The following is a 144,179-nucleotide window of genomic DNA, read 5'->3' as shown; positions in this document are numbered from 1 at the left end:
CCGTTTGACAATTTAATTGGTATAATTGATAAAACCCATGTAGTTTTACCAGGGAGGAAATTAAATTACCCTATACAAATCAGATTGGAATTTAGATTAGAATTTTCTGGGTCAACTTGGTTTCATGCAAATTGTGTTACTGGTAAGACCCCTTGATTTACAATACATTTGGGAAACTCTCTCATCAGAAGTATATTTGCTTCACTTATCATCTCATAAGCTTCTATACTGATTACTGGCTCGGATTTCTTATGCACCAGCCCAGTACCAACACTTTTAATCACAAAAAATGCAAAAATGGTTCTATTTTTGTATATGAAGCACTATGACCAGACTTCAACCCTGAAGTAGCAAATTAATTTGCAGCAAATGGCTCAATCTTTAATTGCCTTTGTCCTCACAATAACCCTGTATCACTATTATTCCCAAGTTAGAGGTGGGAAACGAAAGTTGATAGTGACTAGAATCTGAAGTGGCAAATTTTACACATACATACACCTAAGAGTAAGTCTCACTGAATTTAGCAGAGCTTCTGAGAGAAAAAATCACAGGATTTTGTTCCATACTGCTGAGCAGGTGGAACCACAGTCAAGATTTTTCTATGCATGGTTCTGCACTGATCTTTGGATCTTCTACTGTATTTATCTGTATGATTGTAGGAAGTTGATGGGGAAAGGCTGCCTCTCAATGGTAGATACAAACAGGCCCAGGTGCAATTCCTGGCACCTCCAGGCAGGGCTGGGACAGACTCCTTCCTGAACTCCTGGAAGGTTGCTGCCAGCCAGTGTATACAGTACTGAACTAGATGGATAAACTCGGTCTAAAGCAGTTTCCTATGATTACTAAAACCACTATAATTCTAAGCTGCTAGGCTTTCCCCTAATGCCTCCATGTAGTCACACCATGTATTTGTATTAATCTATTGCATCTATATCCAAACTTTCATGCAAGTAGCTGAAGGCATATGTGGTTTCCTTTCCTTACAACAGCCCTGTATGGGTAGGTTAGGCTCAGAAATTGTGACTGGCCTAAGGCTGAGTGAGGATTTGAACAGAGATCTCTCTTGTCCTAGTCTGACACCATACCCTCCTTCCGATGAAAATAGGGACATCCTATTCCATAATATTATTAATAATATTTTTATTATTTATACCTTGCCCATCTGACTGGGATGCCCCAGCCACTCTGAGTATATATATATATATATAAATTAAACATTAAAAAAACTTCCCTATGCAGGGCTTCCTTCAGATGCTTTCTAAAGGTTGTATACAGTGGTACCTCAGGTTAAGAACTTAATTCATTCTGGAGATCCATTCTTAACCTGAAACTGTTCTTAACCTGAGGTACCACTTTAGCTAATAGGGCCTCCCGCTGCCGCCGCGCCGCCACCGTGTGATTTCTGTTCTCATCCTGAAGCAAAGTTCTTAACCCAAGGTACTATTTCTGGGTTAGTGGAGTCTGTAACCTGAAGCGTCTGTAACCCGAGGTACCACTGTAGTTACTTATCTCTTTGGCTCGGGGGGTCACATAACTCCATACCCCCCAACATTTCTCCAATGAAAATAGGGGCACCCTAAGGAAAAGCGGGAGATTCCAGGATCAATCAGAAACTGGGATGGCTTCTGTAAATCTGGGAATGTTCCTGGAAAATAGGGACACTTGGAAGGTCTGCAACACTCTGACCACCATACTAAACAAAGGGAAATGAAGCCATAATTTTCCATGAACAAAATTTCCAAAAGTGTTTGTGCTCCACCTCTTGAAAACGTTATCTATAGCAACCAGGACAACCAGGTATGCTGCAGAGAGTAAAAAGCAGAGAGGAAGAGGGCAGATATTTTCCACATGTTCCTGTTTGGTAGAACATTGATCTGCTTTAATATCAGATCGTTTGGTAATGTGAGAGGGGTGGAGATGGGGGAAGAATGGCAAGCTGCCTTTTATGAGGTCAGACTGCCCATCTCTCCCAGTGTTTTCAAGTCTGCCTGCCAGCCGCTATCCAGGGTCTCTGGCAAAAGCCTTTCACAACAGCTACTATCTTGATCCTTAAGGTGATGAGGACTGAAGCTGGGATGCAGAGCATGTGCAGTGAGCTGTGGTCCTTTCCTGACATTTTATTGGTCAGAGAATAAGAACTATTATTATTTATTACATTTAATAATTTAATAATTTAATAGATTCTTTTCCTTGCTGCAGGCAACTCGGAGTATCTTTACAGAAAGGAAACGAAACAAAAAACCTCATACATTCAATAAAAAACGAATTTAAAACATCCTTCTCACCTCAGTTCTCAAGGGACTTTAAGGAACCATTTTGACATACTGTAATATGTAAACGTGTTTGACTGTGGAATCACATGCATAGTTACTCAGTCAGAAGTAGGTCTCACTTTGCTCTTATTCCCAGGAAAACATATGATTTCACCCTGAATTTCCATGCCTCCATGTCTGAAGATCGAGAATAGGTTGTGTGTGTGTGTTTTGACAGAGTGTGTGTTTATAAAGTGATGTGAGAGAGATTTTGCACGCCAGAGTGTTCACATAGATATATTTTGTCCCACTTGCTGCCTGATCAAACGGGCTTTGAAAAATGTTGAACCGATAAAGCGTCTTGCGCACTTCCTGCTTAGCAGAAGCGAAAGTTAATTCTGTACATGCTACAAACAGCACTCTCTCTTTCAAACCTCTGAAGAGGAATTTTAAAGAAAAGCGATCTGTAGCCAAGATAGTCACGTCGTGTTAGCAACTTATCTCATTACAGCTACAAGATTCTCAGAGGATACGGTGAGATAACCTCGGATTGTATGGTACATGGCTACCTAAACTGTAGTGTGTGGAACATAGCCAATAGCTGCATGTGCTGTGCGTGTAGGAGCACTGATGTGCACACATTTCATTTATAATTGGGGCCATTTCCCACATACACATCATCAATACAGTATCTGTTAAGTTGTGGGCGAACATATCAGATGACACAGCGATTCTTCCAAAGCAGCTCTTTATTTGTAAGCTGGAACAGAACTGAACTGAGGAGCTCAGTCAGCCTGCTTATATAGAGCTCCAGAACAATCGCAACTGTTGCAACTTTCTAAAATTATCCAATCACTGAATGTCACTTTCGATCTTTCATTTGCATACAAACTATCCAATCACTGAACATCACTTTCGATCCTTCATTTGCATAACTATCTACAGTATCCCCCTGCTGGCCCAGGGTGAGAACTTCAGTACATAACAGTATCCATGGAGCTGGCAGGGTTGCCAAATGATCAGAATTTTACCAGATCGATTTGTTGTAAGAAAATGGAAAATCATAGGGCCTGGGCGGGAATCCAACAAAACCATTTCCCTTCCGGAATGAAAGTTACTCTGTGTAGAGGTAACTTGGGAAGCAGAGTTTTTGAGAGCAGAAGTTGGCAAACCTAGTAGACAAGTTTCCACCATCAATCTGGATGGCCTTGATCACAGGGAATGCAATGTATGCCTCAGAGTGCCTGCTGAATTTTGATTAAGTTAATGCATGGGTAGGCAAACTAAGACCCGGGGGCCGGATCTGGCTCAATCACCTTCTAAATTCAGCCCACGGACAGTCCAGGAATCAGCATGTTTTTACATGAGTAGAATGTATCCTTTTATTTAAAGTGCATCTCTGGGTTATTTGTGGGGCCTGCCTGGTGTTTTTACATGAGCAGAATGTGTGCTTTTATTTAAAATGCATCATTATTTGTGGGGCATAGGAATTCGTTCATATTTTTTTTCAAAATATAGTCCGGCCCCCCACAAGGTCTGAGGGACAGTGGACCGGCCCCCTGCTGAAAAAGTTTGCTGACCCCTGGGTTAATGGTAGGCCAAAAATTAAAAAAAGCATAGCATATAAAGTATTTATAAAACACCTCAGCGAATGGCTGAAATCTCAAACAAGAGACCTAGAAAACTGAATGTTCAAAAAATTTATATGCCAACCAGTCACTTTAAAAGGAGAGCATAAGAAATGTTTGTGTGAATAGGCTTTTAGATATCCTTGTGTATATACGTTGTGAGAGTCATTGCACCGGGGTTTTGAGAGTTCTGATCTAAAGCACATGGCCTCGCACTGAAGTGTAGTTATATGTAATGAAGCAAACATCAGAAATAAATTACCGTGGTTGCAAGAGAGATAGAGCAGACAAACGAAATGAATACAGATTTCATTTTATGAAGCAGGGGTGCCCCCCCACTTTGAACCTATTATTCTACCTTTGCTATGGAAGGGGAATCAAAATGATCAGAGAACTTTGCATTCAACACTTATATGACTCTGCATTCCAGCTGTGCAGTCATATTGTAATAAAAATGTTTGGCTAGTCATTGTTATGCTAGTGCTGTTTAGCAGCTTGCTTCCAATATTGCATTACAAAAATTACATATTTCATATAATCAGGCCTGTCTCTTACTTAATCATCCTACACTACATATAAATCTTTAAAATGGACAGGTCCATAAATCACATGCATTTTTCATTTGGCTTTTATTTTAAGCCAGGCAGATTCTTATTTAAATTGCCCCATGAATAAATCTAATAAACCTTATTCACTTACATCATCTCAAAGTTTAAATCTTGTTCTGACTGAGGTCATAAGTGAAATCAGTATTGAGGGCAAAACTAGCAGCTGTAACAACTGTAATAGCCCACCAAATTATATTAAAGGGCTCCAATAACATTAAAAATGAGGAAGAATTGAATTACCTTATTCAGGCATGTTATGCTGAATCAAACAAATATCAGACTCTACCAGAGATCCTGAATGTGCATGCACTAAATTTATCACATGCTTCAGTTTAATTACACAGACTCAAGCCACCTGCTACTACACAATGGAATATGTTACAGAGTGTGTCAGAAATGGGAACGTTAACGCTCACATGCAAATGCTAACAATCCCTGGTGAATCCTGTGAATGCCTGAATACAGATACATATTTTCCCTACTTTTCAGGCATATTCAAGTGAATACAGTGGTGCCCCGCAAGACGAATGCCTCGCAAGACGGAAAACCCGCTAGACGAAAGGGTTTTCCGTTTTTGAGTTGCTTCGCAGGACGAATTTCCCTATGGACTTGCTTCGCAAGACGAAAATGTCTTGCGAGTCTTGAGGTTTTTTTTTCGCTTTCCCCCCCCTTTATCTAATCTGCTAAGCCTTTAATAGCCTTTAATAGCCTTTTAGCAGCTAATCCGCTAAGCCTTTAAGCCTTTAATAGCCGCTAAACCGCTAATAGCGCTAATCCGTTAAGCCGCTAATAGGGTTGCTTCGCAAGACGAAAAAACCGCTAGACGAAGACTCTCGCGGAACGGATTAATTTCGTCTTGCGAGGCACCACTGTACTGATATGGGGTTGTATCCAGCATTAAACATGTTCAGAGTAGACATGAATGGGTGTGATGAACTTCCTGTAGGTGCATTAATTTCAGTGAGTCTGCTGCAAGTAGGATTTAGCTGGATGCAACGCAGAAGGGTTGCATTTTTATATATTCTCAAATAACCATTTTGTGCGTGTGAAAGGGAAGTTTAGCCCCATCCCACCCAAGCCCCCCAGTGTCAATCTTTTATGGTTATCGTAGCCCTTCTCAAATGTCGTTCTAGCCCAATTTGTTCCCTTAACTGCATCGACTTGCTCCTGAGATTGTGATCACAGCCAATCAAGAACTATATTGTGATGTGTGATGGCGCCATGATGCCAAAGGGAGGCTACGAAGCACGGCTGTGGGGAGGGCCAAATTATTGCCATCATTGGTCACATCAAAAGGGATGGCAGAAACCATCCCAAACAAGGATGCTTTTTGTAGGGAGGTTAAAAATGTTTGTGGAAAGGTGGTCCTCCCCCACCCTCTTCAGATTCTGCTTCACTTTTGCTGACATTCACATTTAGGTCATGATAAATGTTCCTTGGTATTTTTCTGAGTGTTAGAAACCCACAACATTTCTCTTGTTATTGATAGAGATGAAAGAATTTGTCAATTTTGGTTCTTTCTCCTTTGCTCATTTTTCCAATCTGAAATTAAATTCTTTGATTTTTTGCGTCAGTTCTTCCTCATTTTAGTGCAAATTTCTCCCAGTAAATACATTTCGCATGACATCTTGTACACATTTCAGCAAGCATTTTCACCCAATTTTTAAACCTTTAGCCATACACATACAGAGTTATTTTCCATTTCAATGCACAATTAAACAATTATACACTTAACAAGCCAGAGTTCTACCACCTCTGCTTTATATAATTCCACCTAGCAAGGCTCCTCAACCTTGAAAACTGTCATGTTAGACATTCAACAGATGTAACTTTTCAGAATATGGAATAATTGGAGGAAGCTTAGAGTGGAATTAAGGTTCGCATCAAGCCAATTGTTCCATCAGGACAAGTATTTCAGCTGGGCAGACAGAATCATCCTCCTCCTCCTGTTCAGAGGGTTCTCTTGACCTCCCCAAGCCAATTTGGGAGGGGGGTGATACTGTCAGGAGCTCGCCCTACACTCGAGTAGGACCCTGGCAGAGACACATGCCCGACTGGCAATGTTCTCTCCCTCCTGGTTGATCATTTGGGAGCTTCAAAAGCTTTCTTCAGCCCGAACATCACAGCGACCGATGCCAACAGACACCGGCACACTTAGGGATCCGCAGAGTCTTTGCAGCTTGCGTGACAGACCTCAGCAACTCAGCATTTTGGCTAATCTAATTTATTTACATATAAACACACACGGAGCACTGCAACATGGCTCCCTCTTTCTCTAGGATCAGACAGCAAAGAGAAAAAGAACAAAGGAAAATAGTCCCACTTCACAGAACACAGTAACACAAATATCCTGCCTCCCTCACTTCCCACTCTGTGGAGTCAAAACATATGCTGTCATATGATAGACAAAAATCCCATGACTGCAATCATGGAGCAGGAATTCTAACAGATACATGTCAGAGGAGGAGATGAGGGAAATCCCCATTGTGCAAGCAGAAGTTATTGAATGCCCCCTTTCCTTGTTGTAGTTCCTCATATCATGCAGTTGTTTAAGACACAGGACCCTGCAAAAAGGGTGGAGAGAAGGAGCAATATGTGTGTTTTTCTGAATTTGTCCTTCTCAATGCAAGGTTCAAACACTTGATTACGACTGGAGGGTAATTCAGGGAAATGCAGAATGCCAGTTTTTCACTCTGATCATAAAAGTTCAGCTCACATTTCAAACGGATGGGTGGAAGTAGATAAAACATTCCTTATGATCTGATGAAAAATCCTTGAAGAAGAACAAACCACAATTATAGCCTTGTGTTGTGTTGTTCTGCAGGCTTTTTCACTTAAGGCTGAAATGTTCCTGGTACCTCCATCATCATCGTTGTTGCCATGATTAGAAAATAAACAATTCACATTTTAAAAACAACTTAATGTGATTTTTAAAAAATGCAGCACTGTTGGGTGTTTTTGCAGAAAATTACTGTCTCTCCCTCTGCCTCCTTCTGCCTTGTTATGTGTGCTTGCCTCCATTTGAAACCTGGGAATGGCTATATGGTAGACATGGCAAATGTATTTGAATAGACCTACTGTTTTCCACTTGCTTCCTTTGAAGTACAGCTTGGCAGGCTGTGCCTGTTTTTGTTGCCAAGAGATACAGCGCTATGTGTCGTGGTTTGTGCTGTGCCAATGGGATATAAAATTAGTTTGGCCGCTCATGACTGGTGGACTCTGTGGGTCCAGTCTGTTATAAGAAGTGATTAACATTTTTGCATTTCGGTGATGAAAAATGTTTATTCAAAGATGGAGACGCTGGCAGATTCCAGGAATATGTGGTTTTCCTGCCTAATTCTTCAACTCTTAAGAAAGTCAGGTCAACTTTGGAAGGCTATTTTAAATACTTGGGTGTCCATATTAGCCTCACACCCACACCATACATTTCAAGCACATGGCTTCTTCAAAAGAATCCTGGGAATTGTAGTTAAGGGTGCTGGGAATTGTAGATCTGCCAAGGGTAAACTAGGAAAGAGACCAGGCAATAGAATGTTAGTCTGTACAGTGGTACCTCAGGTTAAGTATTTAATTCATTCCGGAGGTCTGTTCTTAACCTGAAACTGTTCTTAACCTGAAGCACCACTTAAGCTAATGGGACCTCCTGCTGCTGCCGCGCCGCTGAAGCCCGATTTCTGTTCTTATCCTGAAGCAAAGTTCTTAACCTGAAGCACTATTTCTCGGTTACCGGAGTGTGTAACCTGAAGCGTATGTAACCTGAAGCGTATGTAACCTGAGGTATCACTGTATATCAATAGGGAAAACCAGGTGGTGCCATGAAGGCATCTGGCTTCAGATTGGCCTGGGGTCTTTGCAATGAGAATCGGGGTCTAAAATTCCACACCTTGCCTCTGATAAGTAACACAATAATGCAGGTAATTTTAAAATCTGAATGTAAGAGTCTTATGCCCTCCACTCCATCCCTTTCAATTGCCATGCAAATTACTTCACCCAATTCAAAATGTGGCAAGCCAGCCATATAGTGTGTGGGGTTTTTTCGGGGGGGGGGGGTGACTTCCTGGTCTTCTGCTGGAAGGGCCCCCATGAACATCCAACCCCGAAGTCCTGATGTCACCACTGCACAAAACGAAGGCATGAGCAGTAGGGAGGGCTTAATTCATATTAACAAGACCACCATAATGCTCAAGAGCCAGTTATGTTCCTTTGGGGTTTTACTGATTAAACTGAAGGCAATCCACTGGTCTTCCGTTTTGACTACTTTTATTCCAGAACTCTCTGCTTTGAAACAGCACAGCTCTAAGCTCGTTCTGTGTGAATCAACGTGGAGGTTTTGTGCAGCAATAGCCAAGCATCTACTGAATTCATCTACTAATAGTCTGAACGATTTCTGAATCAGACGAGGGGGAGTTTGCTCATCCCCCTTTAAAACTGTAACACACTTTGCCATAATGACATAAGGATATGTCTAAAAGTGATCATTAAAAGAGAACAAAACTATTTTTATGATTATTTCGGACATTTATGGTGCACTTTTCTTCCACTTGACTTCAAAACAGTTAATGACAGAAAGCAGGGATCGCCAACATTACATTTGTGGGCCCAATGGCATCCTTGAGGGCTTCCCCTAGTGCCTACAAATCCTATGAGCCCTCCTCTTGCCCGCAACTCCATCTGACTACCTCCACAGGAGAGCTGAGAAGCAGAGCGCCCTTCTTCTGCGGTTCTGCTAAGGCAGGCCAGCTCCACCAAGCCTCCCCTCAACTACCATCTGAGAGCAGCCATTCCATCAGGAGTGAGAGAGACAAGAACTTCATCTGCTTCTCAGGAGGCCCGGCTACACCAAGCATCTCCTGCCCCTGAACTGCGCTGGTGGGTTGTTGAAATATACTCAGAGTCAAGTGTGGATTTCATGCCATTTATTCAGTTCATAGTAGTGAGTAATGGAAGTTCCCCCGAAATGTCTGCTTTATATACCTTATGTACACAATGGGCCCTACGTGATTGGCTAATTCTGGGATTCTCCTGTAGGCCAATCAGGTTGCGGATTCACTTCCACCTGGAGTTGGATTGGGTGGCTCCTGTGGACCAATCAGACTGCTGCATTCTGGATCCTATTGTTCTAGAACAAATCAGACTGCTGTATCTAGGACCAATCAGACTGCTGCATTCTGGATCCTATTGTTCTAGGACCTATCAGACTGCTGTATCTAGGACCAATCAGACTGCTGCATTTTGGATTCTATTCAGCTCAGTACCGTATTTTTCGCCCTATAGGACACACTTTTCCCCCTCCAAAAATGAAGGGGAAATGTGTGTGCGTCCTATGGGGCGAATACAGGCTTTCGCTGAAGCCTGGAGAGCGAGAGGGGTCGGTGCGCACCGACCCCTCTCACTCTCCAGGCTTCAGGAAGCTCTGCGCAACCCTCGGGAGCCCAGCGCGAAGCCGCGCCAGGCTCCGGAGGGTTGCGCAGAGCTGCCTGCGCTCCCGGGCTCCGCGCAGCTCTGCACAACCCTCTGGAGCCCGGCACAGCTTCGGCACCGCTCTGGGGCCCGTTCTGGCGGCTGGGGTCGGGGGAAGCTCGGGCTTACCCCGCCCCCAGCCCCGCGCCTGTGGGGGGGAAAAATAATTCCCCCCCCTTTATTCCCCCCCCCCAAATCTAGGTGCATCCTATGGGCCAGAGCGTCCAATAGGGCGAAAAATACGGTACATAACAGTTGTTATAGGGACAACTGGTTAGAAATTGGTGCTTGAGTTTTGATTCTGATTTTCCTCTTCCCTCCTTGTCCCTTTCCCCCTGTGTGTTGTATATTCTGGATTGTACAAACCTGCATGAAAGGACTGTCTTGTTTTCTTTGTATGTAATCCACTAGTTTCCATGGGAGAGGTGGGAGCATGTGCTTAATGGCCTCCCATTGAAATCAAGGGAACTTCACTTTTTCTGCATTGTGCCCAATATTTTATATCCTTTCTTTCTCTAGTTTTAATAACTAGGCTTTGCCAAATCCATTCTAGTTCAACAGGCAGAAGCAATTAGAGAGGGTAAGGTTTAAGGGGAAAATAATGAAGTTTCCCCCTCCATAAATTATTATTTTTTTTAAAAAAACCAAAACCTAAGAATTTGCAGTCTTGTAATGGTTTTGTAATCCACCGACCTGACGTACGTTGCTTTATCTTTATGAAGGTGATAAAGAAAACATTACATCGTGCACTTGATTATAAATTCTAATTTTACGAGGATCAAAAATTGCAGACTTGCAAAGCTTATGTTCATGTTTATATGCCTCCATGTTTAAGTGCCAGCAGATGTTCCCTGATCAATAAAACTCCCTTTATATACATTATGCTGAAGTGTCCTTGCTCATAAATGCAGGCTGAGAATATTTCACTACAGTTTGGCTATGAATGATGATAATCAACGATAAAGTTACAATACAGATTGCTACTCTGGCGACTTTTATTTTGGCTCAGGAAATAAAAAGTTATTGATTTTATCCATACCATTGAGACGAACCCTGTGATTTAGACTCTGCACTGCAGATTTATGGAAATAGCAAGTGGCTAAAATTAAATGTGGCGGGCACGCTTGACTGCAGGGAATCTTTCTATGCAACCCAGATGCTCCTGATGGATACTCGCTCCCCTCAGCGAAGTGTCATTGACTCATGCAGCTTGTGTTCTCTGATAACTATAATGACACAGAGACTCATCTGAAACTTGCTTGGGAAGAGACTTGTGGATTCACTTGAGTTGTGTCTCACGGTCAATGCTGCCAAAGGCATCCACACAGACACTAACATGACAAGCTGTTTGGCAGGAACAATATAATACCCTCCAACATTTCTCCAGCGAAAATAGGGACGTCCTAGTCAAGAAGATGAAGTTGAAGAAGAAGAAGTTGTTTATTATTTATACCCTGCCCATCTGGGTGGCTGCTAACATATATAAAGGTCAAGGTAAAGGGACCTCTGACCATTAGGTCCAGTCGTGACCGACTCTGGGGTTGCGGCGCTCATCTCGCTTTATTGGCCGAGGGAACCGGAGTACAGTTTCCGGGTCATGTGGCCAGCATGACTAAGCCACTTCTGGCGAAACAGAGCAGCACACGGAAACGCCGTTTACCTTCCTGCCGGAGTGGTACCTATTTATCTACTTGCACTTTGATGTGCTTTCGAACTGCTAGGTTGGCAGGAGCAGGGACCGAGCAACGGGAGCTCACCCCGTCGCAGGGATTCGAACCGCCGACCTTCTGATCGGCAAGTCCTAGGCTCTGTGGTTTAACCCACAGCGCCACCTGCATCCCACCCCAACATATAAAAACACGATAAAACATTAAGCATCAAAAAAACATCCCTATACAGGGCTGCCTTCAGATGTCTTCTAAAGGCTGTATAGTCACTTCTCTCCTTGGCTCAGAGGTCGCATACCCTCCAACATTTCTCTGATGAAATAGCGGCGTCCTAAGGAAAAGAGGGATATTCCGAGATCAAATCAGAAACCAGGATGGCTTCTGTAAAGCTGGGAGTGTCCCTGGAAAATAGGGACACTTGGAGGGTCTGCAGCATCACAGCAGATCCTCAAACGCACGAGAGATGAAAATAGGATGTCTAGAATTCTGCAACCTGAAAGCCTGTATTCCAAAAACAGACATGCTCCAGCCAGTTCTGTGCATATTGAAGCCCCCCCCCCCCGGTTTCAATGGAGGAGAGTACTTGTTAAGCTCTTGCACTAAAGTCAGTGGCTTGTTGGATGGTCCCTACTCACTTAAGGAGAACCCTGATGGATCAGACCAAAGATCCAGGGGTGGGGAACCTCAAGCCTAAGGGTGAAATGTGGTCTTCTGGCCCTCTCCGTGTGGGCCTCAGAACTATCCTTAGTCCATGCCCCTCACTGCTTTGCACCCCAAGTGCCTGGCTGGGGTGTGTTCTTGAACTCTGCACAATCTCTGTGTGTGTGTGTGATTTAAAGCCCTAAATGGCCTCAGCCCAGTATACCTGAAGGAGCATCTCCACCCCCATCGTTCAGCCCGGACACTGAGGTCCAGTGCCGAGGGCTTTCTGGCGGTTCCCTCACTGTGAGAAGTGAAGTTACAAGGAATCAAGCAGAGGACCTTCTCGTGGTGGCACCCGCCCTGTGGAACACCCTCCCATCAGATGTCAAGGAAATAAACAACTATCTGACTTTTAGAAGACATCTGAAGGCAGCCCTGTTTAGGGAAGTTTTTTATGTTTGATGTTCTCTTGTGTATTTAATATTTTATTGGGAGCTGCTCAGAGTGGCTGGGGTATATATAATGAAGAAGAAGAAGAAGAAGAAGAAGAAGAAGAAGAAGAAGAAGAAGAAGAAGAAGAAGAAGAAGAAGAAGAATGTAAAAGCCCTGTTTTGAATAGCCAGATGAAACCAAACAATGACAAAATGCAAAGGCCATAATCTAGTGGTGTTTTCTTTTTCTTGCAGCTATTTATATTTTTAAAAAAAGTTTTCTACAGTTGCTTGACAACTTTTGCAAAAAAAGAAAAGCCTACAGGAAAAAAACACCACCATTTACATTCTGTGCTCAGCTTTCCTGTTCCCCATCCCCTCATTCTCCTATATTCAATTTCTCATTTAAAAAAACCCCCAACCAGATAAAATGAAGGGTCTTGGTAACAAACAAACAAAAATTGTGCTTGTGTTTGTGTGCATGCAAGCACACAGACATATATCCTTACTGTATATGCAATAGTTTATAGATCACAGAAAATAAAAACAACATTCTGTTTAATCCATTTCTGCTTGCTGTACTTCTAAGCTGTTATCCTCACACTTCTGTGGATTTTGCCTCAGGGATTGGCTTGCTCCATGACATGCATTCGTGGGCTGCCTTTACTACTGGTCCACATCGGAGGCAGTGGGTGTGTGGGTGTGTTCATCAATTTCCAATGTAGAGCCTGCTGAAGTCTGCAGTTAACACTTCCTTCAGTACTGCCTGATTGTCATGTGCCTAGATAAGGCTAGCAATGCTGCCATCTAATGGAAATGGAAAGTGTTTATTTATGGGCTTTCCACATGATTATTATACAATAGTAATCCACTGATCGCTCATAAACATATTAGGCACAATATTGATAAATCAGGAAATGTGATGCTTTTGCAAAGCATCTTGGTGAAAAATGCCTTCATCCTAGGTTACATCCACACCACACATTTAAAGCACATGGCTTCGCCCAAAGAACCCTGGGAACTGTAGTTTGGTCTGCGTGCAGCTAAATGGGGTGAACTACAGTTCCCAGAATTCTTTGGGGGAAGCCACAAGTGTGGCATAAGAGTTCTTTAAATGTATGATGTGGATGTGAGCAAAGACGCTTGAGTTCTGAACAAAATGGTTTGATGTCATGTAGGGATAGCCAATGGAGTGGCCTCCAGATGTTGTTGAACTACAACTCCCATCAGCCCTAGTCAGCAAGGTCAGGAATGACCTCTGACCGATGGCAGTGCTAAAGGTAAAATCACGGATGGAGGGAAGAGGGTCTCTTTCCCAAGGGCTCTCCAATACCTCGAATGGGCACTCCTTTCGAAAGATCAATACATATCTAGAGATTAGATTGCAAAGCTACTTACCCAAAAGGTCTGGATAGCACAAGATTTCACAAATCAAAACCATGACCTTGGATTGTGCTAGAAAACAAATTAGAAAGCAGTGCAATTTCTGGAGAAGATGATTGACTGAGGGCTAACAGAAGATAATTTGTAGGTTATGGGAAGGAAAGAATAAACATTATCATGTGTGGAAAGCAAAATACCATGAGCTCTGACTATAAGCAGAGTGTATAAACTGAGGGGCAGCAGGGGGGAAAAACCCAAATCAGCAGCTGCAACTCTGAACCAGATTTACTACATGACATCTAGCAACGTTGAGGTTTTCCAAGACATTCCTGGGAATAACTAGGAACTGACTGCTACATGTGTGCCTTTCAAATGCAAAAGTATAGAAGTGCACAAAGGTCTGACTCATGCAGCCGTTCTTTACAGCAAGCTTTCTACGGAGCCAGTAGCAGAGAACTTGTTGCTGTGTTCCATTTTCTAATTGCACGTCGCAGTTAATTATATACTCATCCACAATGAAGGCAGCTCTATAAATGATAGCCTAAGGGATTTCTGTGGTTATGTTACACCGAACCCACCTATCAATTTGTTCTATGCGAACACATGGTGGCCATCTGTGGGCTAATGGGGTTGCCTCCTATCTGGGACGGCACCAAAGAAGAGGGAGACTTTTCCTTTCCTCTATGCACGTATCATTTGGGCCTGGCGTGAGGTGCTCTTCAGCTGTTTCCCCCAAGTTTTTCCTAGGAGTAGCTGGCTGTGCATTTCAAGGAAAGACTGTAGAAACAACAGCAAGGTTGATTGGTTGATACCGCAAACCTGTAACCTTTTCAATGAATTATGCTCTTCAGGTCTACTTTCTAACATCTGGGCTAGAACTCAGGACTCAGCTACATTAGTCAAAAACCAACAGTTTGAATTCATTATAAACATGCAACACCAGGTGACACCAGAGAGCCAAAAATGTTTCGATTCGATTTTTACATAGCGTCCCCCCCCCCCTTGTTATAACAATATAATTTCTGACTTATTTATAGTGTTTCCACCCTGTATGGAGATCCACCCTCACACTGACATCTCAAAGAAAGGAGTGCTTCAGTTGCACATGAACTGAAGGCCCCTGTGAACTATATTACCAATATTAACATGTCTCATCCACATCGGTCTCTACAGCCACGGCAGGTGTTGTAACCTTCCAACAGCTTCATCTCACCCCCAAAGGCGTACTCCTCCATCGTCTCCCAAGACAGACGGATGCCAACCATTATAAATAATAATAATAAATGTTTATTCATACCCTGCCCTTCCCAGTTCCAAAAACTGGGCTCAGGGCGGCTAACAACAAATTTAAAACACTTAATTGATGCAACAAAAAACAGCATAAAATACAGTATAAAACGTGAATAACAATAAATTCAGAATTCAAAAATCAATTTAGGGGGGAAATCCATCCAATAAACATTGGATGATCACCAGGGCTAGCTGGCTAAATTAGTCCTATTTGGGCCAGCGAAGAGACCAGGGGAGAATTAGCTGTGGGATCCCAGAGCAGTAATCTTCATAAAAAGGGGAGGGGAAGGGAAGGGAAGGGAAGGAAGGGGAATAAAAGATCAGGCTAAGTTCAAATTGAAAGCCAGGTGGAATAGCTCTGTCTTACAGGCCCTGCGGAAGGAAGTTAAATCCTGCAGGGCCCTGGTCTCATGGGACAGAGCATTCCACCAGGTCAGAGCCATCACTGAGAAGGCCCTGGCCCTGGTGGAGGATAATCTGACTTCCTTAGGGTCCGGGACCTCTAAAGTATGATTATTCATGGACCTTAATGTCCTCTGCAGGGCATACCAGGAGAGGCGGTCCCATAAATACGAGGGCCCTAAGCCACAAAGGGCTTTAAAGGTCAAAACCAGCACCTTAAACCTGACCCTATACTCCACCAGGAGCCATTCTGCACTGGCTGGAACTTCTGGGACAGTTTCAAGGGCATTTGCACTGTATGAGCACTGATAGAACACATCAGTGCTTTGCATGCAGAAGGTTTCATTCCTGACACTTCTAGTTAAAAGGATAAAGTGGCAGGTGTTAGATATAAATCACAGAATTGTTGAGTTGGAAGGGACCCTGAGGATCATGTAGTCCAACGCCCTACAATGTAGGAATATGCAGCTGCCCATGCAGGGCTTCAACTTGCAGCCTTGGCATCATCAAAACCATGGGTCAGCAAACTAAGGGCTGTGGGCCAGATCAGGCCCAATTGCCTTCTGGAGCCGGCCTGCGGACAGTCCGGGAATCGCTGTGTGGATCGCTAGCGCGCGTGTTCTTTCCCTCTCCCTCACACAGCAGCAGTGGTGCCTCCTCCCTCCCTCCTCCTGGCTTCTCCCCGCCCTGCCTAGAGGAGGAAGGGGGCTAGGATTTGTTGGTGCCAGCGGCAGCAGCGCTCAAGCAGCCACCATTTTAAGCAGCCCCTATCCAGAGCCGCTCATCATCTCCCTGCCACCACCAGCTCCTGCAGCTCGCAAGACACAGATAAGCAGCCATGGGGCTCGTCCGGTGCTGTGGAGAAGAGTCGGGGGGTGGCTTATAGTCTGCCCCCCCCCCCACGGTCTGAGGGACAGTGGACCAGCCCCTTGCTGAAAAAGTTTGCTGGCCCCTGATCAGAACCATGCTCTAAGCAACTATGCTATCCATATTGAAATACGTACCAAGGGCGTTTGGGAAAGTTCGAAGTTGTTTACAGTAACAATGCAGTATGCCAGGACTTTTTGTCAGCCAGAACTCGCTGGAGCTCAGTTCTGACTCCTCTCAGGTGGCCACCATTGCCATTCTAAGAGATCAAGGGAGGTGTGTTCTGGCACCTCTTTTTCGAGGGGAAAAAGCACTGGACTACACCTACATCTTGTTAGGTTTCTGTTATGCCACTGTGCAGTTCTTGGAGTCACAAGACTCTGTTGACATTCCAGACTGTTGGAAGTCTCACGGGAGACAGATGTTGAAGTTACTGGTTTCCTCTTTCTTTGTTCCTGTTGTTTTCTGTCTCTCACAGAGAGCAGACACATATTCTTTTCTGTCCTGCGTAGTCAGAAATAAAGCAGCAATGTAGCACATATTTCTGTCTCCTTCTGCTGTTGTCTGGGTACTCTGCGCAATGGAGAGCGTGCCTGAAGTCTCATTCAAAGGCTTAGGTCGTTAGTCACCGTCGGAGGAGAGCTGGAGGAGTAGCCTTCACAGCTCGGTCACACGGAGGCTTACGCACATAAAACTTGCACCAATTTCATCTATACATGGGCAAGGCGGGAATTCTCATAAGTACAGTGGTACCTCGGGTTAAGTACTTAATTCGTTCCGGAGGTCCATTCTTAACCTGAAACTGTTCTTAACCTGAAGCACCACTTTAGCTAAGGGGGCCTCCCGCTGCCGCTGGAGCACGATTTCTGTTCTCATTCTGAAGCAAAGTTCTTAACCTGAGGTACTATTTCTGGGTTAGTGGAGTCTGTAACCTGAAGCGTATGTAACCTGAGGTACCACTGTAGTTGGATGGCCCCACAAAATCTTCCAAGAGCATTCTTACCAGCCCCAGAGCTGACATGCCAAGCAAGCCTTGCCCCAAAAGCAAGGCTGAGACCTTAAAAGCTTGTTTTGTGCCTGCTCAGCGCTTCAGCTCTGGGACTGGCAGAGATGTTCCCTCTCTGCCACCTCCCACTGGCTGCCTTATAGAAGGCAGGCTGGCTAGCTAGCTAGCTGTGGAGTGTCTCCAAGGATAACACAATTTTAGCTAGACTTTGCTCTACGTGTTGTGGAATCCCCTCCTGAGAGAGGTTGGACTGGTTAATCTTCTCTCAGCAGACTAAGAGCTTCCTGTCCAGGCATGCCTTTGAAAACTATGGCGCAAATGGCTCTAAATGTGTTCTGATGTACCATATTTTAATTACTGCTTTTAGCTAGTTTTTATTACTTTTATAATGAGGTTTTTCAATGTTGTGAGCTGCCTTGCTAGGCCCATCTTCTGACTTGGTATGAAGCAGCTTCTTGGATACATCCTCTCTTGGATAGCTCAGTCAGCAGAGCATGGGACTCTTAATCTTACGGTCGTGGGTTCAAGCCCCACATTGGGCCAAAGATTCCTGCATTGCAGAGTCTTTTAATGTTGTATTTTAATCTTGTTTTTAAGTTGTATTCATTCAACTCATTTTTATTATTGGTTGTTAGCCACCCTGAGCCCGGCCTTGGCTGGGGAGGGCGGGGTATTTATTTATTTATTTGAGGTCCCTTCCAACTCTACAATTATATGATTCTATGTTCCACAGAATCATATTTTGCAACCAAAACTGACGAACATTTTTTTTTCCTGAGAAAGAAACTCAAACGTTAAAATTAGGAGCAAGAGTCTCTTAATTCTTGCGTTGCATGCAACATAGGCAGCAAGAAGAAAGGTGGGGAGTAAGAGTGGAGCTTTGTAAGCATTACTTTAAATGAATCTTCATGCCTATTTCACCGGAGACACTTTATTAAAAGAACATTTTATCATAATGAAAATATTGCTCTTGGAATGACGGGAAGGTCAACGTCAATTTCAGTTACCTGCCTTCCTAGTTCAATTCATTCCATAGATTGCAAGGGGAGTAGCTAATTTTGTTTTGCAAAAGGCTCTGTTTCCTTCCCAAGATAAATAGCTATTTTCTGTGTCGACTCTAATGAGTTTTCTCTTCCCTTTCCTTTTTAAAAAAAATTTGGGGTGCTTTGTCGGAGTCAGCCAGAGCAATGTTCAGGTGTACTGCACTGGCAAAAGGATGAGAATGTACAGTTAATGAAAATAATAACCGGATATGAGAATTCCATGTCGTCATATAGGACTTCTTATTTCCATGGGTTGCAAGAGCCTTGTGACCACCAGTCCAATTATTTCTGGCAATCTGATAGAAAAAAAACATTGGTTTTCTTAGAACTTCTGAGGAACCCTGGGGACGCCTTGGAAGCAAATCAGATGATTCACAGAGGGAAAATCAACAATGGCATCCGAGCTTCCTTAAGGAAACTCACTCTTCCTAATTAATCGTTAGTAGTGGACTTGCTGGATTTCCCCAGGGAGAGAATTCCAAAATTGAGGTGCCACAGCAGAGAAGGCCTCGTCTCGGATTCTCACCCAATGGGTTTGATATGAACCAAGAACAGGGATCAGGGCTTGAGAAGATGGTCCTGAGAACCTGTAAAACAGCCTTTCTCAACCTGTGGGTCCCCAGATGTTGTTGAACTACAATGCCCATCACCCCTAGCTAGCAAGGCCAGAGCTCAGGGATGATGGGAGTTGTAGTCCAACAACATCTGGGGACCAACAGGTTGAGAACCACTGCAGTGTAAAGCAAAGACAGTCCTATAGGCAGATCCCAGACAGCTTAGGACTTTCCTGGTCATTACTAGCAGCTTAAATTGGAACCAGTATAACTCATGTAGGATGGGAATGCGTATCGGATTCAGTCAAAGGTCAAATCTCGAGGCAAGGTTGGGTGCCTCAGACGGCTTTAGGGTTTGCCAGAGTTGAAGTGGGATTTGTCCGAGGCTACACAAGTTTTAGCAGGGGATCCAGTCATTCAAAAAACAAACATACAATAATCAACTAAATGCAAAACTGTGACCAAGCCTATCATATTAGGAAAAGGCTAGGAGAGGGGAGAAAGAGCAGCTTGCAAAGCTGCAATTTATGTCTCTAGCTTAAGGAAAATACATGGATCAGGTGTGTGTGTGGAAGGGAAGCTCCTTCATGACTGACAGATGTAGCTTTTAGTCAGAGGGAATGATTTTACCAGTGCACTCCAATCCCATGGCGTTTCAGGGAAGGGAGAAGCTTTGAAAGAGCAAAATGTATGTTATCTGCATTAAGGAAAATGCCAGGATCAGGAAGCGGAAGGGAGAGTCGTGACTGACAGGTGTAGTTTGTAATCAGACGGAATTATTTTCCACAGAAAACAAATCCCTTTTAGTCCTCCCCATCCCAAAATAAACTGCAAAGATGCCTAGAGCAAAAGTCCTGGGGCCTATCTGTCTGCAATTTTGCAGCTTTCTTGCCTAGAGGCAGCTCTTTCATGTCTGCAATTTTCAGACCAGAGGAGATAAAGTGACTTTTTTTTTTACACACCAAAAAAACCTGAAATGGCTACCCTTGTATGGAAACCACTGCATCTGTCCTGAAATTTGGCAGGATTCAGGCCCTGCCTACAGATTCGGGGAAGGCAATAGTTACGGATGGGAGAGAATTTCAATTCCGTTCACACTGAGAGGCAAGCTTACTTAATCTGCACTTTATACAATATCCAAACAGAAACACAGCAATCCTTTGGAATCTGCACTTCTCTGAGTTTTGCAATTTAGTTTTCCAGCCAATGTGTACAAAAGGCCACAAAGTGTATTCCAGGGGAATTGAAAGAGCAACCACTGGGAAGGGTTCAAACTGAGAGAACAAAAGGGGAGAGTGGAAGGCGATTGGGTAAAAATGAGGAAATGAAAGGGTAGACAGCATCTTAAAAAGTAGAGACATCACCTTGCCAACAAAGGTCCGTATAGTTAAAAGCTATGGTTTTCCCAGTAGTGATGTATGGAAGTGAGAGCTGGACCATAAAGAAGGCTGATCGCCGAAGAACTGATGCTTTTGAATTATGGTATGGAGGAGACTCTTGAGAGTCCCATGGACTGCAAGAAGATCAAACCTATGGATTCTGAAGGAAATCAGCCCTGAGTGCTCACTGGAAGGACAGATCCTGAAGCTGAGGCTCCAATACTTTGGCCACCTCATGAGAAGAGAAGACTCCCTGGAAAAGACCCTGATGTTGGGAAAGATGGAGGGCACAAGGAGAAGGGGACAACAGAGGACGAGATGGTAGGATAGTGTTCTCGAAGCTACCAGCAGGAGTTTGACCAAATTGCTGGAGGCAGTGGAAGACAAGAGTGCCTGGCGTGCTCTGGTCCATGGAGTCACGAAGAGTCGGACACGACGAAACGACTAAACAACAAAATCTAGGAAAATTCATTTTGAGCAAGTAGTCCATTAAGGAGGATTCATCTGGAGGTTAGCTTGGGGGAATGGCCTTCCGGAATGGATTTGCATTTTGAGAACAATAGCTATGGCTTGAGACTGTCTGACTCATTCTAGAAGTGCCCTCTGTTCTATGTTAGTTTGCATCTGCAATTCTATGAGAATCCCAGCTGGCTGAAGCAACTTTTGGATGTTAAAAACTTGCTGATTCCCAGACTGGATTGAGAAGGCAATTGGGCTGCATCCGGCCCCCGGGCCTTAGGTTGCCTAGCCCTGGTCTATGGGGCCAAACCATGAGAAATGAACTACAAGGGTTGGGACTCCTACGGTCATCCACCTTAGCCAAATTCGTTTTTGTTTTGCTTCTGAACACAAAATGGAGGCCACTGGCAAAACCCACATAGCAGTACCAAACAGGGAAGTACCAAGGACAGGTCCTTTCTGGTAGTGTCCCCACACCTTTTTGAATAACCTTCCCCAGGAACTGCGTATGCTGCCCTCCCTCTTTGCTGGTTGTTTGGAGGATTTTGAAGTATTTTTTTTTATTCCAGTCTACTCTTGGATAATATTAAGGAACTGAGGTTTTATCTACTGCTGCTATCTTATTTCAAAACTTAATGATTCGTGTACTGAACATTTTCTAATTGTTTTTATGGTTAGATTGTTTACTGGGTATTTTAAAGTATGCTGTAATCTGCCGTGTGAGGGTTTTTACCCAGGAAAAAATCAGACCAGGAACCTAGTAAAGAAGTAAATAAAAACATTTCCTAATTCCTGAGAACAACATTGCTTCATCATGGTAGGGAACAAGAGATATATTGAATCAGAACATAAGAGCTACAGGGGGGAAAATCCAGCCGTTTCTCACTAAAGCAATGTATTTCCATGTATGCACCACTTAGTCAAACGCTAGTAATTGTGGAGAATTAACAAACGAAATGTATTTCTATGAAGCAGGCAAGGCAACCTCTGTTCCTAGAACTGTACGGAAGTAAAGTGTTTCCAAAGTGCAGCTGTTAATACAACTGAATAAAACGGCTATCAATCATTCTCTCTATTGCTGCACGTTCTGCACAACTTTCTCCGTAACTGTCATGGGAATGGATATAAAACAGTAGCGTGCAGTTTTGAAAGAGACGTGGAAAAAAATCCCAGCGAGATGCTGTGCTAGAAGCAGCACCACTATTGAGCAATGCTAGCAATGTTTATAGGGGAGGAGCCATAGCGTCATTGGCCAGCACATACATTGCATTGGTACAGTGGTACCTCGGGTTAAGTACTTAATTCATTCTGGAGGTTCGTTCTTAACCTGAAACTGTTCTTAACCTGAAGCACCACTTTAGCTGATGGGGCCTCCCGCTGCCTCCAGAGCAAGATTTCTGTTCTCATCCTGAAGCAAAGTTCTTAATCTGAGGTACTATTTCTGGGTTAGCGGAGTCTGTAACCTGAAGCGTCTGTAACCTGAAGCCTATGTAAACCTGGGTACCATTGTACATCAAAGGATGCAAATTTGTCACTGCATCTCTCTGTTTGTTTGCTTAAAAAAAGGTAGATTTCCAGGGGGCTGGGCACTGAGTAATCCCCTCCCCCCGAAAATGCGGTGGAAGGCCAAATAAGTTTGGGAACCTCTGTTCCATCCCAACAGGGTTCCTGCCTTCAAGTTCATTTCCTCCTCGTTTTTCCTCAGCTTTTAAAAGACCAGTCCCCCTTCTGTGTTGTTTCAGAATAGTAGTCGGGCACTTTTAGTGCAGCATTCTGTTCTCACAGTGGCCAACCAGGGGCCTATTGCATAACCTCTGATGAAAATCAGGACACACATCTTTGGGGGTCATGCTCTTGCGGGAGCTAGTTGACTTGTGCAATAGCACGGCAGCACTGCAGGCACCAGCGCCGGCTGCAAACACTGGCTCATCCAGTGGCATTGCAAGGTCAGGTGGTACCCGGATCGAAAAATTTTTTGTCACCCCCCTGCCCCAGAGTTGTTGACCTTCTTTTAGGGAGGGTGCCCAGAGTTCTAGCTTTCTTGGGGGGGGGGGTGCATGCAGCCGCCGCCAGACGTTTTTGCGCAGTCAGCGAGTGGATTTGAGCGACCGGCGGCCGGATTTCAGCAGCGGCACGCTACAGATCCTCCTGTTGCGATCGTGGTAATCAGCACGCAGATCCCATGAAAAATCCTGCCAGGGGTGACAGCGCCAACCGCCAGGGGTCTGTGTGACACCTGCCGGGGTGCCTGCAGCGCCGTGCAAATTCACCCGCCAGGGGGAGGAGCTCCGCCGCAAAGATCTGCACGGGGGGATTTTGTCACCTCCCAGGGATGACACCCAGGGCGATGCATGCCCCCCTGCACCCAACTTCCTCCGCCAGTGTCCCCAAGCTCAGCAGAAGCTGCATTGGAAGGGGGAAATGGGAAATTCCAGGGGCAAATCAGAAGCCGGGACAGTGTCTGTAATTCCAGGATGTCCCAGGAAAATCGGGACACTTAAAGGGTATGCAGTTGGATGTTCACAAGCAAGATCAGTCAAACAATTGGAAAGCTGTTTCTTTGATTAAAAAAAACAACAATTTTTAAGATAACTTCTTTCTTGGTTGTATGTCTTGGACACAATAAGCTCCCTCTAGCTGGCTGAAAACAAATAGACAGGCTTCTGCCATGTGTGTACGTGTGTTTAGCTGCCCAGCACACAAAAGTCAAAAAGGAATTGGTTTCCCTTGTTCTTCAGAATAGTAGCAGTGTTGGTCTGTTGTACGGAAAAGATTGCTCCTATATTTTGTTGAGAGCAACCCTATCAAACCCAGTTGGGTTTACTTCTGAGTAGACCTGAGTCGGACTGGTAGTTTTAAATATGGCGTAATCATGGTGAAGTTGAAGCAGGGTGGTCTTGATTTCAGATTCATTGATCCAGATTAGTACTTCTTCACACAGGGCAAAGGGAGAGATAGTTAACATTCTGCAAGGATCTTGCCTTGTCTGAAATATTAAAGATGTTTCACAAGAACAACTGCAAAATCTCCACTGTATTTCTATACATTTCCCTTCCCGCGAAACCATTCATAAGTTAAGCAACGTGTTGCATTTCTAACATCAAAGGCCCTTTTCGGGTTTTATCCAGGTTTCAAACAATGAACTGGTTTTGTTTTTTTCCAAAAGCCCAGTCAAATGGGCATTGTGTTATACCTTTAATCATAAGGCTGCTGTTTAAAAAAAACACAAAGACAATTCTCACATTCAGATTAAACAAACACTTTGAATAAAGGACAAACTTGCTAGACGGGATTTTGGAATTACAATGGGCTCTTACAGAGTGTGAACTTTTTGTTCGGATCCATTGATTCCGAATAGACAAAAGAAAGGAGGAGTGGTGATGCGGAAAAACTTTATGATGTTCATGAGAGCCAGCAGAGTGGCTTGTGTGTTACAAATTTGGGAAAGGAGATTATGTCAGTTCCGATTTCTCTCTCATTTCTCCCTTTGGCCATCTTAAATCCAGTTCTCCACATTTCCATACCAGTTTGAATTTATTTATTTTTTAAAAAAGTAATTGTGTAAATTAATCAGCATTGTAGTACAAATTTCTCCTAATACAAACATTTCCGAAGGCAACTTTTCCCAAATATGCACATTTTTGCAAAGCAGTTTCGCCAAACGTGATGCATTTTTGTATGTTTTCTTTTCTTTTCATCCCATGCATTTTAAAACACAGATTACACTAGAACAGGAGTCAGCAACCTTTTTCAGCCGTGGGCCTGTACACCATCCCTCAGACCTTGTGGTGGGCCTGACTATATTTTGGAGGAAAAAATGAATGAATTCCTATGCCCCAGAAATAACCCAGAGATGCATTTTAAATAAAAGCACACATTCTACTCATGTAAAAACACCAGGCAGGCCCCACAAATAATCCAAAGATCCATTTTAAATAAAAGGACACATTCCACTCATGTAGAAACGCGCTGATTTCCGGACCATCCACGGGCCGGATTGAGAAGACGATTGGCCCACAGGCCTTAGGTTGCCTAACCCTGCTCTAGAATATGCATCGCTGTACATGTTACTTAGGGACGCGGGTGGCGCGTTAAACCACAGAGCCTAGGACTTGCCGATCAGAAGGTCGGCGGTTCGAATCACCGCAACGGGGTGAGCTCCCGTTGTTCGGTCCCTGCTCCTGCCAACCTAGCAGTTTGAAAGCATGTCAAAGTGCAAGTAGATAAATAGGGACCGCTCCAGCGGGAAAGTAAACGGCGTTTCCGTGTGCTGCTCTGGTTCGCCAGAAGCAGCTTAGTCATGCTGGTCACATGACCCGGAAGCTGTACGCCGGCTCCCTCAGCCAGTAAAGCGAGATGAGCGCTGCAACCCCAGAGTCGGTCACAACTGGACCTAATGGTCAGGGGTCCCTTTACCTTTTACATGTTACTTGGCTGGGGAGCTGCATGGTAAAATTAGGATAGTGTGAATTTCAAAGGATGGTTCCGTTTCATAGAATCATAGAGTTGGAAGGGACCACCAGGGCCATCTAGTCCAACCCCCTGCAATGCAGGAATCTTTTGCCCAATGTGGGGCTTGAACCCTCGACCCTGATATGAAAAGCCTCATAATCTACCAACTGAGCTGTCCCAGTTCATGCATTGTTTCAGAAGGTGTGAATTAGCTAAGCTCACCTTTAAATGTGAATTAAATTTCTCTTTCTTTCCTAGTTCCAGAAGGACCCAGGTTCAAATCCATGCTCAAATATGAAGCTTCGTTGGTTTGAATTTGGACCAGACACCAGCTTTCAGTCTAATTACCTAATTAACTTTTCCACAAGATGTCGTGGTCCTATTTGTGTGCCTCGCTCATTGCTCTCAGATCTTGCTTCAAAACCCACCACGGGCTTTGGGCCTGTAATGGCTTTACTTTACAAATGCTGTCAGTAGTCACTCCTCTGTCTTCCATAGGACAATGTGTGAACCGAAGATGTTCTCAGGATATAAATATCTTGGAGAGCACTAGAAGCAGATTGTACAGAACGATTTTAATTAGCCGCAGTTCTTTGAAATCAGTTTCACAGCTAAAATTCTCTCACACATTTAAAAATATTTGTTCCCCCCCCCCCAAAAAAAAACACAGAGCGCAACCTTATATAATCCACATACAAGTGAAATAAGGTTTATTTATTTCATCTTGTTACTTATTAACAATCTTATTCTTTAAACATCTACCTATTTACATCCGATTCCCCCCTCTCTTAAGATTCACATCAGATAACAACAGGTATAAAATAAACGTATATAAGAGAGAATTAAAATATTCAGTGTGGCAAATATATGGAAATATAAAGAGGAAGGATCTAAAAGATTTTTATGGGAACCTGTGCTATGCCAAGTCAGACCATTGGTCCAGCTAGCTTGGTGTTGTCAACACTGACTGTCAACTGCTCTTCAGAGCTTAGAATTACAGTTGTTGTTGTTTAGTCGTTTAGTCGTGTCCGACTCTTTGTGACCCCATGGACCAGAGCACACCAGGCACTTCTGACTTCCACTGCCTCCCGCAGTTTGGTCAAACTCATGCTGGTAGCTTCGAGAACACTGTCCAACCATCTTGTCCTCTGTCGTCCCCTTCTCCTTGTGCCCTCCATCTTTCCCAACATCAGGGTCTTTTCCAGGGAGTCTTCTCTTCTCATGAGGTGGCCAAAGTATTGGAGCCTCAGCTTCATGATCTGTCCTTCCAGTGAGCACTCGGGGCTGATTTCCTTCAGAATCCATAGGTTTGATCTTCTTGCATCCATGGGACTCTCAAGAGTCTCCTCCATACCATAATTCAAAAGCATCAGTTCTTCGGCAATCAGCCTTCTTTATGGTCCAGCTCTCACTTCCATACATCACTACTGGGAAAACCATAGCTTTTACTATACCGACCTTTGTTAGCAAGGTGTAGAATTATAGAGTTGGTAGGAAATCCAAAGGTCTTCTGGTCCACCCCCTGCAATGCAAAAATCTCGACTAAAGTATTCAAGACAGAATACAACAATAGAACCATTGTCTTTCCCAGAGAGCAATGGGTTGAATGTGGGCCTTTTGCGAGCAAAATACATGTTTTACAACTGAGCCATCTTCCTTCTAGAGGTGCAGAGTGGGTTAGAAGCAAGATCTCCATATCATATCAAGCAGGACAAGAGCTAATCTATTAGCCACACTTCTTGTCCCCCAGTACCACAAATGGTTACTCGTACCCTGTGTCTACGGCAGGAGTGGAGTAATTTTTTCCTATGAAAGGCCGTTGACCCATGGGAAGAGTCAGTGGGGGCTGTAGCTGATGTTGGGTGGAGTCAGAGCCAAACACGGGTAGAGTCTATATAATAATAATAATAATTTATTATTTGTACCCCGCCCATTTGGCTGGGTTTCCCCAGCCACTCTGGGCGGCTTCCACAGAAACCAAAAATACACTAAAATCACACATTAAAAACTTCCCTGAACAGGGCTGCCTTAAGATGTCTTCTGAATGTAAGGTAGTTATTTCTCGCTTTGACATCTGATGGGAGGGCGTTCCACAGGGCGGGCGCCACTATCGAGAAGGCCCTCTGCCTGGTTCCCTGTAGCTTTGCTTCTCGCAATGAGGGAACCGCCAGAAGGCCCTCGGCGCTGGATCTCAGCGTCCGGGCAGAACGATGGAGGTGGAGACGCTCCTTCAGGTATACTGGGCCGAGGCCGTTTAGGGCTTTAAAGGTCAACACCATCACTTTGAATTGTGCTCGGAAACGTACTAGGAGCCAATGTAGGTCTTTCAAGACCGGTGTTATGTGATCTCAGCAGCCGCCCCCAGTCACCAGTCTAGCTGCCGCATTCTGGATTAGTTGTAGTTTCCGGGTCACCTTCAAAGGTAGCCCCACATAGAGCGCATTGCAGTAGTCCAAGCGGGAGATAACTAGAGCATGCACCACTCTGGCGAGACAGTCTGCAGGCAGGTAGGGTCTCAGCCTGCGTACCAGGTGGAGTTGGTAGACAGCTGCCCTGGATACAGAATTGACCTGCGCCTCCATGGACAGCTGTGAGTCCAAAATGACTCCCAGGCTGTGCACCTGGTCCTTCAGGGGCACAGTTACCCCATTCAGGACCAGGGAGTCCTCCACACCAGCCCGCCCCCTGTCCCCCAAAAACAGTACTTCTGTCTTGTCAGGATTCAACCTCAATCCATTAGCCGCCATCCATCCTCCAACCGCCTCCAGGCACTCACACAGGACCTTCACCGCCTTCACTGGTTCTGATTTGAAAGAGAGGTAGAGCTGGGTATCATCTGCATATTGATGGACACCCAGTCCAAACCCCCTGATGATCTTTGCCAGCGGCTTCATGTAGATGTTAAAAAGCATGGGGGAGAGGACGGAACCCTGAGGCACCCCACAAGTGAGGGCCCAGGGGTCTGAACCCTCATCCCCCACCACCACTTTCTGAACACGGCCCAGGAGGAAGGAGCGAGCGAAACCACTGTATAACAGTGCCCCCAGCTTCCAGCCCCTCTAGACGGTCCAGAAGGATGTTATGGTCGATTGTATCAAAGGCCGCTGAGAGATCCAGCAGAACTAGGAAACAGCTCTCACCTTTGTCCCTAGCTCGCCGGAGACCATCAACCAGTGCGACCAAGGCAGTTTCAGTCCCATGATGAGGCCTGAATCCCGATTGGAAGGGATCCAAATGGTCCGCATCCTCCAGGCGTGCCTGGAGTTGTTCAGCAACCACTCGCTCAAACACCTTGCCCAAAAATGGAAGATTTGAGACTGGGCGATAGTTGGCCATACTGGCTGGGTCTAAAGATGGTTTTTGAAGAAGCGGTTTAATAACCGCCTCTTTCAGCGGATCTGGGAATGTTCCCTCACAGAGGGAAGCATTCACCACCCCGCAAAGCCCATCGCCCAGCCCTTCCCAGCTTGCTTTTATTAGCCAGGATGGGCAAGGATCAAGGAGACAGGTGGTTGGTTTCACGCGTCTAAGCAGCCTGTCCACATCCTCGGGGGTAACAGATTGAAATTGATTCCATGCAACTTGACCAGACAGGGCTCTAGCACTCTCCCGCCCCAGCCCTGCTCCCACGGTGGTGTCTAGCTCCTTCCGAATATGAGTGATTTTATCTGCAAAAAACTTTGCAAAATCGTTGCAGGAGATCTTGGTGTCTTTACAAGGCCCCGGTGGTAAAGGTGGTTCCGTTAAGTTGCAGACCACCTGAAAGAGTCTCCTGCTACTATTTTCTGCAGATGCAATAGAGGCAGTGAAGAAAGTCTTCTTCGCCGTCGCTATCGCCACTTGGTAGGCTCAACGTTGAGCTCTAACCCGTGTCCGGTCAGATTCGGAGTGAGTTTTCTGCCACCGACGCTCTAGCCGTCTCAGCGATTGTTTCATTGCCCTCAGCTCCGAAGAAAACCACGGGGCTGTCTGGGCTCCATGCAATCGGAGAGGGCGCTTCGGAGCCAGACAGTCGATAGCCCTGGTTAACTCCGCATTCCAGCGGGCCACCAGGGAATCAGCTGAAAGGCCATCAACATGGGCTAAAGCATCCCCTACCACTCTCTGGAAACCATTTGGATCCATTAAGTGGCGGGGGCTGACCATCCGAATTGGTCCCACCTCCCTGCAGAGGGGAAGGGTCATGGAGAAGTCCAGTTGCACCAGGAAGTGATCTGACCATGGCACTTCTTTTGTTTCACTTTTACTTAGTGTCAGATCACCCACATCACTAGAGGTGAACACCAGGTCTAAGGCATGTCCATGACTATGAGTTGGACCAAACTTATTCAGGGACAGCTCCATGGAGGCCATGCTTTCCACGAAGTCCCGAGCGGCCCCTTGTAAGGTCATGTCGGCATGGATGTTAAAATCCCCTAGGACAAGCAAACTAGGTGTCTCCAGGAGAACATCCGCCACGACCTGAAGCAGCTCGGACAGGGAATCCTTGGTGCAGCGGGGAGGTCGGTACACCAAAAAGAATCCTGTACTGCCCCTATTGCCCAGCTTCCAGAACATGCACTCAGAAAACTGGGTCTTCCCAGTAGGACGCCTGATGCAAGCTAATGACTTCCTAAAAATCACTGCAACCCCCCCTCCCCGTCCACATGACCTGGGTTGCTGTGTGTAAGAGAAACCTGGTGGGCAAGCAGCGGCAAGGGCCGGCCCATCTGCTTCCTCCAACCAGGTCTCTGTCACACATGCCAGGTCAAATCCTCCATCCACAATCAGGTCGTGGATGGCAGTGGTTTTATTCATCATTGACCTGGCATTACACAGCAACACCTTCAGGTCATGTGGGTTTCCCCTGTTGATTCCAGTATCCATCCGGTCAAGGCCAGACCCGGAGGCAGGGATAGTCTTCAAACAATGACTAAACCTGCCTCCTCGGTAATGACATGGTCTGATCTTAGCGTAACTCCTCCTCCTACCCGTGATCACTGAGATCGGATGTCCCAGTGCTTCCCCCCCTGTGGAACTTGTCCCAGCCATCATGTTGGCTGGGGCCCCACTCCCAAGCAGCCCTGATCCCACCCCTTAAAAACAAAACACAATCTATACAGAACCAATAAAACAATAAAAAACAAAAACAGAACAATTATACTAAAATTAATCCCCAACCAAATATCCATCCCGCCCACCCACCCCCAGCAAAGGAAAAAAGGAAAAAAAGAAATAAAAATTTTAAACGCCACCGACTGCTTGAGGACATTTTAAATACATTAACCACTTGGAACCGGGAAGCAATGGCAGAACAACTTCCGACACTTCCCCAAAAGTTTGTTCCAAGTAAGGGCCTGGACCACGCCCCTGGGGCAGTTGGAAAAGGCCTTGGAAGGGAGCAGGCCCTGCAGTCTACAGCAATGCAGGCTTGTATTGCATTCTCAGGACACCCCCCCCCCCGTTTCTTTCTCTCAGAACCAGCCCATTTCTGGGGCCTCATGAACTCAGACTAAGGACCACAAGCATCTCATAGGCCACATGTTCCCTATGCTGTGTCTATAGAATGTTGCCCTATCTTACAGCCCAAAGGAGAAAAGATCTTCCTTGAGATCTTACTCTGGGATTTCGCTCCAGCTGCCTTTGCAGCACTTTTGAAGGTTACCTGGGACAGTTGTCTTTTCTACAGATGCATCAAGGTTGGAGAACTCCTCTGAGGAAGTTTGCTTTGCCCAGTTTCTGTTTCCATTTAGGTGGCAAGTGCTGTTTCAGAGGAATTCAGAGGAATTCAGGACCCTCTGAGTTTGAGGGAATTTTCTGTCAGTTCCTGCTTCTGTTTTGCATTTTGCCTGTGCCGTTTATTTCTTGTTGAGCTTTTTTTTTTTTTTAGTTTTACCCAAAGTTGTTGAGCTTTTCTTGCTAATAATAATAAGAATTTAAGAGGTGTTTTTTTAAAAATAAGATATTTATTAGGATTTTCAAAATATTACAAAATAAAAAGAAAAAAAGAAAAATACAAAATAAAAATAATTAAAAACAACACAATCTTTCCATTACTTATTTTTCATTAGCTTATTTCCCGGACCTCCTCACGCCTCCCTTTTTTGTATTCCAGTTCAGTTTGTTGGTTCAGCAAATCCTCCCCCTCTTTGTTTATCCTAATCTTTAATCTTAAAATATTGTAACATTAAATTTTTACCTATTAATAATCCATTTTTCATATTCCCTTATAGTATTGCAGCTAAAAACCACTTAATTTCTATCCAACATCATTCTAACATTCATTAATTTTGCAATATTTCTGTAAATAGTCTTTAAATTTCTTCCAATCTTCTTCCACCGACTCTTCTCCCTGGTCTCGGATTCTGCCAGTCATTTCCGCCAGTTCCATATAGTTGATCACCTTCATCTGCCATTCTTCCAGAGTGGGTAGATCTTGTGTCTTCCAATACTTTGCAATGAGTATTCTTGCTGCTGTTGAGGCATACATGAAAAAAGTTCTATCCTTCTTTGGCACCAATTGGCCAACTATGCCCAGGAGAAAGGCCTCTGGTTTCTTCAATAAAGTATATTTAAATACTTTTTTCAATTCATTATAGATCATCTCCCAGAAAGCCTTAATCCTTGGGCACGTCCACCAAAGGTGAAAGAATGTACCTTCAGTTTCTTTACATTTCCAACATTTATTATCGGGCAAATGATAGATTTTTGCAAGCTTGACTGGGGTCATGTACCACCTGTATACCATTTTCATAATATTCTCTCTTAAGGCATTACATGCCGTAAACTTCATACCTGTGGTCCATAACTGTTCCCAGTCAGCCATCATTATATTATGTCCAGCGTCTTGTGCCCATTTAATCATAGCAGATTTCACCGTTTCATCCTGAGTATTCCATTTCAACAGCAAGTTATACATCTTTGACAAAATCTTAGTTTTGGGTTCTAACAGTTCTGTTTCTAATTTTGATTTTTCCACCTGGAAGCCAATTTTCTTATCCGAATTATATGCCTCCATTATCTGATAATAATGAAGCCAATCTCGCACTTTGTTTTTTAGTTTCTCAAAACTCTGCAATTTCAGTCTATCTCCCTCTTGTTCCAAAATTTCCCAATATTTCGGCCATTTGGCCTCCATATTGAGTTTTTTCAGTGCTTTTGCTTCCATCGGTGACAGCCACCTTGGAGTTTTATTTTCCAATAAATCCTTATATCTTATCCAGACATTAAACAATGCTTTCCTGACAATATGGTTTTTGAATGCTTTATGTGCTTTGACCTTATCATACCACAGATATGCATGCCATCCAAACACATTGTTAAAACCTTCTAAATCCAAAATGTCTGTGTTTTCAAGAAGCAGCCATTCTTTCAACCAGCAAAAAGCTGCTGATTCATAGTAAAGTTTAAAGTCTGGCAGGGCAAATCCACCTCTTTCCTTTGCATCTGTTAGTATTTTAAATTTTATTCTAGGCTTCTTGCCCTGCCAGACAAATCTAGAAATGTCTCTCTGCCACTTCTTGAAACAATCCATTTTGTCCACAATTTGCAATGTTTGAAACAAAAACAACATTCTAGGCAATACATTCATTTTTATCGCAGCAATACGGCCCAGCAGTGAAAGCTTCAAATTTGACCAAATTTCTAAATCTTTTTTCACTTCAGCCCAACATTTTTCGTAGTTGTCTTTAAATAAATTCCCATTTTTTGCTGTCATGTTGATCCCCAGGTATTTCACTTTCTTAACCACTGTTAAACCTGTCTCATTCTGAAACCTCTCTCTCTCAATTGGTGTTAAGTTTTTCTCTAAAACCTTGGTTTTTAACTTATTCAGTTTAAATCCTGCAACCTGACCAAATTCTTGAATCAGTTCTAAAACCCTTTTGGTACTAGATTCTGGCTCCTGTAGCGTCAATACTAAGTCATCTGCAAATGCTCTCAATTTGTACTGTTTGGCTCCGACTTTTATACCGCTAACCAACTGGTCCCTTCTAATCATATTCAGCAAAACCTCCAGGACCGATATAAAAAGCAATGGGGAGATTGGGCAACCTAGTCATGTCCCTTTTTCTATCTTAAATTCTTCTGTCACCACATTATTTACAATTAGTTTAGCCTTTTGTTCTGAATAAATTGCACCTATACCGTTTTCAAAGCCTTGGCCTACCCCCATCCCCTGTAAGTTCTTCTTCATAAAACTCCAAGAGATATTATCGAAAGCTTTCTCCGCGTCCACAAATATCAAAACTGCTTTAGTATTTATGTTCACTTCTAGTTTTTCCAAAATATTAATTATATTCCTCAAATTGTCAGACAAGTGTCTTCCGGGAGAAAGCCCGCTCGATCTTTATGAATCTCTTCCGTCAACACTTTTTTCAATCTCTTGGCCAAAATATCTGCAAAAATTTTGTAATCCACATTAAGTAATGATATGGGGCGGTAGTTCTTAAGCTGAGTCTTTTCAGTCTCTGTTTTCGGTATAAGTGTAATATACGCTTCTTTCCACGACTCTGGTGCCCTTTTCCCTTCCAATATTTCATTGCAGACTTCCTTTAAAGGTTGTACTAAGCACTCTTTCAAGGATCTATAGTATCTAGAAGTCAGCCCATCCGGTCCTGGAGATTTGCCTAATTGCATGTTTAGAATGGCACCTTCTACTTCCTGATCAGATATTTTATAGTTCAACATTAATTTACTTTCTTGAGAGATTTTTTGTAGTCCATTTATCTTCAAAAATCGATCTATATCCATTTCTTTCTGTGGCCCTTGTGTATATAATTGTTTAAAGTACCTCTGGAAACAGTTTCTAATCTCAGCTGGGTTGTGTATGTTCTTTCCTTCCACTTCTAAATTTGTAATAGTGTTTAATTTTTGTCTTTTTTTCGTTTGCCAAGCCAGCAGTTTCCCACATTTATTAGCTGATTCAAATGTTTTTTGTCTCATTTGTTTAATTTTCCATTCTATTTCCTGATTCATCATTTCCATATATTGTACTTGATATAACTTTATTTCTCTCAAAATCTCCTGCGACTTTGGTTTTGCTCTCAATTTCTTCTCACTTTCTTTTATTTTCTCCAAAATTTTATCTTTCTTCTCATTTTGGCTTCTCTTCTTTATTGCATTCTGTTGTATCAGGAACCCTCTCATAACCGCTTTGCTTGCATCCCAGATTACTCTTTTTTCAACATTAGTGTTCATATTTATCTCAAAATAGTCTCTCAAAGTTTTTTGGGCCTTCTTAATCACATCTCCATCTCTAAATAAGGTGTCATTCATCCTCCATCTGAAGGAGCCAGTTGGTGTTAGTTTCATCTCCATCTTCACAGCATTGTGGTCGGAGGTGTTTTTAATAAAATTTGCCAGAATCTACACTTCCAACATGGCCTGCCATACATCCATATTTTCCAGGACACTTCTGCCTGGGCACTGTTTCCAGTTACCAAATGTTGGCTATGTCTGGGAAATTCTGGAGGTATGGCAACCCTATTCACCCCTTCTTCCGTGATAAGGGGGTGGGAATTTTGGGATTCGTCTCAGGTGCCAAAATATCTTGGGCCAGCCCTGCTGAAGTCTTGAGGTGTTATCAGCTAGGGTAAGGTTCGGGTCTCTTTGACAGCTGTGTCAAAAACAGAATTTCAGCAAACAGAATTTCAGCATCTTTTACTTCTCCCCTAGCTGTCACCATGAGAGGAATCACATCTCTGCTTGTTCAGGATTTCCTGTACAGTGGCACCTCGGGTTAAGTACTTAATTCGTTCCGGAGGTTCATTCTTAACCTGAAACTGTTCTTAACCTGAAGCACCACTTTAGCTAATGGGGCCTCCCGCTGCTGCCGCGCCACCGCTGTACAATTTCTGTTCTCATCCTGAAGCAAAGTTCTTAACCCAAGGTACTATTTCTGGGTTAGTGGAGTCTGTAACCTGAAGCGTCTGTAACCTGAAGCGTCTGTAACCTGAAGCGTATGTAACCCGAGGTACCACTGTACTACTTAACTCTGACAATACATCTGCCCGTCCTCTATTGCACTAATTATTCTATTAATCTGTAATCAACAACTACAAATGACATAGCAATGCCAAATTAAACCTAAGAAATTCTCCCAATCAATATGCATAATTTTATCAAAACATATTGTCAACTTTTAGAAAACAAAAGGGTTAATTTTAATGTACCGGTACTCTCGTATTGATTCATGTGGATAATGGAGTATTCCTTGAATGACCTATATGCCATAAAGCCTACACTTTATTAGCAAAATTAATTTCTCAGCACAAATAGCCCAGCTGTTCCTTTTCACCAGAAGCAGGAATATCTAACTTCAACATAATTTGTCTTTTGCCATGCACTGCAATGCTCTCAGATTATCACATATATTAATTATCATCATTGCTGCAGCCACCTAATGATTCAAATTCAATATAGAGTTCTCTTTAGTTGGGTTGCTTATCCTGAAAGGTTTAGCTATTAATCTTAGTTGACCTGTGTGTGGTGATGACTATATGTGTATTCATAGTGTGAGATATGGTGCATATATGATGAACAGGGACACGGGTGGCACTGTGGTCTAAACCACTGAGCCTCTTGGGCTTGCCAATCAGAAGGTCAGCATTTCGAATCCCTGTGATGGAGTTGCCGTTGCTCTGTCCCAGCTCCTGCCAACCTAGCAGTTCGAAAGCACACCAGTGCAAGTAGATAAATAGGTACCACTGCAGCGGGAAGGGAAACTGCATTTCCATGCACTCTGGTTTCTGTCACGGTGTCCTGTTGTGCCAGAAGCTTTTCAGTCATGCTGGCCACGTGACCCGGAAAGCTGTCTGTGGACAAATGCCGGCTCCCTCAGCCTGAAAGCAAGATGAGCGCCGCATCCCAGTGTCGCCTTTGACTGGACTTAACCGTCCAGGTGTCCTTTACCTATATATGATGAGATACTATGATGCTGTACAATAATTTATCTTCTCCTTCTCCCAACAGTTTATTGCACTGATATAGTGAAGCTAACCAGGACAACCAGAGCTTCAGATAAAATACACCTTATGGTTGCAATCCTCTGTTCATTTATGCCCAGTTGTGTCCCATTGATTTCAGTCCGTTACAAGAACATGCACCACTGATCTCAGGATAGCAGCCTTGGCTTGGAGTGACGGAGGTAGACTAATCTCTGGAAAAACGAGTTCTACCATTTATTTACTTGATTGGACATTAATCCTGGAGACATTATGTGAGCCTTTACTGATACCTTCTGAGCGACCTCGTCTCACTGAAACACAAGACTCAGCAACCAGATTGAATTTCCTCAGCAGCCAAGGACCCTCCCAATTTCCAATTCAAAGAAATGGGCGACAGAAGGAAAATGTGCACAGAGGAAACTCTAAATTGCTACACTGCCCAACATGGTCTTCAGAAATTCCCTGAATCTGGGGTGGGGGCAAGGAAGATGGCACCCATCACAAGAATGGGCTGGGGAATATCTGGAGAAAACTCTTCAACCTGACCTTTTTCTAGGTGGCGGAGAAAAAGAAACATCTCAGTAATATCACTTCCTGAGAAATGTTAGCTCTGCATTGAACACAATAGGTTTTCTCCATAGGACTGCGCTGTTAGACTGAATCTGGCATTCCTATGGAGGAAAGAAAGCCTATTGTGTTCAATATGGAGCAGAAGCAAAATTTCTCAGGAAATGCATTTGCTTTTGAAATCTACAGTATATTATAGAAATATAGAGTGTGGGCAGTGCAATGTTCTGTTGAAGCAACCTGATATGTTCAATGCACTGGCCCTTATACTAACTCTGAAGTCGACAAAATAAGAAAACACATTTCCATTTAGTGACTGACCTCAATCTCTGAATGAGGACCCCTGCGTGTTGCATTAGCAGGCTGGGCTCCATTACACCAGCACACACACACTGGAGTCTACTGAAATATTGATTTTTGGGCTGCACACACACAGAGTGTAAAATCAATATCCAGTACACATAGCAGGCCAACTCTGTGGCATTTGCATATATGGGCCTTTGCCCCAATATTAGGGTGTGATCAGAAAAAAATTGGGGGAACGAAATGTATGCAAGAAGCAGCAACATCTCAGATGCAAAAGAAGTGCAAAGAAAGGCAGGAAAATACAGACGGCAAAAAGAATCACATGGGGAAAAAGCAAAAACAAAGTAAAGGGGAGTCTATATGAAGACAAAGGGATGGAAGGAGAGGAAATCAAGAAGGTGAGAAATGCTTTCTCCAAAATTTACCTTCATATAACTATTTCATGAGATGAATATTGATATGTAAGGCTGTAATTTAGATCCTGTATTCATAGGCTGATTCACTTATATTATTGTGATGTATGTCCATGTTAGGAGTAGCAACTAGTAAGGATGATAACTATGACACTGAAATACTTTGAAAAGTCAATACATGCAGATTTCTCTGGAAAGGTCTTTTGTCGTTTAGATAAATGCTTCCACCTGTGTTTAAGGTTATGCACATGAACTGTCACAAGCGCATGAAATGAAAACATTGCGGCAATGCTCCCTGATTATGCACTTGCTACTTCCTAATAGGTGTAAGGAAAGTGATTTAGCTCCAGGGTCAACTTCGGCATTTAGCCTTTGTTCATTCGTGTGATCCCAGTTTTTAAACATATTCAGTACTTGCTGAGATGATGATCACTTTATATTCTACATGTTTTTTTAATACTTTTTATACTAGGCTCATAAAGCGATAGTGGTGAGAACCATATATACTACTCTGAGCTGCTTGGATGCAAGGTGGGGGAAATGAATAGAGATACAGAATAAAAAATATATATTTAAGTACTATAATGTACAGTAACTAATGTATTAAGGATGAGAGAAACCATGTAGAAAGCCATGGTGATGACTTGCTCACTTTTTACAAAGCAACAGACAAATAAGTGGAAGATAGGTTTTGTCAATGACTATTAACTATAGCAGCTAAATAGGAAACCTCACCAAATGCTGGCTAGATGCATCTTGCTGTCCACTGTTGGGAGACAAATGGACTGGGCCAGATGGACGTTTCCTTTGATCCAGCACTACAATTCTCATGGCCTTATACTCAGCAATCGCTTACTTATTTTAATTTAGAAAGTTATTACCCAAGAGGGGGCCTGTGAAGACAGCTGGCTCAATACATCTTGCCACCTGAGGCAAATCACAAAACGGTCCCGCCCCAGAGAAGAAGGGGTGAGTGAAGATCTACATCAGGAACAAGGGTGGAGGGAATCAAACCAACTTTGCCCAATGGCTGAACTGGAAATCCAAGGCTGTCTTGGGGGGCACTCTGATTCACGCCAGACAAAACACTCTAGAGGGCAGTCCCTGCCATTTCCTTCCTAGGGTTGGGAGGAGACAAAGAGTGCCTCGTATTCAGCAGGAGGCCATTGTGGAGGCGGCATTACACAGTGGCTTCTCGGTAAATGTGGTCCCCCACCTGGGGGGGGGACACGGTAGTTGAGGGGCTGCTACTGTGGCAGCAGTGGTGGGTAATGCATTCCTTGGGGGCTGGATCTGCTGCCTTGTGAATCCTGCCACCCGAGGCAGTTGTTTCACCTTGCCTTGTGGGTGGGCCAGCCCTGCCTGTGAACATTTCCCAGGTGTACATCTTCCCCAGATTTTGTTGGTGTTCAGGGAGAGCTACCCCTTGACAAAGGCAAGGACCTTTGATGGTATGGAGAACAACATTGGGCTCCATGGTGTGTGCCCTGTGGCATTTGTGCTTTCACAACTGAAAGGACCTTTGGCAGCATGGGATAAGAAAACTGAACTCCGAGGGTGTGCATCCCCTGGCATACATTCTTGGGTCCCAAATCCCAAAAAGTGTCTTTGTGGGCTGGGGGTAAGGAACTGGGTTCCACTTCCCTCTCCAACTCAGGATCCTTTTGGTTATGAAGGGGCAAGCTGATGACATCAGTTCACCCTAGCTCAGATCTTTCTAGGACTTGGAGCATGCATGGAATTGCAGCACCTCCTGTAGGAAAAGAAGACTCTCTTCAATTAGACCAGCTTTCAGTAATGGTAGGGGCTGCTAAAATACACAGGCCCTCTTTGCTCCAGCTGGTGCTTGCGATGGAAACTGGGGACCGCAATGCACACTCTGGCCTGTCAATATTTCACAGGGGGGATTCAACCACATATTGCAAACTGAGGTTGTGCACAGTTAAAGTGGATGAAAGCATCTGTCGTCCTAATCCAGTTTTTTTGCAGTTAGGAACACGACAGGGGGAAGTATGTGATGAACCAATGAATGATGGGAAGATGCAAAACCACCGTGCAAACGTACAATGATGAATGCTTATTGTCAGATAAACTACCCACCAACAGATCACAATGAACACTCAATAAATAAAGGCTGGGCATATTCTCACCTCCATGTAAGCTTTGTGCAATAAAGCTCAATGAAGAGGTCATCTGCAGGAGACCAGCAACTGCTAAGAGGAAAGGCCAGGATCTCAATCAGCTTGCTGTCAATCAGCCTGATTGTACACACTAATACTGATGCTCCCGTCTTGACCAAAACATTGAAAAATTTCTTTCAGTTCCCAAAGCAGAACATTCTGTTTGCTCCTTAAGAAGTTAAAAGTTGATGCATCTCAAGGGGTTGAATAACACAACCCAATATTGGCAAAGGGGCAAGCACTGCTCGCAGATGAAAACAGGAGGCTTTCGCAAGAGCTACCCAAGTGTCTTATGCCCTGCTTGGAAGCTGAAAGAAGCCTCTTGGGTCCAAATCACATCTACTGGCAGACAGGGCAACGTTCCTGGTCAATTCTCCTCAATCCTTCAGTGGTGTTTTACTTGTCTTTTGGTTATTCTGCTCCTACTTGCAGGGTTGGTACCAGAGAATATTGTGGGGGGACTCATGCCCTTTCCCTTTCTGCTTGGGGTTCGAGTCTGTCCCCACATTCTGTTCAACCTCTGTATGAAGCCCCTGGGAGCTGGGCTGCAGCTCTCTCGCTTGCTCTTCATTTCACCCGAACCAGAAGATTCTGTGCAGCTGCTGGACAGATGCCTGGATGCCATGGTGGACTGGGTGAAGGTCAATAAACAGAGCTTTAATTCTGACAAGACAGAGATACGGTGAGTAGGTGGTTCTCAACTTTAGGAATTAGGGAGATGGGTTATTATGGATGTGGCTGCACTCCCTTTCAAAGAACGGATGTGGCTTGTGGGTTTCTCCTCGATTCAAAGCTGTTGCAGGTGACCTCAGTGGTAAGGAGTGCCTCTGCCCAACTCTGGCTGTTCTGCCAACTCTGGCCATTCCTGGACCAGGATAGCCTGTTTATCCATGCTCTAATAATTGGATCTCTCACAACTGGATGGATGCAACATCCTGTACATGGGCTACACCTGAAGATGGTCCTGAAGATACAGCTGATACATAATATGACTGCCCAGCTGTTAAATGAGGGGCAGTTAGAGGAGGTTCTTAAAACACCACTGGTTGCCTGTGAGCTACTGGGCTCAATTCAAGGGGTTGGTACTAGTACAGCAGTTCCCAAACTTGTGTCTGCAGCTGTTTTTGGACTACAAATCTCATCATCCCTAGTTCGCAGGACCAGTGGTCAAGGATGATGGGGACTGTAGTCCAAAAACAGCTGGAGACCCAAGTTGGGGAAATCCTGTACTAGTATAACTACCCATAACCTAAGTTCTTAAATGAGTATCTCCCACAATACCAAGCGGCCCATGCTTTGAGATTGACCAGAGAGGCCCTGCTCATAATCCACCCATAGCCCAAGGTGCAGTGACGATGGCTGGAAGTGGCTCTCCAGGATTTTGTGCAGGATTCTTGCTCAGCCCTAGCTGGAGATTCTGCTGATTTAACCGGGGACCTTTTGCATGCAAGAGCACTGAGCTATAGCCATTCCCATCATCAACTGATCCATGTAATCCAGAAAGCAAGAGATCTGCTGTAGAACACCCACAGAAGCAGGTTTTCAGACAGCTTCTATAGGAGAAGGGGAAAAGAAAAGCACTGAGTCAGTAGCAGCTAACTTGACCCGAGGGAAATTCCTTTCTGACCCAAAATGTAATGATCAAACAGACCTTGAATGTCAGCAAAACCTATTAACCAGGCATCTTCAAAGGAAATTATACTGGTGCTTAAGTCTGTAAGGGTAAACATTTCCATTTATCACATAGGGCAGATCAGGATAATTTTTTTCTCTCCACTGGTGACCACAGGGAGATATATCAGGGGCATAAGGCTAAAGTGATCTTGCACAAGGCATTGCTAATAATTTTCATGAACCTCGTTCCCCAAGTCTTTGTTCATTTATATCTTTAAATCCTAATTCGGGAATTGTCAGCTCTTCATTTTTCTTGATTCTTTTTATATCCAACTCTTCCTCCAAGCAGCAGAGATATGTATGTGGTTCGTCACAGCAGCAGGCTAAGATGAGAACTCTAAGTTACTGAGAGAAGGCTCCAATCTATAAAGTCAGAAGGCTCCTCAGAAGAGATGGAGATAATGTTAGACACTAAGAGGAAAAGTGGCATACTCCAGAGACCCAGGTATTCTTCATCCACTTTTCATAACTTTGAAGGGATTCTATTCACACCTCCAAGATGCCCCTATGAAGCCCTAAAGTTGTACCTGAGAGTATAACCACACCACACATTTAAAGGACGTTTATACTATACTACCAAAGAATCCTGGAAGCTGAAGTTTACACCTAGCAGAGCTACAATTCTCAACACCCTTAACAAACTACAGTTCCCAGGGTTCTTTGGGGGAAGCCATGTGCTTTAAGTGTACAGTGGTACCTCGGGTTACAAACACCACGGGTTACAAACACTTCGGGTTACAAACTCCGCTAACCCAGAAGTAGTACCTCAGGTTAAGAACTTTACCTCAGGATGAGAACAGAAATTGTGCGCGGCAGCGGCAGCGGCAGCGGGAGGCCCCATTAGCTAAAGTGGTACCTCAGGTTAGGAATGGTTTCAGGTTAAGTACGGATCTCTGGAACGAATTAAGTTTGTAACCAGGGGTACCACTGTATGGTGTGGATGTGACTTTTTTGATCTAGTGTTTGAATTAGGGATGAATAACTTCAAGTTCCTCCACTATTTTGTGAAAGGGATTCAAGCATCTACCGGAACTTTAGGTTTGTGCAATTAAAGTGGATTAAAGCACTCCTTTGCCCTAACACAACAAATCCACTTTAAAAAACCAAGCAACTTTTTGCTGTCATAGGAAATGCACCGAAAAGTATGGGATGAGTGAATGATTAACAGGAAGAAGTGTAAACACACCACAAACAAATCAGGATGAAAGCTCATCGTCTAACTGCTCTGTAAACAAATCAGAACAAATGCTCAATGAAGAATGGATATAGTCTAACCACCACAGTAAGCTTTGTGCAAACAAATCAGGATGAATGCTGGATAAACAGATTGGCTGGAGGAGCCCTTCTTCTTTCTGAAGAGATATTCAATCCTTGTCTACGTTTATATTAATTTTGGTACTTCCTAAGCTTAAGGCCTATATTGCTATGGAATCCATGGACCTGGACATAGCAGCTAGATGTATTACATAGAACCCTACCCATAAATATAACATTAAGGTATAGAAAAGTTCTGTCTTGTAACTTATCCATCCCTTACTAATGTAACTGAGAGCCAAGCAAAATTGTCCCTAAAGCCAGATTCAACCTACAGGCCACCAGTTGGCCATTGCAAATATGGGAGTAGTTGGCCTGGTCTTACGTATCCTTGGAAGTTCTTGCTATGTTCAGTGATGCTTAGATGTGCAACATCAGACAATGAAATAGCTACAACAATGTAGATGCATCCTCTGTTCTCATGATAAATGGGTCACAGTTCCAACCTTCCAGAAATCTTTGGTCTCTTAAGGTAACAACGTATTGGTCAGCTGCTGGTTTCAGATACTGCTGTTATTCTTTGGGCAGAATCACTATCAAGTGTATTTTATGGGTTGCTTGCAGGAAACCGGCATCTTCTAAAATACTAGAACACAGCTGTTCTGTCACCGTTAGGTTTAGAAGCCTTTCATGAAAAAGGATCTGATAAAACATTTCTTTTAGATGGTGACAGTGTCTTTATTGAGACTGCACAGTGCTTTGAGGGGGGGGGGGAGCCTAGGTGTGCAGACCAGAAAGAGGAAACTGCAGCAAATTTGTGCAGCAAGAAAGGGAAGGGCAGGAAAGCCTTAGAAAGCTGTAGCTGTGACAACTGTAAGCCTGGTTTTGTGCTAGCATGTCTGCTCCTTAAGTACAGTGGTACCTCGCAAGACGAATGCCTCGCAAGACGAAAAACTCGCTAGACGAAAGGGTTTTGCGTTTTTTGAGTCGTTCCGCAAGACGAATTTCCCTATGGGCTTGCTTTGCAAGACGAAACGTCTTGCGAGTTTGTTTCCTTTTTCTTAAAGCCGCTAAGCCGTTAATAGCCGCTAAGCCGTTAATAGCCGCTAAGCCGCTAATAGCCGTGCTTCGCAAGACGACAAAACTGCAAGACGAAGAGACTCACGGAATGGATTAATTTCGTCTTGCGAGGCACCACTGTAGTTTGAAAATGAGTGCACAAAGGCAACTTCAGGGTGTGGTAACAAATCAACTTAGCCTGACTGTTTCATTGGGGCCCTTTGAGCAATGCATATTTATGAGCTAAACAACCCTAAAAAACCATTGAGAAGAATTGCTGATTGGTCATTGGAAATCTTATCCAAGCTAAGCATTGTGCTTAAACCTATCATAGCGACAGCTGCATAGACACGGTTTAGAAGCTGGCAGACTTATGTGTGTTCATGCAAGTCGAGTTAACATTGTGCTTGCTGGAAAACGCCTTACCTTGTATTAATTGTTTTGCTACTGGCTAGCTCAAGATGAGGGTGAAGATTTACACCTATTTTGGCTCCTTTTGTGTGGAATGCCATCTCCCAGCTGCTTTAGGTTACTCATATAATTTTACTACTTGAGGGCTGCAGTTATCGGTCTTATGTATCCTATTTATCAATGAAGACCAGTTCCCAAGCAAAAATCTGCATCGCTATCGTACGGTCAACACTCCGCATAAGACCCTCTTTTTTGTCACAGTGCCTAAAAACACACTGACCAGACAATTGGGTTGTGGCAGCTGATTTGATATAAATCAGAACTGTTACGCACACCTTGCACTCACAGTATGTTCTGTAGGTACATGTTGTTTCTTACAGGACGGCAAGTTCTAACTTTGCAGCTTTTTAAATATGTGCAGCCCTGGTCCACCAACCTGGAGTTGTCTTGATCTAACTGAAGATAATTCCATTAACTTTAAACTATTGCAAACCTACGCATACTTATTTGGAACGGAATACAAAAGAATGTGAGAGCAGTTGGGTTGCATCAGACCAAAGGCCTATCTATTCTATCTGGTCCCACAATAGGACTACTAGGTGCAAATGGGAAACTCTCAAGGAGGACGCCAAATGCAACAGCACACTTCAGCCCTTGTTTCCCAGCATATTGCCTCTGGTACTAGTGGCAATATAAAGCCACCATTCCTAGTAGCCATTGATACGACTTACCTTCCATAAATTTGTCTAATCACCTTTGACAGCTGTCCAATTTGACAGCTACCATTACATCCTGCAGCAAATAATTTAACTTATCTGTATGCTACATGAAAAAGTAATATTTTTTTTTTTGCAGTCCTCAATCTCCCCAACATTTAGTTTCATTGGATGATCCCATGTTCCAGAAATAGGAGAGGGAGATTTCCCCCCCTCCCCATCCGTTTTCTCCACACTTTTACAGATCTCAGCCACACACCCCTTCGTTTACTTCACTTTTTTCTTAGTTAAAAAAGTACCAAGCGTTGTAACTTTTCCTCATAGGGTAGTTATGTTCAGGCAGGACTGGACTGGGCTGAGGATCAGAGTGGAAATTTGCAATTGCTCCTTTCTTGGTTTACTCCTTGGTAAACAACAACTACGACAAGCCTCAAAGGTAAACACATGCATAATTCCTTCCAAGCTCAGGGCCTCCAACTTTAAACTTGACGATACACACAAGGTGTATTAAATATCTATTTACTATGTATAGTTTCTATGTGTCTGCTTACATCAGGGTAACAGTCGCCCAGAGGTGGGAAGTGAAACCGTGCTGCCCCAGAGGGGTCAAGGCTGGTTATGGCCTCCTGCATTGGCCTGGGTTCTGCGGCATGCTCAGATACCCTCTTGTTTTGATTAATACCTCATACAATCCAGGGACCGAGACCTGCTATTTGAAACAAACTCTTGCTCAAACGTCACCTTACTTGCTTGCTTTCCCAGCCACCTCAACTCACCCCTAAGATGCTATTCCACCACCTTAGCACATTCCCACTGAGGGTGTGTGTTACAAACTGCTTCCCATTCATGGGAGGAAGGAAGACTAAATATCTAATAAACATATCCTCTCCTAGCTTCTTTAGGCACCCTACAATTCAGATAACCCCCTTCTGACTTTTCTGAGGGCATTTCGCTTTGCTCGCTATCCCTTACCCCACCCATCCCGCTGAGTGACCCTAATAAGGCCACTTCCTTGAACCCACCTAAGCTGCCTATTGCAGGTCTGCAGGTCTGTCCTACCTGGTTGGCTCCCCTCTTTCTACCGGGGTCCTCAGGTTTCCTCGAACTCCAGGCACACCCATTCCCCTCCCCTCCTTTTCTCCCCACCCCGCCCGCCTTCACGACCCCCTCCCCGCCGAGGGCAGCGCACCGCTTGGGACGGGGCACGCGCCCTCCCCCCTCCCGCCCCATTCCTTTCTCTCTCCCTCCCGCTTCCTCCCCCAAACTCGCACCCCCAGGTGCTCCCTCCGCCTCTCCCCGGGGTGGGCGTGGCCGTGCTGCTGGCTGCGCCCCACCCCTTTTCTCTCTTTCTCTCTCTGCCTGAGAGAGAGAGAGAGAGAGAGAGAGAGAGAGAGAGAGAGAGACTCCTTGGCGCGGAGCAGCGACAGCAGCCGTGACCTCCGACCCCGCCCTCCGCCAGCCAATAAGAGCGCAGCTCGTCTCCGAACCCAAAATTTCCACGTCGGCAAAAGTCAAGATGGAGCGGGGCTCGCGGGAGCCGGGCGCGAGCGAGCGAGCAGCGGCAGCAGGAGCAGGATGAGGAGGAAAGGGAGAGCGGCAGGCGGCGGCGAGGCGGAGGAGGACGGAGGGAGGCAGGCAGGCAGGCAGCGGGGTGGGGTGCGGTGCGGTGCGGTGCAGGCAAGCAAGCAAGCAAGCAAGCAAGCAGGAGGAAGAGGCGGCGGCGGCTGCTGCTGCCGCCGTTGCAACCCCGGAGTGGGAAGTGGGGGCGCTGCCTCCGCCAGCAGCTGCGGCCAAGATGCGCCGCCGCTCGGCGCTACACCAGCCCCTTCCCCTCACTCCCGCGCTGGGGTTTGTGTATGGGGGGGAGGGACGACGCCCGGCCCTTCCCTCCCTCCCTTTTTGCACCGGGGGCCGCTGCAGCTGGCAAGGACCTGTTGCATTGGGAGCTGCTCCAGGTGCAAAAGGGGGCGAGGTGTGTGTTGGGGGGGGCACACGACGGAATTGCTTGCCATGTCGACGCCGCCTCCTCTGCACCTTCGCATGGCTGGGGGGGGGGGGGGCGGCGGCTCGCTTCCCTCTTGCACGGGCAGGGCTCTCTTGCCTGCGACGCCGCCTCCGCTTCGCCGTGCATGCTCGCAGCCGGGCTGGGTGGGTGGGTGGCGGAGGCTGCTGCCTTCGGGGGCGTCGCGCCCGGGCTCGTGCATATCCGGATCCGTTCGCGGAACAAGACAGGTGGGCTTCCCCCCTCCCAGGACCAGGCTGCAGAACCTTGCATATAAGGGGGTTGGTTTCTCTCGGGCGTCGCTTGGTGCAAAGAGGGTGTTTTAATGCTCCGGGTGGGTGTGTTGTGGGGCAGCATTGGTAAGCTTGCATGTGCAGCGTGTGCATTGTACATGGACGATATATGTAGACGTGGCCTTCTGTGATCTTCCCTAGTAGCGCTTTGCTGCCTCCACCCTTTTTTTTAAGGCAGTCCCTGTAATAGGTGCCTGGTGTCCTGTCTTCAGCATATGGGGAATGGGCTTTGCCCCTGCCTTGTCATCTTTTGTTTTCCAGCTGCCCCTTATTCCTCAGCTGGTTGGGGGGGGGAGTAAGCTGCCAACCTGGGCTGTGCTTTAAAGGAAGCTTTCCCCCTCCCCCAATGGTGCCAAGTTGAAGAGTACCTAAGGATAGGCCCCTGCTTGCAGCTGGGAATCCAGCTGGTGACAAATTCCTTTCTCTCTGTGGTTTTCAGATCTGTTTCTTGGGACCCCCCAAACTGGAATATGCTATCTAGGAACAGGAGCCTGCTAAATACCAAGTTCTGGCTTCTTGGGTTACCTAATTGTATATGTGGCTTGCTTGTTGTCTTAACCGCATCTCTTAATTCCTTCATCCTCCTCTTATTTGGCAAGAAAAGGATGCCTTGCAGTTGACGAAACTCCCTTTAGTGGAGAAAAAGAAGATTTGGCCTTTGGAAGCAAAGTTCTGTGACACTCAGACTCTGATTATGATAGAAGTCAGTGCACTACAGAACTTTGTCTCCAGGGGCTGCAGCAGCCAAGGAGTTAATGCAGCACTCCTGAAACCCAGGTGGACACGTCACTACAAGCTGCTTCCAACAGGGTGGGATGGGAGGGCTTGAAAGCAAATGGGCTGGAAGAGGTGGCACTACTCAGAGTGGTTATGCAAAAGCACCAGACTGTATGCCTGTGTTTAAATAAAGCCTTTGCTCTTTTGAAGATTGTGGCCTCCTAGTTTCTGAAAGCTGAAATAGCACAACATCTGGATATTTAAATGTGCTGTTTTACTGAATGGGGAAAGGTGAATGATACGCTGAGACTAGCTGAGAGCTCTCTTAATGTCACAATAAAGTTGGTTTTTAAGGTGCCACAATGTAAATGCTAATAACTGTGCTGGCAGTTGTGTTCTGTAAAATAACCTGTTTTTTCTAAATGCCACTGTAAAAATTGCTTTGCTAAATATACTAATATTCTAAAGGAACTAACAGTAGCCTTTCTTACCTAGTCTTTGAACTTGTCATGTAGTTCAGATACTAGGTAATAAAGGCTACAGGCAGTGCACCACTTTGATGGGGCTTGAATAGTTTCTGTAGCACTACCTAAGCTACACTCCTAGACTCACTTGGAAGTAAGTTGCATAGAACTTGGTGAAACTTAGATTCATAGGTTGGATCATGCCACAAGTTCATTATGCTTGCTATTTTTCTGGAATACTTAACATGTACCAGATTTTTGCTTTCTTAACATCACCCCTTAATTGTAAGAAGGTTTTTTAAAGAGTAAAATTTAATATGAAAGCTTTTGTTCAGGGTATAGTGGTATGTTGCCACATATTAGACTTGTTGGAGTAGGTATTGCTGTCTTATAGTAAAAGGGCTTTGGAAAATTGATCAGGGTCTAAATCAGGTAACATTTTTTTCTTTTATAGACAGAATATATTTGAAGAGTGTAATATCTGTAAAATTCAAAATCCTTTTTTAATAAAGGTAAACGTTTTAGTAAGAACACAACTGATAGTGTGCCTGAATGGAAGCTGTAGTAATACGTTATTGAAAATACAATTAAGCATGTTAACCACTAGACACTTTGGCTGAAAGATTTTTTCCTCAAACTTTAGTATAACGTTAACCTAAAATGTTAGTTCTGAAACGAAACATGTCCTTAAGACTTAAGTTTTTCCATAATTAAGCAACCTTTCACTTCCAACGTGGAGACTTACTGAGATTTGGCAATAGCAAAAGTAGTTACTCTGTCAGCCAAGCTGGGGGGAGGGTAAAGTAATTTTTAGCCATAATAGAAAACTTTACTGACCCTGACCCTTTTCCATCTGCAAGACCGTCTTTTATAGCCCGTTTCATGCAAACTTTGGTAGAGGGGATGTTGGAGACTTACTTTTGCTGAATATCTCTACACCAATTGTTTTCTGCTTTGAAACTTTTTTCAGAGGAGCAGCAATGTTTGTTTTTACTGCACCAAACAGTATTGTGTTGCCTTAAAGATTTACAAACTCATTTTGGCACAAGCTTCCCTGGGGCTACAGTCCACTTCTTCAGATGATGCTGTGAGGATCTGTGCACATGGTTCAGGGATGGCGGGCTTATATACCATCCCTGCAACCCAGGATGTTGCAGGTGGGTTCATGTGGACTGTAATCCAAAAAACCCTATGCCAACAGTTTATTGCTTAGTACTTTAGGTGGTGCAAGACTTTTTGTTTATGCTTTGAGTGTGGCTTATATCAAATTTTGCAACATCTTGAAACATAAGACTATGTAGAAACACTTCTTACAATTAAAGTTCCACTATTTGCCTAACATCTGCTTCAAGCTCTTCGAATTCCAAAATGGGCACCCACTTCGACTCTTGCAATGGAAGCCTTGCTCAGAACCAGCAGCCCTCTATAAAATAGTGTAAGAACAAATGCAACATTTGAAGCAAGATCTCCAGCATTGAATCAGCTCCATAGATTTGATGCACTTTCAATGTTGCATTTAAGAGAACCTCCCATTTACTTTTTTGGGATAAGTGCAGGATGTGACTTTTGAACAGCGCTTAAAATCCTGACCTGGTAATTTGCTAGAAAACTCAGTTGTTTGCTTATGCCATTGCAGATGTTTTTAACAATAGCTCACACTATTGGGTGCTGCTTCCAGTTTTGGTGTGCATGTTGAAACCTTAAGTGTGTGTGTTTTACTTTCTCTAAACTGAACCTTCTAATGCATTTATTGGGTAACTTCAATAAAGCATGTGGAACTTGTCCTCTGGAGCAAGTGGTTTGAGGAGTGCAGCTTGCACCTCTCAAGCAGAACATTTTCCAGGCGCTGATCAACTGTGCAAACATGGTTTGGCCTTGTACTGGTGCAGCAGTTGGTAAAATGCATGTCATTCATCTGCTCCTTTCCCACAATGTGTTTACCTTAGCAGGTCATGTGGTACATTTGCCAGATTTAGAAATATGCTTAAAGGGGCATTTTGATTAAATGTTAATAGCAGGAAGCTGTTTGATCTTAAGGCAGACCTGGAAAAGCCTTGAAAACCAGCTCAAAATTTCGGTGGCATAATTTTAAAGGCATACCTTTTCTTAGAATAATCCAAAGATCTTGATAGTTTGCTAATTCAGTCTGCATCATGCAAGAATAATTCTCTGGTAATAACCAATCTGTTTTAAAGCATTTGATTTCCCACCGCAACCCCCCCCCCCCGATATCAGAACTAGATGCAAAGGGCCATTTTGCCTTTAAAAAACAAATAGCATGTCACTCCATTCTAAGGCACTTAGCAGATTTTGCATTACAGCTGCATCAAAATATTCCCCTTTCCTCAGAACGGTCCCCCCCCCCCCCCACTTTGGGTCATCTAATACCATGCTCCTTTTGGGCTTTCTCTGGTGCGTTTATCCAATGGATTTTAGCAGGACTTGCTTCGTGTAGGTATGCATGGTACCCATAAAAGCAAAACAGTACATAGCAATAATACATAGCATGTGGTGAAGTGCCCCCAGTGTTAGATGCGTTTCACATCCCTTATTGTATTGTAATCCTCACAAGCAGCCCTGTAAAGAAAGGCAAGCATTGTCCCCATGTGGTGGGTGTAAGTGGTTTTCCTAAGACCACTATTAATTGAATGGTAGAGCGATATTTCACTTGGGGACAATAGGATTTGTAGCTCAGTCTCTTGGCTGATATACCAGTGTTTGAAGACTTGTCTAGTTCTTTCTCCCTTTCCATGTGTGACAGCTCTGAGCTCATTTCACAGTTATACAGATTGTTATAGAACTATATAGTTTAGTGGCGCTTTGAGTTTAAAAAATAAACTGGTTTCTCTCCCAACCCCAGAATGCAATATCAAGTTGTGTTCGGAGTACCTTTTAAGTCAACAGTGCTTTGGACTGTGAAGCATCTAGCAACATTTGCAAGTCCTTTTACATTGTAGAAAGAGAACGACCACTATTAAAACAGCATATTTGGACACCTGAGAACTTAGTACGTAAAGTTTAATTGACAGCAAGCTTTGAATAGGGGCAGTGACTTGCTGGTGTGGTAGTAACAAAGTGGGCAGAGACCTAAGGTTGTATATCAGGTGTGGATGACCTTTGGCTTTCCAGATGTTGCAGAACTATAGCTCAACATCATAGGGATGCGGGTGGTGCTGTGGTCTAAACCACTGAGCCTCTTGGGCTTGCTGATCAGAAGGTCAGCTGTTTGAATCCCTGTGACTGGGTGAGCTCCCGCTGCTCTATCCCAGCTCCTGCCAACCTGGCAGTTCAAAAGCATGCCAGTGCAAGTAGATAAATAGGTGCCACTGCGGTGGGAAGGTAAATGGCATTTCCACGCACTCTGGTTTCCATCACACTATCCCATTGTGCCAGAAATGGTTTAGTCACACTGGCCACATGAGCCGGAAAGTTGTCTGTGGACAAACACCGGCTCCCTCGGCCTGAAAGCGAGATATGCACTTCAACTCCATAGTCACCTTTGACTGGACTTAACTGTCCAGGGGTCCTCTACCTTTACCTTACCACATCATCACTGGCCTTGTTTGCTGGGGCTGACTGGAGTTGTCCTTCAGCAACACCTGGAAAGCCAAAGGTCACCCCCTTATGGTGCCCAGCATTGTATTCGGCTGCTATTAAATACTTCTGAATTGTTTCTGCTAGTCCTGTACTGCAATTTTCTCCTGTGTTTTCCAACCATTCTCCATCAAAGGAGAAAAGAAATTGCATTTGGAAACTTATCAAACAAGCGAGGGAACGCTGGTGGTGAAATTATCCTGGTACTGGTGTAGGGTTTTTGTAGCACTTGCCTTCTGAGTGGGCAGAAGAGTTTTAGTGAGTCCTTTCATTCTATAATTTTTAACCAGTGGTCTGCGCTCTTCAGTCTTAGGTATTTCAATTAAAGCTCAAGGGAAGATTCCACGAGGTGGATCCTCCCATGAAACTTTCAAATCGGAAAGCTCAGGCAGCTTGGAAGGTTGCAGAGAGCGGGGGAAATGTTTACAGTGGTACCTCAGGTTAAGAACAGTTTCAGGTTAAGAACGGACCTCCAGAACGAATTAAGTTCTTAACTTGAGGTACCACTGTCTTGGAAGTAAAAACGCACCACCCTCGATCGCCTTACAGTAATAAGGTAAGTTTATAGTGCTGGACCCACTGAAATTCTCAAATGAGACGGAAAAATTAAAGCGCTTCTTTGCAACAGATTAAAACTCTTGAAAGATGTGGAGATTCTTCACAGCACTGATTTCTACAGTCACCGTTTTATGCTGTTGAGTATTGCCCAGCAAGTGTATCTAAAAATCTTATTTTGAGCAGTGGCGTAGCATGGGTTGTCAGCACCCGGGGCAAGGCAAGTAATTTGCGCCCCCTAACCCGTGGATTTGCGCCCCCTAACCCGTGGATTTGCACCCCCTAACCCTAACCCCCAGATGTTGCGCCCGGTGCGGCCGGGCCCCCCTGCACCCCCCACGCTACGCCACTGATTTTGAGTATGCAGCAACATTTTTTGAGTCGATTGTTAAATAGCCTTTTTTCCTTCATAAGTATTCAAAGTCAAACTGAGGTAAATAAGTGGCTGTTAAAAACTGGGAAAAGCAATTATTCCAAACTTTCTTAACACATTTAGAAATCTCTGCACTACTGTGGATTGAGTTTGTGAAACCTGTAGGCAATTTCTCATTCTGCGTTGAGATCACAAGCCTGAAAAGTATCTCATTGTGAAATGGGGTTTGAGCAGTACTATAAATAGGAGGAGGAGACAGTATTGGGAAAATCTGAGTGAATTTGGAAATGGCCATTGTTTTTGCTATTTTATGTGCAGAATTACATGGGACTTCTGCAATGTGGTATTTAAAAAATGTTGGTTCTGATCTAGAGAGCCGTAAATGTAAAGGAATCTGGGTATCTGAAGGAATAACTGCTCCCGTATGAACCTGCCTGTTCAGCTGAGGTCCTGCCCCGGGTGGCTCACCTTGAGAGGTGAGATAAGTTGGCTACGGGGTACAGATCCTTTTCGGTGGTGGCACCCAGATTGTGGCAGCACCGTCCCTAATCACACTTGCCAAGTGTATGGTTAGCATTTTGTAGGTGCCAGATGCAAACCAGATGATTGCCAAAGCTTTCATAGCATCTAAAACTAAGATTTGTTGAGAACATCCTTTGTGTACTTCTCTTTTCCATCTGCCTTTAGATCTGAACTGGTTGGAGAGCAGCATTCGTTTGATTAAACCATGTTTGCAATTTGGCACCCTGAGAATCTATCTTCACTTTTTCAGACTTCTGCTTGGTGTTTGCTCTTAATGCTTGATGCTCTTCTTTGATTTTATTCTGTTTTTTTAGTCTTTGACAATGGAATGTGTTAATGAGAGGGTTGGATGTTGTTGTTTTTTTAATGGTGTTGCATTGCCAAGTGATTTGAGGGCCCAGTTTGTCTGAAATGACAGGGCTAAGGGAGGATTCTAGTAGTCAAGAATAAAACTTAAATTATTTTGGGGGGTCCCTCCTCCATAAAATGCCAGTACAGTGGTACCTCAGCTTACATACGCTTCAGGTTACATATGCTTCAGGTTACAGACTCCGCTAACCCAGAAATAGTGCTTCAGGTTAAGAACTTTGCTTCAGGATGAGAACAGAAATCGTGCTCCGGTGGTGCGGCGGCAGCAGGAGGCCCCATAAGCTAAAGTGGTGTTTCAGGTTAAGTACAGACCTCCAGAACGAATTAAGTACTTAACCTGAGGTACCACTGTATCCGTTTTCCCCCTCTTTAAACATTACTATCCTATTCCTTTTCAATATTTGCTTCAAATTTTGAAGTAAATAAACTTTATCCAATTTGATTCTTCATCTACAGTGAGCGCAGTCTCTGTTGGCCTTTTTTATTTTATTTTGCAAAGATAACAAAGATAACAAGATAAAACAGCCCTGTGGCATTGACAATAAGAATATATCATCACTCCTAACATAAATGTATAGATTAATATTGACAGTCTAAATCAGTCATCCCCCAAACGCTGCCCTCCAGATGTTTTGGGACTACAATTCCCATTATCCCTGACCACTGGTCCTGTTGGCTAGGGATGATGGGAGTTGTAGTCCCAAAACATTTGGAGGGCAGAGTTTGGGGATGCCTGGTCTAAATGATCTGTTAGCTTAATTTCAGCATGCTTTGGAGATAGCCGAGCTTAGGGTCAAAATGATTGGGTTGGAGTGTGTATGTGAGAGAGAGCAGCAATTGAATCCCAAAACCCTGTTGATTGGTGAAGGACTAAGATGGGCAAGGCCAGGGATCAGACACCCACATGTGAATGTTGTTTGCAGTGATGCATGCAAACAGTGATGGAGCCTGGCTAGCTAGCTACTCACAGGCAGGGGCCCAGCATTTTCAGACAGCTGCTGTCCAAAGGAAAGAGCAAGATGAAGTAGTTTCATCACCCACGTCCCATTCACCAGGTTGCTACATTTTTGAGACACAGTACGGAAAGTACTTTTAATCTTAAGGCACCCACACAGCTGTGTTCTTCCTGTTAGCTATCAGTAGAACAGGTTGACTCCAGTTTAGTGTGGCCAAGTTTGGTGGAGTTGAACCTGTGCCTAAAATTCAGGTATGCTGAAAACCTGCTGGCTTGCAGAACAGGTAGCTTTTCAAAATCTGAGAGTATGCCCTGTTTGAATATCTATTTGGACATAGAGACTGCTTCCTTGGGAGGGTTTTAAGCAGAGGTTAGGTGGCCATCTGTCATGGACGCTTTAGCTGAGATTCCTGCTTTGCAGGGGGTTGGACTGGATGACTCTCGAGGTCCCGATCCTATGATTCTACGATATATGTCAGAATTGATGTAGAGTGGTACCTCAGGTTAAGTACTCACGTAATTCGTTCCGGAGGTCTGTTCTTAACCTGAAACTGTTCTTAACCTGAAGCACCACTTTAGCTAATGGGGCCTCCTGCCGCCGCGCCACTGGAGCACAATTTCTGTTCTCATCCTGAAGCAAAGTTCTTAACCTGAAGCACTATTTCTGGGTTAGCGGAGTCTGTAACCTGAAGCGTATGTAACCTGAGGTACCACTGTATTATTTTATTTTTATTATTTTAATAATTTTTATTATTTTATTATGAATGTGAGCTGACATTTTTTCCCTTTTTTCTATGTGTGTGTGTGTGTGTGTGTGTGTGTGTGTGTGTAATAGATGTAAACATGCAATCAAATCATGTGCTTTCCTCTCCCATGTTCATAGAATGGGAGACGTCGAGTGTAGGCACAACTAATTCTGTCTCAGGCTTGATCAGATACAAATTTAAACGCAGAATTTTACACTCTGAAATGCTCTTGAATGCAGATTTAGTGGATTTAGGTACTTGAAAAGTAGGTTCTGCATAGGGTTGTACTTGACACTGAGCTGAATTTTGTGGGGGAGATAATGGGACTTTTCTGAAGCAGCAAGCCCATTCTGAATACTCCCAAGGCAAATCTAGGCCTTCCCAAAGCAATTTGGAACAGGACAAAGCTGCAGACAATGTGTTGGCAAAACGTTGCATTTTCTCCCCAAGTTTTGCCTATAAGGGAAATGCCTAGGGGTTGGGGAGCGCTGGGGGCATATAGTTTCGTACCTGGCTTCTACAAGGGGCTCTCCAATCACAATGTTTTTGGGGATGCAAGTTGAATGAATGCATCAGCCTTGATCTTGGCGGCTCCGTAGCCATTGTTAATTCTGCGGGTGCTGCTCGCTTGGAAGACGTTAGATGCTCAGTTCCTTCTGCCAGATCTGCACATGTCCAGTCTTGTCAAATCTGCTCTGCACTTGTCTTCTGTGAGTTGGGGCCGATGGAGTAGAACACAAGTCTGAAGCTGTTTCCCTGTCCCCATTCATCAAAAAGCCCATATCTGCACCTATTTTTCTCAGAGTTCACTTTGCAAATTACAGCTACTAACTAGAAGCACTTTTGTCATGGGTCATTTTCATACAAATGGTTCACAAAACCTCAGGGAAGGGAGCAAATCCTTTTTTCAGTCCCCTTTAAAATCAACTTGGAATGTGCCATGCATAAACCCCTTGTGTTTATCCTTCTGAAATTTAGCAAGTGTCTTACCAAGGTGGACCCTCTCCAATGTATGCTATTTTCATATACAGTGGTACCTCGGGTTACATACGCTTCAGGTTACAGACTCCACTAACCCAGTAATAGTACCTTGGGTTAAGAACTTTGCTTCAGGATGAGAACAGAAATTGTGCCCCGGTGGCGCGGCAGCAGCAGGAGGCCCCATTAGCTAAAGTGGTGCTTCAGGTTAAGAACAGTTTCAGGTTAAGTACGGACCTCCGGAACGAATTAAGTACTTGACCCGAGGTACCACTGTAAATTGCTCACAAAACAATTGTGTGCGTGTGACAAAGTTTGGTTTTTTTTAACCATCTCCAAACCCCCATATGCCTTCTAAAACTTGACAATCTTCATGCTCTCAGTAGGAGCTGCTGCTACTACACACAAATATGGAGTAATCTCAAACTTTAAGGGTGCCCAGAGCAAACCCTGAACCTATTTATTTGGGACTTGACAGGTCTTGTTCACTTAAAAGAGGCTACTCTGTCTGCAAGTTTCATTAAGTTCCGCCAAGAAACAGTTACTGCCATTGGTTGATTTTTCACATGAGAGCCAGAGAGCATTCAGAAAGGTTCTGATTTGTAGCAAAGGCAAAGCAGGTGTTCTCCCAAGCAGTCAAAGCTCAGCGCAGGCCAATTTCTGAAGTGCCAAATCAAAGTTGGAACCAAATATCACTCATCTTATTTATTCCATAACATTCATATACTGCTTGATTGTAGAAAAAAACCCCTCAAAGCATTTTACAGAAAGAAATAAAGCAATGTGATCAGTGCATACCCTTATTTCTATAATTAGTCACCTGTAGAGTGGAAAGTTTAAGGGGAAGCAATATAAAGAACAGTGAAACTACGTGTGAAATCTACAAGCTGAAAATAAATTGAACACACAGATCTCATGGGTGAGGAGAGAGTAAGTCATCACAGAAACTAATATATAAAAGCATCTTGCTGGTTTGGAGCAGGCCTTGTTTGCAACCTGATCAGGTCTGTTCTTCCAGCTCAAGCACCAGAGGGGATTTCAAAAGCAGAAGATCAATAGATGAGGTTCTGACTGACTTCAGCAAAGCTGTACCCAGGTGAAGGAGGATAACAAGTTTAGGCTACGTGGGCTGAAGAATATGATAATCTCTTAAAAAGCAGAATTGTATCAACAGATGGTACCTAGTGCAGATTAATGATGGGAAAGTGTCCAGTGTTTTTCCTATGGCTGTGTCCACAGGGTGAACTGCAGACCCTCCAAGTATCCCTATTTTCCAGGGACAGTCCAGGATTTACAGAAGCTGTCCCTGTTTCTGATTGATCCCAGAATGTCCCGCTTTTCCATAAGTCTTCCTTGTTTTCATTGGAGAAATGTTGGAGGGTATGGAGTTGCATAACCCCTGAGCCAAGGAGATAAGTCACTAGACAACCTTTAGAAGACATCTGAAGGCAGCCCTGTATAGGGAAGTTCGTATTATTATTAATATGTTGGAAGCCACCCAGAGTGGCTGGGGCAACCCAGTCAGATAGGTGGGGTATAAAAAGTACTATTAATGTTATTGAATAGGACGTACCTATTTTCACTGGAGAAGTGTTGGAGGGTATGAAACTTCTTTTGCAACTCAGGCAAGTGCATGGACCGCTGGCATAAATCTGACCCATGGTGAAGAAAGCTAAAAAGAGAGGAAGTAGGCTATACATCTGACAAATTCTTCACTGGTTTTTACCAGCTTCTTGTGGTTCAGTCTATGAAACAAAGTCCCCAAGCAGCTGAGAGGCTCATTCATCTGTTCAATGCTGTTGGCATTCCTTGCCTATTTCTCTGGGAATCAGAATGACAGCAGGTTGCACAACTTTGCAGGGGAAGGGGCACAGATGCAGCCAGGGGTGACAACTTGAATAAAATATTGGGAGGGCCCAGGTAAGCCCTGCCGCACATAATTGATCACAAGACATGCCAAATACACACACCATTTGAATGGCAATGCCCATCACCTTTGGGGAGGGGGGCTGGCTTCCTCAAATGTTTTATTTGGGCGAGAGCTGAAGGGACCTTGGCTCTAGGAATTGGCTCCTATGGATGTAGTAAATTAGGCGCAACAGCGTTGGATTTCTTGGACACCTGCCTTGTGCACCCTCGAGTGCATGTGCCTGTCTGATAGGATTCACCAGCTCAAAGGAGCTGCTTCGAAATGCTTGATCAGGGCTCAGGAGCCCAATGAAACGCCAGGCCTAACAGAGACTCATTCATCTAATCCTTGACTATATTACAAGACTCACTGTGTTTGTGCGAGATGGTGATTAATTGAGTTAGATGACATGGTCATTGTGTACTAGCAGAAGTAGTGTTCATCATTGTCTTGCCTAACTATAATATAATCCCCTTACGTTTAATCACGCGGAGCACAATTTGTCTTGATTGAGGAGGGCTGTTTGGCTGCGCTCAGCATTGTTCACCGTATAACAAGCAGGGTGGGATTTCGTACAATGGCCAGATCCTAACTTACTCCGGCAAGAGCTCAAGTGCCTGGTAGTTATTGGCAGCTTCATGCAGATTTCCTCTGGACCAGCCCAGAGCTTCGTGGCCTCCATGATAACTGGGGCTGACCCAAGTGCTTGTGTCCAAATGCACAGTGTTCTTGGTGTGGTCTTTGCTTAACCACAGATGGCATGACTGGTGGTCCAGTAATGGGGAGTGGTCAGCCAAGCTCAGATGACTGTCTAGTGAAGTTTGGGCTTATGCTGGCATCTTGGGCTTATGATGGATAGAGGATAGAGAGGAATGTGTGTGTAGTAATATAATAGTAATAGTAATTTTATACATACATACATACATACATACATATATACATACAAGGTAAAGGGACCCCTGATAGTTAAGACCAGTCGTGGCTGACTCTGGGGTTGCGGCGCCCATCTCACTTTATTGGCTGAGGGAGCTGGCGTACAGCTTCCGGGTCATGTGGCCAGCATGACTAAGCCGCTTCTGGCGAACCAGAGCAGCGCACGGAAACACCGTTTACCTTCCCACCAGAGTGGTACCTATTTATCTACTTGCACTTTGGCGTGCTTTCGAACTGCTAGGTTGGCAGGAGCAGGGACAGAGCAACGGGAGCTCACCCCATTGTGGGGATTCGAACCGCCGACCTTCTGATCAGCAAGTCCTAGGCTCTGTGGTTTAACCCACAGCGCCACCCGCGTCCCATACATACATACATACATACATACATACATACATACATATATACCCTGCCCATCTGGCTGGGTTTCCCCAGCCACTCTGGGCAGTTTTGTACAGCTCTGTCAACTGTACAAAGGTGAAAATCGCATTCATTTTTCTGGCACTACAGTTCATTGGCTTGTGGCCCCTAGAAAGGAATGTGGCCCTTGGGTGGAAAATGGTTCCCCATCTCTACAATAAATGTCTGTTTAGCACCTCCTCCTCCTCCTCCAAAAGGTGAGGGAAGCTCAGTGGGGCATGGGGCAAGCTGCCCCCTTGCCAGGTTTGCAAACTGCGCCCCTTTCCCCACATCTGCAGTTCAGAGAGCTCATTTCAATCTTTGAATCTTCTGTACAAAAATCCTGAGGTGATTTACAATGGTAAATGTGGATCAAAATTATAAGAGTTAAAACAATAAAGGAGAACATTAATAACCAAGGCAACCAGCAGCAAGAACCGTAAGCTCAATAAAACAGGAGAGCGATTGCTTTAAAAAGGGATATTACCATTTTAACTTGTCACTTAAATGCTGCCATTGAATCCTTTCCCGTTACAGGTAAGGCTGAGCAAAAATGGCCTCTCAGACAAGGGCACCACCAGGGTAGGATTTTGAGGGAAGTGCTGAGCAAAATTCCTGGAGGCGCCCCATTCAGCAGGGCTGACTATACATGCTGAAGTAAATGAGGAAGGCTTTAAGTTCAGGGCTGGTCCACTCATAAAGCAAGGTGAGCTGACTGCCTCAGGCGGCAGAATCCCCAGGGGCAGCGGATCCCAATGTCACTCTCCTCTCCCCCTTTATTCCTGATGAAGAAGTGGAATATAAATGCAGTAAACAGGGGCCTTGCTCTGCCCAGCATAATCGATCAGAAGATGTGGCACAGACACAGCATTTAAATGACAATGCCCATAAACTGGGGGAAGGGGGGGCAGACCCCTCAAATATTTTGTGGTGGTAGTGGTGAACGAATCCCAGCCCCTAGGAGTTGGCAGCTTATAGCAGTAAATAAATAAATATGAATAAATAAGTTAAGCAAGCATCTCAAATTGGCTAACTGCAACCCAGCTACCAAAATTATCCACATTATCTTCTCCAGAGGAGTATGGAAATTCTGCACCATTTATTGAGGAAATTGCAAAAGGGGGGTTATTTTAAACAACAAAAACAACAACCTGAAAATTCTTCCATGAGAATTTCCCCCTCAGCCAAAACGAAGCACCTCTACTGGAAAGAAGGCGTGGACACCCAGGAAGGGAACCCAGAAGACCATCTCAAAGGTGGGGCAGACTTTATAAGTGAGAAGGTAGTCATTTTAGGTACAAGTTGCATAAGGCTTTAAAGGTTAATAGGGAGGGGGGCCCCTATTTTTATTTATTTAATTATTTTGACAGGCTTTATATACCATTTAATCAAAACCTCTAAGCAGTTTACATCAAATATACACTAAAATTACTGACAGAATTGGATGCGGGGGGTGGGGGTGGGGAGTCGGCCTAATCTTTTCCTCCCAAAATAAAATTGACATTTAAAAAATATACGCTTTAAGATAAAAAGTACATATCAAAATATATGGCGAATATACATGTCTGGGTGGGCTTGCTGTAAAGAGAAGCAGTTTTCAGTAGTCTCTGAAAACAGTACAGCAAAGGCATCAATGGGCCAGGAGACCAGAATGAGGAGGAGTACCAGGAAGAATGGAAGAAAGTTAAATTAATTGGAAAAAGCTTGCAAGTACCAAATAGGCTTAGGATTTATATATGTTATGTGATGAATTAATATGTTTAATGCTGAATTGATAAGAAAGAAAGATGTTAAGTGATCAAGTTAAGTTTATAAGAATTTTGATTTGGAAAACCATTAAAAAGATATGCATTGAAATTCAACTAGGGTTCCTATGAGGAAGTCACTTAACAATGTTAACAAGATTAGTCTTAATAAGGTTATGATTTATGTTTGTTTGTTTGTTTATTTGTTTGTGTATTTATAAGTTTGTGAAAATTAAAATTTTTGAAAAGAAAAAAAAATACATGGCGAATATACATGTCTGGGTGGGCTTGCTGTAAAGAGAAGCAGTTTTCAGCAGCCTCTGAAAACAGTACAGCAAAGGCATCAAGGGGCAAGGAGTTCCATGGTTCCGGTGCTGCCACACTAAAGGATCGATTTCTTGTAAGTGTGGAACAAAGGTTATGTGACACTTGTAAAAATGCCCACTCTGCAAATTGACCTGCCCTAGCTAACGAAGCCCAGAGACAAATTAGTAACTTGTAAGTGGGCCTACAAGCTGCAACAAAATGTTGCCATGTGGAGAGTTCAGGATATTCCATTCCATTTGCCTTCGCCGTTTCCCGTTTCTCTCATTCCCAACAGTCGGTTGCTCCTGAGCCTGCTCGGAAATGATGTATGGATTAATAACTTAGGAATGAATAACTCAGATCCATTAATGTCAATGGCTCTACTCTTGAGTATAACTTTGTTGGATACAACCCTCTATATATTTCCTACTATGTTTCAGTTGTTGTATTTTTAATGTTCATTTACTTTCCTATAAAATATGTATGAAAAACATTTTGCAAGTCTGTCTCTCTTGCTGTGATTTATGCATTTGTTGAAGCCGCGGTATGTAGTGCTGGACACTGAGGGCACAAACAGTCTTCACAATTTCCCCAGCAACCATGAGGGCTAGAAACCTATTTTTTAAAAATAAAACACAACCTCTTCTTTACAAGTTGCTGACACACTTGGTAGAATGGACACTAGCATTTGCTTTTCTGCTGTTTCCTTGGCTGCCGCAATTCTACATGTGTGTCACACATAGGTCAACAGACAAATGAAATACAGCTCAAGGGAGATCATTTGCTGTGGGCCCCCCCCCCCAAGATGTAGTAATTTGATTTTGAACCAGATTTCAGGCAGACAGATTTGACTTGTAAAAGACTTTCAGTTATGTTTTCGTAAAAGTGTTTCCTACCAGGATGACTACAGAAAACTGGTTTAGAGGAGCAAAGGGATAACATTGGGAATTATTAGGGAGCAAAACTTTTGCTGTGTACATTAAACAAAAGGTAAAGGACCCCTGGTTGGTTAAGTTCGGTCAAATTCAGCTATGGGGTACAGTGCTCATCTCTGCTTTTAGGCTAAGGGAGCCAGCATTTGTCCACAGACGGCTTTCCAGGTCATGTGGCCAGCATGACTAAACCGCTTCTGGCACATAGAGAGCACATGGACACATCGTTTACCTATTTATTTGCACTGGTATACTTTCTAACTGCTAGGTTGGCAGAAGCTGGGACAGAGCAACAGGAGCGCACCTGTTGCGCGGATTTGAACTGCTGGCCTTCTGATCAGCAAGCTCAAGTTGCTCAGTGGTTTAGGCCACAGTGCCACCTGTGGTACATTAAATACAAATGTTCGGTGAATGAAATGGAGAGTGAATGAGGTTGCAGGAAATATTGAAGGTCTGAAAGCGCCATAATCTGGAAATGCTCCCACTACCTGTGAGTGGTATTTATACGTCTGAGCTGGAGATTTGTTTGTGGATAAGAGCTAGTTATCTGTTTCTGTAACAGGAGTAGGAGATTGTTCCCCTTCTTAAGGAACAACCTGCTTTCTTGCTATATGGGAACTGTCTGTGTCATACCACTGTGAAGAAGATACGACAATTCTTCCCCATTGAACTCATGACTTAGGTGCAAAAAGCTCTGTAGCCTGATGTTGCCTTCTGTGAGGGATAGGAAGAAATCTTGGTATTCAATTTTAATTGGATTTACTTCTGGCACATTTGTACTTTACCTTTCTTCTAGAATTAATGATATCTGACTTCTTGAATTAATTTTATAATGAATGGTTTTAGAGTGTTGTTTGTGCTGTACTTTTGTACTGTTTTATTGTGGTTGGCCGCCCTGAGCCCGGCTTCGGCTGGGGAGGGCGGGATATAAATAAAATTTATTATTATTATTATTATTATTATTATTATTATTATTATTCTGTGCTATGGCAACATGGCTTTCCTATTGTTCCACTAGCCTCATTTGCATATCAAAAATATAGCTCCTTGCCATTTGTATTCTTAGAAAGCCGTCTTCGGGCCAAGCACATGAAGCTAAGGGTGCTTTCAGATGACCTCTTTATGGAACATTCATCCTGGGCTGGATCTATACAGCTATAAAAATGCTGTGAAACCCTATGAAAATAAACATTATAAAATATCACATTAGAAACTCTCGTTGACTTGGGATTTCAGCTCTACAGCACCACCTGGTGTCACACTGTTAAAACACATTTATAATGTCATAAGTCCAAAAAGAAAAATTCATTACGGATGGCAAATCTAAAACCACTACATATGCATGGAAATTAGCATGGAAATATAGGTGGTTAGACAGTTCAAATATGCCCTTCTAAGTTCCTTCCAAAGTTTCCCTCTTCCCCAGCATAGAAAAAAAAGACCATGTGTTTGGTAAGTTTAAAATGATTTACTTACAATCTTTCCAGGTCAGATTCATGTGCCTTTCCATACAGCGTTCAGAAAAAGTTGATCAGGCAGTAAAACTTGGCTTAGTTACAGTGAGGAAATAAGCCAAGTTTTACTGCCTGTGCAACTTTTTCTGAATGCTGTATGGAAAGGCACATGAATCTGACCTGGAGAGTTTGTAAGTAAACTATTGGTATAGGAACTCAAGAGTGGCTTGTAAGTGGCATGCGGTCTGAGCTGCTGCAATCAGCTCAGACCTTCTTTCGCATTGAGCTTCTCTGGTAGAAGCCTTGATTACCTTGTCCCTCCCAAGGTGAGCTAAGCCTGGCAGAACAACTTACTCTATGGTCTTAACCCATTCATGCATTAGTTGAACTTAAGCATGTTGGTTTTATGAGGCTAATTACCCCACACTTCCCCCCTAAAGCTAAAAGCATTATGGAAAGCAAATTTTGTTGGGATTGCAGTTAGTGAGGAAAGGGTCAAGTTTCCCTTCCCCACATGCCACAGCCCTGATGGAAATTTCCCGCATGCCCCTGATCTGCTTTCCAAACATGCATTTAGCATCACATGCAGTTAGGGCCTCCGTAGTAGTTCAAACAGTAGTAACGGCAAAACGATTTTATGGACCTTGACTTCCAAGGCAGACTAGAGCATTTCTCATTTTGGAAATTAAGCAAAGAGTCTGGCTATGATCCAGTTTACTTACATATAGCTCCCCCCTTTTGAACAATACTATGCTTTGAGAGTACTCCCTTGAGAACCCCACTGCCCAATGAAAAAAAATCATATGATCAATCTGTGCTACAGAATTTAAAGACAAAGGGGCTGACATCATCAGGCAAAACTTTCAGGAAAGCACTCTGCTGCTGGGAGGATGTAGGTTTTCTATGGATTTAATTGGACATCTGGAAGCCCTTTTTTTGAGACAAGACAAATCTGATTAATATCTCTAATACTCCAAAAGAGGGAGGCTTCCAAGGCATCTTTATCTGTCATCCATCAGCTCTTGACATCCTTAGTATTGTATTTGTGGCTGTCATGGGAAAATAACTTGTGCAAACTTATTGCTCAACTCTCTCCAATAACGTTAAGCCTAGGTAGCTGGTTTTACCGGATATATATGACTTGGGACTTCAGCGGGGAACTATTTGGAAAATGGTAAGCTTAAAAGCCTGGCCCCTCAGTGCGCTCTGCAATAAAATCATTAAATCAATAATCCATAAATGTGACTTCTTTTTAGTCTTTCTATAAAGTTAAGTAGATAATGGCCACTAATGTGAGTTCCACTGCTATATGTGCTCTGACATACGGGACGCAATAGCTTCAGAACTGTAGCAGAAATGTCCTTACTACATTGGCGGAAAACCTTTTCCCTTGCTGAGAATGAAAAACACCAGCAAGTTTAAATTTCCAGTGTTGTGCCGCACGACCCGAGGCATGTTTGCTAGAAGTAAGCCCCACTATATTAGGTGGGGCTTACTCCCAGAAAAGTGGGCATAGGATAAAAGCCAAAAAAAGCAGCTGCCTTGCACCAAATCAGACCATTATTCCATCTAGCTCAGGACCACAATACCTCAAGGACCGCCTCTTTCCATATGAACCTACCCAGACCCTGAGATCATCTTCTGGGGCCCTCCTTTGTGTGCCACCTTCTTGAGAGGTGTGGAGGGTGCAACATGAGAAAGGGCCTTCTGTGCAGTGGCTCCCTTTCTGTGGAATGCTCTCTCCAGGGAAATTTGCCTGGCGCCTTCATTACACACCAGGCAAAAACATTCTTTTTTGACCAGGCCTTTGGTTGATCTGTTTAACATCCTATACCCTTTTATCTGTTTAACATCCTGTACCCTTTTATGGGGCACAGGTGGCATTGTGGGTTAAACCACAGAACCTAGGGCTTGCTGATCAGAAGGTCGGCGGTTTGAATCCCCGTGAGGGGGTGAGCTCCCGTTGCTCGGTCCCTGCTCCTGCCAACCTAGCAGTTCGAAAGCACCTCAGAGTGCAAGTAGATAAATAGGTACCGCTCCGGCAGGAAGGTAAGCGACATTTCTGTGCACTGCTCTGGTTCTCCAGAAGCGGCTTCGTCATGCTGGCCACATGACCCGGAAGCTGTACGCCGGCTCCCTCGGCCAATAAAGCGAGATGAGCGCTGCAACCCCAGAGTCGGCCACGACTGGACCTAATGGTCAGGGGTCCCTTTTTAGCGTTTTAAAATGTGACTCTTTTCTGGGTGTGGGTGTTATTGAGTTGTTGTTTTTTATTCTGATTATATATGTTGTGATCTTTTCTGTGAACCACCCTGAGACCTCTGCGTATAGGGCGGTATATAAACCCTAATAATAACAATAATAATAATAATAGCCTGTCTGTCTGACTATATACAGTCTGGCAGGGACTCCCCAGGAGTTGAGATGTGATTTCTTCTCAGGCCCATCTGGAGATGTCGGGACTTGAACCTGGAATCTTTTGCTGAGCTACAGTCAGGGGCACCATCTCCCAGGGGCCAAGCTCTTTTGGACCCTCCAGTATTTTGCGGGGGGGGGGTCCCACCCCAAAGGCGGCAGCAGGAGAAGGCCGAGTGCCAGAGAGGAGGAGCCAATGGCCATTGAAGCCATGCTGGCGCTGCATTGGGCTCTGCCCCAGCTCCTCCTGACGCCATGAGTACAAGACTTGTGTCGCTCACAACAATGGCGCCCCTGCAATCTTTGGCACAGGTTGGTTTCTCTGACTACAGCCCTTCCTGAAGTCACCAATTAAGGCAATGGGCACAATCCTGAAAATGTTAGTCACTTCAAGTTCCAGGGCTAGTCATGCTTGTAGCCGGGGGGAGGGCAGGGGGACATCTGCCCTCCCATAAATCAAGGAAAGAAAGAAAAACATTTAATTAAAAGTAGAAATAATTAGAATACAGTGGTACCTTGGTTCCTGGACAGCTTAGTTGACAAAAACATTGGCTCCCGAACACCGCAAACCTGGAAGTAAGTGTTCCGGTTTGTGAATGTTTTTCGGAAGCCGAACATTCGTTTTGGCTGTCAGCATTATTTCCGGGGCCAATCAGAAGCCATGCCTTAGTTTTCGAACGTTTTGGAAGTCGAACAGACTTCCAGAGCGGATTGCGTTTGAGAACCAAGGTATTTGAGATTGAAATGTTCGCTGAGGTCGCTTGGATGATGTTGTGGCGCCTTCTAGCGATACAACTGGCAGCCCGACTGAGCGATAGGCGTGGCTTCTGCAAATGGACCAATTGTGTCACAGGTTCTGGAACATGACAGGTGGGTGTCCTGGCCCCACTACCATAAATTCTGGCTATGCCCATGGGACTGGCCCCGCTTTGAGGCAAATGTGGGAATGTTCAGGGATGCAGGAGAGGATATATTGTTTGATTATAGCTTTTCCAACTTGTGTTAACAAGTTCACAATTTAGCAGAGTAACATTCCCCTTTTTAAACTCAGCGGATGCGTTTGCTCAGGCTCGCTTAAGCCTCTATAATAACTGTTCTGGCATTTCCCCCTTATTCCCTCATAACAGATAAGACACGACACAGTCTTCTATAAAAGTATAAAAAGAGTTTACTCACATTCTGTTCATAATCAGATCCCAGAAGGCAGACTTAGCTTAGAAAAGTAACATACACCTGGAAACTATCTCATAAGGAGACAGTCCCTCTGTCCTCTCTTGGCTGGAAGCATCTTTGGCTAAGCAGATGTTGCTTCTTCGATGCATGTAGTCAAAGAGAGAGAGATGGCTGCCCTGCCCTGTGCTTTTGTCATTACCTGCACAGGTGAGGCCAAGCCCACCTCTAGGCACATGCAGAGGAAGTCTGTCACAGCTCAGAAGGAAACAGGAAGTTTACCTGCTGGCTGGACAAACATTCCTCCCCATGTGTAAACATGTTCACTCTAGGAATGTTGTACTTGACTGCTCTTGTGTTTCACATCCCACAGCAAAAGGGATGTGGTAAATGCTGTGAGGTCTGGTGAAGTCTTGAGGGGTCTCTCTGTGTGTATGCATGCTAAGCAGCCTGCCCTGCGCTTTGTAAGCTAATCTGCTCTCCTCAGGTACAGTGGAGGACGTGGCCCCATCAACAGCGTTGAGGTAAAAAGTCTACTGCCAGCGCCATTGGAACAGGGGAGAACCTAAGAAGAGCCCGATGGATCAGTCCAGCATCCTGTTCTCACAGTGGCCAACCAAATGCTTGTAGGAAACCCAGCTCTTCCCTCCTGCAGTTTCCAGCAACTGGTATTCAAAAGCATTACTGCCTCTGAATATGGAGACAGAGCACAGCATGGCGAATAGCCCCTGATAGCCTGATCCTCCATGTATTTTTTCCATAAACCTTCCCAGACTCTGCATTGCCCATCTGAGGCCCTTCTTCATGTGCCTCCTCCACATGGGGTCTGGAGGGCTGCAACACGAGAACGGGCCTTTTCTGTAGTGGCTCCCTGTTTGTCGAATGCTCTCCCCAGGGAAACTCGCCTGGCGCCTTCATTATATATATTTTAGGTGTCAGATGAAAACGTTCCTCTTCAACCAAGCCTTGGGCTGGTTAATATTCTGCAGCCTTTTAAATGTGTCTGTGGGAAGGGGGCGGCGGATTATTGTTTTGCTGTTTTATTTCGATTATTTACTGGGTATTTGTTTTTAATCCTGTATTTTATTATGTGAACCACCCTGAGATCTTATGACGAATGACGGTATATAAATCTCAGTAATAATAATAATAAATAGTCATAGTAATTTTTCTAATCCAAGACATCTAAGTTGGTGGCCATCACTGGGAACAAGTTCCATAATTTAACCATGTGCTGCATGAATAAGTACCTTATTTTTTGCTCTATAAGACTCACTTTTTTCCTCCTAAAAAGTAAGGGGAAATGTGTGTGTGTCTTATGGAGCGAATGCAGGCTGCGCAGCTATCCCAGAAGCCAGAAGAGCAAGAGGGATTGCTGCTTTCACTGCGCAGCGATCCCTCTTGCTGTTCTGGCTTCTGAGAGTCAGAATATTTTTTTTCTTGTTTTCCTCCTCCAAAAACTAGGTGCGTCTTGTGGTCTGGTGCGTCTTATAGAGCGAAAAATACGGTACATTCTTTTGACTCCTCTAACATTCAACTTCATGGGTGTCTATGTCTGCTTTTTTAGTTTTCACAGGTGAAGGTTAGGAACATAGAAAGTTGCCTTATGTTGGGTCAGACCATTGTTTCATGCAGCTCAATATTATCTATATGGCAGGTTTCAGACAGCCCTATTTGGAGATGCCATGGACCAAGTTTGGGACCTCCTGCATCCCAAACAGCTGCTCTGCCATGGATCCAGCAGTTAATGCCAAAATATCTCTTTTCACCTAGAACATCACCTGAAATCTACCCTCCTGTCGCAGAATGGCCCCATGCTATGTAACTCAGTACCCTTGTAATTCTGCATTTTCATGACTCTGGGAGCCTTTGCTGGGTGTGTGGATTTTTTTACATTTGAAACAAATTAGCCAATGAATCTTTTGGGAGCAACTGGATGCATCAAAACATCAGTGCTCTGTGAACCAGAGCTGGTCACCCTTGCCTCGATAGGAGGAGACTGTTTCAAAGGTTTGTGTGTCAGCAGCTCTGGTTGGCTGTTTCATGGGCAGCTCCCATATGAAATGTCAGATTGGGCCAATTGTGTACATCACCGTGTTAACGCAGGGACACAACCCGGGGGATTGGAAAACTCTGAATTCCTATGAGCATTATTCAAACTTGCTTTTCTTGATAATCAAGAAGGCAAGGCAAACAATTCATGACTTCGGCCCAGTGTTTGTTTACCGCGTTTTATGTTTACTGAGCAGTTGAAATCTTCCAATAAACCCTGGCGGCAGTGCTTCTCTTTTTATTTTGTATTTTTGCATTTGTCATAGTCACAAGTCCTGCTTTTTAAACGGAAGTCAGTCAGCTGGTTTCCCTTTTTTCTATCCCTCCCCCACAGCCCATGTTTTTATATCTTTTCCCCTTCCCTTTTCTAACATTGAACCATCTTACTAGACAAGTGCATACAGAGCCCACCTACAGGGTTTAGATTAGCACTGCACTATACAAACAGGGGGTGCCTCCAGTTAGGGGTGCTTTTCAGTTTTTCTCCTTTTCCCCTTTTCCCAATTTTAAGTCCAGCTGTCCCAAATTTGACATTGGTTTGTGATCTTTCTCTCCCTTTTAAATAAAGAAGCCTGCATGAAAACTCATCAACATTGTAGTGTGTCTTTTTTTCTAATAATTTTTTCTAAAGTTTAAAACATTTTTAAAAATGAAATTGTCTAACATCATGCATTTTTGGTGTGTCATTTTCCACTAATATACACAGTTTTGTGCACACTTTACCCTGGTTACTTGGCTGGAGAACAGCACTGCTAAATTTGAGGATGTGGGAATTTTGAAGGAGGCCTGTGTTTTGGTGCGCACATTTTTTCAGCAATCACTTGCCTTTGAATGTGAACAGAGTCACATTTCTTCCCCATCCGTACTTCCAGACCACCTGCATATTGAGCATTCAACCTGATTTGTTTGCACCAGATTTTCAAAGAGGTTAGATGCCAGTGGTGGCTATTTATTGATCATTCATTCTGATTTGTTTTCAGGGAGGCTATATGATGTTGCATTGAGTGATTGTCATTTCTTATCCAGTGTGTTTCCCTGCTACTTTCTTTGCTGCAAAAAGTTGGATTGGAGGGTTGTTCTGCAAGAGCAACAATGAACTTTGATTGTGCAACCTGAATTTGCCAGTATGCGATTGAATCCTGCCCCAAAATAGTGACAGTCTGCAGGTGCCCAGGATGTCAGACAACATGGTCCAGTAGAGCAAAAGAAGCATGGGACTATGAGATGAGGTTTCAAGTTCCCATTCCTTGGCATATAAGCTTTAGTACCCTGACTATGACGGGATGCGGGTGGCGCTGTGGGTTAAATCACAGAGCCTAAGACTTGCTGATCAGAAGGTCGGCGGTTCGAATCCCTGCGACGGGGTGAGCTCCCGTTGCTCGGTCCCTGCTCCTGCCAACCTAGCAGTTCGAAAGCACGTCAAAGTGCAAGTAGATAAATAGGTATCACTCCAGCAGGAAGGTAAACGGCATTTCCGTGCACTGCTCTGGTTTGCCAGAAGCGGCTTAGTCATGCTGGCCCCATGACCCGGAAGCTGTACACCGGCTCCCTCAGCCAATAAAGCGAGATGAGCACCGCAACCCCAGAGTCAGCCACGACTGGACCTAATGGTCCCTTTACCTTTACCCTGACTATAAAACCAAAGTAAATTTACTGAATTCTCATATTTCTCCCCACCAAAAGTACAGAAAATGCAAATTTCCATTTTCATTTCCCTAGATCAACAGTAAAGAACAGTAAAGGAGTCTTTTTAAAAATAATAACAGGGTTTTAAAATAGAGAATGTGAACCAGAGCCCATTCTGTAGCATGGTTTTTAATCTATTTGTGTTTGATCACTTATTGTAATGGATTCTTCTAAAAGCTTGCCCCTGTTAACACCAGCTGCCCATTGGAAGAGCTTTGAAGAGCTTGTCAGTGTGGATCATTCTGTGGGACGGCAGGCGGGAAGAATTACTGGAAGTAGGCAATCAATTTTGTCATAACTGACTCTGCTAAGCCTGAATGCTGTTGCACCATCTGTAGGAGAATCCACGTTTGGAGATCTGTTTCTGTGTAAACATCACCCATGGTTAGCTCATGCTATCCTGTATCCATATGGGTGGAACAAATGAGAGTTTAAAAAACCAGGTAGCAAGGCCTGAGGCAATGGAAGGGTCATTGTTCAGTGGTACAGCATCTCCTTTGCATGCCGAAGGTTGCAGTTCAATCCCTGGCATGTCCAGGCAGACCTCAGTCTGAAACCCTGGTGAACTCCTGCCTGTCTGCGTAGACAGGACTGAGCAAGATGGGCCAGTGACCACTAACACTACTTTCTATGTTCCTGCGACAAGATGGTGCCTCCCCTGCCCCAATTCCATGTGCAAAAGCCAACCAGACGGGCAGCTGAATCTTACATCAACATCCTCAACTGCACTTGATGTTGGTTGATTAGGTTAAAAGGGGAAATACTGTAAATTGGGTAAAACATAAAAAGGACAATTCCCTGGATGCCTAGATCCAGGTTTGGGGCAAGTAATCTTTCGTGAGAGGAGCCCCAACAGAGATTTAAAATCACAAAGCAGAAAAGTAAAGCATGGAAATATTGGCTGTTAGACCTTTAAAATGTCCCCTTCTAAGTTGCTTCCTAAGTTCCCCACTTCCCTTAGCGTAGAAAGAGACCATCCGTTAAAAATCGTTTCCTTACAAACTCCTCAAAGGTCACATTCATGTGCTTTCCCATACACCAACAAGAAAACACAGGCAATATGACTTAGGTTCCAAAATGGTACGAGTTTCTAAAGTATTTGTGTAGAAGCACAAAGATGCATGGGCATAGCTAGGATTTTTGTTAGGGGGGCAGAACTGATGTGATTGGTCAATTAGTTAAGTATTTCTGTTGCTTTACTTGATCCTGGGACGGCAGTTCCCCCGCTACACCCACGCAAAGATGGCTTACTTAAGCTATGCGGTCCAAGTTTGGAGCATCCAGCTTAGACCTCCTTACTGGGAGGGTTCATACGGTGGAATGTGAGAGTGTGTGACCATAAAGCCTGGCAGGACAGCTTACTCTATGGCCTTAACCCCTTAAAGCATTAATTAAAGTTACGTATGTAGGTTATATAAGGCTGGATATACAGTGGTACCTCGGGTTACAGACACTTCAGGTTACAGATGCTTCAGGTTACAGACGCTTCAGGTTACAGACTCTGCTAACCCAGAAATAGTGCTTCAGGTTAAGAACTTTGCTTCAGGATGAGAACAGAAATCATGCAGCAGTGGCGCAGCGGCAGCGGGAGGCCCCATTAGCTAAAGTGGTACCTCAGGTTAAGAACAGTTTCAGGTTAAGAACGGACCTCTGGAATGAATTAAGTTCTTAACCCGAGGTACCACTGCATCCCACACTTGAAAGCAGCAGGCTAGCTTAGGGAGCACAGGATACAGTGGTACACATACCACTGCCCACTGCCTGTCCCTCAGCTTCTGCTGCCTGAGGCAACTGCCTCACTCAGCCTAACTGTAGGGCTGCCACTAGCAGGCAGGAAGAATAACCTGATACAAGGAGAAACCTGGAAGGAGGGAGCAGAGCCCAGAAAGAGATTCTATACAGTAGCAGAAGCAAAGTTGAGGCGAGGGCCACAAATAGGGCCATCAACAGTTAATAAAAAAGACTATTTCATAGTTGCAAAATGCTTACAAATCATGATGATGAGTATTGACATGTGTGTGTGGCTCAGAGGAAGCTGCCTTATGCCAAGTCTGACTGTTCAACCATCTAGCCTAATACTGTTTACTCTGACTTGCAGAGCCTATCCAAGGTCTCTTTCATGTGCATTTCACATTGCCTGCTATGTACACCTTTTAACTGGAGATCCCAGGGTCCTGTGTAGAAACATGTCTTCTCCTGCAGCCCCAGTGCTTTGGTCTCAATAATTACAAATATTCCCCGCCACCAACACCACGCCACTTTTCTTTTCTTCTTACTCTGCTATTCTTCTCTTTCTCATTTTCTTCCTTTGCTTTCTCAGACCCTTAACTCCAAGTGTGACTCAGGCCCAGTTGGGATAATCAAACAAAAGGAGAGGAAAAATGAAATGGGTACATCTGTTGTAGGGTGTTGTTTTGTTTTAAATTCAACCAGAGCAGAAGAAAGACAGTTCCTCAGAATGGCAATGCTAAATCAGTCCATCAGACTTGGAACGGAGATCTAAAAATACTACAAAGTAGGAGGGAAATGATGGCAAAGTCGCTGCAAAAAAAGGGGGGGAGGGGAGAGTCCAAATAAAAACGCAACTTCCATCTTCTGAAAGAAGAAGAGGCAACCCAAAAGTGTAACTTGGAAGTGTTGCAATTCAGTATGGCAAAAGATAAGCAGGTTTTGCATTTGAGAAATTGCCATAAGATACATTGCAAATATGATCAGCCGCACTTTATTTAGTAGGGAAAGAATTTATTTTCTCCACATTATATGGTGCAAAAATCAACCCTTTTCTCTTTTGGAAAGATCACATCGTGCCTGCCTTTGGATTTGTTCTTTGCCCCCTTGGGGAACAATATCTTTCGGAATAGCTGTTTGTTTTCTCCCCTCCTGCATCTAGAAAAAAAAAGTAAGATGTGGGGGGAAGGGCACACAATTAGCAAAACTGTAGCATATGTGGTAGCATGGTGCCCCCTGGTGTATATTTAAAAGCATGGCAGGTGCTTAGACTCCAAATTGCTGCCTGTCCTGCTGATTGAATCGAACAGCTTCCCGAATCAAATTCACAGGGTGAAGTGGGTTTTTTACTGGTTGAATTCCCTCCACCGCAGAACAATCCAAAGAGGTTTCAATACAGTTGCCCACATAGGTGCCAACTCTCTGGGGCCCTGGGTGCCCGAGCACCCACAAAATTCCCCATAGGAGGCTGGGCACCCACAAATTTCAGGGCCAGGGCCATGCACGCTGCGTGGCACCCACGGACCCGGGCACCCATGGTCACGGGGCCAAGTTGGCACTCCTGATTGCCCATAAAGCTGGTGCATTTGGAACAGATTCAAAGTCCTCCATCCTCTATATTTTTCAGCTGCTACCCATTGAACCTTCTCAGTCTCTGGGGCATAGGAGCCAACTCCTAGGAGCCAAGGTCTCTTAGGCCCCCCAATAAAATATTTGAGGGGGCTGCCACCCCCCAAAGTTGATGAGCATTGGCATTCAAAAATAAGGAGGCTGCAAAGAACCACATCAAAAGCAATGTTTTTAATACACTTCCAAATTACTCATGTCATTTCTATTCACCAGTCAAAGAATCACAGCAGTCTTAATACAGTGGTACCTTGGTTCTCGAACTTAATCCGTTCCAGGAGTCCGTTCAACTCCTGAAACAGTTCGGCCACCAAGGTGCAGCTTCTGATTGGCTGCAGGAGCTTCCTGCACTCAATCGGAAGCCACAGAGGCCGTATCGGATGTTTGGCTTCCGAAAAATGTTCACAAACCAGAACACTCACTTCTGGATTTGTGGCATTTGGGAGCCGATTTGTTTGGGAGCCAAGCCGTTCCAGTACCAAGGCACCACTGTAGTTGCAACACAATGTCATCATCCTGAACAAATCAAAATCATTTGGCTCTTCAGATCAGCCCTCATCATGATATCATGTGATTATATATAACCGTTATTCAGTGTCTTTCTTTATTAAGACTTTGACTAATTTTCCTGTTCGTTAAAAGCCTTCCAATGTTCCATTTCGTCTGCCTACAAAACAATTCAAGATTAATCACGATTGCCATGCCTAGCTGATTCTCTTTCCATGCATACAATGTCCACCATAGAATCTGACATTTTTCTTTTTCTTTTTAGTGTTCTGAAATGGACATTCACAATGTACCGTACCTAAAAGCAGCTAGTTCTGTACTGTAAAAGACAGGTGCAGGCCCTTTTACTTTAGCTAGGCCATAGACTCAAAAGAAAGTGGAATAATCAAAATACAGTTTTATGAAATTATTGTTTTCTACAATACCACCTCATCTGTCCTCCACTTATCTGAATGGTTTCTCTTCCCCCCTCCTTAAACCAGGGCTGAGGAACCTGCGGCTCTCCAGATGTGCTGGACTACAGTTCCAACCACCCCTAACCACTGGGCATGCTGGCTGGCCAAGGCTGATGGGAGCTGGAATTCAACAACATTTGGCTCAAGGGTAGGTGATCCATTTCTGGATCTGATGCCTCAGGCTGAAAAAGATTCACAACCCCTGATCTCAAGGACTACATGTTCCCAATCTCTGCCTTAAATTTGAACCGCTGTGCCTACTCACAGTTTCCAAACAAACAAACAACAACAACAAAAATGCCCTCTATTCTCGTGAATTTTCTTGGGGAGGAATATTGTATGATTCAATCCTTAGCAAAGGTCTCAATCTGCCATTTCGGGGTGGGGGAAAGTATATCTTTTACATGTTGTGTTCCCAGCGCTGAGGGAAGAGGATGAAGATGTCATAAATGAAACAGCCCAGAGCATTTTCCATCAAAAAGATGTCCTTTGAAATACAGAGAGCCCACAGAGAAATCTGGTTCCATCAGTGAAGCATCGCCTGTCATTTCAAAATCTCTTCCTGACAAACACTCACACAGTTTTAAAACAAAATAAAACTTGAGAGCTTACTTTGCCAGCTAACTTTAAAAATATCATTAGATTTCTATTCACTTAGACGTTCTGATACATTAGTGCATTTCCAGGGGTCTGATGGCACAGGAGGGCAAATTCTTACGTTATTATCCCAATTTATCTTGCAGATGGGGGCAGACTGAGAAACAGCGCAAGGCCTCCTAATGAGTTCATTGCTCAGCAGAGAGTTGAACCAGGGAACATCTTTCTCACACCTCAGCACTTACAACCACTTCGCTGCACCCGCTCTAATTGCATACTTTTTTAAAAAAGAAAGAAAAGTATCCATATAATCCCAAGTCCTACGATCAGGACAGGAACCCTAGATAGCAGAAAACTAGTTTTCTGCCGTTGGTTGATGGCATGTTGTTGTTGTTGTCTGCCTCTTGAAACACGTCTATCTATATACCTTCCTGCCTACCTCCCTGTTTGACTTTGAATGATTGACATATGCACCAGCAAATCAAGCCCTGGCTCAGCTGTTGATCTTGCCCCTCTTCCAATGCACCTCCCACTGAAAACAGCAGATGTGGGAATGGGATGTTGATGGTAACTGTGGTAGAGACAAAGGGTTAAAGCTCCCTTCCTCCATGAAACGATCCTGATCTGGCTTCCTTGTTTCCCCGCTGTTGCCTATATGTTTGGTTTGGTTTCTAACCAGCTCTGCAATGCCAGACCTCACAAAAAATGTCACATCTAGTTTGGCCCCTAAGTTGCCACATTTTAAACAGACTATGCTCTATGCCTTGAACAACTGCACCAGAAGGGGAACTTAATGGGTGAAGCCTTTGCAATTCACTTCATCTCCATTCTGGGGAAAACCTCACCCAGAGTTCTAGGCCCCAAAGTACAGAGAGTCAGTGCACTGCCAGGATAATAGGTAAAGGTAAAGGGACCTGACCATTAGGTCCAGTCGTGGCCGACTCTGGGGTTGCAGCACTCATCTCGCTTTATTGGCCGAGGGAGCCGGCGCACAGCTTCCAGGTCATGTGGCCAGCATGACTAAGCTGCTTCTGGCAAATCAGAGCAGCGCACGGAAGCGCCGTTTACCTTCCTGCCGGAGTGGCACCTATTTATCTACTTGCACTTTGAGGTGCTTTCGAACTGCTAGGTGGGCAGGAGCAGGGACCGAGCAGTGGGAGCTCACCCCGTGGCGGGGATTCGAACCACCAACCTTCCGACTGGCAAGTCCTAGGCTCTGTGGTTTAACCCACAGCGCCACCCGCGTCCCTAGTTTGCCAGCAAATGGAAGAGCAAGGCCATACCTACAAAAGATGATTGGCTGTGTAAACTAAGTGAGTTCATAGAAATGGCAAAGCTGACTGCCTGTATCAGAATGCAGACAAACCAAAAACTTAGACTAGAATGGCAACGCTTTGAAGAATACGTGGACAAATATTGTTCCAGAAAGAATATATGTTTAGATGAAAGGAGTAAAGCAGAAAGAACAACATTATCTAGGAATGTTATAAAGAGATAAAAATCCAAAATCTAAAGAGTGCAATGATTAGATTGAACTTAAAAAATAAGGAAATCATGGTGTGATGGAGGGAAGTCGAGGGATGTGCTGGTGGGAAGGGACTGGGGGTGGGAAGGATTTATGTTTGTGTAAATAATAGTGTATTTTTGTGTGCTTTTGTTTGGGTAGGATGTACGTTTCTTTTGTTCTTCTTTCTTTTTGTATTTTAAAAAACTCAATAAAAAGAGAGAGAGAGAGAGAGAGAGAGAGAGAGAGAGAGAGAGAGAGAGAGAGTCAGTGCACTGATGGAAATCATGGGAGGACTTCAATATGGCACTCGGCTGACTGTTCCATCAGTGTGAGCTTTTCAGTTTACCAGATGGGGCAATTCCCCTCTCCTCCTCTGTGCACTGTTCTGCGTAGGTCTCCCACCACTCCCTGAACCAATTTCAGGGGCATGATGGTGCCACATGGATGGAGGAGTGGGGGCAATTCCCATTTACGCAAGTGGAAGACCTTGCACAGGGCTTCTGTTGATGGGACTTGTTAGGTGAATCCCATCCCCCCATCTATACATCTATACATCAACTTGATCCCATTCCCCTCTTTCCTTTTTCCTTTCTCCTTTTGTGATGGAACTCCTATTTGGGGATTTCACTGGCTTTTTTCTGGCCCACGTAGGACCAGTCTGGATAGTTGGCCTTGGTGAAGATTTGACGTTTTCATCCCCAAAAAGTTTTTGATTTGAGTTTCTACTGAAATGAGGCTGCATTTTATGGTGTACTTAATCTTGTTTTTAAGTTGTATTTTAATCAATTGTTTTTATACCTGGTGTTAGCCGCCCTGAGCCCAGTCTTGGTTGGGGAGGGTGGGGTATAAACAAACTACTTCTTCTTCTTCTTCTTCTTCTTCTTCTTCTTCTTCTTCTTCTTCTTCTTTTATAAGGGGGAAGCTAGACCTCCATAATTTCCATCTGGCCACTCTGGGTGGCTTTCAACAAAATATTAAAATACAATAGACCATCAAACATTAAAAGCTTCCCTAAAGAGGGCTGCCTTCAGATGTCTTCTAAAAGTCTGGTAGTTGTTTTTCTCTTTGACATCTGGTGGGAGGGTGCCACTATTGAGAAGGCCCTCTGCCTGCTTCCCTGTAACTTGGCTTCTCGCAGCAAGGGAACAGCCAGAAGGTCCTTGGCGCTGGACCTCAGTGTCCGGGCAGAACGATGGGGGTAGGTTGAAATCTAATTTTACTTAGTTTATCTCTGGGCAAACTATGTCACACATCTATGATGACATGCATTTTCATGAACTTGAGTCTATTTCATCCAAAGCACCTTTGGAATAGCTATACACGATGTTAGCCAGACACATTTCTACACGGCATTTCCCCTGATATACACATTTTGCAAGCAACAATCCCTAATAGAATGCATTTTTTGAATATTACTTGCAGATATATATAAATCTGCACACACCTTCCCCTCAGTATATGCAGTTTTGTACACATTATTTGGTCGAAGAACTGTGTCCCAAAATTCAGAGAAGTATGGGTTTTTAAGGCTAGCTTCAGTTTGCATATTGCTTGGGAAAAGTGTGAATTAGTTAAAAAGGTAAAGGGACCCCTGACCATTAGGTCCAGTTGTGGCCGACTCTGGGGTTGCGGCGCTCATCTCGCTTTATTGGCTGAGGGAGCTGGCGTACAGCTTCCAGGTCATGGGGCCAGCATGACTAAGCTGCTTCTGGCGAACCAGAGCAGCGCACAGAAACGCCGTTTACCTTCCCGCCGGAGCGGTACCTATTTATCTACTTGCACTTTGACTTGCTTTCGAACTGCTAGGTTGGCAGGAGCAGGGACTGAGCAACAGGAGCTCTCCCCGTCGCAGGGATCGAACCGCCTACCTTCTGATCGGCAAATCCTAGGCTTTGTGATTTAACCCACAGTGCCACCCGCATCCCCGTGAATTAGTTAGGTTCATGTTAAAATCTGAGCTGAATTTCTGCCTAGGAACACACTACAATGCAATATTCTGTTGTGTGTCCCATTAGTTCGCCTACAATAGCTTCTTAACAGATTGACGATGGAAAGTTTTCGTGGATTCTAGGTTCAATACAATCAGCACCATTATGAAACATCCAACAGTGTGAATGCAGGGGAAAGAAAAACCATAGGATTCAGTTTCTGTCTGAAGGCACAGCAGCATAACTGGGCAATGCATCATACTGTAAAATAAATAAAGACTGAAGTTCAAATTCTGGACTGAGCTTCCCCTGTCCAATCGTGTTAAGGCACAACATGCCCATCAACACCGAATATGGCCTTGAGAAGACAAAATTGTTCCCCATCAGCAATTTGCTCCCCCCCACCCCACAAAACAAAAAACCACAACCACATGTGGCGATCTTGCCATAGATAATGGTGAAGAAAGCCTCTTGGTTCTGAGCAAAGGACCACTGTGATGAGGAGAAATCTAATTCCAAGTAGAAATCTTTCTACTTGGTTACCACACAATTTAATCCTGACAGTGTACTGGCCTTGAAAAATGATACCCCATCTCTTAAGGATTGAAAGGTGGCAGAAATAACAGCAATTCTCTGCTTTGGACTAAAGCAATTATGAGCTCTTCACAAACTCAGAGACCAAAATTGATTTTCTTTTCTAGATTATCAAGATGTGGGAGTGGGGAGGTCAAGAAACCTGACCCCGTCTTGACCCAGCAGATTGGATTGTTCTCAAACTTATTCAATATTGAAAGGAACTGTTTAGCGGAGGAAAGTCTCCTCATTCATTCTTTGGTTCTTGAAATCTTCAAGGTATTATGTTCTTCTCCGCCACATAATGGTTCTTCATTTCCGATGATACTGACAGATGCTTGATGAAGCTTCTTTTCAAAGGAAGACAAAATGCCATGGTGGGTTTCACTCAAATAGAGGTGTGGAGTTTAGCAGCGGAATATCAACTCTAATGGCACTTTGCATGATCCACAGGCACCATTACTGCCCAGTGTTCATTCATTTCAATGGAACTTGCTGTGCAAATTCATTTAAAATGAACAAAAGCTAGACAAATGGCAGTTTGTATTGGCTTCTGCCTAGGACCCGTTTTTTCAGATATCGCCACTTGAGATATCACCATCAGTGGCGTAGCGTGGGTTGTCAGCACCCGGGGCAAGGCAAGTAATTTGCGCCCCCTAACCCTGAGTGAGCCAGGTAGGGGCAGAAAGCTGCGAGTGCGAGCACGCCCCCCCCCCAGATGTTGCACCCGGTGCGGCCGGCCCCCCCTGCACCCCCCACGCTACGCCACTGATCCCCATAACAGTTAATGCGTAACTGATCTATGCTATTAAAGTATATGCTATTAAACAGTTACTGCGTAACTGATCTATGCTATTAAAACTGATCTATGCACTGTAATATTTATATGCAACTTTCTCTAGAGATACCCAGAAACAACACACATCGAATTTCATGGGAACCAGATCTTAAAGAAGCATAACCAAAACCCTTCTTATAGAGTTTAAATGTTGCTATATGGAATCAAAGTTTTCCTGGGGACAATGTATTTTATCCCAAAAATCTTTTTAATGCCTTATACAAAGTTAACCTGTTTTGCCACATAATCACCAGCTTAGCAGAGCAGCAAGTACTTTAAATCTTGCAGAATATAGCTTTTGTCTTAACAGGGTTTAGTGTAGAATGAACAGCATTGGAGATGGGGACTATTACTATTATTATCTGCAGTGATATTATTTTCTGAATACCATTTGGAGTGTTTGCATCCTAGGGGCCGATTCCAGAGAATCTTGCTCCATTTTTATTTATTTTCAGAGAGAAAGGATGCAGAAAAAAAATGGATAAACAAACATCAAAATGTTAGCCTGATGCATACAGTAATTTTCTCTATCATCTTCAGAATAGCCACCACATGACACCTACTTGTAAGTCTTTCAATTTGAGATCCTTTGTTCCCATTGTCTAGTAATTGCCGCATTTGGTTGCAATCCTGAGCCTGGCTGCTGCCTGGTGGCGGTTAATGCAGTTGTGGGCCACTGTAGCATCTATAGCAGGGGTCAGCAACCTCAGACCATGTGGTGGGCTGGACTATATATTTTTTTGGAGGGGGATGAATGAATTCCTATGCCCCACAAATAACCCAGAGATACATTTTAAATAAAAGGACACATTCTACTCATGTAAAAACACGCTGATTCCTGGACCATCCGCGGGCTGGATTTAGAAGGCGATTAGGCCATATTTGTCCCCCAGGTCTTAGGTTGCCTACCCATGATCTATACCCCTGCAATGCAAGCCAGCCAGCGGGGAAGGTGGGGAGCAGGAAAAGCACTGCACCAGGCAATTGGACCCATCCTGATGCCATCCTGGCAAGTGAGGCTGGATCAGGGTCCTGGCCTGGCTCAGCCACTCCCTAGCCACAGTGTGATCCATTTTGGGGCTTGCTACCAGTTGCACGGAATGTGGGTGGCGCTGTGGGTTAAACCACAGAGCCTAGGACTTGCCGATCAGAAGGTTAGCGGTTCGAATCCCCACGACGGGGTGAGCTCCCGTTGCTCAGTCTCAGCTCCTGCCAACCTAGCAGTTCGAAAGCATGTTAAAGTGCAAGTAGATAAATAGGTACCACTCTGGCGTGAAGGTAAACGGCGTTTCCATGCGCTGCTCTGGTTCGCCAGAAGTGGCTTAGTCATGCTGGCCACGTGACCCAGAAGCTGTACGCCGGCTCCCTTGGCCAATAAAGCGAGATGAGCGCCGCAACCCCAGAGTTGGCCACGACTGGACCTAATGGTCAGGGGTCCCTTTACCTTACCAGTTGCACTTTAGTCTGTTCACACATTTCCTTGAGAATGCTGGAGCTCTGCTGTGGCAGAATGTCACTGGCGTCATGTGCGTAGCTGCCCCCCCCCCCATCAATAAAAATCAATACATATCTGAGGTTCTGCCCCCGCCCCAGCAAAAATCCTGGTTATGTCCATGACTGGCATCATTCCTCAGGCAGAAGATGGAAAGGCTGAGTGGAGGAAAACCATTGCCCAATCTACAGACATCGCAGCCTGGTGGATTGCCTGAGACAGCTCCCATAAGAAAAGCTATGGAATATTTTTGTGTATGGCATATATTACCTATTACATAGAACAAGAACAACCAAAGAGCCTGAGCCCTCCCGCCCCGCCCCCACTTTCATCTCCTCCCAATTTTAATTTTAAGGGACTTCATCAAATTCTTCCTGCATTTTAACTTGAAATGCATCTTCACCTCTTTGTAAAATTCTAACTGTGAAATTACAAAACACTGAGCTTTAGACTCACCTTTGTAGCGTTGCTCACACCAAAGCTGTGTTTAAGAAAATTCTGCTGTAATACGTGGAGGACTGAGATGATTACAATTACTTGATATAAGTACTGATATTGTTATGTACTGAGTTGAATAGGATTCAGAATGCAGCAGTCTGATTGGTCCTAGAACAATAGGATTCAGAATGCAGCAGTCTGATTGGTCCTAGAACAATGCAGCAGTATGATTGGTTGGCAGGAACCACCCAATCATGCTCCAGATATAAGTGAATCCACAACCTGATCGGCTTACAGTAGAATTCCAGAATTAGCCAATCATGTGCAGCCCATTGTGCAAATAATGTATATAAAGCAGATACTTTGAGGGGACTTTCATTCATTCCGCCTCACCACTATGAGCTGAATAAAGAGCATGAAATCACTTTGCGACTCTGAGTATATTTCAGATATAATTGCTATGATTGAGATAATTAATCTATTATTAGTCTTCGAAGCGGCAATGGATGATGAAGTGACACCGTTCTCCATGGAAAAGAGATGGGAACCAATGCTGAATGGTGAGGGTTATGTTAGTTAGCCGCTTCATTCAGAAAAAGAAGAAAAGGGGGGGGGGGACAACACACTATGGCAGTTTATCCACTGGAAAAGTACTGCAGAAGAGCAACTTTCTGCTCACTCATTTTTACAAGGCATCTGCATGATATTTTGAGCAAAAGCTCCTCCTAGCATGTTTGCCCTTGTTCACTTTCCCTGTTCATCTTTAAAGCTCAGGAGATCCATCTTTTTTTTTTTAACCTGTTGGAAGAACTGTGCTATTTCCCCAGGTATAGATGGCCTATTACACTGCTATTCTGGTTGGTTATGGTCTGCATGAATTGCTCTCTAGCCATTTCCCTTTTTTATGGTCCATTTCGCCTTTCAACTCTTATCACTTTAACCTTTCTTTTTCTAAACAGCTTTGTCTTTGTATCAGCACCCACCCACCCCAAGGAAAAAACTGCAGCTGGGCAAACAAGACTGCCCCCGTGTGGATGTTATTTGGAGTCCAGGAGATTGAAAGCAGAGTTGCTATTCCACTTGCTGCTGAAAATAGAGCAGGAATTATTGGGTGCTGCTAAATCATCAAAGTGAGGAAGCACCTCCAATTTATTAGTTGCAATTAGTTATACTGTGCTGTTATTTTGCATGGCTTAGCTGGAGAAATTCTTCTTACTCATTCATACATGTGTGTGCATGCATATATATATATAGTAAAGGTAAAGGGACCCCTGACCATTAGGTCCAGTCGTGGCTGACTCCTTGCACTTTGACATGCTTTTGAACTGCTAGGTGGGCAGGAGCAGGGACCAAACAACGGGAGCTCACCCCATCGTGGGGATTTGAACCGCCGAGCTTCTGATCAGCAAGCCCTAGGCTCTGTGGTTTAACCCACAGAGCCACCCGCGTCCCATATATATATGTGTGTCATCATATTTCTCTTGGCTCTGTTATGGTTCTGCATTTTATCTTTCTCCAACACTCCCATCCAATGGTGTAGCGTGAGTTGCCAGTGCCCAGGGCCGCACAGAGGGGAGGAGAGAAATGGATGGAGTATGTGTGGACATTCAACTGCCTAACAGCATCCATGTCACCCAGGAGATCACAGCCACAGAGATAAGAAAAGAAGAGTTTTCCCGTTGTCTGGAGATGTCACTTTTTACCGGTAATTCACATGGTGAAGCCGTTTTCAACGGAGCCCAGCAATGGAAACACACAGCTGTATCGAGGCAGCACCAGGTGTTGAATTTTTGTGCCCCTAACAATCTTGGACCCAGAGGAACCGCCCCTGTGTGTGTCCCCCCATGCTGCACAACTGCTCCCATCTCACAACTGGTGGTGACTGCTGCCTAAGAGCGACCAACAACCTGAACGTCTGCACCAGGTTTCCGTGCAAGCCAGGCAGGCAGTTTAAGCTTCCATGAGGCTCTATTGAAGCAAACTCCACTGTGCCATTTTCTCTCCCACTTAAAAGAAAACTGTATCAACAGATGTACAAGAGTAAACTCTGTTACTCAACAATTTGATCCAGAATAAGTCCATCCAAATTCATAGGAAGGGGTTGCCATATTGCCCAAAGAAAAAATCCCGACAAAGTTGTTGAGCTGGACCAAAGTTGTTGAGGGTCTTGTTAGCATCTGTCTGTCTCAGGAAACAATGAAGGAATGTGCCTTTGGTGGTTAGATTTAAATTTCCTTTATTGATTAAAAATCATTAATGTGTGGTCCATGGCGATCCTAGTTTGTTAATTATCTAGAAATGCTGAGCTGTTACCCTAAGATATATTATCCATCTGTCCAACTGGTTTGCATAGGACACAGCCTCTGTCTGTACAGAAAGTCCTGGGATTTAGACTTCTTTATTCTTTGCTGGTTCCAAAGTAGCTGCTTTCAGTTTATGGTGTGAATCTCAGACATTACCCGCCACAGTCTTATTTATGAGGCAGAAACCAGATCACAGCAATGAGTGCTTCCTACTTCCAGGAAATCCCCTGAGCTCTATTTTCAGACAACGACTATGGTTAATTAATGATTTGCCAGCTGCCTGTGCTAATTCTTTAGCACTAATATGGACAGATCAATTGTGCAGCTCTCAGGTTCTGCTTTGCCTTTGAGCTTAACTTAATCCAGATCCTTGTAAATGGGAATCACATTTTAATTGGTTTAACTTCAGCCTTCCGGATGGAGTGTAAAGGCAGATCTCATTTTCCTCATCCCAAAAATGCTTGCTTTGTGTAACACCTCGTCTGACAAAGAATTCTGGAGAATTCAAAAGCTTGTGCAGTATTTTGCAATGTTTTTAACAAACTAATGGTGGATTTTGGAGCTCTCTCCAATCACATTGGTTGGTTAAGCCACTTTAAAATAAGAATGGGTTTATTTCTTTTCTTTTTCTTCTTCTTTTTCTTTTTCTTATCTTAAAAATAGTCAAGCCGTTGTGGCCAAGATGTTCCAAATTTCAGGTGGCTGATGTAGCCTCAGATGGGCACACTTGTCAGGTTTGCAAACTTGTAATATCTTATGTTGGCCAAGTCAGCAACACAACTGTCTTCTGTAGAAAATACTGGGATGCAACTCAGCCTGCAATGGGGGCAGATGAGTCTGCATGGGAAAGAGTAGACTGGACTTTAACCTGTGTTGACTCTGCCTCGGGTGTTAGACAGATACTCTTAAGATTGCCAACCACATTTCCTACTTTCTTCTTCTTCAGCCTTACCTTGGAAGGGCCAAGCTAAGAAATTGTAGCATCTGAAGCGAACCACAAAATGGTGCCCCTCCTGCACCACTAGGTAAGAAGGAATGAGTGAACATCTACATCAGGAACAGTGGTGGGAGGAGAACAGCAGTGACTTCTATGGGCCAAGAGGCCACTGTAGACATGGAATTGAGGCAGGGCTGTTGCCCCTATGGTGGCAGCAGCAGCGAGTGATGCATTCCTTGGAGACCAGATCTGCTAACTGTGTTGATTCTGCTGCCTGAACTAGTCTCCTCACATTGTTTCATGGGTGGGCCAGTTCTATCTCCTATGAGCAAAGAGAAAGCATGGGTCTTTGTATCTGTCAGGGGCTGGACTGAGGAGGAATGGTGCCTCCTCCTTTTCCTGAACCTTCCTGAGAACAGGAGGACAGTATAGATTTAGAAGAGTGGTTTGCAGAAGGACATAGTTCAGAGACTGCAGAGGGGAAAAGCTGGGAAATACTGGAAGAGGAACAGCAGGAAGAAACAACACCGGGGGAGAGACAACTGACAGACTCAGTGTCTTTGGAGAGCATTCCTGAGCCCCCCTCTCCCACGACTAGGCATGCATTAAGAGTAGTAGAACAAAAAGCTCACAGGCAGAAAGCTCAGATCAGCCAGTGCAGGGATGATGTAGGATAAGAGAGATGGCGGGAGTTGGGCTTTACTCGAAGCAACGCCATTGTTGAATAAGGACTACATTCTTTGTCTCTCTCTGTGAATACTGAATAAATTATGTGGTAAGGACTCTTCGTGTTATCTGCTTCTTTGACCGCCACCAGGGGAGGGATAGGAATCCCTGAGCCTTGACACCATCTCCACATTAGTTTGCTAAGGATCTTTCTTATCAAGTGTGTATTTTCTTTAATAACCTTTGCTTTCTTATTGTGATGGACTTGGATGCTGAACCTGAGGAATACCAGGCTGCACAGGATTCCCTGCCTCCAGAACCAGCTGAGCCGGGGCTGGGGCATGAGCCTGAGGGTCCTCACCTGTGCTGGATCCTCAGGTGCAGGCACCAGCTGAGTCTGCTCTGGCTCCTGAGGTGACGGAGGACCCATTGCCTTCAGGTGCTCCACTCTCAGCCCCGTCAGGGGAAGCTGAGGTTGCCTGTGGGTCCGGTAACCCTCCAGCCTCTCCTGAGCTGCAGAGGCTCAGGGCAGAGAGGCGGAGGGAACTAAGTTCCTGCAGGAGGCGTGCTCGCCTCCAGGCCAGGAGAGGTGAGTCACCTGAGGATCGGGTCTGCCCTATGCCTCAGGGCAGATAAAAGCCAGCCAGACCCAGTCCCAAGTTGCGGGAGCAACTATGTAGGTTGCCAGTTTCTGCCTGAACCCTGTTCTGCTTTTCTGCCTGCGCTCCTGACCTCCCTACCCAGCTCCCAGCTTCAGCTTTTATGGACTGCCTTCATATTGCACCTTCAACCTCGGACTGGACTCGGACCTTGCCTCTCGGTTAACCCACGAGACCAGCACACTTATTTTCCAAACTCAGTATGATTACATCCAGGGTAAAGTATGCTCCTCCGACAGAGATTCAGTGTTTGGTTAAGCTTTTATGGTGCAAGTTAACTCCAAACACCCTTCATCTTCTTAACACAATTTCTTTGGCAGCATTCAGGTTCATAACACATACTTTCCACCCCAGCTTGCAAGTAGGATGCCCCATAAGCAGAAGTTTCTCTTGCACTGAACATCACATTTGTGCACCACCCTACTTATTTATCTATTAAAAATATTTGAATACCACCATTCATAAAAAGTAGTTAAAGCATAAAAACAGATTGCCCATACCCTCCAACATTTATCTGATGAAAATAGGGATGTCCCATTCCATAATGAATATTTTACTATTTATACCCCACACATCTTACTGGGTTTCCTCAGACACTCTAGGCAGCTTCCAACATGTAAAAACATAATAAAGCATTAAACTTTTTTTAAAAAACTTCCCTATACAGGATTGCCATCAGATGGCTGTGGGGCGGGGGTCAGATAACTCCATACCCTCCAACATTTCTCCAATGAAAATAGGGAAAGGAAAAGTGGGACATTCCAGGATCAAATCAGAAAGCAGGACGGTTTCTCTAAATCTGGGACATCCTTGGAAAATAGGGACACTTGGAGGGTCTGGATTACAACCATACATATATACAACAAAAACATTAGTTTTCTGGAGGCGCTAATGGAGCTGTGTAGTTCTTGGGGCAATATGAAAGCCTTCTATGGTTAAAAAACAGGTTGTGGTGCGAGAGGCAAATACACCAAAATACATTTCACATCATAAAATCACACTGATCAGCTTTGTTTACCAGTATTTGTCAGAAAAGTCTGTTTACTTGTGTTTTTAAAAAGGAAGGCATTTAGCCAAGGGTGGTTGTCCTGACTTTAAAAAATATTATTGTCTTTCAGATTTCTCTTTTTGTTTTATGCTGGTTTTAATGTGTGTGTGTGTGTGTGTGTGTGTGTGTGTATTTATTGTTGTGAGTCTTTTTGATTTACTTTGGTTAAAAAAAAGGAAAAGACTAATAAGTTTAATAAATAATAATAATCTAGAGAGATAAAAGGTCGTTGGTGCTATAAGAATTAAGCGATGTCATAAATTATCTCTTCTAAGGCCCGAGGGTGTGAGGAGTGGAATGCCGGTGTGTCTGTGGAGGAGGTCTGGCCAAAAGGCTGAAATGACATTCTCTATGGTAAGAGAAATCCTTTCAGGACCAGGGGTGCCAACTTGAATAAAGTATTGGGGGGCCCAGGTAAGCCCCACACCAAGGAATTGATCACATGACATGTCACATACACATCATTTGAATGGGAATTCCCCTCATGCCTCGCTAATCCCTACAGCTCAGTTATTATTATAGTTAACAAACTTAATAGACACACAAAAAAGTACTGTCAATGACTGTGAATGCTTTTCCACAACAAATTACGCTATATTTTATTAAACAGGTTGAACAAATTGATAATGGCATTAAACAATTTGGGGTTTTTTCAAAAATCGTAACGCAAAGGGTGAGTTCTCTTTTCTTCATGTCCTGGAAGGCAGAATTGCCAAGTACAAAGAGTCTACAATACTATACAAACTTATCTGAGCTTAGGTCTCATTGAATTCAATGAGATGTATTTCTCAGTAGGCATGTCAAGATTTGCACTGTAAATTAACTGATCTTTACGTTTACCTTGTGTAGTTTGACCAACTATCGAATTGCATTGCAATCAGATTTTAATGGGAGGTATTTACTGGAGCTGTCTCAATAGGCATTTTTACCAAAATTAAACTTTTTCATTAACTCTTAAATTAATTAAATAAATGCAATGTGATTCGTTTTTACATCTTTTATAGAAACAATAAATGCATGTGAAATATAAAAGTAGTTATATAGAAAAGCACATTTAATATGTGTCAGTTCATTTCCATATAACTGTATGAATCTGAACTCAAAGGCTTTTGAACAATCAGGGTCCTTTCTTCATTTTGTAAAAATGCTTGCTTAAGGAAATATATTATATTTGCAGATTATATTGGAAATATTTCAAAGTAAGGCCGCAGTCGTTAAGAATTAAACCCCACTGAAAACTTGTAACATGCATAGGATTGTTGCCTTTAGAATTCTACAGAACCCTACAGGTGCCTAGAAATGCAGTATGTTTCTAAATGGAAAAAATAACAAAAGTTCCAGTGCTCTGTCTTTGAAAAGTAGTAATAACATTAATAAAAGCATTAATATAAATCTGACTTTTTAAAAAATTACATTATCTTAAGTTTTACAGTTTAAGTTTGACTGTCTTGGCCTCTGCACCCATTGCTTATTATTATCAATGTCGAAATTAAATGTGTAAAATTACCTGATTTAAAATGAGTCAAGAAAAAGCATGTTTGTTTTTTTTCCTAAAATTTTCAGTAAGATATGGACAATAGAGACGATTTCTGCATGAAGCACCTTGAGCAACTAACGCACTATATTAATATCAAATCCTTATCGATACCATAATCTGTTTCAATCTGTTTAAAATGGCGTATTCCAAAATGTTATGTCGCCCGCCGTTTGGCTATATTTTTGCTGGATATTTTAAGCGATAGCATTAGTTGGGCAGTGTTTAAAAATAATAATTTAAAAGACAGATGAATTAAACGTATTGCTTATGATTGGTATTTTACAGGTATTTTTCACAGCTGGATGTGACAGATATCATTAGCAAGAATCTTTAAACTAATTCTGGCGTTTTCCTGAATCGCGATTGGCTGGCTCGACGAGCCCTCCCACTACAGCCTTCACCAATCCGTGCTGATCTTCCTCCTGGGCGAGGGAAGCAGAGGCGGCTCTTTATTTGCATAACTAAAACATCAGCCTTGCTTTCCACAGACGAAGCCCCGGATGCAAAACAGGCGCACACATCACACCAACCAGCTTCGTCCCTGCCGCGGAGCGACGGCCACACCCACCTGGGCGTGACCAGCGCCTTCTATCCGCGGGACGTTATTTGCATGCGGCTCTCCTATTGGCTACTCCTCGAGGCGAAAAGGAGCGTTTTCCAAGTGACGTTCCAGAGAGGAGATCGGATTGCTACGAGCCGGGAAAGACTCGAGGCCGCCCCGATTGGATAGCTGCGCTGCTGCGTCACAGGGAGGGAGGCGCGGTCGAGTCAAATCAAGAGTCGGGGCGGGAGAGAGAACAATCGCCGCCTTCTGTGACGATGCGCCAATCAGGGCCGTCGAACGTCATGAAATTATACGCAGATAAACTCGGAGCGCCTCCTCTTTATGCATATGCAGTAGTGGGCGGGGACTGGAGTTAGTTATTCCTTCCCTGATGGCTTTCTGCTCGAAGCTGCCCTCCTTCCTCCCGCCCCCTCGTTAGAGTAGGAGACACACGCTGTAAATATATTTTCCCTGGACTTAATTGCCACCCATTTGCCCCCAAACCGTCCAGACTTTCTCCCCCCCTCCTCCCCACACGCCTTTTCTGTCTCCGCCAGTCCCACCTTAATTGATCTGATGTGTGGTCCTGACCTTTTTAGCTCCGCTTTCTGTAACTCAACGCCTCCCATCCCATCATTATTAATAAAGTACAAGATCTGGAACTGATGGAAACAATTAGTCATACCCACCACGCGACTTTTTGGGGGGGGGAGTGTTGCTAATCTTCCTAATCTTATTAGCTTAATGAGCCACGCAAAATGCAGGAAGGTTTGTTTCCTACAGATCAAAGGGAAATCGAAACCCATTGAGGTTTTCTTCCTCCCTACTATAAAGGAATTCGTCTAATTCTTCTAGGGGTCGGTGGGAACAAGAGGAGACCGTCTAGGAAAATGTTTTAAACCCTGCCAGTTGTAATGGAGGTGTCTTTTTTGTGGGGGTGGGGGCTGCTTCCCGCGGATGCATTTATCCTACAAAACGTTTCCACCCGCAGGTCAATTGCCCTCTGCGGATGGCCAGTGAGTGCGCCTCGGCCCGCAGCGCTGCGAGCTCGTAAAACGAACCAGATGCAGCTAAAACGTTGCATATGTACAATATCCATTCGGTGTGGTGGGGGACTCTGGACAGAAAGGGCCCCGTCTTGGCAGCAGCACTCGTCGCCCTCGGAAAAGAAAAGAAAAACCTTGAAAAAGAAAAGGTGCTCCGCTTGTGGGGTCTATTACCTTCCATTTGCAAAAGCTCTCTGATTTATCAGATGCTATCTCGGCGGATGCCTTAGACCCGCCTTCAAAAGGCTTCGCGGGCATCTCAGCTCGGTGTTGCCTTTCCATATCCTGCCTGCGCTTTAAACTAACAACAGCCACATGAAAGGGGAGAGGAAATCGAGGCAATTGTCTTCAGCTGCTGGAACCATGTCTGTGGTCTCTTGACCCTGGGGCTGCTCTGGGTTTTAGTGGCAAAACGGTTATTATTCGCAGACCCGCCTCCCTCCATCTCCGTCTCCCTTCCCCACAGCAATAACTTTTCCGCGCAATAAATTAAAAGGCACGTAGCCTGTGGTCCATTCCGGAGGGGCGTCGCTCACATCGCGGCCCCCACCCCGCCGCCAGAGGTTATGGCCACATCCAGGGCTTTGGAAAGAAGAACGGTCAATATTGGGACTCATTAAACGGGGATAAATATTAAGTTCTGGAGACGCTTTGAAAGGAGTCGGTCGCGTTACCTTTCGAGATAAAATAGTGCAACGCGGGACCTTGACAAATGGCCTCAGGGAAAGCGAGCGTTGTCAGCCGAGGCAATTCAAAGCCCAAAGATTGCGCGGCGGCTTAACATTTTAATTTCCGTGTTACTTTCACAGGAAATGCACGGGGATGTTAGCATTTGATAGCTACGGTGCGTGCACGACCCAGATCGAGCCAAGGATTTTAAAATTGTTTTGAACTGGAAGGACAAACACTTGATTGAGGCTGCCACAGTGAGCTCCGTGGGGTTCACTTTTACTAGATCTGTGTAGGATTATTATTGTTATTATTATTATTATTATTATTATTATTATTATTAAATAGCTCAGAGGTGCTCCGAACTTTGGGCGGTTTCGAACATATATAAAAACATACTTTCGAGTAATACTGCACACCTCTCCCAGTCAAATCAATGAGCTCTGACGTGCTGGATTTGATCTTGCCCGACGTGTTTAATAGTTCCTGGTAAGGAGGAATAGAAGGTCTTGCATGGTTTTCCCAAAACATATTGGTATTTCCCAAAACAGAATGGAAAACTAGACCTTTCTTTTGAATTCACAAGCTATAAGGGTAGTATTGAGTGTAGCACAGACTAACAAACTTTTGCATTCTTCTCGATGCGGGGAGCTTCTTTCGAGCAAGGTTTTGGCAGAACTGGGGACTTGCTGCTTTTAACCATAAGGCTGCAATCCTACCTATGAAGCCGGAAGTGCCTTTGAACTCCAACGAGCCTTACTTTGCAGTCGATACGTATAAGGCTCGCCCTGTAATCTTCTTAACACAATTCAGGAGATCTCAACACCAGGCTTCCCCACTTTACCACCTCCTTCATCGGCTTATTCCTCAAAAGTTGCTTTTCACTTGGTGAATTCCGCGCAGGAGCTCCGCAAGAACGGAAGCTGGCGAGCTTTCGTTTGTCTCTCCCGCTCCTCTTTAGCTGACGAAGAATTCTAGACAACTCGAAAGCTTGCACATTATTTTGTGTGTATGCTATCCTCGTTGACCTAATAAAAGCGTTGCCCTAATACAGTGTTCGTTTGCGTCTGTGTTAATTTTCACACGTGCTGTCTTCCGAGGACAAAAGTTAGTTTCTCCAGCTCAGTTCCATGTTTGAGATACTTTGCCCGTCCTAAGTCAACTCTCCTGAAGAACTGCGGTATCTTTCGTAGCTGGTGAAAATCGCGCGTCCCTCTTTCTAGCGCAAATTTTAGCCCAGCTGAAAGCTTCAATTTCTTTTTAAATTATCAGAAGGACAATTTCAATTAATTGTCAGAGGGGCCGGGGAGAGAGGAGAAGACGAGCGAAAAGCATCCCGATGGATTTTTTTTTCTTTTCTTTTTAAAAATGCTTTTCGAAATCCATTATTTCCAGTGCTTTTCAATCCCGGAACGTTGCTGGATCATAAAACACTTCCAGACATAAAATACCAATTTGCTGAAATGTCAAGGCCTGGACGTATCGCTCTCTCAAAAATAAATAAATAAAGGATCCTGGAGCTTAATTTACAGCACTTGCGGGCGGGAGCGGGGTGGGTGAGTCGCTAGAAATTCGCGTAAAATTACACGCCCGAATATACACTTCCCTGCAGGTGTAAATATTATGTTGCACTGTTGTTATCCGCAAGACCCCGCAACCCAATAAGGAGCTCAAAAGGAGTGACTTTTAAAATATTGTGTTTTTATTGTTTTAACACGCCCTGGGACTTTAGGGTGAAAGGTTAATAATAATAATAATAATAACGCACTCTGCTTCAGAACATTCTCCACAAACTAGTTTAATTTGTGGATTTTTGGGGTTTGCTTTTTTAAAGATTTGAGTCTATCTTGATCAAACTCAGGGTCAACCCAAGCAATGAAACGTGAGAATCGGGCTAAAGGGTTTCTCGCACTCCTCCTCGTCTCCCGTTCACCTCCAGCCCCTTTCCTCCTTTTCCCTATTCTTCGTCTTCGTCCTGCTAATAATGCCAGGTGCTCACCTCATTTCAATATGCCTTTTCAGAAATCAGCCCCCTCCTCTCGACTGTTAATCCTCTCTATGAGTTTTATGGGCGACGGCAGAAAATAAAAGGAAGTATCCTGCAACGTTTGGGTTATTTTGGGCTTTTGCAGGCCTCCTTCGCCCGCCCAACACGGGGCGCGCTGGGGACACGGGGACGCACACAAACACCACTCTCGAGCCGCATTTCTCTAAATTCTGTTGGGAACACAGGCTTTATTAATACGTCCCCTGATGCCGAGGGCCAAATAAAACGACTCCTCGTCAGAAAAGAACATGGAGCAGTCATGTGCTTTTTATATAACTATAACAACCAGATCGAATAATAATCAGATAATCAGATAATGTAATCGTTCGTATGGATGTATTTAATGTATGTGTGGGTGTGTGGGTGTGTGTATGTGCACGCACACGCACACACACACACACACACGATTACGGTTCATTGTATCTGATTATTATTCGATCTGGTTGTTCTCTCGGGATTTATTGAGCCCGTCTCTCCAGCAAGGCGAGACACGATTGTGCCCATTTTGCAGCTGGAGAACTGAGGCTCATAGATCGTTTGACTTACAGGTGCTTTTATGGGCAGCCCAGGATAGATTTGAGGTTTTGAGTCCACGCTGGGATTTACACAGGGCAAAAAGGAGGGTACTACGGAGAATGCTTTATTAAAAGTAAAGGGTGCAATCTAGCTTAAATTATGAATTGCGTTGCTTATCTGCTGTGCAGGGTCAAGCCCATATTGGTTTACTCAAAAGCCAGTCACTTCAGCGGGATTTACTGCCAGGCAAAGATTGCCGCCTAAAGATTTCCTTTTTGAAATCAATAGCGCTTCAGGTGTATCCGTGGTCCTTTTCACAGCAGGCATTTAGAAAGATGTTGCGCCCCTTTGAAGACCAACAGCCTAAGGACGGTGGGGTCTACTTTCGGGCACTAGAAAGCCCAGTTCGTTAGATGCATGGGCTTGAGGCCACGTCCTCGAGCGCTTTTGACACAATCAGTCACCTCATTTTTGAATTGCACCAAAGCTCTTATTGTGTGCGTAAACAGACACACACGAGATGCATAAAAAGTACATTAAGAACCTCATCAGAGTCCCAGGTTAACGCGGATCTCTGACACTGGACTCTGTATTATTATTCCAGATTTTAACTGCTGCACCGCCTCAAATCACCAACTTTCCAGCTGCAAGTCAACAGAATTCTGAGAAAGCAAATAAAGTTCGTTCCTTCCTTCCGGCTTTCTGGACCTGAGTGGAAACGACAGTACAACTTCACGGGGCGGCGCCAGGATGGGGGTTAGCAGGATAGTTCGTTAAAGCAAAAAGCAGTCATTTTCAAGCCTTTTAAATTTTATTTTTGAATGGCCTAAGTTTTGAGTACACTTCAGTCAGATGCGCGGAGTCTTATCCTTCGGTTGGTAGCGCGCGCGCGCACACACGCAATATATCTAATCTATATCTATATCTGGGCGATCATCAGTGAAGTCAGCTGGCCATGCAATGCAAACAAATTCTGTTTGTGACAATTCTTTGGAAAGCTTAACTGTAGTGTAAACAACTCTTTCCTGAGCAGATATTAACACGGCAAAGGTGGGACATGGCTAGTCCCTGCTCCCTCGATGGTCACTGTGCTTATCTGGGATGCACAGAACGATCCCAGATTGTACTTTTTTCCTTGAACTTTTTGCTCTCTCTGTGTGTGCACGCGCGCACGTTCAAAGACGCGCTCGAATACCATAGGCACGCCTGTGCGCGCCCACACATCTATCTGGGAAGATGCACCCCTCCAGATCTAATGCTGGTTCACCAAATCCTCTCCTCCAGCACATCTTTGAAGCCTTGAAGGTACCACCACCACCTGAGAAGTCCGTCGTCACGCGCCTAGTATTTCCGCCTAGCACGTGGGCAGCCCAAATTTAAACGAGAGCACCTGAGTCGGACTAGGACATGGGGATCCAGGGTTCAAATATCTGCTCTGCTACGACGCTCACTCGGTGTTTTGGGGTCAGTCGCTGCCTCTCGGCCTAACCTACCTCACAGGGTTGTTGTAAATTGCCACGTCCACCACCTTGAGCTCCTTGAAGGAAAGGTGGGATAGAAATGCAATAATAAAGATTTGCCGGAGTTAAACTGATAAAGTGCCGACAGACATTCTGACTTGCGTTGACTTTGCGAATGCTTTACAATGGGAGATACTGGGGTTTTGAAATTAGTGCAAGCCGCCCTGAGCCCCCGTCTGGGGAAAAGGCGGGATATGAATACAACAACAAAGTTCGTGGAAGGTTGGTGTGTTGTTGTTGTTTTGGTGGGGTTTTTTTTTTGGGGGGGGGTAATTCTAATAATCTTAAATCTCCACTCCTCCATAGTTTATTTTAATCTTTGGTTGCTTAATCCTAATGGGGTTAATGAGCGTTACTAGGGCTAAACATGCACGTGTCCTATGCAACTTGCTTCCAGCTCCATGCTCCACAGAGCTCGATCAGATTTACAATTAAGCGCGCATTAGGATCGCAGCCTTCATGGGTGCGAAGCCATTGCGTTGGCATCAACTGAGCCCGTGCCAAGCGCAAATGGGCAGGTGAGCGGGTGGAAGTATAAAAATCAAACAAACATTCAGTCAAGCGTCTCTAGGTTTCCTTTTTTGATTTTAAATTAAACAGGAGTTTCTAGTCCTCCTTGCTCAGGGGTTTTCATATTTAAAATGAAGGCCACCCATGGATGGTGGCAGAGGTGATGAAGCCATGGTGGCGACTTGACCGCAAAATATCCTCCTGGGTGTGGAAGTACGCCTGGCACCTACTCAGTATCCTTTCTGGTACAAGGTTAATACCACCCCCTTTTTACCAGGAATAAAAATAAAAATAAAAATAAAAATAAATTTATTTATACCCGGCGCATCTGGCTGGGTTTCCCCAGCCACTCTGGGTGGCTTCCAACAAAATATTAAAATACAATAGTCTGTTAAACATTAAAAGCTTCCCTATGATTTATTTATTTCAAATTATTTTGCTGGCTGGCATGCTTCCTTTTGATCTCACTGTGTGTACTATGATGTTTCTTGTCATCTTAAATATTTTATGGGATGAAGGGTGTGTTCCATACGACTGGCAGGTTGTAGCTGAGGGCTGTCACATGGAAGATGGAGCAAGCTTGTTCCTCCTGCTCCGGAGGGTAGGATCGCAAGCGACTGATTCAAATGACAAGACATTCCGAGGGCCAGAGTTGCTCCACAGTGATGAATGGGGAGGTGGTCGACTCTCCTTCATTGGAGGCTTTTAAACAGCGGTTGGATGTCCAACTTTCAGGGATTCTTTAGCTGTGGTTCTTGCATTGCAGGGGGCTGGACTAGATGACCCCTGGGGTCCCTTCCAATTCTGCACTTCTATAATCCGTAGTAAACGGAATAGGATCCCAGCTCTTTTTCCTCGCAAATGAAGCATACGAAATGGATCATACGAAATGCACTGGCTATATACGTGTGTGTGGTGTTTTCAAACCGTTTTTCTACATGCAACTGCTTTCTGCTTAGTTCACAAATAAAGACCAGAATAAAGAGTTCAGATCGTTGTTTCCTAAACTGTTATGGATGAACGTTTAGAGCGGGGGGGGGGGGGGAGAAATAGCAGTTTGTTTTTTCTCTCTCTATCTTTTCAAAATGCCTTTACCTAACAACTCCAAGGTCAGGGTAGACTGGCTGAAATCCAGCACCATAGCAGGGATTTGTTACTGAAGGACCGTGCCTAATTCTACACCTTTTTAAAAAAGAAGCATGCGTTTATTTCCCCCCATTCATTTTGACTATCCGATCCTAGCTCCCGAGAAGCCGAATTAAATTACACGCGACAGAAAGGATATATTATCTACCCCTACCCCCCCCAAAAGAGGAGTCTCTAAACAGAATCCATTGCGCCCCTGCCCCAATTTATGGGCTCAAAGAGCTTGCCAAGATCACAGGGGCGAAGGCATCATCAAGGGGTCTCCAAGTCATTCGATCAACCCCCTCGCCCTCCCCCCCAGCTATCCTTCATAATCTTTTACTGCTTTGCAAAAGCTTTCACACGCGGCAACCTTTTCAAGCGAGATCGCCAGACAACATTTCGGTGTTAGGTTTTCCTTAATGGCGTTTGGGTGGAAGGAAGTCCAATTTCCACGGTGCCCAGTTCAATGGCTGCACCCCCTTTTTGAGGGTGAGGGGGGGTCTCCCCTCCCGCGACTGCTGAGATTTAGTAAACCAGTTGACTGATTTATGGGCATCTCACACACAACCAAGAGCGATCTGTCAAACGAGAGCAAGAACTTCAACCAGCTGCCACCAGCCCAACTTGGGATACTTTTTGAAGGGATGTTGTTGTCGCCGATTATAGGGCAAGGGGCGGAGATTTTTGATAGGCAGTGCGGTGTGTGTGTGTTTGGGGGGAAAGACTTATTTATTCTCATGCTGGGTAGTTTAGGAACCGATACAGAGCCCAGATCGCCTCTGCTCAAGTTTCATAGCTTTGAAGTTCACGGCTTACAGTACTTTCCCAAGAAGATCGGCGATCGAAGCGCCCTCTAGTGTTGAAAAGGGTGAAATTCAAGGCCGGCCTGCCATTGAAAGCGACGGAATAAGGACAATACGATACGATCATCTTTATTGTCATTGTCCCATACAGAACAACGAAATTGAAAAAAAATCTACATCAGGCATTCAAAAACCAACAAGCCTGCTATCCCAGCCTGGTCAACCCCCTAAAAACTCTGATACTCCATAATTAAATACAATATACTCCCATAGGGAACGGGTGGGACATCAGAGCCAGCTGGCGACTGCGACATTTCCCTGTCACTCACAAAGTTTGCCAGAAACATATTTCGGAGGCCACGGAACACAGTTATCTTCCCATCCCTTCCCCTCTTTCAACGGGCTCGTATATCAATCCATATTCAGAGGCAGGATCTTCAGATCCAGCGAGAGAGAGACGGGGGTGGGGGATAAAGAATCACTAATCCTCCACAAGCACGATCTTCCATCGTAGAATCATAGATCAGAAAGTGTTCCTGAGGGTCATCTAGTCTGACCCCATGCTCACGGCTGGATCGGTAATACTGGGTGCAGCTGCTGCGTTCCTGTCAGACATCTCCAGCATAGGAGAGCCCACCATCTCCCCAGGCAGTCTGTTCCACAGCTGAGCATCTCTTACGGGTAAGGAAGTCCTCTCCTAAAGTTTAGCCCAACTCTGTTTCTCTCCAGTGACTACCCCTTCCTTTCAGTCAGGCTCCCTGGAGCAACAGGGAACACGTTTACAGCGCCCAGGGCTCCCACACACAAAGAATCCTGGGAACTGTTTGAGCTACAGTTCCCAGTACCCTTTAAACTACAGTTCCCAGGATTCTTGCTTTAAATATACTACAGTCGGATCTGCCCCATCTTTTTTAGGTCCGCTATCATGTCCAGGCGAAACACGCCCAACTCTTTTTTCAACCGCTGCTTAAAGGATCCATTGCACGATGGTAAACCTAACTATAATCAACAGGTGATCACCACAGTCATTTCTTGTCAGTAAGCTTGTCAGCACCCTATTTTGCTGAAAACTAAAAATAAGTCACAACGATCAAGGACAGGAAACAAAGCTTCCAGCGTACGGGCAGATCATACTGAAGGGCTTATGTTCGCTATATCATTTACTCGAAGTCCTAACGTGGCACCTGAATCTTTAGAAAATGTTATCCGTTATGTTATGGCCCGAAAACAATTTCCAACTGAAAGACGTGCTTACTTGCGAGCAAGCCCCTTGAATTTGGGGCGACTGTCAAGTAAACATGCCTGAGGATCGGCCTGTCCCATTTAGCTCCGACACGCGAAGCCATATGAAACTCAAACGCCAGCTTTCTTTGCCCACGGACAGAGGGCCTCCGCTAGCCAGCTCAAAAGACCTACCCCAGGCGAACTCCCTTAAAAAATTATAATAAAATAAAGAAATTGCTAACTTCTTAAGAGAAGACTAGCTTTGCTCCCGGTTCACACGACTCGAGATGCAAAGCGAGCCTAAATTTATCTGTTTCTGCCATGCAGATATAGATCTCGACACATGGCCGTGCATTATTGACAATCGATCTTCCACGCTCCTGGAATCAGCCACATTAGCTTTGCAGCAGCAACGCAGATCGGAGGATCGAATTTTACCCTCATAAAAAAATAAAACAACAATGAAATACGAGCATATGAAACCGCGAGGAAGCAAAATCCATCATGCTGGCCATAAAACTCCCAACTCGGCTGGATACAACCCGCTGTGTAATTTGGCCCAGGGAAGACTAGTAACCGCCAATGGTACCTCGGAAAAGGAAGCGATAGATCTTGCTTTTAATAACTTCCCAAAGTGTTGCAAATAATGAAACGCGCGCATAAATCATCGCGGGGGAGACGGGCTGCAAGTTCGCCAATGCGCTTCGACTTCCGCACACACACAACCCCAAACTCCGCCTCTCTCCCGAGTTCCCCTGCCTGCCCGGTGATTGGCCGCCTGGACCTCGGTGACGTAGGGAGAAAGAAATGATTGACGGCTCCGAACTTGGAGGCATTTTCCGCTGAGTCAGTCGGAGCAGGGCTTACCTCCGGCGGCGCATGCGCAGTGGCGTATATATGTGTGTAAGGCCCGGAGAGGACTGTGCAGGCAGCACGAGGGATGGATCCAAGCGGGAGACCCGTCTGCACTGTTACAACCTGTCAGGAGCAGAGAGCTGTCACGTCACACTCCGTCCCTGGCCTGGTGCCCCAGTCCACCTTCACTCCTGGGTCTCAAACGCAGTGCAGTATACGCCGCTGAACATCACACAGCCGCATAACTCGCACACAGACCCGGCGATCTGGAAACCAGGACGCCGTAAGCTCCCCTAAAGTGAGCTCAGGAGATCGCCAGCTCAGTATAAAAAGAGTTGCTTGTCTTGCCCAGTTAGCTGGAAATATGTCGTCCGTGTTTAATTATCCCCCTTCCCACCAGTTTAAGATGCTTGGGGGCAAATGGCGCTCTTACAATTCCAGATCGCCGAGGAAGAAATGATGGTCAAGACAAGAGGATCAATTAGGAAGTGATGGGGGGGGGGGGAATGGTGCGGGGATTTCAAGGCAGCTATTACTCCCCGTCTCCTTTGACATAGCTGCAAGTATTTAAACACGACAGCTGCTTTCAGGGCAATTATTTATTCAAGTGGCTAAGTTGCATCCTTTTTATGCAAATGACAGGTAAAACGCTGAGACTGCCTGATAGAAAACTTAACAGATTGTTAAGTGAGTAAAGCCGCAATCCTAACCATATCTGCTCAAAACTCGCACTGAATTCAAGGGGGTTTATTCTCCATTGTTGGGTTAGGATTGCAGCCCAAAGGATACAGTCCCAGTACGGATATGTGAAATAGCTTATCCTGTACATAAATGTGTATTTTTTTTAAAGGTGTAATTGTTTTATTTTTCTAAAATTTGGAAAGGCTCTTCTGCAACTGTGTTTTATTTCAACACAGCTGGTTATTTCCTATTTATCAGTATAAGGCTTTTTATCACACAGTCATGGGTTGCTTTCACTGCAAAAATGCTTGCAAATGTTCATTTCCTTCCTCCTAAAACTCTTTCTGCAAGCACTTCGTCTACTATTTTGCTTCTCTCCGTCCTTTGCTCCCTGTTCCAGATGCAGCCACGGACTGCCGCCCGGAGCACAACCGAAGGTCCATTATGCAAATGAGAAGTGATTGACGACCGTGACGTTAACCAATCGTAGGCCTCTTGCTCAACCATTGGTGGGCACAGATACGGACGCAAGCGATGACGCAAGGTACACATACTAACCAATCACGGCCGGCTATTCAAATATCCGGGGGAATATTTCCTCCTCCCTCCTTTAAGCATGTGCTCTCGGGCGCCGCATAGTGGTTAGAGGACAAAAGCGCACCCGTTTCCTATAGCTGTAAATCTGTATTTTTTAATCGGAGTCATTTAGAATGTTCACCACTTGCCAGGCAAGACAACTGCGTCTGTAATAATAAGGTCACTCGGAGAATATAAATGTGTTCTTGGACGAGAATAAACTTACGGATCCCTACAGGGAGCGGTTTAAAGACCCCTGTCTTTTAAAATTCTCCGCTTAACAGCAAGCACTTATTCAGGGAGGCGATAGGCTCCGGGATCTTTAAACATAGGGCTGTTTCGTTCCGGAAACCTTATAAAGTTCACGCAATAGGCAGTACTGCTCTCCTAGTGATAATGGTCGTATACACACCGCCAGAGTAGTATTTATTGTCAAAGACCAGTGGCAGTGCAAACAGAAAGGTCATATATGCTGCTTTTTATGGCGGCTGTGTGCGTTTAATTAACTACATGTCGTCACTCAGAGGTAAGCCCGATTGATTTCAGTGGATCTTGCTCCCCAGGAAAGTGAGAACAGGATTGCTTCTTGTTCCCGAGCTTTGCAAAGCACCTCGGTTTTCCACCACCAGATGGCAGAACATTTCAAAGAGCCGATCTTAACGCCGCTTAGAATGTTTGCGCAGTTTCAGACTTACAGTTCTGTGTCCAGCGCTATTCATACCGAATCCGATTAACGCTGAAGCCCTAAAAGTACTTAACTAGAAGCAATTTCGGATGACATCAATGCGGAATTACTTCTTTCTACAAGCAAACATCGTTAAGGCCGGGCTGTTAGTCCCGCAGATTTATCGAACAAGGCTACATTGTCTTAAATGAGGCGCTTTAGTGTAAGTGGGTCAGGTTCCCGGTTGTAAATTAGCCTTTTTTGCAAGACGTTTTGACAGAACCTGGCTTACTGGTAATCCACTTGCGTATTTCTTTCGTGCGCTGCCCCACGTGGGTCTCGGTAAATGATACAGAGTTCTGCGGGTGAGGTGCGGTTGCCTTCTGCTATATAGTGAGAAGAGGCAAGCTTCAGAGGTCCACAGAAGGGCAGGTTCTTCAGTAGAACATCTACCAACATCTACCAAGTTGGTCCTCTACGGATCTGGGCCTAGATTAGTGTTTCCCTGCCCTATTATGGAAGAAAGACACAACGAACTCAGTGAGAGCGATCCACTTGATTTTTCCCGATGAAGCGTGCCATGAAACGCTGAATTTCGCAGAGTCTTGCAAAATCCCTACTGTATACCTCCTACAACATGAAGGTTAACGAGCGGCTTTAGCCGTGGTTGCTCAGTCAGTAGGTCATGCGACTCCTAATCTCGGGGTCGAGGGTTCGAGTCCCATGTTGGGCAAAAGATTCCCTCATTGCAGGGGGTTGGATAAGGGGATGACTTGTGGTTCCTCCCTACTCTCCAGTTTTATGAGTCTAATATCATTCTTCATGTAGTACAGTGGGACGTCAGTCATCTCATTGAAATGGGCCTTATATGGTATTGTCCACACAGGGCTCTCCGGGATTTCGGACAAGGATCTCACCCAGCCCTACCCGAGGACTGGATCTGAGACCTTCTGCCAGCAAGGCAGAGGCTCTCTTAGTGAGCTACGGCCCTTCTTTGCTGGGAGAAGCGAGTTGCTGGAGACTCCTTTTCTTCACAATTCATTCGGGATAAGTCAGATCGCGCCTGCAATGATCATATCTGTAGAGAGAGAAAATGCTTTCCTTCACCACCGAGTAATTGCTACCGCACAGCTCCAAACATCTGCTGTTTGAACCCGTGGCACCTTTAAAAACACACACACACCATAATCCTCAGCGCTGTTTCCTCTCCAGTGGCCTGACATCCGGAGTGATCTCGTGTGTGTGAACGTGTCTGTGAAGAAGACGGAGCGAGCGAGCTGGCTTTGTATCCTGTATGCGCGCGCGCGCTTCCCCGGCTTGGAGATGACAGTGATCGAGATCGCCTCCTGCGCCTCCTCCTTCACGCATTTCACATCCTAAGCTGCGGATCACAAGACGTTCGGATGGCAGGCATCCTGGTGCATCGTGCTTCCCTCCTGCGTAGCAAAACCTGGACAAGACTACTACCTCTAGAAATGAGTCCCATAACGGGGGCTTACTCTCGAGTAAGCGTGCCCAATATTTTAGCCTGGCTTGGCAGCGCTTGGCTCTGAGGAAATCCTGGCCGAGGTTTCCCAGGGTCGAGAACAGAAGGAACGTAGAAACATAAGGCGAGCTCTGCTTGATCAGGCCAAATGGCCCATCTTAGCGCGGCATCCTGTTCTCAAGGGGGCCAGTGTGAGAAACCAGCAAATGGCACGCAGAAGCATTGCTGCCCTTTTCTTTGCTACCTTCTCCTCCTCTTTGAAAGCCATCGAAGTTGGCTCATGTCATGGGCATAGCCAGGGGGCGGGGAGGGAGGCAGCTGCGCCCCACAATAAAAGCCAATAAAAATATTTAACTAACTGAGGCTATGCCCCCCAACATAAAGCTTGCCCCTCCATAAATCCTGCCTACGCCCATGGCTCATGGATAAAACCTCTCCAGCCCAAACCAGCCCATCATCCTAGACTTGCTTTACTTGGAAGGCGAAGTGCCTGTGATCTCAAATGGACGATACTTACACTAATAATAATAATAATAATAATAATAATAATAATCAGCCTAATGTGATCTGGTCTTTGACCGTAATAAATTATCTGTCATCTCTGTCTCTGTCTCTGTCTCTCTCTCTCTCTCTCTCTCTCTCTCTCTATCTCTAATAATAAGCCTGATTGGAACTGTATCCTGGCTTATAAGGGGGCGCATTTTATTTTTTTCATTTATGCGCGCGCGCATACACATATATAGCCGACATGGAAACGTTTCCCCCTCCTCAATCTGTCTCTGCAGCCTCAGATGCTCCTCCCGGAGCCGGCCTTTGTTCCCAGGCTGCTTTCTCACAGGGTCCGCGCCCCCGCTTCAAGCCCGCCCCTCCTCTTGTGGACGTTTGTTTAGCCAAGCACTGGAGGTTTTTCAGCAAATCCTTCCCCCTCTTTAAACAACTCCGAGTGGCCGAGAGGAACGCACGCGATGCGCCTCTCTGCGCGCAGATAAGTAACACACCCGGCCCCCTGCGCCGGTCGCCTGGCCCTCGGGGTGCGTCTCTAGCTCTCTCTCTCCCTAATTAGGAAAGGAGCCGCGTTCGGGCCGGGGCAATAATTCCTGGGCGCCTTGAAGCGTTTTGGCAAAATGAAGGCGGAGGGCAAGGGGAGGAGGAAGTCAGTCTGGCCCGTCCTTTGTAAAGGGAACATTCGTATTCCGGGGCTGAGCTTGGGAACAAGTTAAATCAACATATGGGGTTGGGGGGGGGGGGGAAATAGACGTTCGTTTATCATCCGATCTGCCACCCTTCAAAGCGCCGCAATAAAGCCATCTATGAAAAACACATGTCCCGTCTCTTAAGCGAGGGGAAGGGAGGCGAAAGAAGGCCTCTCCCTTCGCTCCTCTCCCAACTCCATCCTTAGCTAGGGGAACCCGTGTTTACTCCACAGAGAAAGCCCGGTTTTGTTCCATGGACCTGGCGATCCTGTGCCTACAAAAACAAAGCACCCCACAGTCCTGCTGATTTTAATCAATAAATTTTTTTAAAAATGTCATTTTGATTGTATCGTTGTTGTTTTTTTAAAAAATAATATATTAGTTGTAAGCTGCTTAGAGGCTTTTGGAGATGAGTAACTATACAACCTTTAGAAGACATCAGAAGGCAGCCCTGTAAAGGGAAGCTTTTTAAGGTTTGATATTGTATTATGGTTTTATATATCTCAGAAGCAGCCCAGAGTGGCTGGGACAAGCCTGTCAGAAGAGCGGGGTACAAACAACAGCAACAATTTATTATTAAAGTGGTATAGAAATCTTGTTAAATAAAATAAAATAATAGAATAGAATCATAAACCACACATCCTTTTCCTCTTGGTCTGTTTTATTATTGACTCCAGGGGAGATCCGCACCATATATTTACAACTCATTCAACACATATTTAAAGCACATGAGTAGTTTTCCCCTCAGAGAGCTACAATTCTCAGAACCCTTAAACTGCAGTTCCCAGGATATATATATATATATATATATATATATATATATATATATATATGGGGGGTCATGTGCTGTGGATCTGTCCCCAGGAAACCCCAAAGCTGCAGCCTATATTTCCTCACTGGCAATTGTGACAACTGATTGCTTTTAGGAACGTCTTTACTTTGTTCTGCAACCTGTTGTTCTTAAAATTCAATAAACTGGCGGGCGGGGGGGGGGGAGGAATTAACATTTCTGTTATATTAGTTGTGCGTGACACACATTGAGCTGCTCTTCCTTTAAAAGAAAAACCGTAAGCAGACGTTCCAAGAAAAATCCCCCCTCCATAATAATAATAAGAGAAACAATGATACAGAAATTGTTTTCATTGGACGCTGAAAAGCAAAACTTCCAGAGAGCCGGGGTTATAAACCATCAGCAAAGCCTCGCAGCTGTTGGGCGGCAGGATCCAAACCGGCCACCTTCCCCTCTCCTCCCTTTCTTGTCTGTTTTGCTCCAGCTTTCTCTCTGTTTGGAGTTTCTGTCTAAATAAAGACGGTTCCCTGGAGACGAAGTGGGGATGGAATTCGTTCCCGCGAGGAAAGGCTGCGTCAGAGAGTCTGGTCAGGAGAAGGCTTGAGGAAGGAATGATGGTGAAGTCTGGGTGGGGGGAGTCCGAGGAGCTTGAGCGGGAAAAAAGCACAGCAAACTGGTTGCATTTCTAACCATTTCACACTCGCCGCTTAAGCCATCCAGGGAGGCAAAAATGGATCTGTTGTCAGTCCCCCAGGGCCAACCACAGGAGGGGTTGTGCTGGTCAAAGAGATGATTTATCTATTTGTTTTACCTTCATACATCCAAGAGCTCAGAGTAAGGGGGGGTGTACACGTTTCTTCCCTTCTCATTTGATCTTCACAACAACCCTGTGAAGTAGGTTAGGCTGGGAGACAGTGACTGGTCCAAGGTCACCCGGCGGGGTATCGAACCCTGGTTTCCCAGGTCCTAATCCAACACTCTAGCCGTTACTCCACACCCAGCCTCATTCAGCTTTGTGGAGCCTAGACTTGCAGCATTCTAGAGGATGCTTGGGTAAAGCTAAGAAGAAGGATTCATAAGCAGATTCTTCTACCTGGAATTTGCTGTGCAAACCCATCCAATTCATAGTCTTCCAATTCAACCCCGACCACTGCATTCCCAGTTATGGATGCTGTTGTGTTTAATGGTTTTTAAGGAAGGGGAATGCAAAAGTACTGGCAAGGGATCCTAACTCAGTTGCTAGAACTTCTTGGTTAGCATGCAGGAGGTTCCAGGTTCGATCCTGGCATCGATGTCTTTAGATGTCCCCTTATCTGACATCCTGGACAGCTGCTGCCAATCCGTGTTGTCAATACTGAGATCGATGAGCTATTGGTCTGACTCAGTAGAAGGCAGCTGCTTATGTTTCTATGTGTCAAGTTGGGGTGGGGAGAATGAGGTTTTAATTTTTAATTTTTTCAAAGTTTTAATTTAAAAAGGTTACATTCCAAAATTGCTGGAGGTGAATAACTGGAAGACAATAATTCAAATTTAATACAGTGGTACCTCAGGTTACATACGCTTCAGGTTACACACTCCGCTAACCCAGAAATAGTGCTTCCGGTTAAGAACTCTCCTTCAGGATGAGAACAGAAATCGTGCTCTGGCGGTGTGGCGGCAGCAGGAGGCCCCATTAGCTAAAGTGGTGCTTCAGGTTAAGAACGGACCTCCGGAACGAATTAAGCACTTAACCTGAGGTACCACTGTAGATGCATATGTACGCCATATCAAACTGAAACAATACAAAATAGAAAGCGAACAAGAATCATGTGATGACAAACTTGTTTCTTTCATTTGCAGAGAAGTCTGCCCTCCCATTATTGCTTGCATATTTACTTTTTTTAAAAAAGGTCTGAGTGCTTCCACACAGTACCAATAAGTAATTATAAATAAGGAGCAGTGGATGCCTTCAATGGTCCATATCTACCTTGTCCCTTCTTTAAATTTAAGTCCACTTGGGGAGCAATCTAGCCCAAATTAATCAACTTCAGATCCCACTGGTTTCCATAGGAAAGTTAAACACATGCTTACATTTCTGGCTGAAATAAATGGGAGGCTGAAGTGCTTTGTTTTGGCTTCATTGCACCCGTTACCCTTTGCTGTTATTGTGATCTCCGTTTCCCTGATTGATCTAAGTGAACTCAGAGACTGTCCAGAGTTAGAGCATGTTGGGCTTGTTTATATTCCTTTTCTAAAGCGCTTCTGAATATTTATGTGTCCTTGTTAATAACAGTTTTCTGCCTGCCTAAATTACAGAAACCAGGCCTGGACATCATTCCCTCTCTATCCCTTCAGCTGCCACATCCATCCCAGGCAGAGAAGATTAATCCAATCAGATCCCAGAGTGGTTGGTCCACACAATAACTTTATTTCACTTGAATCTGAGTTCTGTGCACCCCTGAAGCTTGCTGTCCTACCCTATTGAGATAGTCAGATAAACGCTTATTGGGTCTAATTGAATAATTTGAGATATTCCGATAAAATCAGCGTCCCTTTCTGGTCTTTCAGTCTTAGTATAAACCTGAACTCAGCCAAGGGGGTACATGCATTTTCCTCAGGCAAAGTAAGGCATAACATTATTTAAAAAGCCACCTACCCCCATTACATGGGGGGAGTGAGGGATCTTGTTACCCTCCAGATTTTGAAAATAGGTTCTGGGGCTGAAGTCTGGGGTGGAGACGCCTTCGTTCAATTTAAGCTTTTTCCACACGCTGAAAAATCCAGAAAGGTCCTTTAAAACTCCTCTGAGGAATTTCTTGGTACACCTTGTATCGTTGCTGACCCATTCCTCCCAAAGTTTGTTTGTTGCTTTGGCTAGGAAATAATGATTTTGCTCTTTTTGCACAGAGCATCCTGTACTTTCTAGATCCCAGAACAAGGGGTCACGGTGACAAAGCATGGCCATATTTTGTTCTCGCTTTCGTCCTTCGTGATTCTTATCAGCCATTCCACAGGGAAACAATCGGTACCTTTTTCCTTTTGTTTTGTTTTGTTTTCAGTGACGGAGTGAACTGCCGTCGTTCGGACGCCCTTTCACTAGATCTCGCCTTTCCCCCTCCCTCTCCAAATGAATTTACTGATTTGCAACGGGCGATGAGTCTCTGTTGATAAAATCGCATCCACGCAGCGCACCAGTGGGGTCCTACCCCTGTTTAATAGACTCCCATCTGAGGCAACTTCTATTCCGCAGCCGTCTCCCTTCGGCCACTAGAGGGCAACAGAAACCGAATCAGAAAGTGTCAGTGGGGAGGGGCGGTGGGGGCCCCTGTAGGTGCCATTCATCATGGAGGCAGCAGCTAATCTTCCCCTTAATGTTGATTCATTTCTGCAGTTTTGGGAGGCTTGTAAACGGCCCGTGGAGGTATTCCTTTGAAAGAGGTTCGGTTGATTATTGGTGTGTAAACGCAGATCGATCTGGTCAGCGGTTGAAGGAACGAACTACATGACATATTAATGCAGGAACAGGCAATTGGACGCAGGCTTCCTGTCCGCCTCTTGCCGCTCCTTTCCTTGTTAAGTGGGTTGCCTTGAAAGGTTGCAAGATTTTCTCACCTAATTGGTAGGACCTGATCACTTGAGACGTTCATGGGCAGGTGTGAAATGTGGAATTCGGAAAGGGAGTCCTGCTACTTTCTTGGTCAGCGTTGGGTAAGGAGGAGAGGCGTTTGCCGCAGGTATGCGCAGTACCAAACACGTGACTGGCACTGTAGAAAGCAGGGGTGGCGAAGCTGTGGTCCTCCAGATGTTGCTGGACTCCCAACCCCATCATCCCTGACCTGCTGGCTGGAGCTGATGGGAGTTGTAGTTTAGGAACATCTGGAAGGTTCTAGCGCAGGCTTCCTCAGCCTCAGCCCTCCAGAGGTTTTGAGACTACAATTCCCATCATCCCTGACTGCTGGTCCTGCTAGCTAGGGATCATGGGAGTTGTAGGCCAAAACATCTGGAGGGCCGAGGCTGAGGAAGCCTGTCCTAGTGGCCCTCCAGTTGTTGCAGGACTCAAGAGCCCCAGCCAGTACCACCAATGGTCAGGGATGGGAGAAGTTGTAGACTATCCCCATCAGGAGGACCACACCTACCCTATCCCTGGTATAAAGGATGGGATAAATAGATTGACCATATGATAACACTGACAACTTATGAACGGACTGCTCATAGACGTAGACTTTGTTTGGCTACATATGACACCATTTGGAATGAGTTTATACAAAATGTACCGGTAGTAGGCTTTCATATTTACCTATGTATCAGGAAAATGAAATCAAATTTATATAAGAATGTATGGATTAGGTGGGGTTTTTTTTGGTATATTGTATATATTCATATATTGTTTCTTTCTACACATTTTTGTGCCTTTTCATGTTTCCTTTTCTCTTTTTCTTTGCATCACTTTATTTCTTTATGATGGAAACCTTTTTGATAAAATATGAATACCAAAATAAATGATGCAGATGAGGAGAACATTCACTTTTGCTTGGATTTGGGGCAACCAGGAGCAGAAGAAGAGGTCTGCTGGATTAGTCCAAGGACTCATCCAGTTCAGTTTCTTGTTTCCATCGCTGGCCAGATCTTTCTTTCAGGCCCAGATGGTAGCTTGGATGACTTTGGTTCTTTGGGTTGGAAAAGCTTTCTCTCCATGCTCAGAGACATTTGCAGAGACATGAAAAAAGCCTTTAAGCTAGAAAGCTGAAGTCTTAGCTAGGAGTCTAATCCTATTCCAAATGCCATAAAAATAAGAGATGCTAGTAAAAAAAGATGACCCCGAGCATGTGCAGAGTGCAATCTCCTTGCCACCAAATCATCATGGCTGTGTTTCCATTTGCTTAGAATTAGGGAACAGGGCTCTTCTGTGTCAAAGTCAATCTGTCTGAAGCCCCTCTGAGCCTCTCAGTTTAGAAATTAAGCACTAGTTCAGATGCTATCCATTTATTAGACTTGGTATTTGCTATATTGATGGTTGCAAAGATTTATAATGCGATGCCCTTGGGAAAAAGCTGAAACGCTATCAACATATATGAATGATTCTGAAATATGGTTTTGATGACTAAACTGACTTGCTTTTTTGGAAGCTGCGTCAAGAACCAGACTGACATGGGTAATTGAGAAACAGACCCTTTTCATTAGATATTGAAACAATATGTTTCTAGGTAAATATCCAATCTTAACTTTATTTCTCTTTGATGAGTAATCGCTTAAATAATAATAATAATAATAATAATAATAATAATAATAATAATACTTTTAAAAAAGGAAAGAACAAAAAAATCAAACACTAGTTCCAGAAAAGACCTCTGTCTTAAATTAAAATATCTTGAGGTTGTATGGATGGGGAAAAGCCACAATTAGCCATACATTCTTCTTTGCTGATTTATTTCCATTTGCAGTAGCTCCAAACGTCTCTCCCATTTGATGGGTCAGAGAGACTCTCCCTGAGGAAGCCCTATTTTATTCAGAGCCAATATATGAGCCACGTTCAGGATGGGGGGGGGGAACGTTGAAATGAAATATACACATTCTTTGCACATGACCTTATTGGACTAGCTCTGGCTTCAAAAACACACAACAAAAACCAAGGCCTCCTGTTACTCAAGTTTCATTCAGAAAGCTCATAGGCACATAAAGCTCTGTCAGCATTTCCATTTATAGACTTTTAGAAGTCTGCCATAAAGGGTTTTCTCAGCTCATATACATTTTAACTAACTTTCTGAGCTCGTGGGGAATGAGGCTGCTTCTGAATTTTGGAAGATGCTGCCAGCAGGGGGAGCAATGTGATTCCCTAGTCTAGATCAGTGTTTCCCAAACTTTTTCCAACCGTGCCCCCCTTCTGGCCTTGTTTCCTTCCTGTGCCCCCCATGGGTGTAGCCAGGGGGCAGGGGGCAGCTGCCCCCCAAAATTACTGAAAATCAATACAAATCTGAGATTCTGCCCCCCGCCCAAATCCTGGCTATACCCATGGGCCCGCCCCCCTGTCCTACTGGTAGAAAGGTAGCTATTTAAATGTTTTGTTTGCAAATAGAACATGCTTTATTTATAATTTTTATAATTTGTACAAAATACAACTACATAAAATGAAATATTGTTGTCAATATATGTTCAATAGGAGCATTTTGAAATATTGTTGACTCAGAAAAGCATAGTATAGTCATACCTTGGGTTGCGAACGCTGCGGGTTGCGTGCTTTCGGGTTGCGGAGTGCGCTGAACCTGGAAATACCGGAACGGGTTACTCCCGGGTTTCGGTGCTCATGCATGCGCAGAAACACAAAATGATGTCACGCGCATGCGCAGACGCGGCGCTGCAGGTTGAGAACGCTGCGGGTTGCGAACGTGTCTCCTGCATGGATCACGTTCGCATCCCGAGGTATGACTGTATCATGGAGCTGGAAGGGATCCTATGGGTCATCTTTCTAGTACAACCCCCTACAATGTAGGGAACTCAGCTAAAGTATCCAGGACAGATGGCCACCCAACCTCTGCTTAGAAACCTCCAAGGAAAGAGAGTCCACAGCCTCCCAGGGGAGATCCATCTTCTATGTATTATAAAAAGTAAACAGCACTTATTTGACTCCAGTTATTCGACACAGAGGGGGAAATCTACAGATACAGTCCCAAAGGCGCACGAGGATTTCTGTATATATGGGAGAATTTTAAAAAGCAAGTGGTCCTCACTGACCTGGTGCAAAAAGATGCTCTAGCCTGGTGCTCTAGCTTCACCCTGTTACGTACAGTGGTACCTCGGGTTACAGACGCTTCAGGTTACAGACTCTGCTAACCCAGAAATAGTACCTTGCTTCAGGATGAGAACAGAAATCGTGCTCCTGCTGCCGCCGCAATTGCAGCCTTATAGTGCAATTCAGAGCAGGTTAACTCAGAAATCTAAGTCATAATGCATTCAATAGAGCGTCACCCCAGGTAAGCTGCTGTCTCCATTATATTTGCAAGTGAGAAGGAAAATTGTGAGCAGTGCTCTAAAACACATTCCTTCGTGTTGGGGTGGGACGGGGAGAGGCAATTTATTTTAAAGGCTGTGGAAATAATAACCACAGAAGTTAGTCACATAATTGTGCCCAAATGGAATTTTTTCAAGAATGCAGGAAGGTTGGAGCAATCTAAAATACAGCCAGCCAGCTTAGGGCACTGTGAACTCCTGGGAAAATGTCTGTTTTAATTCACAGAAGAATACTGATTACTGAGTCATCCTCATCCTATGCATGTTTAATCAGTGGGTCCCACGGACTTGTTTTGCTCTCTAGCAGGTCTGTTTAGGATTGCAACCTTTGTGCAATCCTTCGTTAAGCAACACAGCAATCCTAGACATGTCTAAAGAGAAGTCCTATTGAGTTCAATGGGGCTTACTTCCAGGTAACTATGCATACGACTGCTGTCCGAACATGGGGTTGCAGTCTTTAATACTGAATTTTATTCAAAGTAGACTTAGGTAAAAATATACTTTAGCACGCTTGCTGCGTGGGTGTTAATGGCTGTATATTTCCTTTGAGTAAGAATCTAACAATTCATAAAATGCCTGCAAAGGGTAACATAGTCAAGGTACATCAAAGCTTTGTTTTTGGCAATAATTCAAATTAAATCTTCATTCCATTGAAACACTCACTCCTCGTTTGGAAATAGTTAGCATTCTGTTGCATAACGTGTTATCTTTTTCCCTGCTCTTGTATCTCTTTAGTGGATTTGTGGTTTTTAAGATGAGTCTTATTTGTTCCCCAACCTGAGTTATTGTGAAGAAGCATGGGAATAGAAATGTTTTTAAATAAATCAGTACATTCTTAGAAGACCTATGGGAAGAATTAAGCGAGGGAGAAGATTTCCAAACGGCAAGGAAATATCCGTGGAGGAAACCTGGCAAAGTTGTTTCACCCGATTCAGCCATGCTAACACGATATTAGTTACCACCGAATCTGTTTTGCAATATGTTATCTTTTGCTCTATCGAGCAGATAAAGTCACTTCCTTGCATTCGCGTCGTTTTCATTCTCGTTCAGCTCTGCATGTTTCAGGCCCACACACATTCGAGACATTTCATTTTCTATTGTACTGGATTGCCATGGCAGCACTTGGTAAGTGAACAGTTGCCAAAGTACTGAACTAGGCATCTGCTCAGGGGACACTGAGTCAATAACCAAGAGCCGCAAGCTCTGAGCCCAAAATGTTTTCAATAGCTGGGCAATGACATGGTAACGGCCAGATCTGCCATGTCAATGGGAGGCAGATAAAAGGCCGCTGGAGATGTTGGGATGGGAATAAAGGCATCATCGGCTTCAAAGGCAGCACCTATTCTCATGGAAGATGCTGCCTTTAAACACAAAACAAAGGCAAATTGAAGAGAGGCTCTTGGGATCCGGAGAGCTAGGAACTAGGTCACACCCACATCATACATATATCCCAACAGAATATTAAAAACGTGATAAAGCATCAAACTTTAAAAACTTCCCTAAACAGGGCTGCCTTCAGATGTCTTCTAAAAGTCAGGTAGTTGTTTATTTCCTTGACATCTGATGAGAGGGTGTTCCACAGGGCAGGTGCCACTACTGAGAAGGCTGTCTGCCTGGTTCCCTGCAACTTGGCTTCTCACAGGGAGGGAACCGCCAGAAGGCCCTCGGTGCTGAACCTCAGTGTCTGGGCTGAACGATGGGGGTGGAGATGCTCCTTCAGGTACACTGGACCAAGGCTGTTTAGGACTTTAAAGGTCAGCACCAGCGCTTTGAGTTGTGCTCGGAAACGTACTGGGAGCCAATGTAGGTCTTTCAGGACCAGTGTTATATGGTCTCGGCGGCCACTCCCAGTCACCAGTCTAGCTGCCGTATTCTGGATTAATTATACAGTGGTAACTCGATCTAAGAAGAGTCCTGTTAACGAACGCTGAGGACAATGACCTCCGCAAAACAGGAAGTAGGTGTTCCGGTTAGCGCACTTTGCCCCAGAAGCCGAACGGAGGCCGAACCCTGACGGCGGGAGACCTCATTAGGGAAAGCGCATGTCTCCTCTTAAGAATGCTTTGGTGTAAGAACGGACCAAATCTTTTACATTTCCATTATATCCAAAATTCACCATTAAACTACAAGTGTTATTCCATTACTACTAACGGTTTTAACTGTTTACAATGGTTTTTAAGATAAATTATAAATTTCCCCCATTCCTTATTAAAACTGCGGGCTTCCTGATTTCTGATCCTTCTGGTCATTTCTGCCAATTCAGCATAATCCATCAACTTAATCTGCCATTCTTCTCTGGTAGGGACTTTATCTTCTTTCCATCTCTGGGGCAATAACAGCCACACAGTCGTGGTTAGGGTTTACATAAATAATCTTCTTTGCTCCCTTGGAATTTCGGCACCTAGAATTCCTAAAAGAAAGGCTTCAGTTTTTTTAATAGTTTTTTTTTAGAAAAAGTGATTTTAAACATTTCCCCCCCAACCCATTATAAATCATTTCCCAAAATTGTTTTACTACCTTACATGTCTACCACATATGATAAAAGGGGCAGCAATTAAACTTTGAAACTCCCCGCCTCTTGAGAGCAAGCTGGTACCTTCCCCGTACTCTTTTGGATGCCTGCTAAAAAAATTCTTGTTTAGACCAGACTACCCAGGTATCTAGAATGTCGAAGCATATTTTAATCTGCTTTACTATTTTAACTTTTGTTTGTTTTAAAGTATGGTTGTGATTTTTCCTTGATTTTATTGTTTTTGTAAAATTAAAAATGCTATAATAATGTGTACAAAACCCAGGTGTGGATGGCATAGTTAGAAAAAAGTATGGTTTAATCATTTGAACTATTGTGCAGGTATTTGATTACAGCTTCTGGAGCACTTGCTCCAGAATTACCTCCTTGAATGCCTGTAACGCTCCCTGCATTAAATGGATGTTAAATTTGCAGTTCTCTCTCTCTCTGCCCTCCCCGCATCAGAGTCATTTCCCACAGGCTTTCTGTGACATAAATTGTGCAGAGTGCTGGCTATGCTTCTGGAGCGAGAGCGATGCAATCTTCACCAGCTTGGGCAGTATGCCCAGCAAAAATGACAGAATGGGCGCAGCAAAGAAAAAAAGGAAGGCCGTGGCTAAGGGAAAGCAAGTGTGATTTACCAAAATAGAATAAAAATGACAGCCTGGAGATTTTTTTTCTTTTCCCAATTCTGGGAGTTTTGATAACTGTGAGCGGCGTTGGAAAATGATGACTGGATACGAAGCAAGTTGACTGGAACATTTTGCAGAAACGTAGGCCATGCTTTCCTACAGAAAATAAGCAATTCTGCCTGAAAAGGCTGCTTTTTCACAAGCGCTTGTCAAATGAGGTCCCTTTTTCCTGGTCGGGGCTCCAAAATGCTTCTAGGGAACAAGAGGTGTAAGTGCTTACTGCCGTTTGTTGAAGACTTCCTAGAAACGCTTTGCTTTGCTTTAGATATTGTATCAGGGCAGGTGTTTTTTCAAATCAGGTTCTCTGGTGTGGATTTCATTACACCAAGCATGACTTCACGAAGCAAGAACTCATCAGGAGCGGAGGTTATAATGATGTATACCTCCTGCCAAGGTACATTTGCTCCCTGTCATCCCGGCTTTGCTACATTCATACCTGTCTCTTCCCTGAAATACAGAGGTGGCCTGTCAACAGTGGCTTTTACCAGTCTTGGGAGCGCTGTCGCCTGCAGAACAACACTTCCTCATCCGCTGCTCAGAAAAATAGGGGCATAAGTATGTCTTGATGGGAGCAGGTGTAAAGCAATAGCTAAGATAATGATGGGAGACTGGTGGCCTGCCAGATGTTCCTGGACCACATAGCTTCCATCATCCCTGAGCATTGGCCACACAGGCCAGGGTTGATGGGAGTTAAGAGTCCAACCACATCAGGACATCCACAGATTCCACAACGCTGAACGAAGGGATCCCAGCAAGAACAACAACAAAAGGGAGCAAGTCATTATTAAGGAGTTCTGGATGTGAGGTGCAATGGTGTGAGCAGCAGAAGCCCGACAGCACTACGAGAAGGTGGACTTTTCCACATTTGCCCTTTGCCCCAAGATTTCCAGACACAGGCCGGCATTTTAAAGCTCCATGCTCTTTTCTTCGCCCCAAAACTTTCCCCACAAAACCAGCTTTTTAAAGCTGAAGCGCAACGAATGGCAATTGGGGCTTGCTCCGATTCAGTGATAAAGAGAGAATTTTCACGGGGAAAGCCCCACAGCCAAAAAAGAAAAAGAAAAAGAAAAAGTGCTCAGGTATGGAGCTTTAAAGCATCTTACACTTACAGTGGTACCTCGGGTTACATACGCTTCAGGTTACATACGCTTCAGGTTACAGACTCCGCTAACCCAGAAATAGTACCTCGGGTTAAGAACTTTGCTTCAGGATGAGAACAGAAATTGTGCTCCGGCAGTGCGGCGGCAGCAGGAGGCCCCATTAGCTAAAGTGGTGCTTCAGGTTAAGAACAGTTTCAGGTTAATAACGGACCTCCAGAACGAATTAAGTACTTAACCTGAGGTACCACTGTATTTTACTTACACAGGAGGTGCTGGGATTTGGGAATGAGAGGTGAAGGCTCCTGCAGGGTCTCAGAGCCCTTGTGCCTCCTCCCTCCCAAGGCTGGGCAAGTGCCTACTGGGCTTTGAGAAGGCAGTGGGAGGGCTCTGGGACACTGCCAGAGCCCTTGTGCCACATTCCCGAAGCCAGGCACGAAGCCCTCTACCTTGTGGGGGTGTCGTTTTCGGGGGTTCCTGGTTTTACATGTTTTTGCGCATACGTGTGATTTACCTGTACAGTCATACCTCGGGTTGAAGTTGCTTCAGGTTGAGCACTTTCGGGTTGCGCTCCGCAGCGACCTGGAAGTAACGGAGTGGGTTACTTCCGGGTTTCGCCGCACGCGCATGTGCAGACGGTCAAAATGACATCATGCGCATGTGCGGAAGTGGCGAATCACGACCTGAGCACGCGCAGATGTGCAGACGCGGGTTGTGTTCACTTCTGGATGCAAACAGGGCTCTGGAACAGGGCTCCGGAATGGATCCCGTTCGTATCCAGAGGTACCACTGTATTGCAATTTGACCTCCGTGGAATTCAGATTGCAATACAATAAAATACAACATAAATAAAAGAAGCAGCACACTGCACGTTACAAATTGCTGCAACAGGCAGAAAAATCATTAAGCAGTTCGCCAAGACCCTCAGCAATGTTTAAGTGGTCCATGGAGGAAAAAGTTCGAGAACCGTTGCTCTACATGTCTGAATGTTTCCACTCCTACAGCATGGAATAAAAAAATGTCTATAAATCACAAGCAATTTACTGCTGTTCCAGTGTTTCTTGCTGCTTTCAAGGATGCGCTATGGCATTAGATATAGACAGACTCCTGTGTGAGTGTTTCTGTATACATGGAAAACAATGCATCTGGAGACATGGTAAATGCATGTCTGGGACAGTCCTATGAATTGAATTTCTGTCATGGAAAGGCTTTACTGAGAGTCTGAGACACATCAAAGCATCCCCAAATGTTTCTGGGGTTACCTATCTTGTTCCACACTATCTAACCCAGGGGTGGGCTTTCAGATGTTGCTGGACTTCCATCAACTCCAGCCAACATGGCTAATGGCGTAGCCCAACAATATGGACTACCCAACCCTTCTGTTCCTCAAGAGCAGGCTTCCTCAACCTCGGCCCTCCAGATGTTTTGAGACTACAATTCCCATCATCCCTGACCACTGGTCCTGCTAGCTAAGGATCATGAGAGTTGTAGGTCAAAAACATATGGAGGGCCGAGGTTGAGGAAGCCTGCTTAAGAGATTTATCTGTCACATGTTTTCCTTTCTTACTTAACTGCTATCCATCCCATGTTCATGTTCCAGGGCTGTTCTATGAAGTCATAGCCTAGGACAGAGGAAGCCAGATGGATGGATGGATGGAGGAGAAATATTATTCAGTTTGCATTTTAAAGATGAACCTACCTAGTTCTTACTTTCTGAAACAACACAGTCATTTTTCAAAATTCACACTTATCTGAATTACAAGATTCAGTTCTCCAAGAGGCAATATGTTCAGAAATTCATATCCTAGAACAGTAGTTCCCAAAAAATTCTTCTCTCATGGATCACTTGGAAAGTGGTCTTGGGGGACCACTTAATTATTTTTCTCCCCATTGCAACAATTGTAATTCCATATAATATGTTGTAATACAATACAGGAAGAAATGACAAATGTCATTTCTTCTTGTATTGTATTACAACATATAAAAATACAATTAAGAGTGATAAAAATACAATTAAGAATCAATATGAATTTTTGGTGTGATGGATGTGCCGTGTCCATCTTCAACCAAAAATCCTCAGACATGACATGGACCGCCTGAATGAAATTCATGGACCGCTAATGGTCCATGGACCACAGTTTGGGAACCCCAGTATGAGAATAAAGCCTGAATAATAATACATACATTTGTGAAAGTAACATTATAGTAGCATTATATTGGGGAAATTGCTTTGCCAAATTGCATATGAAAATGTGCATATTATGATAAATTAGCACTGACAAATTTTCATGATAACTTCTTTTAAAAAAATATATATATTGCAAACTGATGTGGAAATGTAGAGAAGTGAAGAGCAGAAAAATGTGAAACCTGGAAAACTGCAATGGACATATTTACCCATCCTTATCCATATGTTGTTGGACTACCACTCTCATCACCTCTGCTCATTGGCCATGCTGGCTGGGGCTGATGGGAGTTGTAGTCCAACAGCCTCAGGAGGGCATCACCTTGACTACTCCTGGCCTGGTACTTCAACAGAAGCCACTCACTTGCATTTTCTTAGACATTCGTTGGCTGTCCTTTGTTTGAAAAAATGTATTTTTAAAAAATATGGCTGGGGTGGGGAATCTACTTGAGCATTTCTTGATTCAACTTGGTTCTGAGATTTCTTGAAGAGCGTTTTTGTTTTCCAAGATGGCACACTGTGTACAGTGGTACCTTGGGTTACATACGCTTCAGGTTACATACACTTCAGGTTACACACTCCGCTAACCCAGAAATAGTGCTTCAGGTTAAGAACTTTGCTTCAGGATAAGAAAAGAAATTGGGCTCCGGCGGTGCAGCGGCAACAGGAGGCCCCATTAGCTAAAGTGGTGCTTCAGGTTAAGAACAGTTTCAGGTTAAGAACAGACCTCCGGAACGATTTAAGTACTTAACCCGAGGTACCACTGTAATAGGATTTACCATCTCACTGACACCAACTTCCACATCCAAAAGAATGATCTATCTCTAGGTTGGCCAGCAAAAGAGTGCTTCACCTAGGAAGAAAAACCACTCTTTTCACCCAAACTGTGACAGATTTGTGGTTTAAATGGCTCCCTGAGATATTAAACAGAGTGGATGGAAAAAAAGGGTTGTTGGTCCTGAGTTTGACTTTCCCTCTTCTTTGTAATTCTTGGCTCGGTGTCAACTGCTCGACCGTTGGCCCGTTCTCTCTGGTCCCAAGCCAGCCCCGTGGGCTTGCTGTCTCCAAGGTGCTGACAGAAGGTTTTTTGGCTCTACTAAAGGCCACAGATTTTATGTCAAACGTCAAGATACACCGCTTGATAAACATGTCTGCCTCTGGCGATTGGCAGCATTCTTCTGGAAAAGAAAACAACAAAAAAAGTTCTATGTAAACAAGAAAAGTGGTATGAATAGCGTAGAAATAACATGGCTTTGAGGTGTGTCTGAATCCCTGGCTTTTCATTTTGTTAAATTACTTGTATGCAAAGGGCACTTTCATTTTAAAAAATGCACGGCAACTTTTCCCACCTCTCTCCCCACACTTTCCCCGAGTCCTTTCTGGAGGAGCAAACAAACTGAAATATATCCAGAATTTCCTTGTCGGGAATCTTGAAATGTCTCAGAATAGCCAATGACCTCAGAGGCCTCTCATGGTTGCTCTTTTTCCCAGCACACAATCACTTTTTCAGAGAAGTGGGGTCATATTCATGTGTCACACCCACAACATACATTTAAAGCCCATTTATACAACTTAAACAGTCATTACTCCTCTCAAAAAATTCTGGGAACTGTAGTTCACAGAACTACTATTCACAGCACCCTTAGCAAGCGGAAAAGTATCAGGATTCTTTGGGGGGGGGAACATTTGCTTTAAGGGCAGCTCCACACTATAGTGGTACCTTGGGTTACATACGCTTCAGGTTACAGACTCCGCTAACCCAGAAATAGTACCTCAGGTTAAGAACTTTGCTTCAGGATGAGAACAGAAATCGTGCTCCGGCGGCACAGCAGCAGCAGCAGGCCCTGTTAGCTAAAGTGGTGCTTCAGGTTAAGAACAGTTTCAGGTTAAGAACGGACCTCCGGAATGAATTAAGTACTTAACCTGAGGCACCACTGTATACATTTAAAGTGCATACAATGCAGATTTAAAGCACATGACTTCCCTCAAAGAATTCTGGGAATGGAAGTTTGTTTCCAGTGCTGGGACTTGTAGTTCTGTGAGGGAGGAAACTACAGCTCCCAAGATTCTGTGGGGGAAGCTATGTGCTCCAAACGTGTGTTGAATGCTTAAATGTTTGGTGTGGATATGCTCTCGGGTCTGGGGAATAGCTAGGCATATATTTTGGACTCAACCACTTGGCACAATCAGTAGGGAGGGGTTATTGGATGGCGTGACACATGAAAACTCCTGGCAGTGCGTTGCTGCTGTTTACTGGGAGAAAGAGGGGCAGCGATGAGGCAGGGGGGGTGCTGGTGCCAAGTGTGCCAACTTGAACAAAACATTGGGGGGGGCAGGTAAGCCCCACCTTGCATAATAGATCACCAGACATGGCACGCACAGACAATTTGAATGGCAATGTCCATCAACTGGAGGGGCGGCGGTCCCCTCAAATATTTTATGGGGGGGGGGGCAAAGGGACCTCAGCCCCTAGGAGTTGGCTCCTATGGCTGGTGCTGCTGTCCTGGCATATCTGTGGAAGCACAGGCTATGCACACCCTGGTCACATCTCTCAGTAAGCAGCTGCAACCTATTGCTGGGAAGTCAGGAGTGTCCTGGCTACATTTTCCCAATGCTTTATGGGAAGAAATGAATAAGCAATAAACAAAGAACAAAAATGAAGCACCCTAGCATTTATGTCTCCATGCTGAATGCAAGGAAGGAAGGAAGGAAGGAAGGAAGGAAGGAAGGAAGGAAGGAAGGAAGATTAGATAGAGAGGGTGCTCCTGCAAGGGAAACTTCCACCCACCCTTTCCTCCACATGGAGAAGTGTCTTAGGAGTGGCTTCTGGTGAGGTGTGAGCAGAGGACCACAGTGGGATGGAGAGCAAAGGATTCATTTTGGCCGAGCATCCTTGTACAGAAACCACATTGGATGCAATCTGATGTCACTTTTGCCTAAGAGTGGACCGTTACACACAGTTTTGGAACAGTGTAGTATTGTCCTAATCCATGGAGATGCCCACCACTGAGAGCAGGTGATGGCCCCAGCCAAGGGGTCTCAAGCAGACAGGAAGACAAGGCAGGATCAGCACCTTGGAGAAGGACCAATGTTTCAGGATCACCATCCGCGATCCTGCTGCTAAGGCAGACCACACTGATGGCATCAGCAGAATGCTGGAGTAGCTGAGAGTATCTTCATAACCCAGGCTGGGTGTTCATTGACTAGAGGTCTCACCTAGTCTGACCACTACACTACACTGACTCTCAGGAATGACCCTGCAGAATTTGGTTATGATATCTTAATAGATGTCCAACAGCATAGGGAGCAAACAGCTTTCCAGTAGATTATCCCACTACAGTAGATTCTCCCAAGAATGGTTTCCCTTCTTTAGTAGCCTGAATGAAGCTGGGGTGAGGGTGGAAGCGATGTTTGGCAAACCGCGTTGAGTACAAATCTGTCTAATAAATATGGACTGACTGTGATTACTTTCAAATATAAAATCTGCTCTTGGAACTAGCTTTCATCTCTCTTGAGTAGATCCTGTCACAGAAACTCATCATATTTACAGATTAACCTGTTGTTTTGCTTGGGGACGTCTTCCAAGGAGATTATTCCTAGGATGTTGATCTTTCTCTGCCCTGCCTGTGCACGATTTATGGTTGACAGCAATCTGACCTTTGCAATTTCTAAGGTGCAAGCCTTTTCCCTAGTCCTAGACAATGTAAGCATTGTCCCCTGGACTCTCTGCTGATTCAAAAGCTGCTGCGGTTAGGAGTTCCTTTGCACTTTTAAGTGGTACTTAAGTATTCTCCCGTTCTGTATTTTGGCATGTCTGACTCGGTGAGTAAGATCACGATGAGGCAAAGATGTCTGTCCCGTGGCCTGTGTTGAAAGGGATTTCAAAACTGACAGGCTGGTCCTTCTGGCTGCGGACTGAGGGCATGGGTCATTGGCTGGATCCTTGGCAGGGGTGACCTTGCAGCCACATGAAGCAAAGCCACAGAATGGGTGGAATGCTGGGCTCTGGGAATCCCATGACTCTTAAATACATCTTGGGGTGAGTTGCAGTAACAGCCAGGAATGCACACTGTTGTTTGCAAAATGCAAGCTCATTTCCCCAGCGTATGCATATAATATCGGCAGGGTGGGGAAAGGGCACATTTAACCATTGGGTTCTGCAGAGGAGGTTTTCATAAAGAGTCTTTTGAAACCAGAAATTCATGGAACTATTGCTGAAAAACTGTGGGGTGGGGTAGGAAATAAAATGATGTTGCTGACAAGACAAAAGACCTGCTCCTACTTATTTTATTTTTTTGCAAGATTTATATACTGCTTAATAGTAATAATAATAAAGTATCCAAGTGGTTTGCATCAATGATATGAAATATTCATTAAAAATAGCACTAAAATGGACTTTTAAGATGGTAAAGATAGTGACATTATCGAACTATAGATAAAACCAACAGTTTTAAAAACAAATGTACATAATAACATTATGTGTCTGAGCAGGCTTGCCTAAACAAAAATGGGTTTTAGCAGGTGATGAATGCAGTACAGTAGAGGTGTCTGTCTAATATCAATGAGCAGGGAGTTCCAGGGAATAGCTGTTGCAACCCCGAAGGACTGATTCCTTGCAAGTGCAGAACAAACATTTGTGGCACTTGTATAAGTGCTGGTTTTGTAGATCACAGAGGCCATGTGGGCACATACTGTATGGGAAAAGGTGATCCTTTCAATTAAACTGGTCCCAAAGTTGATGTTCATCCACACAAGCTAGGCAGCGTTTGAGTTATTGTTACAGAAACCTTGTGTTTGTTTGTGTGTGATAAATACTTAAAAATCTAAATCCGCCTTTTTAAATATTAGGATGATGTTGTTTCAATGAGAATTAAGCTCAGATCCGGTGCCAAGATCCTACCTAGCAAATATCCCCTTTGTGTTCCATTCTTTATGTGGTGTGTAGAGTAATGGATGCAATGGATCTCTCGCTGAGGTAAAATGGCTCACGGGGGGATGTGAGTGGTGGTATGAATGGATGCTATGGAATGTGAAGGACTATCCCCTCCTTTTCCCCGACCTTCTGTAAAATTAGTCAGGTCACCGTGCCATGTGAATGGTACCTTCAGAGTCGAGAAACACATGTCAGCCTTCTCAAAGCAGCGTGTTTCTAAGGGAGATGGCGGGAGCCCCGTCACGCATTGCCACCTATTTGCGAGAGGAGCCAAACAATGACTCCGGCCACAAATGGCGGGAAGGATATGTTTTCTGGCTCTCTAAATGGAAACCTCTGTGTTGCCTCTCGACTTCCTCTTCCTCAACTGATTGCGGATCGTAACGATTGCTGCTGCTGTTTGGACAGGAATAATTGATGGGCTAAGTGTAGGTTACTGGCTTCTGAGCAGCCCAGGGCAAGAATGCCTGTCCATTTTCAGCCTCAGCCTAACCCACTGAGGCACTTCACTTCCTGAGTCAATAGTGATCCCGTAATGCTAACAAAAGACCCCCATTGATCATTGCCCTCTGGTGATTACTGCCAGCGTGAGGTTGTCCCTCACAGCCTGTTGACATCTTTTGACAATTTAAATATGGCCATATTGTTTTTAAAACACACACACACACACACACACACACACACACACACCTTCTCACAGAAGTGGGCTTATAGATCTCTAATAATAAAACAACCTGGGAATGTGAACACAAATAGATTATTTCTACCATTAAAAAAAATTAAATCCCCCGCATGCTCCTGGTCAGCAGTTTCCCTAGAGATGGACTTTAGTGGTGATTCTGCTCCCCAAAAAAGGGCAGGCCTAAAACTCCCTAGATATGTCATATTTGTGGGTTTAATTTTGTTTAAAATAAAGCCACCGCCTTTGGAAGGCTAAGGTGAAGCTGATATTGTAAGGTGGGGAACCTGTGAAATAATCATCATCATAATCATAATTTTGTATACTGCCCTATACCCACAGGCCTTCCAAGCCTCGATCTAGCCATTAGTATTCTCCAAAGGCCACATTGCCTTCTCAGTTCCCCTCCCCCCAGCCTAACCCCCCCTCCAGCTTTGCTTTGTACCCTCATTGAATGTCTTTGCAGGGCTGGAATGGGTCATTGTACTCTGACGGTGACTGTTGCTTGCCTGGTGGAGGAGAGGGCAGTGGGTGAATAGAAAGGGAGTCTACTGTGCAAAGGCAACATATATACACATCATCCCACTCATTTTTGGCCCTTGCTTTATTGGCACTCACTTTATTTTTCTTTTCTTTTTTGGCACTCGCTTTATTGGCCGAGGGAGCCGGGTGTATAGCTTCCTGGTCATGTGGCCAGCATGACTAAGCCACTTTCTGGTGAACCAGAGCAGTGCACGGAAACGCCGTTTACCTTCCCGCCAGAAGGTATTTATCTACTTGCACTTTGACGTGCTTATGAACTGCTAGGTTGGCAGGAACAGGGACCGAGCAATGGGAGCTCACCCCGTCATGGGGATTCGAACCACCGACCTTCTGATCAGCAAGTCCTAGCTCTGTGGTTTAACCCACAGTGCCACCCGCGTCCCTTGGGTGGCAGGTAAAATACGGCAAAGAAGTAAATAAATAAATAAATGACCAGTGCCCAAATCCATTGGAATCACACCTAGCTCCATTTAGGACTGTTCTGCTGTTTGTCACACATGATACAAGGATGTCAACGTGCCTTGCTTTCCTGGAACTGAAGGATCCCAGCATGCAATCTCTGCATTAACCATGCTTTGCTGCTCATGTGTGCTCACCTGTGATATGGTCTTCGTCTCTTTACATCTTTGGTTTCCTACATAAGACGAGAGACAGTTTGAAGCTTCCCCCCCTCCCAAAATGCATTGTTGTCAGCCCCCTTGGTAATAAATTTGATTACAGCTTGAGCGTGCTGTTCTTTGAAATGCTGAGAGTCAACTGGAGGCACATCTGGTATACAGAACATCTCTCTAGAGGCACCTTTCTCATAGGCCTAGAGCATTAACTTTTCAAGCATACCCATTTATTTACTACTTGAAAGTAACATTGTTCAATGATATATGTTGGCTGATGCGACCGAACCGAGGCTGCAAACTTTAATTGGGAAACCAATCAGTTAAAGCTTTAGCTGATTACTTGACGAGAGGCCAATTTTAAATAGCGGCTCTCACCCTTAAAAGAATGCTTGCTCATATTTTGCGAGACTATTTTGGTTCCGATGTGTAGTGAGAAAGACTAAAGATGAATCTGGCTTTTAACAAAGGAAAGTTTATTTTAAAAAAACCACCAAGGAAATTGTAAGATATTCCTTCAAAATGTCAAAAGGTTCTACTGAGGTTTTGATAATATGTCATAGAACTGTGGTGTTTGGAAGCGACCACGAGGCATCTTTCTCCCAATGTGGGGTTCAAACCCACAACCCTGAGATTAAGATTCTCATGCTCCATTGACTGAGCTATCCTTCCAGTTTATGTGCTTTGTTAAAAAGCTAATCAGTGACATCTTTTTTAATTGGGTGCCAACTCTAAGCCAACCACTTTGCTGATTCATCCACAGAGTATATGCCTTTTTGAAGAACCCACCGACAGTTTCAGTGTTTGCAGACATCTTGGCATGAGTGACGAATGAGAAATCCTCTATGAGAAATGAATATCCATTATTTGGTACAAAACCCCTAAAGGACACTGCTCAGAATTAACAAGTCCATTATTCCAAGACTTTAAAGTGCATACCTTTTCACATGTTTTTAAGTGCATACCTTTCCACTTGTTTCCCCCCTAATATATATGAGGGAAATATTTTAAAAGCTCAGTGTTTGTTTAAATGGTTACTGCATTTATATGCCACCTTTCTGACAAAGCACCCAAGGCAGTTTACTGTTTGGAATACGAGAGTAAACAGGCCAACTTCAACAGCTGGCCTGGGCTTCCTCGTTTCTGCTTAGACAGTAAGGCTGTGAATATATGCCTTAAAGACATTGGGTAGAACTTAGTGACCTCAGAAGCCAGACTGAAGTATAATACCATTGGGGTTTATTTATATAGGGGGACACACATACACATCCCCAGGACGGTGATTGAGAAAATTCTCATGACATGATTAAGAGAAGCATTCCAAACTTGCTGCAAATTAACAAATGCATCATGTCACTGGCTAACCCTGCGAGTTGGAAAACATGATTCAGAATTGAGCATATGAACTGTCTCCCCTGAAAAACACCAGGCCTGGAGTGATATGATGAAAGCTCTCATCCGCGTTGTTTGATCTGGGATGGCCATTTCACCCGTGCAAGTCATCACTTGCTTTTTGCAGTTACTGAGTGATAAACAAGTACGAGGGAACTCGTCCTGTGTTATGGAAACACTGCCAGATGTATTTACATGCAGTTTCCTAGAACTCCCATGCTCCTAAGCTTTGGCACAGAGGAGTTTTCCATGGATCTCTCTCTCTCTCTCTCTCTCTCTCTCTCTCTCTCTCTCTGTGTGTGTGTGTGTGTAGGTTTACTTGTCATCTTTGGAGGGCAAGAATGATCTGGAGAAAATAAATGCCCCAAAGGGAGGTCACATCATCTGCTTTTGCAGGAGGGACCCTCTCGAGGCCGGCAGCAGGACGTTTGTATCCTGATTACGAACATACTGGGTGCAACACTTGCCCTAGATGACATATTAAAAGTTTAATGACACTGAGCAACTGGGACATAAACAACATGTTTATTAACGTCTGTCGGTGAAATGTCTCACCAAGGCACTCATATAAAACAGATCTGCTTAACGCTGGGACTCGACAACGGAGGCAGCGTGGAATAAATGCCAGACACGGGCCTACAGAAAGAGATAGGGAAGTTGAGGGCCACACAGCGCTCCAAGTTCTGCCCCACTTTGGGGGGCGGCGTTGACGTTGCGTGTGCATGACATCACTTGGGTTGTGCATGTGACAACACATGGTGGGGGGGAGGCCCGATGGGGGCCAACACTGCTGCTGGAGTCCTCTGAAAGGCTGCTGTGGGAGAGCCTGACAGGGCTTGTCACAGACGCAGGAGGGATTTACGGGGTCTGCCTGGTTGCAGAATACTGAGGGGGACCAGCCCCCTCAATGAAAATGGGGGGGCCTCAGCCCCCCCATCATAGATGGTGCCTATGAGGGCCACATTCGCTTCTAGGAAACTTCCTGGGGGCCACATACCAATGGTGGATTGGGCCAGAAACATGTGGACGGAGTAACAAATGTTAATTTTACCCTTATATGGTAGGCTAATTTATGAACACACACAAACACACACAATACTACTACTACTACTACTACTACTACTACTACTAATAATAATTTATTATTTATACCCCGCCCATCTGGCTGGGTTTCCCCAGCCACTCTGAGCGGCTTCCAACACACACACACACACACACACACACACACACACACACACACACCCTCTTGTATGCTCCATCCAGCAAGAAGGAAGCATCATCAGAATTCAAGAACTCTGCAATCTTATGTACACTTCCTTGGCAGTAATACTGTGCTGTTAGTCGTCTTCTGAGTAGCTACAGAGCCAAAATCCAACCGGCTCCTTTAGTGGTGAGGGTGGGGGAAGCTTTCTCCCTGCTCTCATTAAATAATTGGGCTCCAGCAATCCTTGCCTTGCCTGTGTGCTGCAAATCATCCAGAGATCTACCAATAGACCCCAATCTACTTCCCGCATGAAAGATGTCACCTTGAGCTCTCTGGTAGGAGAGGGAGAATAAAAACGTAAGCAGGAAGTACATTTCTTCAGGGTTGGCACAATGATTAGAGGTAAAAGATCGATTAGCTAACGGATCCCCGTGGCGTAAACGTTGGGATGGGAGGAAGCCTGGAAGACGTTCTTCCTGCAGCACTTCCTAGGTATACTATATTAGTCTGGAGTTTACCCCCGTTTCCCAACTCCCTTTAGATTCTCTGGCTAACTAGCAGCTGCATAGGGCTTCATAGGGTTATAGTAAATATACCAGCACAATGGCTGTTATTCCAGGACTGCTGAGTGCTCAGTATTTCTGTCTTGCTTCTGTAACTTGATGGCAGGAGCGGACCCCTAGAGGGATGTATATCCAGGCAAGGACGGGGGTCTCCACATTGCTAATCCAGACTCGGAGGTGCCAGTTCAGTTCTGTGACAGCAGAGAATTGACACAGCTTATGATTTATGTGTAGTCCCCCCCCCCCTTGATTTATTTTATCTCTCAGTTTCATTTCCTGCATTAATGAGTGTGGAGAGCTTTAATTTTTAAACCAGCAGGGTTTCCAAAGCTGATTTGCTTAGTGCTTTTGTGGCTCTCAATTGATCACTACACTGTAAATCTTTGAATTAACTATGTGGCTTTATTGTTACGGTTATTATCGCTGGAGCACACTGCATTCAGAATGACTGTAAATTGATTTGCCAAGGACTGCGTAGGCAAAGATGGTCTCTGGAACACACCCTGCTCCATGGGACCGAAGGGCAGCTTGTCTCCATGCTATGGAGCAGGGGAGAAACAGTTCTGCAAGTGGAATTAGAAGAAGCCATGAACACATACACACAGAAGAACACAGGAAGCAGACTTATACTGAGTTAAAGGTAAAGGATCCCTGGATGGTTAAGTCCAGTCCAAGGCGACTATGGGGTTGCGGCACTCATCTTGCTTACAGGCCGAGGGTGGACAGCTTCCCGGTCATGTGGCCAGCATGACTAAATTGCTTCTGGTGCAACAGAACACTGTGACAGAAACCAGAGCGCACGGAAACGCCGTTTACCTTCCCGCCACAGTGGTACCTGTTTATCTACTTGCACTGGTGTGCTTTCGAACTGCTAGGTTGGCAGGAGCTGGGACAGAGCAATGGGAGCTCACTCCATTGTGGGGATTCGAACCACCGATCTTCTGATTGGCAAGCCCAAGAGGCTCAGTGGTTTAGACCACAGTGCCACCTGCATCCTTACCTTTTACCTATACTGAGTAAAATCATTGGTTCATCCGGCTCAATACCACCTACACTGACTGAGGGTTTCAGGGTTTCAGACAGGGCTATCTCCAAGCCCTGCCTAGGGATGCCATGCCCTCTAACTTCTCCAGATGAAAATAGGGACATATTCTATATCATTGTTTCCCCCATTCCCACCTTGCCTCCTCCTCAGAGACCGGGGCAGGGATGCAGATGCAGCAGCTGAATGAAGCAAGCCAGAGTCAAGTGACTGTAACAGCCACTCTTCAGCGCCCTTGACCCCTCAGTACCACTTGCAGCCATGGCAGTGGCCTCATGGACAGGCCCTGCTCCCCTTCAATCCCACCCACCACTTTCTTTATGGGAGACCGACCGACTGAGGAGCAGGGAAACAGGGAATACTTTCTTTGGGGTCATTCAGGTGACCCGGATCTTGTTTTCATAATAACAGGAAGTGACGCCATATTGAATGGGGGCCATTTTGAAATGACGAAGCAACTTCCTGGACACAGAGTGGCATGAGAGCCCATGGTTTTCAAAGAATGTTCCAGACCTCCCCATGGTAGCTGCTCTGGGAAGTGTTCTTTCCTTTTCCAACTCCTAAGGATGCAAAAAATGGCAGGCTCCAATTTTCAGTAGGTCCCTGACAAAGTGTCCTCTGAAGGGCCTTCTCCACTGTTCCTGGTAGGCTTTTCTGACTGTGCTGACAGTACACACTGAGTAAATGGGTCTAGCCATTCCTTTATTTCCCACCGTGCCTCAGTTCACTCTGTCAGGGGCATGGTGGGAAATTAGGAGGGTGGCAAGATCCATCCATCTGGGACTGCATGGAGTGTTGGTCCTGATTTGTTATTTTTAAAGGGGGCCCAGCAGAAGCATAAATAGTAGGCCCTGCTGGAGTCCTGGTAGCTGGCCAAAAATATGAGACACTGATGCTGGCGCTGGGTGTAATAAAAGGGGAACCATCTTGTTGAACTCAATCTTATACAGTAATCAGGTACAAAGGTAGCCAACCGGATGCTCCAGCAACCTCACAAACAGGACTCCCTTTTGGCCTTCAGCATGCATTAATCAGAGGTGTCTTGCTTACATGCACGTGAAAATTCCTTTTTTTAATGCAGTGTATCATTGATAGCCCTGCCCTCCTTGAATCTGCCTAATTGTTTTTTTTAAAAAAGCCACCAGCGCCGGTGCCCATTACAACTTCCTGTGGCATTGAATTCCGCAAGTTAATTACGTGTCCCCTGAAGAAGTACTTCCTTTTGTTTGCCCTCAACCGGCTGCCAATCAATTCCCTCTCCTGGTCTGGTTTCTTTGTCTGTCTGTGTGGGAACTTGTAACTTTCTGAGTGGTGGCTCTTAAACTCCTGATGATAGAAGCCAGAATTTCCTGAGGCTTAACAGACAGCTCTGGCCTGCCTGAGCCAGACAGGTTACATTTGTTTAATTTAGAATGAAATTTTATGGTTTGGTCTGCAGCAAGGGAGGCACCACACATTCCATTGCTTCCTGCAAGCATGTCTAGATTCTTTCTCAAGGAGAAGACATAGTTTATGGCTCAGATATACAGGAGTTATACAGCTCTGGCGCAGGCTATAAATGCTGGTGCATCACATTTAGATGAACATGCATTTTTGCAACATTTTTTCTGGCAAATGTGCCAATGTTTTCTTATTGAGGGATGCGTTTTGTCTATTCGTTTTAGCGATTTGTATGCCATACTATCATTTATTTGCTTGCTTACAGTTATGCACCACCTTTCTTCCATCACTTGACTCAAGGTGCTGCCTATGTAGTTCACAGACGGACTCCCACCCAGACACTGACCAGACCCAGACCTGCTTAGCTTCAGCAAGGCGGTAGTCTCATGTGCCTTTCAGACCAAAGCCTCAGATAAAACTCTCAGGATGGCTCACAATAAGAATACAGTCATACCTCATGTTACGTCCGCTTCATGTTACGTTCTTTCAGGTTACTTCCTGCGTCGACCCAGAAGTACTGGAAAGGGTTACTTCTGGGTTTTGCCACTCGTGCATGCACAGACGTGCAAAATGACGTCACGCGCATGCGCAGAAGCATTGAATTGCAACTCACCCATGCGCAGACATGCCACTGCAGGTTGCGTTCTGTTCATGGTGTGAACGGGCTTCTGGAATGGATCCCGTTTGCAACCAGAGGTACCACTGTACAAGGAACAAGCACCATCAACAGGAGGTGCTCCTTTCTGCAACCATCCAGGGTGTTCTTCCTTTCTGCCAAGCAGGTAGAAAAGAAAAACCTCGAAGCAGCCGCACTGCTTGAAATGCCACCCAGAATCATGCATCCATACAACTGTAGGTTTGAAAGGGACTCCTTTTTCTCTATCCACTTTCCCCAGACCACACATAATTTTCTACATCCCTTATCACGTCTCCTCTTAATTTGCTTTTTCTCTAAATTGAAAAAAATCCAAAATGCCGAATCCTTCCTTCACAGGGGACACAAAAGGCACAAAAGTGTATCATCCCTTGTTTGCTGCCCTGGGAATCGTAGAATTGTAGAGCTGGAAGGGACCCTGAGGGTCATCTAGTCCAACCCCTGCAGTACAGGAATATACAGCTGTGTATTGCTGTATGGCTATCGAACCTGCAACCTTGGCGTTATTGGTACCACAATCTAACCAACTGAGCTATCCAGCTTGTGCAGGACATAAGTTTAACAAATCATTAGTATTAGTATTATCACTTATATACTTCTTCTACTTATATAATATATACCCACAGAAAGCACCACCCTCCTCTTACTGTGTATCTTACTAGATGACAACCTAGGGAAGATGACTCCAGCACCTTGTAGGGGGAGGGTAATAACTGAGCACAATTTAAAATGTTGATGCTGACTTTTAAAGTCCTAAATGGCCATGGCCCTGTATACCTGAAGGAGAGTCTCCACCCCCATCGTTCAGCCCGGATACTGAGATCTAGCTCCAAGGGCCTTCTGGCGATTCCCTCACTGCAAGAAGTGAGGTTACAGGGAACCAGGCAGAGGGCCTTCTCAGTCGTGGCACCTGCCCTGTGGAATGCCCTCCCATCAGATGTCAAGGAAATAAACAAGTACCTGACTTGTGGAAGACATCTGAAGGTAGCCTTGTTTAGGGAAGTTTCTAATGCTTGATGTTTTATCGTGTTTTTAATATTCTGTTGGGAGCCGCCCAGAGTGGCTGGGGAAACCCATCCAGATGGGCGGGGCTCAAATAAATAAATAAATAAATAAATAAATAAATAGTTGGGCCCATACTTTTGCACCTTCAGTACAGCAGTGTGTTTGCATAGCCAGCAGTTCCTTCATCCAGGTCTCTCTCTCTCTCTCTCTCTCTCTCTCTCTCTCTGATGCCTTCCCTCTTTGGGCGGCAGCGAAAGCCCTCCCACTGGCTTCATCCAATGACAGTTGTCTTTCCTCGTCTCCCTTAGCCTCTTTCGCATTAGGCTGCCCCTTTTGCAATTGCTGATTTTACAGGCCATAAAAGCTGGCTGCGCTTGTGCTTCATCGGTGTCTATTGGGTCATAAAATCGACACTTCACCCACAGGCACTGTCAGCGATGGCATCTCACTTGTGGGCTGTATAAAATGACACACCACACTGTTTGGTCAGGCTCTGTATGGGAGAATTACATTTCAAATCTCCCATAAAAGAGCCATTAGGTTAGAGCGGTATTAAAAGAAACCATTTATGAGGCTCAATCTTTATTTAAGTGTAATTCCAAGCATGTGTGTGCTGGGCCGTAAGGAGAGCCAATGGCGACTCGGGATTTCTTTTCTTTTCTTTTCTTAAAGCAACAGCTCAGGTGTGTTGCGTCAAGTACTGAATGGTTGTTCCACGGTTGAAGGTGGTAATGCTTCTGAAATACTAGTTGTCGGAGGGTGGTTGCCCTTCTGCATCTGGTTATCAATGTGAGAACAGGATACTGAACTGACCCACAAGGCTCTTATGTGTTTGTGTTCTAATGGACCAGCCTCCCCTCAGTGCTTTGTTCCTTAAAAAAAAATGTACTCTCGTTTTGACTCAAGAAAATCACCATTTTATAGATCAAATTGGGGAAAATAAATACAGTAAATGGACAAAAGTACAAAGAACATGCATTAATTCATATTACACAGCTGACAGCTCACAGTAACTTCCACATTGGCATGAGGTTGTGTGCACTAACATCTTCCCGATCCCACCTCTTGCTGTTGGTGTCCATGGCTAGATTCCAACTCCTACTTCACATGTTAAACGCCCGCTTCCATCTGAGGCTAAGGAAACACCGTAACAGGAAATGAAGCCGCTATTGAGGGTAGTAACAGAATTGACGATTGACCGTACTAAAGAAGAAACTACTTTTAAAAATTTTTTTTAGTTTCTTCTCCCGTTAGATTCACAAAATGTTGAGGGGTATGCGTACCCCTGCCCACCCTCGCCCCCAGAAAAAAGCACTGCCTCCACTGATTTGAAGACACAGAAATAAGCAATGCACGGTGTCATAATTTTCTAACAGTGTCCTGGATGGGCAGAAGCAGTGCAGGGAAGGTAAGTTTTCAGCTGAGGAAATGCAGGAGTTTGGGGAGGGAAGGATTGTAGAACCATGAGCACGAACGGAAGAACAGCCAATTGAAGACCCTGGAAAACTGACAAGAATGTGACATCCGAAGGTGATGACAAAGAGTCTGTGTTGGATGCAGAAGGGGAAGGAATGTCAGTGGAGGAAAACGCATGTCATTGCCTGAACGTGACATGCAGCATGTTGAGCTGGCTTTCAGTATGCAACCCCAGCTGCAGAGGCATTGAAATGCATCCATAAGACTAAATCAAATCAACATTATTTTTCTCTAACTCAGTTTGATGGTTGCTCAGTTCAAAATGTCGCTCAAGACGATGCAATAATACATATGCCAGTTGTTGGAAAACTATGCTGTTCACACTCAAAGGGCTACCTCCGGTGAGGCCTTCCCCTGCAACATGGTGTTCTCTTCCTTTTTGTTGCACTGAAGCACTCATGTGATGGTGGTGATTCCGTCTGTACCTTGTGGGCAAATTCCACTTGATTCTTTGCTAGTACTAGTGAGAATCACTAGCTATTCTCTGTTAAGGCCAGATTACACCTTGCAACTACACATGGATGGGGCCTGAAAATGACCTCTCTGTGGCCACATTCATGCCATGTACAGTGGTACCTCAGGTTAAGTACTTAATTCATTCCGGAGGTCTGTACTGAACCTGAAACTGTTCTTAACCTGAAGCACCACTTTAGCTAATGGGGCCTCCTGCTGCCGCCGCGCCACCGGAACACGATTTCTGTTCTCATCCTGAAGCAAAGTTCTTAACCTGAAGCACTATTTCTGGGTTAGCAGAGTCTGTAACCTGAAGCGTATGTAACGTGAAGCGTATGTAACCTGAGGTACCACTGTATTTAAAACACCATGATGGCTTCCCCCAAAGAATCATGGGAACTGTAGTTTGTTACGTAGGGTTATTTCAAAAAGTGAAAATCCCCACAATTCTTTGGGGGAAGCCATGACCTTTTCAAGTGGTATCCTGGTGCTTTAACTGTATGGTGTGAAGGCGGCCTGTTCCTGCAACACACACTTTTACTTATCTGTAACATTATATTATCTAATTGTGTGTTGTCCTCTCCTTGTTCCACACCGGTGGCTAAAGGTAGTTTGGGTGGAGGGAAATGCCCAGTGTGATAGAATCATAAGCAAAACTGCGTGTCACAAGAAGAAAGGGGGGGAAACAAAGCAGTTTTAGGTGGCCACCTCATAAAGTCTACTTTGGCCCTAGTTTTCTCACTGGTGAATGTCCCCTAACAACAACTTGAGAGGCAGCTTTGCACTTTGCAACAACCTTACAGCGAGCTCAGCAGCCCTATATATTCATAGAACAACCAAGCAGCAAGCTGTATAGTGCATGCTGGCCCAGCAGGAAAAAACCCCACACTGTAAAGATGGAAGGTTGCAATGTAATAAATATTGACAATCTAGTAAAAAAACCAAACCAAACATATTTTACCGGCTAGCGTTAGCAAACACTCTGGTATTATTGGATCAAGTTCTTATTTCAGTAACCCCAGTACAATTGACTGGTCCAGGGCCCATAATTATAATGAGATAGATGTCATTTTGTTGGTTTTGCTGGGATTGAATCAGCTTAATCTCAAACAAGTGAAGTCAGTGGAGCGGCTGTAGATTTAGAGCAGCTATTAAAAACAGTTGACTCGATACACCAGCACCTCTCAGAAACAGTCCTTGGTCTGTGAAAGCTCCGATTTTAAGAAATCCACCTAGAACACTGAAAAGCTTTCACTAACAGCCTTTCTTGATGATACAAAACTCCACACTTTTAAAATGGCGACAAGAGTGCTCTCCCCTTTGAGTAGTACAATGGAGCGGTTTCAGCAGAGGTTCATATAATTTTTATAAATAAATAAATGCCTCAAAATGGGTAGTTATGTTGCTCATCTCTAATGATATTTCAGGCCTCTACTGGGTATAAGACCAGTTCACTGACACTTTGTGGCAACCACACTCAACAATCAACCTGCTTAACTATGATGGCTTATACTTGCAATATTGCTATTATGGAAACACAGTTTGTTGAAGGTTACAACAATTTAAGAGCACAATATCAAAGACAGTTAAAACAGATTACAATAGAATTGGGTGGAACTTAAAATATGTAGCTCAGGTGTCAAAGGTCAAAGTAAAGAAGTGTTTCTTATGATGCAATGGTGAGGAAATAACCTGGACAACACACACACTCTGTTTAAGGCTTTTTTATGTGAGTAACAAGACCTTAAAACTGGCTTGGTGGCCAATAGACAGCACCACACCAGAAGCAACTTCCAGACCAGATCTAAGGGATACAGCAACAGACAACCGCCATCATGGGAGATCACTTGTGATGAGCAACATAACCTACCCATGTGTGAATCATTCTGCAATTTTTTTTTTTTACAAAGGCAATCTTTTATATCATTTGTGTAAACAAAGAGGTCTGTAACACATACAATTGCAAATGTAACCATTTCTCATATAGAAATGAAATCACAGCTCTTCAAATTAGGGACATCCATCTCCTTCCTGGAGTGAATATGAAATATTCATTCTACATAAAACAGCTAAGAAGAGAGAGAGAGAGAGTTATTTCTAGGAAAGGCTGTAAATGGTGGCCAACTTGACACAATCGCCTGGCTTTCCTTAACGGTCTGCATCAAATGCAAGAACTTCTCCGTTTTCACGAATTCCTATGCCATGTTTGTTCACAACTTATTAGCTGGTAAAAGATAGTCTTCCAAGGCCTGGCAATAACAAACTAAACTGCCAATAACAAAATGGTTCAAAGTGGCCTGTGTTTGCTCATGTATTCATGCTTCTCCAACTGGTGAAGAAATATTAACTGATCGCTTCATGGCCTGTTGTGATTTTTTAAAAAGTGCTATTTTATTTGTGTCTTCCTGGTTAGGTAGGCTGAGCATTCAATTGCTCTTGTGCAAGAATGATTTATCAGGTCTGTAGTAGTAGTAGTAGTAGTAGTAGTAGTAGTAGTAGAGTTGTACCCTCCTTTAGCTCTGCAGGACACTTCTCCCTTGAGTAAAAACAGCAGTGAAGCCATCTATGAACATCCACCCCCAATCCTGGCCCATTGAATTTCCCCTTACAGCAGAGTCTTCCTTCTGTCATTTGTAAGGTAATCAGATATTGCACTGTTGAGATTTTATATGACATCGTATTAGAGAAGGAACTCCAACTTCCATCAGTCCCATCTAGCTTGATTGATGGTGAGGGATGATGGGAGTTGTAGGCCACCAACATCTGGAGAACCACAGGTTCCCCATCTGGATTAGGACATTTTTGAATGTTGCAACTAGGCATTACACTGGGAGATCCGTGGTTGTATTTCCTGCTTCTTCTTTTTAAGTTTAAAAGCAACTGCGGAGGTCCCAAATCTGTTTGGGACCATGGCAGTGGTGGAAAAGAATTCACCTTTTCTCCCAGCCATGCCATTTACCCTCCAAAGCTATTTGCCCACTGAGAAATGGTATTCTTTTTCTCTTTAGGAGTGACAATTTTCATTAGGAAAATGGCCCTGGGAAGGTATTGGCTCATCATATGCTAGAGATATAGTCCTAATTATATCCAGCTCCACCAAGACAATAATTATGGATCTCCTGGTTGCTATATCTAGCATGTCCCTAAGAATAGCCTGGGTGATTTTTTTTTAAAAAAGTTTCTGGAAAGGCTCTTTGAATATTGAGCCAAATACCCATAGAAGCCAACCCAAAAGACCACCTGAAAAAGCTGATAGAGATCATTCTGGGATAAGTGGGTGTGCATGGAGCTGCTGCAGCTTGGAATCTGGTGTGACTGGAATCTGTTCCACGATCTAAATTTAGATCTTTACACAGATGGTAAATCTTCTGGAAGAAATTTCATTTTGACCGACGTTTTGCGGTTTCCCTCTAGCTCAATATCCCTTTTATCCATAGCTCCATGGCAGTTATTCCCATCAAGAGGCTACAATGGATGTGCTGAAAAGCGCTGAAGTGGAGCAATACCTAAAGTGCTTTTACAAATACTGCCAAAGTCTTCAGGAGGATTAATCGGACAGAAGTACCTGAAAAGCTGGAAAAGCTTCAAGACCTTTCTGAATAAACACATTCATTTGGAGCTGATGTCTACATCTCCTGTGCCTTGTAAATCCTTAAGGAATGTGATGGAGGCCTGGGATAGCCCCAAAAGAGATTTACAGAGGGTGTGAGCAGAAAAATAGAGGATTTGTAAAGCTTTTATACAGCTGACATTCTCTCTCTCTCTCTCTCTCCACATATATAGAGAGAGTATTTAGCCATACATATTTTATAGAGGGTTATGGTTTGTGTTTTTTGGTTTCTGGATGAACCAACCTGCTACTGAACTCTGGGAGGTTAGGAGTCCTTACATTTTTTTTTTTAAAAAAAAGACCTTTAGATGATCCTGGTTAGAGCTGTGTGCAAATGGCCTCTCAACATTTGCCACTTTGTTTGTGGGCAGAGAGACAGGGTGTGTGGAGAATCTGTTCACACATTTCTCTAGGGGGAACGATAAATTCCCCAACTGGGTGGGTCAGTGTGAGCCAGTGTGGTGTAGTGGTTAAGAGTGGTAGACTCGTAATCTGGTGAACCGGGTTCGCGTCCTCGCTCCTCCACATGCAGCTGCTGGGTGACCTTGGGCTAGTCACACTTCTCTGAAGTCTCTCAGCCTCACTCACCTTGCAGAGTGTTTGTTGTGGGGGAGGAAGGAAAAGGAGATTGTTAGCTGCTTTGAGACTCCTTCGGGTAGTGATAAAGCAGGATATCAAATCCAAACTCCTCCTCCTCCTCCTCCTCCTCCTCCTCCTCTTCTTCTTCTTCTTCTTCTCGTCATTAGCAGTTGTGGGGGCACAACTTCCTTCCATTCTTTCTTTCTACTAAGATGGGTTGTTTTGTTCCTGCTACAAGGGGCAGCAGGGACAGATACCGTGTTGGTCAACTCGCCACCATTTTGCATATTATTTTTATTATTGTTATTGTTATGCCTTTTAGTTAGAGGAGAATACCCCAGACCTACCATCTCTTCAGGGAATTGTGGGGAGTAAAATGGTGCTTGCCATAAAAAATGGTATAGTTAGAGAAAATTCTGCAAAGTGGCCCTCTTTTTCTCGGTGTGTATGTGTCAAAAAGAAAAATCTTAGAATTTATTTTTTTTGCAAATAAACGCCTTCTGAGAAATTTCAGTTCAGCTCCAATCCCATCATCTTTTGCACTATACAGTCGTACCTTGGAAGTCAAACGCCTTGCGAGGTGAACATTTTGGCTCCTGAACGCCGCAAACCTGGAAGTGAGTGTTCTGGTTTGCGAACCCAAGTGTCCGATGTGTCTTCTGATTGGCTGCAGGAGCCACGCCTTGGTTTCCGAATGTTTTGAAAGTCGAACGGACTTCCGGAACAGATTCTGTATCTATATCTATCAATTCATCCACATATACATAAATACACACACATATATGCATTATTTATTTATTTATTTATTTATTCATTTCTTTAAGCAATTTATAAACTGCTTAGCCACAACAGAATACCCTTCAACATGTTGTCGCAGAAAACCAGGACACGGGTCTTCTAGGATTTGCTCCTGTGAAAGATCACGCCCTGAACATCTTTTGGGGCTGTGACGCCCGAAAACGGGATGTCCCAATTTAATCGGGGCAGTTGAGGGTTATGCAGCAGTCTTTAAGCAGTTTACAAAGATACAATACAAAAAATAAGTCAATTAAAACTATGCAATCAAACTTCAACTTAAATGCCTGCTGGAATGATCTAGTTGCATTTTAAGCCAATAACGTGTACACAGCCATAGGATCTGCCTGTGTCACCCACAACCCTGCCAAAAGGAGACTTGTCTGTTCAGCACACAGGACCTGCCTACTTAGTTTAAATATGTGCAGAGGCTGTTTTGCAAGTTACGCATCAATGTGTGTCTTCGTGTGCATGGGGCATGGACTGGGGTCAATCCCCTTTCCTTCCCCGCGTGTTCACTATACAAACATGCAGCACACATACGTGTGTACAGTCCAAATGTGTCTCAATTCACACTGCACATTCTTGCCCTCAACCCAAGATTCCTGCTTTGTAAGGCTTCCTTACAACCACTTGTTTGTTGTGATGATGGACATTTCTCTGGTCACAGTTAACTTTAGTGCAATTCCTTCTTTCATATGTGATAATGCAATTTAAAGTGGTGGGCTCTGACTGACATTTCACCTGTGTCAGTGAAACTCAACTCTGCAAAGCTGTCTGACCTAATATGTACTCCAATTTTTCTTTAGTGAAGAGAGAGAGAGAGCGCGTTGACTGGCAGCTGAAGCACCACACCCCCTCCTGTTGGTATATTTTGGATCGTGGTTAAAGTCAAAACTGGATCCTTACATGAAATGAGCCGAGTTTTCATCTGTGCCTTCCAGCGGACTATAATCCAGACCGTAAAATATACCACTTAAATTCTGGCAGTCTCCAGTTCTGAGGAAGCTTTATTGCCCAGCACTAGCTTAACTCAGATATAGTCCTTCTAGGACTAGGTTCAGAAGGAGGTCAGTGGAAGAATATTGTTTGTATTTCTTACTAGAGCTGTTCTGAGGATAACTAAAGGCCCCGATAGGGATGGGGAGAACGCCTGTCTGCTGAACACGCCTGACATTTTACTAACCAGCAGACACATCCTTCAGGGCACTCCAAGTGTATCTCCCTCAGAGCCCACAGGAGGAAGAGCAGCCCAAGCAGAGTCGTTTTTTATTTTTTTGGTCTTCTGTGAGAAAAGCCATCTTCTGCTTCTTCACATTTGAATTTAGTCCAGCCGTGATCAGGAGGAACTCACAGAAAAGGTCAAACAAGCTAATCCGACTGTAACTCTTTACGACCAATGTTTTATTTCATTACCATGAGATAAGATGGCAAGTACTTGTATGCTCATTACTGAAGGCAAAAGATCTGGTCATAGGGTTATCGCTTACTAAGAGTAGACCCATTGAAATGAATACCCATTGATTTCAGTGGGTCTGCTCTGAATATGACTATCACCGAATACAACCAATGCTTTTTCTTTTTTAACTACACGATGAATGGCGCCTCAAAAAAGGTTTTTATGTATGCCACTACTGTACCCTATGTTTTGTTAGCCCCAAAATGGAAAATGAGTGAAATCCCAACTAAAGAAGAATGGCAACTTAAACTGATGGAATTAGTTTATATAAAATATGCAGGGATTTATGTTATGCAAAATGAGCCATGGAAAGAGAAGAAGGGAAGTCATTGATATTTTAAGGCTGTTTAAATGAATATTCTAAAATGTAAAACAGAAAATGTAATAAACATTTTTTTTTGGGGGGGGGGGGAGAATGGCTTCTGTTGAGTTGTGGTTCTTCCCACATATGTATACAGGATGGGAAAAGCATACACCCTCATGTGTGACAGTCATGCATGCTTCTGTCTTCCTGTGGGGGGGAAGCCAGCAAGGGAAGAGGCCATTTCTCACTATGTACAGCCATGTCGTGTCCTGTGCCCTCATCCCAGCACAACATAAAAAGGTAAAGGTAAAGGTATCCCTGACTATTAGGTCCAGTCGTGGACGACTCTGGGGTTGCGGCGCTCATCTCACTTTATTGGCCGAGGGAGCCGGTGTACAGCTGGTCATGTGGCCAGCATGACTAAGCTGCTTCTGGGGGGGGGGGCACTAGGGGCGCATTGGAAGATGGCTGACAATACCATCTCTCCGACCCACACGGGGTAATTAAGAGGCTGTTATGGGAGTAGGCAGCCTCCGTTGTTGCCCCAAGGAAATGGGGAACACTGCCCTTGCCTGCTGTGCCCATAAATCACCCCCTAATTCGAAAGAAGGGGGTGAGGGCCCTAGGCAGAATGCCCCCGTGTGGACCTCGGCTCTCCTGGACGCTGTCTCTGATCGCGCACTAGCTGCAGCAATTTGGAATAATTAATTACAAAAGAAGCAAATGCACATATTTCAAGTGAAGAAGGGGAGTGAAGTCTGCTAATTTAAGTGACCTCTGCGAAAGAAGACGACGGGTTGGAGAAACAGGAATATTTTACGATGAAGACACACCAAAGGCTGGGTATGTTGACATCGGGACTGAATGGGGGGGGGGAACCTTTTTTACTTTCCTTCTATGTGATTTACAAGAACCCCTCCTCATTAGAATCGTCGGTTGACCTGACCCAAGCAGGATGATTAAGGTCTGTGTGGAGATAAACTTTAACCAAAAGTATGCTTTATGGAGATCGAGAAGCAATAAGAGCTTTTGGAATGGTGCAGCAATTAATTTGGAGTCGCCATCTTGCCAAAGGATTTATAGCCGGGAGGAGGAACGGACATGTTTTCAGACTGCATTCCTGGTGAATCTCCTCAGAGGTTTTGAGAAAGGAGGCAGATTGGTGAAGATTAATGACGCTAAGACTGTTTTGATGTATGGAAGTGATGTTATATGGAAAACGTCTGGATATGGCTACTGGATAAAAAAAAAAATATCCACGCAAGATTACAAACTGTTCTAACC

General features: G+C 44.5%; 2 long non-coding RNA genes across 3 annotated transcripts; one reads left to right on the top strand and one right to left on the bottom strand.

Moving 5' to 3' along the window:
- Positions 1–25,745: 25,745 nt before the first annotated feature.
- On the bottom strand, positions 25,746–26,523 carry LOC308459599. Its single transcript, XR_013978207.1, has 2 exons — positions 26,435–26,523; positions 25,746–26,072 (listed from the first exon to the last, which is right to left on the bottom strand). It is a non-coding gene; the product is annotated as an uncharacterized lncRNA (long non-coding RNA).
- A 13,587-nt stretch (positions 26,524–40,110) lies between these two features.
- Positions 40,111–91,770, top strand: LOC308459586. Of its 2 annotated transcripts, XR_013978188.1 has the most exons (5): positions 40,111–40,596; positions 75,938–76,058; positions 86,533–86,611; positions 89,172–89,250; positions 90,719–91,770. It is a non-coding gene; the product is annotated as an uncharacterized lncRNA (long non-coding RNA). The 2 variants fall into 2 exon arrangements; XR_013978189.1 differs by lacking the exons at positions 86,533–86,611; positions 89,172–89,250; positions 90,719–91,770 and adding an exon at positions 76,654–78,759.
- Positions 91,771–144,179: the final 52,409 nt, after the last annotated feature.

Source organism: Podarcis pityusensis, assembly GCF_964106645.2.
Source record: "Podarcis pityusensis genome assembly, chromosome: 12".
In the NCBI taxonomy this organism is placed as follows: Eukaryota; Metazoa; Chordata; class Lepidosauria; order Squamata; family Lacertidae; genus Podarcis; species Podarcis pityusensis.
This window is presented reverse-complemented; position numbering and strand designations above follow the sequence as displayed.